The sequence below is a fragment of the Jaculus jaculus genome, chromosome 15, assembly GCF_020740685.1.
Source record: "Jaculus jaculus isolate mJacJac1 chromosome 15, mJacJac1.mat.Y.cur, whole genome shotgun sequence".
Classification (NCBI taxonomy): Eukaryota; Metazoa; Chordata; class Mammalia; order Rodentia; family Dipodidae; genus Jaculus; species Jaculus jaculus.
In genome coordinates, this window is record NC_059116.1 from 2909231 (window position 1) to 3053409 (window position 144179).

Genomic DNA, 144179 nt, shown 5'->3' on the forward strand with positions numbered 1-144179 from the left:
TGTCAAAGGACCTAGTGGCTGCTCAGTTCATGAGACTAAATGCAGTCCTCAGAAGACAGCCCAGCAGATGCTGGGCATCGTACTTTGTCACAGCAGCTGGGAAGGAGCAGCAAGACTGGGGCTGCAGAGATGAATTAGTGGTTAAGCACTTGCCTGTGAAGCCTAAGGAACCAGGTTCAAGGCTTGAATCCTCAGGACCCATGTTAGCGAGATGCACAAGGGGGCACACGTGTCTGGAGTTTGTTTGCAGTGGCTACAGACCCTGGTGCACTGATTCTCTCTCTCTCTCTTCTTCTCTCTCTCTCCCTCTTTTTCTCTTTTTCTGTTGCTTTCAAATAAATAAATGAAAATAAACAAAAAAATTAAAAAAAAAGACTGTTGTAGTTCTGGCAAGGGGGTGCTGGTCTATGACACCCCAAAACCCACCTTCAGCAACACACTTTCTCCAGCAAGACTCCAGCTCTCACAGGTTCCACAACTGTCCCAGATTGCCACTAACTAGGGACCAAGTATCCAAAAAACACATGACGCAGGCTGCAGAGATGGCTCGGTGGTTAAGGTGTTTGCCTGCAAAACCCAACAACCTGGGTTTGATTCCCCTAGAGTTCATTTGCAGTGGATGGAGGCCGTGGCATGCCTACTCTCTGTCTGTCTCTCTTCTATCTCTTTCTGCTTGCAAATAAATAAATTAAAATTTAAAAGTAAAGTGAAATATGATAAAGGTAACATTTTGAGTGACTAGACACAAGATGGCTTAGTCAACCACTTAGTCAATCACTGGATGAAAAGAATACCTGTATCCTGGCTTCATGCAGAATAATTTCCAACAGAATTAAAAATCCTCATGAGAATACTTTTCAAAGAGCTAGAAGAAAATGCAGCTAAATATTAGAATTGTTTTCCAATTCTGCTTGCAGTGCAAGCCTTATAAACAGAGGACCACATAAATTTAACTCCATCAAAGTTTTAAATACCTATAAATAAAATCAAATGCCATTAAAATTTAAGCAGTAAACAATAAAGTAGGAAAGACATCTGGGATATACACAAGAAGCAGATATATACTTTTAATATATAGAATGCACTATGCACTCTTGCTAGTCATGGGGGCACCCAAGTCTCATCCTAGCCCTCCGGAGGCAGAGGTAGGCGGATCACTGTGAGTTTGAGGCTAGCCTGGGACTACAGAGTGAGTTCCAGGTCAGCCTATGTGAGAATGAGACCCCTACCTAAAAATACAAAAATAATAAATAAAATAAAATAAAATGCATAGGATCAACAAGAAAAGCTGCTTAAAATTTTAAATCTGGCAAATATACGAAGGACACCATTGTCAATAAGAAGCTAATGGCCCAAAGGCTGCACTAAATATTCTAAAGGCAAATTAAAACTTTAAACTGAGAATGTGATGGACTTTTTGGTTTTTATGTCATTATATTTTTGGATGGTAAATATGTTTATCAAAGCACAAACAGTTTAATGGACAGTCTACCATGCCTATGTGCCTAGGACTCACCAGACCCCAAACAGATAACTGCTAATATGAATGTCCTGTGTGTCTTCCTAAATCTTTGCCCATGTGTAAGACAATACCAGGATGTATTATTTTTCATGATTTTCAACCCCTTAAATAAAGCCTACTATGTAGGAGAATCACACTTTGCTTTTTCCACTTAATTTATAGCACAGAACTTTTCATATGCCTGTAAGAGCTTCTTCCTTATCATGAAATGGTTTTTCATTGTATAGACGTATAATAATTTTACTAGCTTCCATTTTTTTGTCTCATAAACAACGCTGTAAAAATAGCCTTGAGCATACATCATTTCTCAATTATGCCAGGGCATTTGCAGCATGAATTCCAAGAAGTGAAATTACTGGGACCAGAGATCTATGCATTTTTAATTCTGAAAGCTGTTGCCAAATTGCCTTCTACAAGGGCTTTCTCAATTTACACGTCCACCCCAGCATACCAGGATGCCTATTTCTCTACAGACTTGCCAATGGAGTGTATTATCAAACTTCTGAATTTTAACAAATGGAGAGTGGGTGGGGAGAGTGTCACCTTTGGATAACTTTGATATACATTTCTCCCATTAGAAGTAAGTCTGGGCATTACTCTAGATTTAACAGACATATCATTCCTTTCCTATGTTTATGTTATTCAAATTGCCCCATGTTTTATCTTTAAAGCTTAATGTCTAGGAGCTATAAGAGCACAAGGGCCCAGACACCGACTAAGTAGGATTAAAAATCAATGCAGACTTTTTGAAGGTCATTTATCAACATACATAAAATTCCTTAACATATAAATGTTCTTGGGCCTAGAAAGTCTATTTGTAGAAACTCGTCATTTAAAGGGAAAGACTCTCAGGTCTGGGACAATGGTTTAGTTAGTAAAGTGCTTGCCTTGCAGTCCTGAGCCCCTGAGCTTGATCCCCAAAACTCACATAAAAAAGCCAGGTGAGAGGACAGACCAGCCAAAAGATGATGCTACTTCTGATGGGGTACACTGGGGGGAGGGGGCTGGGGGGATCTCTGGGGTTGACTCCAAAGCCCCACTGATCTGCTGGCCTATGAGGACAGAAGGAAGCTGGAGATGAAGAGCCCCCCTGTAGCCCCACTTCCTGCTGCTGAAGACTGGGAGACTGCCTGCTGCCAGGACCCCAGAAAGCACCTAGCCCACATCTCCTGAGTGATTTCCTGGAGTCCCCAGAGACCTCAGTCTTATGTCAGAGGTACCCCAAGAAATATCCTGTCTGTGACTTTCCATGTCACCAAACCAGAAAAAGCTCTGGAGTTGGAGTCCACCCCCAGTTCTCCACATAGTCCCAGTGCCACCCCAACTCCAGCTACAGTCCTAGTTTATTCCAATCTCTCAGGTCCCTCAAGCCCCACTTTTGACCCCCCAACCCTTCACAAGTGCCCTTTCAACCTGCCCATCCCCTCTCCATCCCAAAGTCCACCCATTCGTCCTCACTCCACTCTTTGTTTTCTGCCCTGACCCATATTCATTCCCACTTTTTAAAAATGCCCCATCCTTTGGATTAAACCCAGGACCCCTTGCATGCCAGTCAAGTACTGAGCTACAACCCCAGGCCTCTTTCCACTTTTTCTTTTGAGACAGGATCTCTCTAAGTTGTTCAGGCTGGACTTGAACTTGTGATCACCCTGCCTCAGCTTCCTGAGTGGCTGGGGTAACAGGACTTTGTCCCCATGGCTGGTGTCATTTCCAACTTCTTCTTAAGGCAAGGTTTCAATATCCATCCCACGAGGACCTTAAACCTTTGGCAGTCCTCCTGCTTCAGTCTCTTGGAATGCTGGGATTACAGGCATGTTCCACCAGGCCACGTTTATTCATAACTGATCCCAAACTACCCTCACCTTTCTCTTCATGCTATACCCACCCTGAGCTCTATGCTCAGCATCCATCCAAGGGGTCCAGCTCTGAGAATACCTCAACCCAGCCCAATAAAGAATCCCTTGGGCCAACATTCTGACACCTGTATCCTGCCCCGACACTTGCCTACTCCTTCTGAGGAGCCCTGGATGAACAGTAATTGAACATTTGCTTTGAAAAATAAAGCTAGTTGTGGAGGCAGTGAGTCTAACCTTCTTGGTGAGCTCCAGAGCAATGGGAGAGCGTGTCTCACGAAGGGCAGACAGTTCCTGAGAGGAGCCACCTCTGATGCTGTCTTCTGGCCTCCCCAGACACATGTGTACACATGCAAGAGCACACACATACATGCACATGCAAAAAAGAGAACCATAGACACACAGTGTTGCATGCACGGAGATGTGTGAGGATGTGCACATCTAAGCACAGCTTACATTGCCAAGGAATGAAGTCAGAGTCAGCACATCTCCTGGTGTCTTGGGTTTTCCTTACATTTCTCCTTTCTCTCTGTATCTTTCTTCAGACTAGCTTTTCCCCTAAGGTTATATTTGCCCTATGTAGTCGAAGCTGACCTGGAATTACATTTCTCCTTTCTCTCTGTATCTTTCTTCAGACTAGCTTTTCCCCTAAGGTTATATTTTCCCTATGTAGTCGAAGCTGACCTGGAATTACATTTCTCCTTTCTCTCTGTATCTTTCTTCAGACTAGCTTTTCCCCTAAGGTTATATTTTCCCTATGTAGTCGAAGCTGACCTGGAATTACATTTCTCCTTTCTCTCTGTATCTTTCTTCAGACTATCTGTTCCCCTAAGGTTATATTTCCCCTATATAGTCGAAGCTGGCCTGGAATTCCAGATGCCCTGCCTTATGCTCTGAGTGCCAGTGCTACAAGTGTGTGCAACCTTGCCCACCTTACATTGCCTTGTCCTCTGAATTATGGTGTCACAAGTGTGTACAACCCTGCCCAGAACTAGACTACCTTGTCTGATGCTTCTTCAAGTCTCTGATCATTTCCTCAACAGACAAGACTACCTGCATTGGCTAGACGTTTAGCATTAGAGCCAGTAATAGAAACAGTTCAGTGTTGGACAATTTCTCTGAATCCCAATCTCAAATTTTTAGAAGCCAAAATATCATTATTGCAGGACTCTGAGGTCATTTTTTTGTCTAGAAAATTGCAGTTTTGGAGGAATGGGTGCCATGCTTTGCTGGCAATGTTTTAAAAAGAGACAATGCTCATCAAGCACTTCTGAAAATAGAGCAGTGTCCTCATAGGGCTTTGGAGATCAGCAGCCAGCATCTGTCTTTTGTTTCTGCCCCAAAAGCCTCCAGAGCTGGTTAGAAGGGCCCGATACAAGAACTCAGGAGGAAAGCTCATTCATGGGCTTCATCTCTTATCATAGTCAGTGACTGCTTCTTCAACTAGCTAGCATCCCATAGTCAAACTTACGAAACAGAACCATAAGTCCTGTTGCTTTAAATGCAGTAGTTACTTCCCAAGAAGACAGAAATCATCGCAACCCTGGTACATACTTGTGAAGAAAGCCATTTCCAATGTTGTGACAGCATGCACACCTACAAAAGTTCCATGCCAGTGTGCGTGTGCGTGAGTGTGTGTGCGTGCGTGTGCATGTGTGTGTGTGTGCATGCTAGAGAGCTTGCTTGCATAATTTCTTTGTAGGAGGAGAAAGGGGCTCTAGAGAGTTGAAGACTTTCTATAATTTTGCCTTAAATTCAGAGGACAGATTCAACAGCCATTTCAATGGATGGAGATTTGAACAATTTGGCATGGGGGTGAGGTAAAACAGACATGCTTGGAGATTTCTAGCTTTGGAACACAGATGGGCCATGCTCCTATGGATCGATCCATATGAATGCAGAGGAGTGACCAGAGAGGCAGAGCGGCTGGTGTGACATCCTTAGCAGTGGGAGATATTCTTGTCAAGGAGATAACACAGATTTTAACCTTGTATTGGAAAAGTTGGAGGATTTGACAATCCTGGGAGATATCTTTACAAGGAAATTATTGGGGAGACTGCATACAAGTCGAAGCAGGACTCCCGTTTTTTATCTAGGACTGAAGAGAATGAGGAAGGCAGGGTGGCAGGAGCTGCTCAGTTCAGTCCACAGGGAGGAAGCAGAGCCATTAGTGCTGACGCTCAGCCAGCTCTGTCCTCTTATATGTCCAGGACCCCAGCCCATAGGATGAGTTTAATGTGGGTACTAATCCCTCACAAGTGGTTCTATGTCTTGTCAAATTGACAGCCAAGATAAACCATCACAAGAAGGCTCTATCGTTTCAGCAGGAGCAGCCTGTCAGACTTTAACCAGAATCATGGTCAAACATACTCCTATACTCAAATCACTACTGCCAAGAATTTCCAAAGAATTGATTCTTGGGCAACTGCTCAATGGTTAAAGGTGGTTGATCTATGTGGTGGCTTGATTCAGGTGTCCCCCGGTAAACTTTGTGTTCTGAATGCTTGATCTCCAGCTGATGGAAATTTGGGAATTGGAACCCTGTTGGAGGTGTGATGTTAGGGGCAGGCTTATGGGTGTTGTAGCCAGCTTCCCCTTGCCAGTGTTTGGCATTCTCTCCTACTGCTGTTGTCCACCTAATATTGTCCAGGTGGTGATGCCCAGCCTCTGCTCCTGCCATGTTTTGCCCTGCCATCATAAAACTTCCCCTCCAGACTGTAATACATAATAACCCCTTTCCTCCCATAGCCTACTTTTGGTCAGGTGCTTTTTTCCAGCAGCAAGAAGTTGATTATAGCACTCTGCAACCCTGCTGATGAGAGTTCAGATCTCCAGCACCGTGTAAAGCCAAATGTAAAGCTGGTGGGACATGACACCTGTGTCTGTAACCCCATCATGTATCTATGGCAACAGGAGGAGAAGGAGTCAGGAGAATCCCAAAGAGAGACAAGGTCTCACACAAGGTAGAAATCAAAGATGGTTACGCTGAGGTCCTCTGATCTCTATACACATGCTCTTGCACACACACACACACATATACTATACACACGTAAGAAAGGGCAATTCTTAGGTGTTCGGGAAACTTGATCCTCAGTGGCTATCACCTAGAAGCATAAAGACAGCAATAGAGGTTGGGTTCTGCATATCTGGCTTTGCCTATCTCTTGATTGGATATGAACCTTGGTAACATGACTGCTCATCCACTTGGAAGCCCCTTCTAAGAGACCAGAGCACGGACAGGCACCTGCATGTCCTGGTTCCTTGAGAAGAACTTTGCTTCCCACCTGCGAGGGCAGGAAGGGGAACTGAGTGCCGCCTGCTCCTGAGAGGAACTACAGGTACTGTAGAGTACATACACTTGCTCAGACACCTGATAAACCAAGGCCAGTGTATAGCTTAAGCAGAAAATAGTTGATGGCTGTAGCTTTGCTTCCCAAGTACAGCACCCTTTCCTGACCCATTTTCCATGGGAAGAGAACTCCTGGCATGCCAAGAGATGTGAAAAGGCAGGAGCTACTTCTCATCTCCTATATCAAATTGCAAAGAGGCCCAGTATTTGTGAGTCTGACAAATTGTCTTGTGTTTTTAATGAAAAAATCATACTTCATCTTTCTAATGACAGAGAATGTGGGGGTGGTGTATAGTAACATATGCCTCTTGGAATACGTGGCTTGTCATCTCAGGGCAATGGTGATATGAAGGATGGAGCAGTAGACAAAAGGTTAATAGAGCATCGGGCCATTTTTCGTTGAAAAAATGACTGAGGGACCCCCATAGCAGACTGAATGGTAATAGTATTACCAGACATTAAGTATGTTCTAGAGACTTGGTATTCATTTGCGGGCCTCATGTAATAGGCACATAACCATGTTGTTAAGTGTCAACATGAGCCAGAGACCCCTTCTGAGGAGGTTGAAAAGCTGTACATAGTATTTTTCAAAAAAGAAAGATTTTTTTTTAAAGTCTATCTCCCTCCTTTCTGTTGGTTGTAATTTGCTATTATCTCTGAGAAATGACCATACCATGTATTGGCCCAATTTTCATTTTTGTTAATGTGTCTGACCCAAACTGGTCAGATATTCAGTTAGACCCATGATAATCTTATAAACTTTTCAAAAAAAATAATTAAGAGTGCTCCTCAAAATGATCCCATGGAAAGCAGAAAATCAATCATTTTGACCAGCTAAGGTTGTAAAATCAAGATGGTGGGTGACAGCGTACTTAGAAGGTGTCCCCATGTGTGACGAACTTCTTAGGCTTGGAAATTATAAACCATGCTAAGCACAAAGCTTGTTCCAGACAGTGCATTTGTTCACATGGGGGTTTTCGTACACCCCCCTTGGCGACTTGGTATCATCACCTTTGAGCCATGTGGATCACAGAGCCGAGCCCATGATGGATTAATATCAGCATGACTCAGCTTGAAGTGGGCCAGAGGCTTCGAGTGAACCTTGGACTTTTGGTGTGTGGCTTCCCGAGTACTTAGCAACCAAGCAGAGCGAGCCTGTTTCAAAGATGACTTGGTAAAGCAACAGGAAGGATAGTGGTAGGGCAGGTGATACCCAGAACTGTCTCCAGTTCAGGAATGACCAGTTTCCTCAGGCCCATTATGGTTCCCCCCACACACACTTTTGCCAATACTCTGTCATGCTCTGAACAGGTCGAGAGAGGTGGAGTGGTGAAATAGATGTGACAAGCCTCAGGCATCTCCTTGATACAAGACGTAGGATGGAGAGCAGACACTGGGGGTGGGGGGGCGGTGGACGGCAGCAAAGATCTCTGGGGTGACGATTGGTGGTAATACTGTGACACTTCTGGTCTTCCCAAGCCCTGACAAAGCAGTTTTCCCAATGGAGTCACCAGACCCATGCTCTCCACAGTCCTGTTACACAGAAGCAGCATCCCTTTGAAGGACACTGCTGCTCCTTAGAAGGCAAGTGAGAATTTGTTACGTTCATGACAACTCCACATTTGCCGACTACATACCACTACAGAAAGGTAGCTTTGTTCAAGACCGTCACCCCCAGTTGCGTCACTTTCCTGGAAGCAACATCAGCCCATTCTTCTCTGTGGCTGTGCTGGCTCTGACAGTGACGTCCAGCGATGACCATTACCACCTTGTGAAAGCTTGCCACCACGCTTTGCAATGTCCAAGGAGGTCTTGTGGGTTACACACATATTCTGCTGCTTTTCCACCTTTATTGCATGGGAGTCCATGACTTCCAAAGGCCATGTAGACTCAGTTTACCTTTCTACTTTAAAACAATTACAGTTTTTTAATTTTATTATTTTATTTGTTTGCAAGAGAGAGAAAGAGGCAGGAGGAGAGAGAGAGAGAGAGAGAGAGAGAGAGAGAGAGAGAGAGAGAGAGAGAGAGAATGGGTGCTCCAGGGCTTCCAGCCACTTCAAATGAACTCCAGATGCAGGGACTCCCTTGTGCATCTGGCTTACATGGGTCCTGGAGAATCAAACTAGGATCCTTTGGCTTTGCAGGCAAATGCCTTAACTGCTAAGCCATCTCTCCAGCCCCAACTATAGATTTTTTAAAAATATTCTTTATTTGTAAGGGGAAAGGGGGGGGATGGGTATACGAGGGCCACTTGCCCCTCAGTGCTAATGACTCCAGATGCATGACTGCTTTGGCTATCTGGCTTTACATGCTTACTGGGGAATTGAACCCAGGCGGTCAGACTTTGTAAGCAAGTGCTTTTAACCACTGAACCATCTCTCCAGCCCCCACCGTGCTTAATTTTAGCTGGCATGTATTCACTGTACATAGTACTGGGTTTCATAAGGACATTTATGTATTTAAGAGAGAAAGAGGTAGAGAGAGAGAGAGAGAGAAAGAGAGAGAGAGAGAGAGAGAGAGAGAGAGAGAGAGAGAGAGAGAGAATGGGTGTGTTCCAGGGCCTCTAGCCACTGTAAACATACTCCAGACATATGTGCCACCTTGTATGGGGGAATAAAACCCAGGTCCTTAGGCTTCACAGGCAAGTATCTTAACTGCTAAGCCATCTCTCCAGCCCAGGATATTTTAGTATACATATAAAATGTACATGACCATGTCACTCTTATTCCTCCATGTCTTTTCCTTTCCCTCCTTCTCCATTCCTATTAGTCATCCCCCTACTTTCTTGTTATATATACCTACATGATTTATGTATCTGTATAAAATCTAGGATCCACACCAGATAGAACAAATGTAGTATTTGTCTTTCTGAGTCTGACTTAACTCACTTAATACAATCACCTCTAGTTGTGCCTGCTGTCCTGCAAACAACATGAATTTGTTCTTCTTGATGGCCAAATAAGTTCCACTGTGCATGTACACTAGTCTACCTCTGTTCATCCTCCTGGTGACCAACACCTTGGCCAGGTCCAGAACTAGCTAGCCATCGTGAGCAGCACTGCAGCACTCGTCCTTGTGCCAAGGTGCTTCTGAACTGAACGTGAAGACCCTGAATAGCTCCAAAGGCAGAACGGGTATGGACAAAGGACAGTTCTGCCCTCTGGGAAGTTAAACCTTCACACTTCCCCTTTAAGCCCTCCACTGTACAGCGCAGACAAGAATGGGATGAGCTGGCTTGACAGCATTCACATGGACATGGTGGGACTGGTTGATGAGCAGGTAATTGGGGCTAATTTTGCAAGTGCAGTCTAGAAGCCTTTCCCAGGTATGCTGGAGCCAGCATCTTGGCTGCCCATTGCTACAAGAGGATGCCTCCCGGCTCATTGCCAGCTGCCGGGGGGATCTTGGGGAAATGATATGCACATAGACCCAATAGGAAACATAAAAATAATAAATGAAACTAATAATGCAAAAAGTGTTTGGGAAATAAGTAGTCCCATCTGACATGAATAGTGGTAGAAGCCTTGGGGAAGGAAGGCTGGAATATTAAATGAAAGATGTAAATTATAGAAATTGGAGACATCAATTTTCCTTTGGAAGGAGAAGCCACAGCTCTGCTCAGAAGGAGGCGAGCTCACAGGGACTAGCTTTCCATCTAGGTTCAGCCCAAGGAGGGCAGTGCCCATATCTACTTCTCCACAGGGCCAGAGCTCAGGAGCAGGGAGCTGGTGGGTGGGAGGGGGAGGAGAGATGTCTTGGCCTTGCACCATGGTGTCCTTGTTAAATTGAACGTGCTGCTTTTGCGGGGACTGTAGGAAGCGGATGGCAGCGCAGGGCAAGCGGTTCCTTGTTAAGTCTGCCCTTTCTCAGCAATGGTCTCCTGGCTGCTGCGCCCTCTCTCTTGAGATGGCCAACGAAGGAACTAATGTCACAGTGGTCAAGTGGGAAATCTTGACAGGGATGAACAGAAAAAAAGACTAATGAGGCAAACCTGTTCGAATGTGAGCAAAATGCATTTCCAAAGTGAACCCAAGGCTGCAGGATGGACACATGAAGATGTCTGGTCTGTTTTGTTCTGGAAGGGACAGGAGGGAAGGAAAGTAGGAGGGCCACCTTGTCCAGAGGTTTGTCTTGCTACTTATCATATGCCCCCTCCACTTCCGATGCAATGGGCATGTGGAGCTGAACTGCCCTCTGTGCCTGGACGTAAAATGAGGAACATCTTTATGGGTAAGTAGACCTGCTATGAACCTGAACGGTTAGGTGGGCTCAAGCCTACATAGAAGAAGGAGGGCATTACAGAGAGAGGGGGGCAGCTGAAAAAACTAAACAAACAAACAAACAAACAAAACCTTTGCTGTACTTCCTAGATACAAAGCTACAAGGGAGAGTGGCTTTTCCTCCCTCATATTTCCAGAAACTATAGCAGGGACATTTGAATAAAAAAGCAATCTCATAATACAAATGATCTATGCTAAGGTATGGGTACATGTACTACTTAAGACCTCCAAACTTTACATAAAAAATTCTCTGTGAGGTCTGCTTCACAATGACCCACCTCTCTGGTCCTATTCACAGCCTGTGGCTGCCAGCTCTTCTTCAAAGGCCCTAGAAAGCTATAGGCTCTGTTTCTCCACCCAGCTTTCCCCTTGGAATCACCCTCCTGTGTGGCTGGTCTGGACTAAGGAACATTGTAACATCTGGCAGAGCAACTGTATGCTGTGCACTGTAGGTGACATCAACCGCGGGTCCCTCACTGAAGGTGACATCTTCATGACCACCACCCAACCCCCTTTCAAAGCTCAAGTCCTTTCTATGGATTTCTGTGATCTTCTCTGAGCACTATAGGTTCCTCCTTCCTCATTGTCCCCTGCCCTCTCTGAGTGCCGGGCCGCTAGAACATATGGCTCCTAGCCCTTCACCAAGGTCCACGAGGGATCTTGGCTCAAGAAGCACTTTTTGTTGTTGTTGTTCATTTTTATTTATTTATTTATTTCAGAGTGACAGGCAGAGAGAGAAAGAGGCAGAGAGACAGAATGGGTGCACTAGGACCTCCAGCCACTGCAAACGAACTCCAGATGCGTGCGCCCCCTTGTGCATCTGCCTAACGTGTGTCCTGGGGAATCAAGCCACAAACTGGGGTCCTTAGGCTTCACAGGCATGCACTTAACCACTAAGCCATCTCTCCAGCCCTCAAGAAGTACTTTAGAATGTTTCAGAGTCTCAGGACAAGTTGGGGAAAATTTTCCTAGAGGGGTGTTTTACCCGAAACCTGACATTTATCTGCCCTTTTCTTCCCCGTCCTGCTGCCACCCTCACCCCAGTGTGCAGTTGCTCTTCTGAACTTTTCGGGCAGCCTTTGTCTTCCCAGCAGCCTGAGCACACATCCCCAGGCCCCAGGCTCAGCCCAGGAAGATCTCATTAAGCATTCATTCCTCATCCCAAGTTCGGTTTCACACCAGCTCAGAAGAAGAGAAAATGTTCTTTGTCTAGGATCATATTCAGAATCCCACAATCTCAGCTCGAGGAAGAGGAGGACAAATCCTCAGCCTTGCTTTGGAAGGAGGAAAGTGGCTCAGAGAGGTGACACGATGAGGTTAGGGTTTCGGAGCCGGGAAGTGGTGGGCACAGGCACAGGTCTGGCCAGCTTCGAAGCCCCCGGCCTGACTCCCCCCCTTGTTGAACGGATCAGGAGGTCCAAGGGGAAGGAGGAGAAAATAGGACGGGAATCCCAGAATGTTTTCCAACACTCTTTCCAAGTTCTTTACAATGACTAGAAAAGTAGAACGCTCTGGGAAACATGCAAGACACACGTGGTGAGAACCCTAATGAGGTCTTGGGAGAGCGCTCAGTGGGTCACGTGTGTGCCATGCAAGGATGAATATCTGAGTTTGCGCCCCCATCACCCACGTAAAAATCTGAATGCTGCAGCACGAGCATCTGTGATCCCGGCACACTCACAGCAAGAAGGGGGGCAGAGCCAGGGGGATGGCCTGCAAGTATTCAGGTCAGCCAGCCTGGTGAATACGGTGGAGAGCAGTGAGACCCCGCCTCGAGCAAGGTGGAAGACAAGAACGTGGGCAATGATGTGCAAAACACCCTTCCTGAGACTGGGGCATTCAAAAGTGCTCTGTGAGCCTATACCACTTGTAGACCCTGGTGACACCAGGAATTGTCCTCTGACCTACATGTACGTGTGCATGTGTGCATGTGTGTGTGTCTGTCCACACACGTCATGGAGCACACCAGCACCATTGTGTGCATGCACACACACTCTCTCTCTTATGTATATGCAATATATAGGAGAGGGAATCAGGTAGCTTTGTCAAGCAGTTAGGGTGACTGGACCCCTGAAAGTAAAATGCAGAACTATCTTTGGGCTTTGCTAGAGATCAGAGAGGAAGCTGGCTGCTTCTCCTCTCTTGCCTGAAGGAGTTTCCTAGATCTGATTCTTCACAAACAACCTGAGCACCTCCTGGGAGGGAGGTTGCCTTTCCTAGCAAAGAACCTGAGTCCTTCCTGGAAGGAAGGTCCCCTTTCCTAGAATTTTACACTAATTCTGACATTGTGGTTGGTCAAGCTCAGCCCCAGAACCTGGCATCGTGGCTAGCTCCTTCCTGAGCCAGCCTCTAGCCCAGACCAATCAGCTGTGCTTCTGGCTCACTTGAGCTAGAAGGTAAAACCCACTCCAGTAAGGTCATACATACATTCACAAGGGGAGGAAAGCTCTCCTAGCAGTCTGTTTATCACTTGTGGATCTCCAGGCTCTGGGGAGTCTGGGCTGGGCTGAGGTGAATGGAGACCCCCCCCGGGCCCCTACTCCCACATGGGGTCTTTACCCCTTCTGTCCTACAAGCAGGCGCTCTTTATACTTTCTTTCCTTTCATCTCTCTCTCTCTCTCTTTATGTTTCTTCCAGGCCCACCAAGTGGGCTCCCAGATCACATGAGTTTACCTAGTTTCCTTCCCTTGGGTTTGTACTTTCCTAAATAAATATAATAATTCAATAATTATCCTCCTTTGTCTTATTTTATGCAATTCTTTGGTTAAATGTAGACATGAGGGTTGGAGAGATGGCTTAGTGATTAAGGCGCTTGCCTGCAAAGCTTACTAAGGATTCAAGTTTGATTCCCCAGAACTCACATAGCCAGATGCACATGGTGGCGCATGTATCTGGAGTTTGTTTGCAGTGGCAGGAGGCCCTGGTATACCCATTCTCTCTCTCACACGAATAAATAAATAAAAATAAAATATTCTTTAAAAAAAATATACCTTTTCAGAAAAAAATAGACACACAAACTAAGGATTTAGGGCTCATGGATTCTATTCCTGAGCCCCTAACACCCTGTTTCAATATAACACATGCACACCCATGGGGAGGTAACAGAATTCTAATGAGCTCTCAGGCTGTGCCATGCACATGAACAACTGCAATAGGCCAAGACTGAGGAATTTATTCCACCCGTGAGTCAGAAAACAACCACTCCTGTGGTTTACCATTGCTTGTTCCTCCACCCCCGCCCCAGCCCCTCCACAGAGTTATTAGAAAATCGTTGTGCTTCAGGTTTGCCTGGCCCTTGACATACCGAGGACCGTGAGCTCTTGAAGAATAAGCCGGGTGTGAGTGGCCCTGAGGAAAACCACACAAATAAGATGGACCAGCCCAGAAGAGGCTCCATGACACCATCTCCCCTACACTGGCCTTGTCGCTGTTCAGCTGTGGTCACCGCGGTCACTTAAGCCGAGAGACAGACATCACAGACTTCCACATCCTTACAGAGAAAAACAAGCGAGCTCTGACTCTCTCCCATGTTGAGGATGTTGGGAAATGCATAAATACTGCATAATCACTAATCAGGAGGGGAAGCCCTTCAGGGGTAATTACAGCAAGGAGGCCTCAGCCACTTTCGTGCAGGCCTGATTAAATGTAACGTTGTAAAGGGAGCTGGGGCAGTGAATTTTCATCCTGACATCCAATAACGCTTCCTGACCCTTCGGATATTGTCCTCCCCAGAGGTCAAAAGTATGAATAAATTATGGTTCTGACAACCTTGACATGGAGTAGAAGGGGGATGGAGAGCTCTCTGGAAAAAAAAATCTGACATTTCATTTGTGATCACAGAGAATAAAGGAAAATCCATATCCTAATTTTGCTAAATTTAGGCTTGATGGGAAGAACAGAGGATAACCTTTGATGTGATGTTTATTCAGCAGGCCAGGTGCTGTCGGAGCTCAGAGCCAAGATACAGACTCCATTGTCTAGAAGAAGGTGAGGAGTTACTAGCGTCTGCTGACAACACTTATCAATTAGAAATTACCACCCCAGGACAGTGCCATCCAAAGGCATTGCTTGCAAAATCGTGTTGTTAAAGAGAGAGAGGATGGGTTCACTCGGGTTAAATGTATGTCCAGTATGCGGGGCCGTCTGTCATGTGTGAGAATGCTCATTTATCGAAACAACTGCACCAAGGCCAGCACCCTGGAACCTGCTATGCTGGGAATTTATCACAGCTTGGTGAAGGAAGGCTGTCTCTTGCTTTAGGTTCTGTCAGTAGATGCGGAGGTGGGGGAGGTGCAGACATCAAGGCCTGGAAGAAGAGGAATGAATTACTCAAGTGGCCTTCAGAAGGCTGGCTTTGGGATGAAGGGCAGAGGTCAGTGTAAAGAGCCCATCCATCCATCCATCCTAGCCTGGAGCCTATCGGCCTTGAGTTCAAAGATTCAGCACTGGGGACATAACACCTACCAGATTTATCATTAAAACAACTGGAAATATGTCAAGAAAGAAGCCTGACATCTCTCAAAGGGCAGGATTGATGGAGAGAGAAAGACACAAGCAAGCACCTTTGTCCATGGACATCATGACCTTGAGTGGACTGTACCCATGGTGGTATAGTAACCTACTTAATAGCCAAGGCAGGATCCCTCCTCCCTGGTTCAGGTTCAGAAGGGTCTGCATGACCATAGGCACAGTCCCCAGCATACTATGCCTGAGCAACAGACTGCTGGCAGCCCTACTGACATCTCCCTTGCATAGGACTATGAGCAAATTTCATTTTGCACCACAAGGAGTTGTTCAACCCTTGTCCACTTTCCCCCATTGATCTCTCCAGTTCCTTCAACCATTCTTTCCCCTGGCAATATGTCTCCTGAAGGCTTCAATGCAGGAAAGGGCGTGGGGTAGGCATTCAGGCTGTGGAGTCTAAGCTGGCTTTCCCTCTCCCCGTGTGTCATGGTCACTTTGTTGTGCCACATAAATGTCCCCCGCAGGTCCACGACACTTCTGTCTCTGGTAGCAGGAAGGAGTGTGCCACAGGGGATTGCCCCATCAGTGCTACCCATCCCATGTATGGGAAATCTCCAGCGTTCTCTAGTCATCACGAGAGCTCACATTGGCTTTGAGTTTTAGGATTTTGTTTCAACATGCTTATCTTGATTTCAGAGACTGGGCATCCCTCTGGGATGTTGCATATGAAGTGCTTCCCTTCTTCCTCCAAAGTTCAGCTCTGGCAGGCAGGAAGTGCTGGTGCCCCACTGTGGCACACCCTTCCAGGATGACCTCTGGCCTCTGGTACATGCTGGCCCTGGACCTGGCCTCTCTGCTGCATGTGGGCATGGGGAAGCCCCCTCACCCTCCAGAGCCATCTTGGTCTTCTGTTCACTGATTTGTCACTCACACCCCATGTGACAAGCTCTGTTTGGCACATGTTGGAGTGGTTGAAGAAATTCCGAGGTGGGAAAAGCGCATCAATAACTTGGGTACGCATCCCAGCTTTCGCCTCTGTGGGGCAGTAAACAAGTTCAAAACCCTCAGCATGACTGTTCCCGCAGGCAACCACATAACCTTGCCACCAAGCCACAGGAATTCAGGACCTTGCATTGCTGTCTCCTGCCAGCTCTAAGTCTCTTCTCTCATCCATGGTTACATGGGGTTTAAAAGACAACTGCATCTCTTTCATGAACAATGAAAGATTTCCCTTTCCACAGACCTTCCAGATCTTCATGAGGGACTCTTGAAAATTCTCATCATTGTCCTGTCGTCCCCCAAGAAGAGGAAGGGAGGACTGGACCAATAATCCCTGAATTCCTATTGGTTATTCCCCCTCCCCTACCTTCTATCCCAGTTGTTTCCATGCAGGCTGGGGAAAAGGAGTTGTGAGGTCAGGGATCAGGGAGGGGTAAAGAGGCAGCAGAATCGATTGGTTACCTCTTGGCGGACTTCGTGGTTCCCTGACACCCATTTACCTGCAGCTCTCTTTAAACCCTTTACTGTTGTCTGTGGTATAGTTGCTGGTTCTGATGCCATGGGAAAGCACCACTTAACATCTGGTAAGACAAACCACTCTGTTACCTCAGCATGGCCTCATGACCCCTGAGAGCACCAAGTCTGACCCAGGCTGCTTTCTGCACATTCCATGGACTTCCCAAGCCCAAAATGCTACTGCAAAGTGACCAGCACTTCCTGATCCCCCCAGGGACAGATGACAGCCAGTTTAGTACAGAGATACTCCAGCCTCTTGCATCCACCTTGGCTCACCCAGGGCGCACCTGTCAACCTGACATCTGGAATGATCCTCAGTGCACAATCCAAGCAGAAGCACAGCTCACAACTTGAGCTTCAACAGGCCATGTTAATCACCATGATATTAATATACGCCATCCATGGAGCCCACAGGAGGTGCCAAGAATTACGTATGCACTCTTCCATGTTATTCTCACAACCACCCCGAGGGAGGAATGATTAGTTTTCCCCTTTCAGAGATGAGGAAACCAGCTCTGAATATGGTTAAGTCCCTCTCCAGAGGACAGGCATGTGATAAAACATAGATTTGGATTCTTTTGGCTAACATGAAGGTCAAAGTAGGTGTCCTGCTGATACCCAGGTATTTTTGCTTCTGGCTCTGCTCCCTGCAGGCAGAGGAAGGGGCCTTGGGGAAGAGCACTTCTCTGTGGCCGTTTGTCTTTGGCTATGTCTAGCCTGTGAGATTCTTGCCCAGCTTGCTCAGTCAGACACTCCAGGATCTCTTCTCCTCTCCTCTTCATATCCAGTTTTCAAAAGGCAAGAAATCAATCCCCTGCCGAGTCTGTTTCCTTTGAATTCCAAGCACATGTATTGAAAAGGAATCGCAAATGCAGGTTGAGCATGGTGGTCTCTGGCAGGGTTGGCACGTGTGAGGGGCTCAGTAAACCCTTGTTGTTTGTATATAAGATGTTGCTTCATCATTCACATAGATCTGCAGGCACTGTTTGGAACCAAATGCTCATCAATCTGAAATAAAGTGGAAATAACAAGAAAACTAAGACTTGTGTTAACCTTTTATCTCATTTATTCCATAAGAAATTACTATGCAGGAATTAAGAACATGAACCTGACCTTGAAATCAACAATACTTCTGATCTGATGGACCCCAAACCTTCACCTTCCACCTCTTGGCATCATTCTTCTTGATGCCTTGTTGGTCCAGACATGGTACTTTCCCCCATCTTTCTCTAGCTCCCCCTTAAGTTCTTAGTTGAATGAATTTCTCTCCTTGACACCTATTACACTTTAGTCAGGTCTAGAAGTGTTGGGTTCTTTAGAACTTCTGCTTAGAGCTGACCTGTTTCCCAGAGTGCTTTTCAACTGTGTCCTCTGTCTGGGGAGTAGGATGGTCTCCCTGCCATTTTAGATATCTCCAAAACCCAGAACAGTGGGCTGGGCCTCTACATAGCTATTCCTCTCTGGAAACAAAGTGAGTGTGCCTAGAGAACACACACTCACCCTAAGGGGGCATTTCCCTGAGTCCTACTCCAGCTCATCCTCAGATACAAAGAGCTTCATCCTAGAAATTCTGATCAGAACACACTTCCTCTCCCCTTGGCCCAGCGGAAAATGAAGGATAGCAGGGCACATATTTTGGAGTTGTCTAGGCCCCAGACTCTGACCGAATCCTAGCTCTACCATGTATGAGAGATGGGACCTTCAGGAAGGAAGGAATCCTTGAGATTCAGGGGTTATCATTTCTACTAGGGGATAATGCAATGGTATTTGTAAATTTTGTCAGGGTTGCATTTGAAACTCAGTGTCTCAGGAAAGAATTACTCTTGGCCAAAGCCCCTAAAAACTCCTAAAACTCCCAAAATCACAGTAGGTGAGCTCAGCCGAAGGGGAGGTGAGTGAGAAGCCATAGAGGAGATAGACGAGGCCACAGTTATCCCTGTTCCTTCAAAAGTGGAGACACTTTCCTCACCTCTCCCCCTGAATAAAAGGCAGCAGGAAAGGATAAATAAATCTTCAGAAAGAAAAATGTGCCAACAGAATAGGAGAACGAAGGGAAGACAGGCTGAAATCACTAACCAAAACCTAAAGATCTACCTGCAGAGAATGGGGAAACTGAAGAGGAGGTGAGTCCAGCCTCTGAGGAAGCAGAAGAGAAAGTAGCCGGGTCCAGTGAGCCATCCCCTCCCCCGCCCCGTCCACCAGGGTCCCTGTCCCACTTCTTATACGATTCCAGGTGAATGTTCTTATCAACCATTTTGCAAATGCAAGTGCTTTAGTAGCTCTAGAAACACTTTAATTAATATTATTTATTTACTTCTTTTATATGAGAGGGGGAGAGAATGAGCACATCAGGGCCTTCAGCCACTGCAAACAAATTCCAGATGCATGCACCACCTTGTGCATCTTTCATATGTGGGTCCTGGGGAATCGAACCTGGGTCCTTTGGCTTTGTAGGTAGGTGCCCTAACAGCTAAGCCATCTCTCCAGCCCAAGAAACATATTTTTAAATGGAGGGAATTCCACCTCGGCCCATGTTTTAAGTGTAAATGATTTTTTTCAAAGGTGAATTCGTCCACAGGTTGATTATTTTTTTGGTACAATCAGAAAATCGTGGGAGATTGAATTGTGGGAGGCTTTGACTGTCTCGGGTGTCAGCTTAACCTTCCCTAGGTAGGTTACTGGTTTTATATCCTACAAAACAAAGCATAATAAATAGGAATTTGCAGTCACACCTGTATATTGTATACGTCTTGAGTATTCTCACCTACTTCTAGTCTGTATTTTTAGCAGAACTGTTTCCTAAAGAAAACCACTCTTAGTTCATTGCCCGTCGGAACAGTGAAACCTCTGTAACATCTCTGATTATGATAGGAAAGCTTTCCTAATGATTTTGATAATGTACCATGAAAGATCAAGGTATAAATTTGCAGTGTATATGATGTTAACATTGTGAATTGGTGGGAGATAGGTAAATATTGTCAGCATTTAAAAATACTTGCACATGAAAGAAAATTTGCCTCCAAGATTGAAGCTAGGATGTCACTGGAATCACTGCTTTAAAAAGAAACAACACAAATTAAAGCCAATTTGAGATACTACCTTACTCGAGTCAGAATGCCTATCAACAAGAAAACTGGCAGCAAATGGTGTTGAGCATGCTGGGAAAGAGGAACCTATACTTACTATCAGAGACACTACAAAGTAGCTTAGCTGTTATGGAAATCATCATGGAGGCATCTCATTAGGCATAGAGCGCACACTCAACTCTGCCGTACCACTATTGGGCATTCGCCCTAGGGACTCCACGCTGTACAGCAAAGATGCTTGTACATCCATGTTTGCTGCTGCTCTATCCACAGAAGCTAAGAACTGGAATCAACCCGGATGCCCAGCAACATATGAGTGGATAATGAAAATGTGACATGTATACATAATCTAGTTCTAGGCAGCAGGATGGAAAGGTGAAATTTGCAGGAAAAAGGATGGACCTAGAAAGAACCATATTAAGTGAAATGATTCAGACTCAGGAAGACCAAAGCCATGTGTTCTCTCTGACATGCAGGCCCTAGCCTTTAATATTTATAGGTATGTATGTATGGATAGGGGAACAGATGTGGGTGAAACATATGAAGGAAGAATTATAACCCAAAGTGAGTATAAAGAAAGGAGCTGAAAGGGATGAGGGAATGGTGAAAAGACACACGTGACATGTAAATAGAAGGGAGGAAGACATAGAAGGAGGAGGAGGGTGGGGGAAGGGTACTGGGGATAGGTGGGGTGACAATTAGCTAAAACAAATTATATTTGAAAATGCCAGAATGAATAATACTTAGATCTCAGTATGCTACCTACAAATTAAAAACAAATAGGGCTAGAAAGATGGCTTAGCTGTTAAGGAGCTTGCCTGTGAAGCCTAAGGACCCAAGTTTGATTCCCCAGTACCCACATAAGCCAGATGCACAAGATGGCACATGTGTCTGGAGTTTTACAGTGGCTAGAGGCCCTGGTGTGCCCATTTTCATTCTCTTCCTCTCTTTCTCGTGCCTTCTCTCTCTCTTTCTAATAAATAAGTAAAATAAATAAATAAATACAAGAAACACAGGGTTGGGAAGATGGCTCAGTGGCTTAAAGTATAAATACTTGTCACTTAAACCTAAGGTACCTTCAGCTAGAGACTGCCAAATTTCATGCCCCAGAACCCACGTAAAAAGTATGGGCATGGCCACATACATCTGTAACCCCAGTCAGAGAATTGTTACTGCTCACTGATAGGCAATAGCTGTGGATTGAGACAGAATGACTCCATCTCAAGGAAGTAGTGGATGAGCTATAGGAAAACATTGTCCTCTGGCCCCCACATGGGGTGCATGCATTGGCACACACATGTGCATTACACCATACATCATACACACCATACACATCTGTACTCTCTTATACATACACATATAAAAAAGAAATAAACACTTTGCACAACACTTTAGATTTTTGATATGTGTGTTAAGAATTGTGCATGAGTTGAAATGTCTGGGTATTGATCTTCAACACAACCAATTAAAATCTCAATAATGAAAGAAAAAAACTCAATATATAGGAAGCTGAAGAAGGGGGATTACCATAAGTTTGGGGTCAGATTGAGCTACACAGTGAGTTGCAGGTCTGCCCCCAAAAGACAAACAAACTGTAAATAAGGCATAGTTCAACACTAGCCTGTCTCCTCACAGTCATTAGTAGGGCATCTCTCTTCACACAGGCCTGAGCTTCTTCCGGAGCCAGACTCAGCACCACAGCTACATTCCACACACTGAAAAGCTCACACTTCAGAACACATGTGGGGATGGAACCTAATGGGGGGGAGGAAATTCCTGTCCCACCCTCCTCTATGCAGGTCATCTTCAGTGGAAGAAGACTGAGTAACCCTCCCTACACAATCGTGCTCCACCTTTCTCTTGAGTGTGTCATGCAGAAGCCACAGCAATCAAAGGGAAACAATTCTTCATCTTGAAATTGAAACCTGATACCACCCTTTGCCTGTGTGTGTTAACTATACTTGCTATTTGTTATGGAGTGAACTGTGTCTCTCAAGCAAGACCTATGGCTGTTCTCATCCCCAGTTCCTCAGAAAACAAGCTGATTAGAAATTAGATCTTTAGAGGGGCAATCAAGCTAAAATGAGGTCATGATGGTGGGCTCTAATCCAATGTAATTAATGGCCTCAAAAGTAAGGGAAGTTGGGACCTTGGCATATGAATCGAGGGCCTTTCATAGGAAAAGCCATCTGAAGACACAGGAGAAAGAGGGGTTTGACGGACCTGGAAGCTTCTAGAACTGTGAATAACTTTCTGTCCTTTAAACCATTTGTCACTAGAAAGCTATGATCATTGGATTTGTATAAATGAGTGCAACATCTCTGAAATACCTACCTCATGGGGCTTTTGTGGGGCTCAAAGAGTTCATTATGTGGCATGGTTGGAATGATACCCAGCATGTTGTTAAATTCTCATGGTTAGCTCTACTATTGTCATTGCTTTAATCCAGGTAAAGCATTGTGAGACCTTTGAGCCTTTAATTCAGGTCAGGAGCCTTGAGACTCTCCCAGTCACAAGGTAGGGAGGCCCATTTCCCAGAGCCTCCATTTTCTCCTATCAAGATGAACATTAGGATGTGCGTACCTGCTCTTTGGAGTCCCACAGCACATGAGCTATAGGACACCTGATGAGAGGCTGTGCCCAGACGTCAGGTCTGCTCTGCTCCAAGTGGACAGTCACACCTGGGAACATCTCCGAGTCACTGAGCTGGACCAGAGGCTAACGTGCATTGACTTACTGAGTATGTCCCACAGAAACCATGACAACCAAAAGGGTACAATTCTGTGTCTTGAAATTAAAGCCTGATCTCATCCCCTTCTGTACATGTATTAACTATACCTGTTATAGTTCTCTGACTTTTAAAAATATATTTTTATTTACTTATTGGACAGTGAGAAAGAGGCAGACAGAGTTTGGACATGCCAGAGCCTCCTGCCGCTACAAACAAACTCCAGGCACATGTGCCCTTTTGTACATCTGCTTTACTTGGGAAACATGAAATTAAACACAGGCCAACAGACGTTGCAAACAAGTGGCTTTAACCAATGAGAAATCTTTCCACTTATGTTTCTCTGGTTTTTAACACTTGTAAGGAACAGTTGCTTTCTACTTATATATATATATTTTTTTTTCCAAATAAAAAATGTATATTCTCTTATATTCAAAAAAGCCTCCAGCTGGGTATGGTTGAAGAATTAGAAAGGCCACCCTCTATATCCCCAAATCACTACCACCTTCCACATTCCTTCTTTTAATGTTGCCTCCATAATCCTAACAACCTCAGCAGAGGTGGTTTCAGTGTTAGGTGGATCCTGCTTAAGCCAATGAAAGTCAGTTCCCTTACCCATGAGCTCAGCTCCCTGTCTCCTGCAGATGGATAACTCTGAGAGGACTATAATTTCTACAACCAGACTAGGGATGACCAAGAGCCCCCAGCCAAGCCACTTGCCAAATGAACTGTGGTACTGCCAGCCGAGATGCTGATGTCAGATGCCAAAAGGCATGTCTCTGACCTCTTCCTGCTCTGTGGCCATCTTTAGGCCCTTCCAAAGGTAATATGAGGATGTGGCTCTCCTCTATAGCCATCTGGAAAGTGATAGCAGTCAAGAGGAATCTAGAGCAAAGGGGTCAGGGAGTCTGGGAAGGACATGTCTTCACAGGGGACCAAGAAGCAGATAGCTATAAACCTGTCCAGAAGTAAGAGCTTCAAGTCCCTGGTGAATACATCCTTGTCTCATCAGACTTCAAGTACAGAACACCAAGACAGGATGATTAAGGATCTCAAGGATCAGCAACCTTGTGTCATCAAGTTCCAAACACAAGGCTTTTCTGAGCACCGGGCCAGGGGATGCACAGTGAATGGCCCGGCACACCCATCATTCAAAACAAAGGCTATCGGAGCTCATTGTTGGTGAGCTATGGAGCCGCAGCATGGTGGAGATTGACAGGCGTCAAGTTCAAACTCTGCTTGTGCCTCATACGCCCTAGGTGATGCGAAGGTGGAGATCAGGAGAGCACGTGTATAAGCACCACGGCCGGGGCTGATAAGGTCACTTACCTAAGTGGCTGTCATTAATAGATTCATGTGTTTACAGCAATAGGGTCCAGAAGTCAGCTCCAGTCCTCTAAGGGAGGAATCCAGGGGAAGGAAAGAGGAGGAATTTAGACACACACACACACACACACACACACACACACACACACACACACACACACACACCAGTTGCTCAAGGCCAGGCAGAGCCAGAGGGCATCATGCTTTGATCCTGTGAGCAGTGAGTTCATTAAGCCATACATCTCAACTGACAGAAGCCACTTCAGGGCTGGGGAGATGGCTCCATCAGCAAAAGGGTTTACCTTTCAAGTGTGAGGAGACCTGAGTTCAAGTCCCTAGCACCCACATAAACGGTAGGCAGGCACGGTGGCTGGCCTGTAATCCCAGACCTCAGAAGACAAGGATAGGAGCAGTTCAGGGAGAGCTTGCTAGTCACACTAGACAGATCACCCAGCTCTGGGTGCAAGGGAGAAACTATCTCAGTAAAAAGGCTGAAAGCAATTGAGGCAGTCACATGACATCAGCCACTGACTGCACACATGGGCACATATCCACATGACCCTGCACACACGTGTCCACACACATGAGAGCACACATATACACACTTGCATCCACACACACAACTTACACAAAGCCACCGCACCATGGTTTCTTAAATTGGAAAACCCAGACTTTGGTGGGGAATGGAAGGCATAGACAGGGCCAATGGCATCAAAGAGTTGGTCATTGAGGAAAATAAAGCTTGCTTTCTGTGAGTGTGAATTACCCATTTGAATATAGTCAACATGCTTTGGAATGCGGTGCTTACAAGTAATTAGGAGATGGATTTTGCACTTTGTCACACAATGCAATTAAGGATAGAATTCATATGCAGCCTATTAAGGGCCCTGAATGGAAGCTGGCCATGTTTACCAGTTGGATGAGGATGGGTCTCACTTACAGCATACTTCTCCAAGGAAAATGACTTTCCCATCCATGCCTGGCCTCGGACACAGACAGCCCAGACATACCAGCTCAGGCCACACACAGGAGACATTAATGTGCAAGAGGAACTCGTTGCCTGCTGCTCGGTGACTCTGCAGCACTTTAATACATCACCATTGTGGACCCTGTCACCTCCGACAGCAAATATGATTTTAGCTGTCACAGACCTGACAGAAAGCAAAACATAATTTACAGCCGAATTTGATCTACGGAAAAATACACCTGGCTCCCAGAGGTGTGGGCTACAGAAATGCACCCCCAAAACACAGGGTTTTACTGGTCATCTGAGAGTGAGTGAAATCCCCTCCCAGGGCTAATTGGTGCTTGCTATTGGAGGAAGGGAAAGACAGGTATGATGCTATTTTTACACCTATAATTTCTGAGCTATTCATTGAGAACTGTTGCTAACAATACATTACATAAAGAATTGCCTACTGAAGCAATACTTATATTTATGTATGTACTTAGTTATTTGGTATTTTCAAAGGGAACACCTTTCACTGTATTTTGCAAATTGAGTCTTCTACATGCTATTGGGGGAACTTTCCCTGGGACCTTGGGAAAGGACAGCATTTGAATATCCTGAATTCATGCATTGGCTGCTTGGGTTTAGAAGGAAAGGGGCGGGTTGGGGACAACATCTAGATAAAGACTGAAAAGTAAGAGATATCAAGATCCATTTTCAAGCATGGCCAGACACTGTTGGACAGAACATTGTGTGGGTGTGTTTGTACATGCACACATGTGGCCTAAAGGAGTCAAATTTACATCACAAATATCTAGAATGAGCCAAAGACCAGGCTTGGAAAAATCTGTGCTATTTGTATAGAAGATGTTGAACAGGTAGATTGTTGGAAAGGATGATCTTTAGCTACCCCGGGGTTCTTTGGGCACCAACTCCAGAGTGAGGAAACCTGGCATCAGGTCTAGTTTGTTAAGAATTCCTAGTGGAATCACCATTCTATACAGGTAGTAAGATGGCATAGTCAGTTGCTGTGATGTCATGCTGCTTGGTTCAAATTGTGCTTTCATCCCTTACCATCTCTGTGACCTTGGGCAAGTCATCCAACCATACAAAGCCTCTGCGTTCTGTCATGTTAAATGCAGATGCAAAGTACATGTGCTGCAGAAGGGCACATGAAGTCAGGCACAGATTATGATGTGCAAAACCCAGCAACCAGCACAAGGTGACTCCTTAACAAACAGTGCCAACTCTGCAGGACATGGCTTCCAACAAATGGTGCCAATTGTGCAGGATGTAGGTTCCAATAAATGGTACCAACTGTGCAGGACATGGGTTCCAAGAAATGGTACCAACTATACAGGACATGGGTGCCAATAAATGGTGCCAACTGTGCAGGACACGGGGTCTAATAAATAGTACCAACTATGCAGGACAAGGGTTCCAATAAATGGTACCAATCATATAGGGCATGTGTGGTAGTTTGAATGTTTGACCCCATAGACTCAGTCATTTTTATTTATGTATTTACAAGAAAAGAGAGAGAAAGAATGAGTATGCCAGGGCCTCTAGCCACTGCAAATGAACTCCAGATGAATGTGCCACTTTGTGCATCTGGCTTTACATAAGCACTGGGGAATCAAACCCAGGTTGTTAGACTTTGCAGGGAAGCACCTTAACCACTGAGCAAACTCCATCATTTTTGCAGTTGAACTTCCTACTTAATCTCCAGGCAGACAGATTCCTGCTAGAGGAGGTGCATGATTGGGGACAGATTTCAGTTCAGCCCAAATTCAAACTTGACACTGCAGCATGACCTCACTCACTCCTCAATCCTGGTTTTGTGTTGGCCAACCTTTAGTCAGTGAATTACATCCCTTGGTATGTAAGGTAGTTTGTGCTTTGGGGCATAGATTCATGGGACTGCAAGAAGCTGTTTTCTAATTCTATGGGACAGCCCACTGAGAGGCAAAACCAGCCACCTTGCCAGAAACCAAGTAAGGAGATCAGGAAGTTCTGTGTGGAGAGAGTGACAAGGTGGAAAGAAGGGAGGGACTGATAAATGGAGAGTGGGACCTTTGTCCCAAAAATATCCACACCACTCTGGAGATAAAGGTTGTGTCCATAAAATGTTCAAATATACTAACATCATGTGATAAAGTTAGAATGTCTGCTCTCCAAACTTCAAGAGGTTGCTTGCTTATGGATACTCTTCTTGGACACATAGCCTTCCTTCTACCAGTTTACCCAGTAATGGGAAATGGTGTGTCTTAGAGAAGTGAAAATAGATGGCTGTGAGACATTGAGTCCCATCTCTCCTTGGCCAGAAGCCTGCTTCCCTCTCTTCAAGTCACACCCCATCAAGCCACCACCTGTCAGCTAAGCCCAGACCCAACCGCCACCAGTGCAGCCATCAGTATTAGCTACCCACTCTCAGACCTTATCAATATCCTGGATTCCAACAGCACATGATACCTCAAGATCGGCCCATAGGATGATCCTCAGACTGCTGGTTCCATAAGTGTCACCCAAGACTAGCTAGATGTGCACATTGTCAGACCTCACCCCAACAGCCAGGAGATCTGGAATGTGCCATGGCTTCCAGGCACACTCCTTGAGAGTGGTGCCCACCTGGCAGCATATTTTGGAATATAGATGTGAAAGTCCAGGTTATAAGAATGGTGACTTATCCAAGATGATAGAGCTCCCTGAGGTAAAATTCACCAACACGTTGTAATTCTGATCAAAGTAACAGTGACATTAGTTCAAGATGGACAGGTGAGAGGTCCACAGAACTCTGTCTATATCCCCATTGCCAGCAGCCTCACGCTACTTTCCAAAAATCTTGTTTGAAACAAAATCAAAGGCAAGCTCAAATATGTAGCAAGATTTCTTTAAGCATTCTAATGTTCTTCGAAGCATTCAAAACCCTTACATTGATTCTGTTCATTTATTTTCTCTGTCCCTTTCCTCCCTATCTCTTGCCCATTCCAGAGAATTTGGGACAGTTAAGCATGCCAGATTTGTACTTGTTGGAATGTTCAAAAGTCTGATCTAAGACCAATAGTCAAATAGCTAGATAATCTTCAAAATGCAAATTCAAATGCAAAACTAGAATTTTGGCCAGGTGAACATACTGGGTGATTAATACTTACACTACTATTAAACTCTATTTATGGCCTGGTACTATCATAAGATTTATCTTACCAGGGGCCCTTTTATACATATCCATTTAAGGTTAAGAACATAATCTTTTCAGGATTATCAGAGGAATCCAAGGTAGAGGCGATTTCCTCCTCATGGGCTTGAACTTGGGAAGACTTTTCATATAATGGTTGACATATAAAAGACATTTATAACAATTACTTAGGCACTACTGACAGTTTTGACAATGAGAAGCCTAGGTCCAAACTTCCTTGATCAACAGTGTTTGCTGTGACTCAGGGCAAGGTAGACGGCAGGCGTTGACTTTGCCTGACCTTTGACTTGTAATAAAAAAAAGTAATAAAGTTATTGGTTAAAATGGAAACATGTCTGATAAAGAGTGTTTGCTTTTTCAAGTAACTGGCCAAAATGGGAGCATATCTGACAAATGAGTTGATGGGGGAGTAGAAGGGCCTGGCTTTGCTAATTAATAGAGATTCTGAATTCCTTCCTTGAAGAGAAATGGAACAATGAGACATGGAAAACGCTCTGTCGTGTTAGCCATCAGCATGTGTCCTCCCCACAGCACAGATGGCTGGTAGCATGCTGAAGCACACCTGTCTTCAAGTTCCCGTGCTTTACAACCGGAGAAGGCACAGACTTCTATAGCCCGTTCACTCACAAATGCATGGTTATCACCAAACCAGATACTTTGACCTTCTTGACATAAAGCAAGATAAGCATGGAGAAGGAAGGCTTATTCTATTCCTTACAGTCTACACCAGAGTTGAAAGCCCAGGAATGTCTAAACAAATGACTGTGAACTAGCTCTGCGCTAAATTCCTTTTAAAAAGTTACAAGTAGACTGGGGATAGGTCTCAGCAGTTAAAGGTGCTTGCTTGCAATGCCTATCAGCTCCCAGGGTTTGATTCCCCAGTACAAACTTAAAACTTCATGCACAAAGTGGCACATGTTTCTTGAGTTTGTTTGCAGTGGCAAAAGGCCCTGATATGCCCATTCTCTCTCTCTTCACAAATAAAAATTTATAAGTAACTAATCTATGTTAGCATATTTATTGAGCATTTGCTGTGTTATGGGCACCATTCCAAGTTCTTCTCCTATCTTATGTCATTAGATCCTCATAGCAACTTCTGGGGCACAGACAGTTTAAGTCAGGTTAAGCAATTCTCTCCTACAAGCTGAGGGGGAACGTAGGCTCACCCAGGCAGCCTAGGGCAAAATTAGACAGTTCATAAATGAAGACATTCTTGATTAACTGAAAGATAACCAAACTTTTGTCAGTCACCTTCGTCCTGTAAAATGCAATGATCTGAATATTTGTGTCTCCCCTAAATGTGTATGTTAAAATTCTAGCCCCAATGTGGTCGTATTAGGAGACAGGGCCTCTGAGGACAGGGTAATTGTGATAAATCATGCTAAGTTTCTAGAGTTGACATTTCAGTTGCCAATTTCCCAAATTATATATATGCATGGATGGTTAAAAAACCAAAACACAACAAATACATAAAAAGAGAGGTGCATACTCTACCCAAGTGGTTAATTATAAGGGCTTCTCATAGTGGGAAAATGTTATTTCCAAAGACTAATATAGTCAAAATTACAGAAAAGTATATATTTTTTACTTACACATTCAATTCAGAGGCTTGTAATTTTTTTTAAAATATTTTGTTTATTCATTTATTTCCAAGGAGAGAGAAAGACACACATACAGAAGACAGAGAGTGAGAATTGGCATGCCAGACCCTCTAGCCACTGCAAATGAACTCCTGATGCGTGTGCCACCTGGTGCATTTGGCTTTATGTGGGTACTGGGGAATCAAACCCAGGTTGTTAGGCTTTGCAGGCAAGCGCTTAACCACTGAGCCATCTCTCCAGCCTTCAAGGCTTTTTAAAATAGAGAATTCTGGGGCTGGAGTGATGTCCTAGTTGTTAAGGCACATGCCTATGAAGGTTGGATTCTCCAGGTCCCACATAAGCCAGATGCACATGGTAGCACAGACATCTGGAGTTCGTTTGCAGTGGTTAGAGGTCCTGGCATGCCAATTCTCACTCTCTCTCTATCTCTCTCTCTCTCCCTCTCTCTGTCTCTAATAAATAAATAAAAATAAAATCTTCATAAAAAATAGAAATTTCTGGGTCTTTGAATTCCAGCTCAAAAAAAAGAACCCACCTCTGTTGTTTTCTTTTCTTCTTTTTTTTTTTAATTTCTTTTTTTGGTTTTTCAAGGAAGGGTTTCACTCTGGTCCAGGCTGACCTGGAATAAACTCTGTCATCTCAGGGTGGCCTTGAACTCATGGCAATCCTCCTACCTCTGTCTCCTGAGTACTGGGATTAAAGGCGTGCGCCACCATGCCTGGCTGTTGTTTTCTCTGTGGTCCATCTTCCTCCCAAATGCCTTCATGCCATCTTTTTCATTTCTTCCCCAGGTTTATGGTTCATAAATGACAATAAAGACTCAAAGGTTCACAGGTGACCCTCAATGATGCTAACTCAACTTCAGGAACAAACCATGAATTGAGTCTGCCAGGCTTCCAACTCACTCCTACACCACAGAATTACCAATTTTGTTGAGACAGTTTACTAAATTCAATTGTTCTCACACTGAATTGCCTGACTCCGGCATCAACCCAGGCATAAGGAGTGTATTAGGAGTAGTTCTCGCCCGGTAACCAGGTTAGGCTCATCCAGACATGATCAGGCCTTAGAATGAGACAGTTTCCGTGTAAAATGTTTAACCCAACGACTCAACACCATGTCCCTCTGTGACTGCTCAGAGTTTGTGGGGCTTGTAATAGCTCAACTGTTCCACTGACCTATTTATTTCTGGGTTCTGGCTTCCTTTTGCCAGAAGGAAAGGGAGTGAGTGCTTCAGCAAGAGTGGCTTCATGATCGAAAATCCTTCCTCAAAGAGAAGCAGCAATGCAGGCTGGAGAGATGGCTTAGCAGTTAAGCACTTGCCTGTGAAGTCTAAGGACCACGGTTCGAGGCTCGATTCCCCAGGACCCACGTTAGCCAGATGCACAAGGGGGTGCATGTGTCTGGAGTTTGTTTGCAGTGGCTGGAGGCCCTGGCATGCCCATTCTCTCTCTCTATCTGCCTCTTTCTCTCTCTATCTGTCACTCTCAAATAAATAAATAAATGAAAATTTTAAAAAAGAGAGAGAAGCAGCAATGGTAAGAATGCTCATGGGCACAGGAATTAGCGAGTGCCCACAGGAATGGAAGATCTCTAGGCGCCTGACTCTGCCACCACCTTTCTGGGCAGTTGCCAGGCTCCCAGTGAGGCCCAAAAGCAATGGGAGAGGTTCCCTGGGGTGCTGAAGCAGGTGGAGAGTCACAGTTAAGGCTCACGTGACAGTGCAAACACAAAGACAGTTGAAGTTCAAAGTGCTTCCCCACCCAGGCAGTTCTCAGGGACAGTCATTGAAGACCAGTGAGTGGCAGGTGCCAAGCACCAGCCTGACAAGGACGGGGGATGTGTGGAGCAGGAAAGTACTGCTTATTCCCTTCCAGCAAAGGGCAAGCGGCTGACCCGAAGGATGCTTGCAGCGGACAGTCAGCTGACCACACACCCAGATGTGGAATCCCCGAGGAGAACTGGGCCTTTAGACCTGCCGCTCCTCCTCCAGCCCCAGCTCCATCCGCAGCAATGCCCCACGGGCTGATGGGGAGGAATGATGTACCTTTAGGGCAAGAGACATGGTAGTCACATGCTGGGGCATTTAGACAAGCTTGGGAGAATAATGCCAAGATCTTTACCTGAACACTCATACTCTGCCCTGCCTGCGAGTCCACCTCATGGAAATTATTCTTAGAATTAAGCTGAGTCATGGCAAGTCCATGACATCAGCCTTTGCTCCGCTAAGCTGACCCAAGAGCAAAAGGCATCTGGGGCCATAGTTAGTTACTGGTCACCTTTCCATTTTGACGAGGAGAAGAATGCATTGCTCAGATTGTCACTGTACCCCTATGCCCGTGGTGGATAGAAGACCTTGAGGGAAAAGAAGGAGCAGTGTTCAGAAGGGCACCCTCTCCACTCTCCCCAGCTTCTGCTCCACCTGCCTACCTCATTCAGTCACCACTTCACATATCTATCTCTTTGCACTTGAGAAAAACTAGACACTATTAGCTTATTAGGAGTTCTTGACTGATTGATTCAGGAAAGTTAATTTCATGGAAATAGGCTCGACCTCTGGAGCCCGGGCTATTGGCAGCTCGATCCCAGGACACTGTGGTGCACAGTCTCTCCAACATGTTACATGCAAACGGTTTGGTACTTCCTTTCACTCCGGGCATACGAATCAGATTAGATCTGATCATTATCTCTACTCTTCCTTATCCTCATAGCCTCAGACTCCCTCAGGGAAAGAAAGATTTTTGTGTTTTCTTAGTTGGTACCTGGGCTTGTGGATGCTGACAATTGGCTTTTAGGAATTCAAAATGAGACATACAGGAGAGGAATAAAAGAGTGCTCTCTCTCTCACCCACTCTCTCTTTCCCTCTCTCTCTCTCTCTTTCACACACACACACACACACACACACACACACACACACACACACACATGCAGTGGCATTCCCTGATCCCAGAACAGTTTCAAAAGGGCTTTATAAAGGCTCCTGAGTTTAAACACTTGGGTATTTGGAAAATTCTTTGGAACCGGATGTAGAGCCAACAATGAGGCTTCGAAAGCTGGCCAATGAGCAAAAGAATCAAGAAAAACTGACTGCAAGCAAACATCATCCTTAGCAATTATTACACATCTTATTCATCAGAAACCCAGACTGCCAGCAATAAGACTTTTGAAAGGAATTCTAGACTGCTTGGGCTGTTTAACATGAAATCAGAGAAAGAAATTGTTATCATGTCTATGTTCTTGCTACTACAAATTAGCAGGTACCCTTCTCTCAAAATATCCAAGGCTTTTGTTGTTGAACCAAAATTGATCAAAGGTTACTGCAATCTAAAAACAAAAGAAAGGGGGAGAGAATTCTCCAGTTGCCTGGTTGCTAAGCAACCCCTCCTATTCTGGTAACTGGGTCCGAGGGTCTTTGCTTTCATTCGCTGCTGACTTTCATTCCATATATAATATGCACCAGCATGTTTATTCTCCTGTAAATGCCCAGTAAATAAGAAGTGATAAAGGCCTTTCACTGAAATTATTCATGTGCTAAAAGCCTTTCTCCACATCACTGTGAAGACATCATACCAGCAAGCTCCCCAAGTTAGTTCTCGTTCTGGTATTGTACTCCTCGGTTTTCTTTCTTTAATAAAAGAAAAAGAGCCACTGTTTTATTTAAGCTTTCTATAATCAGGCATCGAAGCTCCCCAGTACCTGTGATTAAGATGTCATGTCTATTCCAGGAACTTTTTTTTTTTTTCCTCCTAGTTGCTGTCAACTTTCTAGAGAAACTACTTTTCAAACCATTTCTTCCCCCTTAAAAACTTCGGCTTGTTAGCAATACCCACACAAGACCATCATAATAGGAGAAAAAGATGATGACATCAAATTAAAAGAGAGACTAATGGACAGAAGGAGGGGTATGAGAGCAGACCTATGAAGGAGAAAGTGGGGGAGGGGAGGGGAGAGGACGGGAGAGGAGGGGAGGGAAATACTATAGTTTGTTGTCTGTAAGTATAAAAGTTGTTAATAAAAATTTAAAAAAAAAACTTAGGCTTGCCTCGACTACTAATCTTCAGGACAGAATTCGAGTAAGTTATTAGTCCATTCTGAAATCTTTCAAGAAATCTACAGGCAACATTGTGGGCCCCACCCTCATGGGGGCAAGAGAAAATGATACTTGGTCTTGATCTATCTCCTTCCTCCACCCCCAGGTGACCAAGGCAGGGGTTCCTCTAGCTCTTCTATTTCTGGCTCCAGCTATCATCTTCCCACAGAAAACTGAGGGAACGAGCCAGGTTTTCTCTTCTCCACGCACCTCATCTCATGTCATTTCCACTTCGCTGCTATTCGTTGATGGTTTGGTGGGCCTGTCTGTGAGCCCAGCTGAGCCCCAGGGCTTTGGCTTGCAAGTGCGTCACTGCAGTCCCTTCTAGCCTCAGGTCACCAGGCTGTCAGAGGGGTTCCAAAGGTATTGTTAGGGCTCCATCTCTCTGCCCATCAGTCCTGTCTAGTCCGGCTGCTGGACGTTCTAGGCTGATGCCGCTTGCTTCACGTTCACACCCCCTTGCAAACAAGCCCAGAGGAGACAGAAGAGGAGGATCAGATTTCCTACCTTGAGATGCACTTCCTGACTTCTTTCTCCTGTCTCCTCCTCTAACCCAGAAGTTTCTGTCTCCTTCTCTGGGTGAACATTTCTCATTCCTGAAACCTGAACCCTTAGGGAATGTAAAACTCAAGGAGAATTGGGGTGAAGACAGGTGAGCAATGAGTTAAGGAATTATAGCAATGACAGTGACCTTCCACAGAAATAACTCTTTCCATCTCACCCTGCCACTTAAGTGCTAGGTCCCTGGCACTCCACAAAATGAAAATATACATGTACCTATAGAAGACATGGAAACATTCTTGAGTTTACTCTGACTTTTGGTTAAGACAGACCTCCTTGGTTAAATACCCCGGTTAATACCCTCTGTGGAAGAGGTCAAAGTCTTTCTTATCTTGCTCTCAGACTGTAGCAATCATTAGGACTTTTGAAATAGGTTCCTAATTGATTGCACAGTCGGGACTGACATGGTCACGTGGCTCAACACTTTACCCAAGTGGCTTAAGCTCAAGGAAGGACATATTGACTCACATAATGGAGACTTGTGGGGGTTTTGCACACAACTGGGTCTAGGATGCCAATGACATTGTCACGGCTAGATTTCTCCACCTGTCAGTTCTGTCTGTCACTGCCTGTCCAGTCCACTAGGCAAGGCTGGTTGTGCCACGTTTGCATCCTCTTGCAAATAATCCCAGAGGAAACATAGGGGTTGATGGACTTCTGGCTGAAAAGCCCCCATGGAAACTTCTTGTTGGCTTAGCTTGAGGTTTGCTCCCAACTTCAATTAACACTAGGCCAGAGGTATGTGCGACTAGTCAAAATAAAAATGGGCTCTGCTCAAGGAAGTAATTCTGTGGCCAGGTGAGATGGAACGCTCCTAACAATGAACAGCAAATGTCCAGCCCAGAGAGATCTTTATGGGATTGTTTTTATATGTGTAGATGTGTCTGTTATGTAGACATGTGTCAGTATGTGTTCATAAGTGTGTGTGTGTGTGTGTGTGTGTGTGTGTGTGTGTGAAGATTCATGTGAAGGTGCTCGCTTCAACAGCACATATACTAAAAAAAAGAAAAAAAGATTTATGTGAAGTCCAGAGGTCAACATCGAGTATCATTTTTATTCTATTTATTTATTTGACATCAGGCATCTTTTAAAAAATTTTTTATTTATTTATTTGAGAGCAACAGACAGAGAGAGAAAGAGGGAGAGAGAGAATGGGCGCACCAGGGCTTCCAGCCACTGCAAATGAACTCTAGACGCGTGCTCCTCCTTGTGCATCTGGCTAACATGGGTCCTGGGGAATCGAGCCTCGAACCGAGGTCCTTAGGCTTCACAGGCAAGCACTTAACCACTAAGCCATCTCTCCAGCCCAACATTAGGTAACTTTGTCTATCACTCTCCAATTTATTTTCTAGAGACAGGGTCTATTATTAAGACCTGAACTCACTGCTTCAACTAGACAAGCCAGGCAGAAAGCCCCAAGGCTCCTCCTGTTTCTTTCTCTCCAGCATTGGGATCTCAGGCACACACCACCATGTCCAGCTTTCACATAGGTGCTGGGGCCATAACTCAGGTCTCTATGCTTGTGCTACAAGCATTTTACACACTGAGCCTCCTCCCCAGACTTCTCTTCGAGATTCTTTTACCCCTTTACACAAATAGTCACTATTCTAAAGCATGAACATAACCTCAATTCCTTTCCCCAGGAGGCCTTACCACATTGAATAAACATTGATTGAATAATATCATGGGCCAGGTGTTGGTTAGTGTCTTGACAGTAACCATGTCCTGGACTAAAGGAGCCTACTTCACGTAGATACACCTCTCTCCAGCCCTTGCTCCTGCTCTCTCTACCTCACCAGTTAGCAGCTACAGCCCCAAAGGACTCTCCTCTACACCTGTTCCTGCTATCCATGTAATTCCATCTAACATCATTAGTCTGGGTTAGGTTTTCTTGTCCACATAGACATCTAAACATTCCCCACCTGCTCAATCTTCCCCTGTCTCATCCTCTGAGTACATATGGATCAGGTCCAGCATCTCCTTTTGGTGCTGCTGCCCCCAGGACCCATCTGAACTACTTGCTCTTTGCTCTGTACTCCTACAGCTCTGGAAGTCCTGCCCAGGTTTCCCTCATCTTCCATCTGGTTCAGCATTTTGTTTGCTGGTATGGATGCACTCTTCAGGGGTGAGGATCTCCTGCAGCTAGTCCTGGCTCCTCCACCCTTGGCACCCTCTTAAGCCTAGCTCAGTGATGTGAAGATACCAGGGGTCCACTAGATATGAAGTGAAACTACAAAGTTAAGCCACCAAAGAGGAGTTTCAGAGAACGTGCCCATCTGTCTGCCCTCCCCTGACCACTGGCTGGTGCCGAGCTGGCCGTCTGCTGGGTGATGTTCATGCAAGTCAAACACACTCCTCAGCTTCTCTGCTGAGACGAATTGAAGTCTATTGTCAGTGTCCCTTCTTGTAAATGTGCTGTCCCCCACTTGGCAGCAGAGCAATGGGATGGAATGCGAGACAGGGTTTTGCCTGTTCTTCTAGAATTCCAGTAAATGTCCAAGGTTAGGAAGAGCTAGCTAACATCATTGACATTCTTGTCTTGGAACCCTGGGCTGAAGAGAAATGGTAAAATAACCAATATTCTGATTGTGGGAGCCCCTGGCCATTGGCATCCTTGCAGAAGAGGCTGAGAAGCGCTATCTGAAAACCCAGTCCTTCTACTTCAGTCACCATGACAGGCGATATCACCCTGAAGGATGGAGTCGGGTTTGAAGAGTGCACCTTTTCAAGTCACCCACACAGGAAGGAAATGACACACATCTCCTCATTGTCCAAAGGTAGCTTCATGAAACCATTATGAGAAATAAAATGTCTGTAGGATGGGGCTAGACAGATGGCTCAGCAGTTAACATGCTTGCCTGCAAAGCCAGAGGACCCTGGCTCCACTCTCCAGTACCCACTAAAGCCAGATGCACAAGATGGCACATGGGTCTGGAGTTCATTGGCAGTGGCTAGAGGTCCTGGATGCCCATTCTCTCTCTCTCATTCTCTCTCTCTGTCTCCTAATAAATAAATATTTTTTAAATGTCTGTAGGAACTGTAAATATCCTTACCTAACACAGGTATAGAAGTGGTCTCTGGAAAACCTTATAGAAACAAGGCCCCCACTTCTGCCTAGACAATCACAAAACTTCACCACAACTCTGCTCTCCCAGCCTCCTGTGAGCTTGAACACACTGGAATATCAGGGTTTCTTCATCATGTGAGGCTGAACTGGTGGTGATATTTTTCATAGCCAACATTTAAATAGTAATTTGTACTCTTCAAACACTTACACATAGAGTTGCTCATTTCTCACGAAATTTTTTCTAGATTAGCCAGACAGTTTAAGGTGGAACCAAACAGACTCTACTGGATATAATTCCTGGATCAGGGGGTGTTCCTTCCAATAGGATGTGTACATACATTCTTGAACTTTCTTGGTGCTGAGCTTGTATGGGCAGAAGCAGCCAGGGGCATGAACCTGAGAATCAGTTGTTAGCATAGCACCAGTCATCTTTCCATCTCTACTCTTCTTTCATCCAAATTGGTATGCTTTATAAAAATGGTAATTCTATCAGTAAGATTGATAGCCTATACAATCATACACTTTAGATCTAAGAAGTTCCTACTTTGTTCAAGGCACGGGACTGGGCCATTATCTCTTGTTCTTTTCAGTGCTGAGAAGTACATATACTGATCTGCCCATAGATAAAGAAATCAAGACTCAAAGAGGAGAGGTTAAGCAATATTCCCAAAGGCTATCAGGTGGGAACTGAAAGGCCCTCTAACACTGCACCATGAATACTCTACTTTAAGGCTACAGTCCCCCACCCCCACATCAAATATGCTCTGCATCTTCTCCCTGTAAACTGCTCCTTGGATTAGGCTGCTAAGTGCACAAGGTTGTAGTGCAAATAGGGAAAGTTTATCTAGAGGTGACAGCACAGACAACTCAGGGTGATAGAGAGCTTAAGAAGATGTTGTTGTAGCTGCCTTAACTTTGCTGGGACAAGACACCTAACCAAATGCAGCTGATGGGAGGAAAGTCTCCAGAGGAAGCTTCATGATGGCAAGAAAAGAATGGTAGCTGGACATTGTCTGTGCCACAGCAAGTGAAAAACAGCAGCGGGAGAGTGAGCTGAACTCTGGCAAAGGGGAGCTGGCTATAGCGCCCCTAAGCCTGTCTCCAGCAGCACACCTCCTCCAGGAAGTCTCTACCTCCCAAATTGCCACGGGCTGGCGTTCAGAAGACATGAGTTTATGAGGGAACATCTGACTTTCGCTTGCTGGTTTTCTTTTTGTCTCTCATTGCCACTATCTCAGGAGAAGAGGAATCTTCTTCACCGGTAGGACACTATGACCAGTGTAGCAGTTACTTTCTCGGTGTTGGGACAAAACACCTGACCAGAAGCCACTTATGGAAGGAAAGGGCTTTTTTTCTGGCTTGCAGTTTTGAGAAAGCTTCATCATGATGGGAAAAAGCATGGCAGGAGCAGACAGCTGGCATCACATCTTCATGTCATCAAAGAGGAAGTAGCAAGAGTAAAGTGAGCACATCCAGTGGGGCTGGGCTATAACCCCCAAAGGCTCACCCCAGTGATGTATCTTTTCCAGCAAGGGTCTGCCCTCCAAAGGTTCCACAGACTTCCTAAGTGGTACCATCATCTGGGAACAAAGCATTGAAACATGTGTGTCTATGGAGGACATCTTATATTCAAACCACAAGTGCCCCCCAAAGAAAAGGTTTCCAAGTATTGAGTGGTCTAAACAATCATCCATAACCCTTTATTTATATCATATTTTATGTGGCATTAACTATTTTCTTTCATTGAAAAAGCTTTCAACCAGAGTGAATAACTAATTAATTTGAGACAAGAATAATTTTTTCACATTTTTCTGTTTCCAGTGTGTGATTAAAAGAAGAAGTTTCCAAGTGGGCATCATCAAGCCTAACATGTAATATTGAGTGGTTCTGCTAAATAGCTTTTAGACGTGTTGTTTGTGTGTTATTTGGTGGAAGCTGATAATGTTAATTTGTGATAGACTACTTCAGAATGCCAGGCTCTCTTTCTGACTAACAGATCCCTGTGCAAAAAGGAAGGACTCCACCACCTTGTTTAACAAGTGGTTGCTTCTGCTATGGCATTGGTCATAGCCTCTCTTACTTAATATACTCCCTCACCAGCTGCCCTGCGCTGCATTGCTATCACAGGCCTGAGTTTTTCTTTTTATCCCAAATGCAGGGCAGTCTTCAGAGTGATACCTGGCTTTTTCCTAACACAGGCTGACTTTTCTCAATTAAAAATACCATATCAGGGGCTGGAGAGATGGCTTAACAGTTAAGGCATTTGCCTACAAAGCCAAAGGACTGAGGTTCAATTCCCCAGGGCTCACATAAACCAGATGCACAAAGAGGAGCATGCATCTGGAGTTTTTTTGCAGTGGCTGGAGGCCCTGGCATGCTCTCTCTCTCCCTCTCTCTCTCTCCCCTCTCTCCTTCTTTCTCTCTCTCAAATAAATAAATAAAATATATTTTAAAAATACCATATCAGGGGCTGGAGAAGATGGCTTAAGGGTTAAGGTGTTTGTCTGCAAAGCCTAAAGACTCACATTTGACTCTCCAGGTTCCACATAAGCCAGACACACAGTGATGCAAGCATGCAAGGTTGCACATGTACACAAGGGATCACACGCATCTGGAATTTGATTGCAGTGGCTGAATGCTCTGGCATGCCAATTCTCTCTATCTTTCTATTGCTCTCACTCTCACTCTCTCACTCTTGCTCTCTTGCATTAACAAAAAGGCCAGTCTGTTGGGTTGGCCTCAAAAAAAAAAAAAAAAAAAAAAAAAAACCACATCAGGGCTGGGGAGATTCCTCAGTGGTTAAAAGTGCTTGTTTGCCTGGGTTTGATTCCCCATTACCTGTGTAAAGCCAGGTGCACAAAGTAGCGCATGCATCTGGAGTTTGTTTATTTATTTTTTTGTTGTTTTGTTTTGATTTGTTTTGCTTTTTACAATGGAAAGTGGTCCTGGTATACTCAGTTAATCTCTCTCTCTCTCTCTCTCTCTCTCTTCCTCCCTCTCCTCCTTATAAATAAATTTTTAAACTTATTTTTTTAAAAAAAAAACATCAATTCTGCTAACTTGAATAGAAAAGAGAGCTCATTTAATTTTGTAAAGAACTCTGTATGTTTTGTGGCCTGTGTGAAAGGTTGTCATTAGAAGTGGAAAGCTATTCTGACCCCCAAGAGATGATCTTGCAGTTCTGGCTTAAATCTATCATTGACAGAGGGTTAGGAAATCACCTTGCCTGAGGAGGGAAAACCACGTGAGATGGGGATAGACTGGAGAGGAAAGGAACTCTCAAGAGCACAGAGGGGAATGATTAAGACCAAGACAGAACACAAGAGCTCATTGCACTGGGGACGTGTGCTTTAACCTGGTCAACTGTGTTCAATGCTAGGAGGAGTTAGTTCAGTGAGAGATGCCTGGAGGCGGGTAGCCACCTGGAGACTCTGGGGAGATTTCTGTGTAGTGAGTGGACGGAAGCCAGGAGGAGCTAAGACATGCACACAGGGAAAGCACTAGAAGCAGCGTGTTGCAGTCACCTTCTTGTTGCTGGGTCATCATGCCCATCTAAAAGCAGCTGACGGTTTATTTTTGGAAGCTTCATGGTGGCAGGGTAAAGATGGTAGAGCAGAGGCTGGACATCACCTCCTTGCCAATAGAGGTGGACAAGAGGAGCAAGAGAGTGAGCCGAAACAACGCTGACGAGGTGCAGGCTAATGCACATCAAGGCCACCGCAGGGACACCCCGCCTCAAGCAAGGCTCCACCTCCCAAGTTGCCTTGAGCTTGGGACCAACAAAGCATTGAAAACATGAGTTTATAGGGGGACATCTGATTCAAACCACCACACAGCTGACAGGAGGAAAGAAGGGGAGGGGGTAGATGACTGGAGCATAGACCTGCAGGGACTTCTGTCTCCTTTCTGGAGTGAGTCCACCTTAAAAAAAGAGGCCACCCAGACACCACATAGTGAATTCCAGGTCAGCCTGAGGTAGAGTGAGACCCTGCCTCAAAAAACCAAGAAAGAAAAGAAAGATTGACAGCTAGGGGTGGTGCGTGCCTTCTTTAATCCCCGCACTCAGGAGGCGGAAGTAGGAAGATGCACATGAGTTCAAGGCCAGCCTGGGATTACAGAGTGAGCTCCAGGTCAGTACTGAGTGTAACCATACTTTGATAAAAAACAATGGAAGACTGAGAGACAACTGGCGAAAGCACTCTCTTTACATCCAAACAGCCCATGCGTCTGCATTACCACCCCCCCCCATAACACACACAAGCTATGCAGCACATACATAGTCTTTCCAGCAGACAAACTCTCCAGACAAAACAAATAAGAGTCTAAAGTTATTTGACAGCAGCATCCATCCAGCCATTGTGGTTGATAGGCTAATTACATAATGATGCTTTGGGACACTTCTAAGAACAGGGGTCTCTTTCCATAGTGAATAAATGGTGGGCCATCTTCCTTATATTGATGTGAGCTCTCTAGAAGAACAGCATAACACAGAGAGAACAAGAGACAGAGAGAGAAGTTGCAGGTTGGCTAACATGATTAGAGGCTAAATAGATCCACAATGACCAGGTGCACCCTGCAGAACCCCCTGGAGGGCCCGTGCTGTGAATCCCCTTCGAAGGCTAGGGAAGTGGAGTCTGGGGACCACAGGTGACAATGTGCTGCTCAAGATGGATCGGCACCATGCTTTGCAGTTCTGCCCATGTTCCCGGCGGGTTTCCCTCTCCAGCTTGCTGACCTACATGTCACTGGCAGAGGAGCAGCCTCACTGGTACACCCAGAAATGGGCCCAGCTGATTTTCTAAGCATCTCCAATCAAGATGAACCATCTCGCCTCTGATGTCAGGATTGTCAGGATCTAAGTGACCTCTGTCCTGTGCTATCATTGAAGGCTAATGCCACCAGCCTCCTAAACCACGTATTTTCTGTCTCTTAAAATAAAATAAGTGGTAATTTACATCAGCTTTAATTATTGTTTTTTACTTTATTTTAATTTATTTGTTTATTTGAGAGAGAGAGGCAGAGAGACAGAAAGAGAGAGAGGGGGAGGGAGGCAGGGAGAGAATGGGTGTGCCAAGGCCTCCAGTCATTGTAAATGAAACAAATTCCAGACATGTGTGCCCTCTTGTGCATCTGGCTTACGTGGGTCCTGGGGAATCAACTGCTAAGCCGTCTCTGCAGCCCACATCAGCCTTGCTTTAAAAGTCCAACGGAGTTTTGACTGACATAGTTGGTTCTGGACCCCATGACCTTCACCATAGGCGAGGACCCTCCCACAGAATGGGCGAGCTGCTCCCTAGTTCCGGCTCTGTCTTGGGTGGCATCGACTTCTCCTTTGACTTGCAGAGACTTTTGACCTGCAAACCCCTAGAGCTTAACTCTCCTACGTCCAGCACTCACAGGTGAGAAGAACTGAGGCCAAAGAGGTTGAGTAGCTTAATGGGTGCACCTAAAGGATACAGACTCAAGCCCTCCACTCTGACGGGCATGCTTCTGTCTGCGAGGGGCATCATTATGTGTGACGGGCGTGCCTCTGTCTGTGAGGGGCATCATCATGTGTGACGGGCGTGCCTCTGTCTGCGAGGGGCATCTTCATGTGTGACGGGCGTGCCTCTGTCTGCGAGGGGCATCTTCATGTGTGACGGGCATGCCTCTGTCTGCGAGGGGCATCTTCATGTGTGACAGGCATGCTTGACTGGCGTGCTTCCTTTTCTTAAGTATCCTATATCCCTCCAGAGCCTTGATGTTTCTCAACTTGTTCCCTCTGGGAAGGCTGTACACTTCCTGTGTTATAAACATGGTATATTCTTGTGAGGCTCCCTTTCAGAGGTGAAGCACAGTTAACAAAGTCTGGACCCGAAAGAGAAGTGTAAACTTTGAGGCCCAGGACAGTAGGAGCTTTTTCTTGCTCCAGTCAGTCTCTAAGAAAAAAAAAATCCCTATAAGTGAACTTTATGGAGGCATGAATGGTTGACTATGGTCCTATGGAAAACCCCAAACCACCTCTTACTTTGGGAACACAGGAGGGGAGCTGCCTCCCCTCCTTACCCCAGCTTCTCTGAAGATGAGTTGTCCCCAGCCCAGAAGCTTTTCTCAGACCCCCATCATTCAAAGACCATGTTTTCCACATTTAGCCCCACTTAGTTCCTTTATCCCTCCATGACTACCAAGACCCATTTTTAAACAATATGTGAGGTTTCAGTCACTTACATTTCTCCTCTAACCCCAACTCTCAATGGCCAATGGTCTGTCACCTGCCGTCATGCCAGTGGCTTAAAGCCCCATATCACTTAGGTAGCATTTGGCAGGCTTCGTATTGGCTTATCACAGCAAACACCTCACACTTCAACGATGCTTCCATTTCCAAGATCTTTGCTATAAAGCCTTCCGAGAAAGAGGGGTCGCTGGGAAGAGGAGCTTTGTTTGTGCCACTTTGAGCCATTACCTCCTCATCTTTGCTTTCCATTCTGCCTGCAGGCTTCACAGCATGAGCTGCCCTCAGGACAGTCTGTCCTAGCATGCTAACTGAAACTGATTTCCTGAAGTCAAATCTCAACCACTTTGTCTGATTTTTTTTGTACAGCATTTAGCACAATTGACACCTCCATCACACACACACACACACACACACACACACACACACACACACACACACTTCTTTGAAATTCACTCTTCCTGGTTTCTGTGGCTTTATCTGACAACTTTACCACCCTCAGAGATACTCACATCTCTCTTCTTAGATGCTCTAGAGAACATTCTGGAATGACCCCATGGTCCTCTGTTTAGACCCACTCTGCTGTGTCTCAAATGTCATCATTACCTTTCAGCCTCCCGGCCTGGAATCTAGGAGTCACCTGAGTCCTTCCTATTGTTAGCCTACACACTCAACCAGCCCCCAAATGCCACTGGTCCTTCAAAATGTTATTGACACTTGCACCGTTACCTGTCACCACTCTCTTCTTTCTTTCTAACCCATTTGCCCATCCCTGATAGATACATCCCCTTGGCATGCTTACTGAGCCCCCACAACAGTGACTGTCACTTCCCACAAGAAAGCAAAGCCTTTACTCTAAACTGAGAAACCCTAAGCATGCCGCTGCTACCCTGTTTGGTCACCAGGCTTTCCTACTACGCTATAGTGCAAACGTTTTGCTATTGTTGTTTTTGTTTGTTTTTCGAAGTAGGGTTTCACTCTAGTCCAGGCTGACCTGAATTTACTCTATCGTCACAGGGTGGCCTCGAACTCACAGCGATCTTCCTACCTTTCCCTCCCAAGTGGCTGGGATTAAAGGTGTGCACCACCACACCCAGCTTAGTGTGAACATTTTGCTACCCAGTCTAACTCTGTTTGTCATATATCTACCTTCACCCATAAATGATCTGCTGGCGCTCACCAATGAAGCAATGGTGCTTGTCTGTGCATTGGAAGCTCTCCACCCCTCCTGCTCATTTTCCTCACCTTGTTCATTCTGCCGGGCCATGGTCAGCCTTCTCTTCCCTCATGGAATCTGGAGACACTTGTCCACAGTGATCTCCTCCCTGATTCATCTTGCCCCTGTTGCTGGTGGCTCTAGATCAGAAGATAGTGATGACTGATTGCTTTATGATGGGCACTACTATAAATTCAGCAGGTGTTGAAATCTATCCTGACAAAGTCACCAAGCTAAGTAAGAGGTATAAAGATTGCTTTGGGGGCTGGAGAGATGGCTTAGCAGTTAAGGCACTTGACTGCAAAGTCTAAGGGCCCAGGTTTGACTCTCCAGTACCCATGAAAGCCAGATGCACTTAGTGGTGCAGCATGCATGTGGAGTTCATTTGCAATGACTAGAGGCCCTAGTGTGCCCATCCTCTCTCTCACTCTCTTTCTCGTGAATAAATAACTAAAACTGATAAACATATATTTAAAGATTGTAGTGCTGAAGAAGGGATGGAAGACTGTTTTAATGATCTGCATCAATGGCACACTTGAAAGTATGGAGAAGGGTTTTATTATTCTTTCAGTACTCTTCCATTCTTTTGTTTTGATTGAGATAGTATCTTGCTATGTGGCCCAAGATGGCCCCAAACTTGTGATCCTCCTGCCTCAGCCTCTCAAGTGCTGTGATGACAAGTGTGGACCACCATACCTGGCTCATTTTCCATCCTTTTTCTCATGTGCATGCATGTGTGTGTATATTCATTTTGTTTGGGTATGAGCACATGTTTGTATGGAGATGCACATGCATGTATATGGAGGGTAGAGGTCAATGCTGTGTGTTTTTCTCAATCTCCAACTTTTAAAAAATATTTTTATTTATTTACTTGTAAGGAGAGAGAGAGAGGGAGAGAGAGAGAGAAAGAGAGAGAGAGAGAAAGAGAGAGAGAGAATGGATGCACCAGGGCCTCTAGCCACTACAAATGAACTCCAGATCCATGCCTAACCTTGTCCATCAGATTTTTACGTGGGTACTGGGAAACTGAACCCTGGTCATTAGTTAAGGCAGGCAAGTGCCTTAACTGCTGAGCCATCTATCCAGCCCCTCCACCTTATTTTTTGAGAGCTTATTTTTCAGATCTCTCACACTGAGCCCAGAGTTCACTGACTCAGCTAGACTGGCTAGCCAACAAGCCCCAGGGATCCTTCTGCCTTCTGTTCCCCAGGGCTGGGGTGCACCTGGATTTTTCTTCCTTTACATGAGTGCTGGTGACCTGAACTCAGGTCCTCATTCCTGCACAGCAAGCGCTTCACCACAGATCCATGTCCCCAGTTCCTCACCTTCCACCCTTTAACCTGGAGGATCAATGCTTGCTTTTCTATTTTAGTCCCGAGCTGTGTAGCCAATAGAGGTGCCGTATTTTTTCCCATCCAGAGGGAAATTCTGGAACCTCCCTTATTCTGTTAATAGACAAAAATAGAGTAGATTCACTGGCAACCATGTAGCACAACTGGACATCTACAAGACAATAAAAGAAATTTACACTTGAAAACTTTCAAACAGATTTCAAAACAACCCCTTGGGCTAGGGAAATGGTTCAGTGGTGAAAGAGGTTTCTTGTAAACCCTCACCTGGGTTCAATTTCTCAGTTACCCAGATAAAACTTGACATAAGAAATTGCACAAGTGTCTGGTGTTCTGTTCGCAGTGGCAAGAAACCTTGGCACACCTCCTATACCCCCCCACACACATGCAAACACATAAAAAAACCTCCTAAATCAAGCTTGCAAAAAGATGCAAGCAAATTACAAATTACTTATAACTCCACAAGAGCGTTACATAGTAAAGACTAAACCAAAAGTGGCACTCAGAAGCCAACGCCAAACAACAGGCAAGTTTATTAGCACAAAAACAATAATAATAATCCAAGGTAAGAAGAAAAAGAAAGGAAGTGCAATTTTGTTGTTGTTGTTTCTGTTTTGTTTTTCAAGGCAGGATCTCGCTCTAGCCCAGGCTCTCCTGGAATTCACTCTGTAGTCTCAGGATGGTCTTGAACTCAGTGCTGGGATTAAAAGCGTGCACCACCATGCCCAGCCTAGGAAGTGCAATTTTTAAGAAGAAATAATCAAAACAAAACCCATTTTGCAGAGATGTACATCTGGCAAACCTGACGAAAAGAAATCAGTTGGGCAACACATGGTCCCTGAGACAGGCAAGAGGAAACCCTGTAGTCTGGATTTCAGAGGCAACGGAAGTCACCACTGGTGTTTGGCAGTTCTTAACTTCTCTCAGCCCAGGCTCACCATGTGCAAAATGCTGATGACGACAACAGAAAAGGATCTTGCCTCTCAGGTTCTTTCAGAACTAGACAAGATGGGATAGGCAAAGGATAGCGCTGTGCCTGGCTCACAAACAGACAAAAAAAACTACCATTGGTATGCCATCTTAATGTCCTGGGTTTTAACAAAGAGCAATGGATTGTAGCCCAAGGTTTGTATCAGGATTAGCCAGGGAAACTTAAAAATTCTGTTGGCTGACTAATTTTTATTATAGGAGATACTCTGACTTCCTCATCAGAGAAATCATTTTTGTAATTCTCTAAACTATGCTGTCAGCACAATGATGCCTCCTACATGCTCCAAAATGTAGGGCTAGCTAGTGCTGTAATCATTTTTTCCCTAGATATTTCTTTCTCAGAACAGGCTATGGTGGTGCAGGCCTTTAGTCGCACCACTTGGGAAGCTAAGAGTTCCAGGCCAGCCTGAGCTAGAGTGAGTCCCTGCCCCAAAAACGAACAAACAAAAATCTCTGTCAGCTTTGTTCCCCTGCAAGCTTTAAAGCTTTTCTAATGTTTAACACTGGAAAACTTTCAAATTTTTCTTTCTTTTTCCTTTATGTCTTATGATTAGGAGTCCATGTCCAATGGAGTATTGGTTTATATTGACTTTCAACTTGACAAGCCTCAGAGTCACCAAGGTCAGGAGGCCACCTTAGCTGTGCACTGGGTCCTCGCTGTGTGAAAGGAGAGCTGGCTGAGCACCAGCATCCGCTGATGCCGGCGTCCTCTATGGCTGGGCTGTGACCAGCCTCGCTTCAGTCTCCTGCCACCGTGGCCTCCCTTCCCTGCCTGTGAGCTGAAATAAACCCTTCCTTCAATTGATTTCCGTCAGGCGATTTAACCAAGCAACAAGGACTTGACTAACATAAGTGGCTAAAATAACAAAAGAAATTAAATTGTACACCCCAAACCAAACAAGCCCAGCTTTGAAGTTCATGCCTTTAATTTCAGCACCTGGGAGTGTAAGGTAAGAGGAATGTTGGGCTACAGAGTGTGTGCCAGGTCAGCCTGAATAAAGGAAAGAAGGAAGGAAGGAAGGAAGGAAGGAAGGAAGGAAGGAAGGAAGGAAGGAAGGAAGGAAGGAAGGGAGGAAGGAAGGAGAAAAGAAAGAGGGAGAGAGGGAGGAAGGAAAGGAGGGAAGGCAGGAAGAAAGGAAGGAAGGCAGGAAGGAAGGAGGGAGGGAGGGAGAGAGGAGGAAGGAAGGAAGGGAGGAGAAAGAATCCTGTTCCCAGTGTACGGAGAACAGGGTAGAGTGCACACAAGGAGGGAGCGAGAGGTTAGGCTTCTACTTGAGAATTCAGGCACAGTACACCCCATTCAGGGGACCAGAAATCGTACCCCATCCTATGGTCACTAAGAGCCCTGTCATCTTCGTCTGACATGGGCCTGTGAAGTTCGTAGAGAGTAAATGACTTGACCCGATGTCACTCTGCTGGTCACAGGCAGCACTAAGACTGCTGTCACCGATCTTGCTCCCTGCCCCTGCGTGACAGTCACTCTCTCCTGTGATCTGGAGACCTCTCAGGATGAGGTTAGCCTCAAGCCACCTTCCAGTCCCTTTTCACCAGAAAGCTGGTTCTCTGCTTCCAAAAGCAGTCCAGCTCAAGGAGTCATGAATGAGACAACCGCAGTCCTTCCTTGTAGGTCAAGCAATGCAGACCAAGTGACCTTTGGAGGGGCAGAGGTCTGGTCCCGAGCAGCGTGTGCAGAAGCACGTGTGCCCCTCTCAGATGCTCAGCCACTTCCTCCCCCAACAGCAAGCTGGTAGCGTGGGAGCCAGAAGCAGACAAGAAAATGGAGCAGAGTGGGGAGGAGAGAATAAGATATTAGCAGTTTCTATTTTTTACTAAAAAAAGAGATTTTTTTTGACACATTAAGTAAAAGAATTTTAATGCATCTGCAAATGCCAAAAGCTAGCTTTCCTAACACAACTCGCCCCTGCTCTAACCTTCTTTCTGGCAAGACAAATGGTCCGCGTTTTACCCAGCGTCTCTCCCCTCAGCATCTCAGGAGCATATTTGTTCTTTTTTTTTTTTTTTTTACCGTTTGGAACAACCCGCTCAGGGGCTACAAGCGAACAATGAATGTGACACAAACACGTGCAACGTGTGTGCCCTACTGCTCACTCTGCAGAACACAGTGCTTTTGCACGTTCAGACCGTGCAGAAAACAGACGTCTCTTTTATAATCAAGCAAGTGTACAGATGAAGATATTCTGCAACCTTGTAAGAACCAGACTGAAATTCACAAGTCTGTTTTAAAGAGCAACAAAATTTCAACCAGAGCAGATTGAATGAAGACAAACAGCTTTAGAAAATCATTAACTATTTAAATTCTTTGTCTCCATCCCATCTCTCCTCTGCTTGACTCTATATACAGAAATCAATTTATGTACACTTACAAGTGGCTGGAATGCTGATTGGAGGGTAAAAGATGGGACTCTTCTGGCCATGGCTATCACACAACTTCAAATCCACATGTCCTATGACCTAGTAATTCCACTTCTTTAGATCTGCCCAAAAGAAGTAACCATGCAAGTGTGGAAAGGTTATATGTGGAATTTTTACAATAGAAAATAATCAAAATAAAAACCAGAAAAACAAGTGCCCAATTACAATCATCTCTACCCTGCCACTCTATTCAGCTTGAAGATGTCAGAGCAGTAGTTGTCCCATTTGGAGTTTCCTCTCAGAAGTAGGGAATGATGAGGATTAGGAACAAGGTAGCTTTTTCCTGATCTGCAGTCAGCTAGGAACTGGGCCACAGGAACAGGGAGACCACCTCGCTCCCTGTCAGGAATAGTGCTAGTGAGATCCAGTCTCATCCAAGATGGCTACGAACAACAGCCTCCTGGCCCTTCCTCAGCAACATCAACAGCTTCCTGATTCTTCTGCATTATAGGCTTTGCCCCAGGGTGTGGGTCCTCTAGATCAGTGTATTGGGCATCCACCCCACCATGATGAGGCTCATTTGAATTGGATGTCTGATTCATTTAAATAGTCACGATCCACATGTGTAAATGCCTTCTTTCCTTCCCTTCCCTTCCCTCCCCTTCCCTTCCCTTTCACTCCTTCTGGGGAGAGACTTTTTCCCTACGGAAAAGGGAAATTTTCCTGGTCTCTCCCTGTTCCCAGCCAGTTTGGGAGGGAGGAGAAAGAACTTCTCTTGGTTTGGGTACTTTCCTGCTTTGCTTTCCCTCTTATCTTAACTGTCCCTAAAATAAATCTTATAATTTACCCTTTAAAAAAATAGTTTCCTAGCACTTGGGAGGCAGAGATAGGAGGATCACCGAGAGTTCAAGGCCACCCTAAGACTACATAGTGAATTCCAGGTCAGCCTGGGCTAGAGTGAGATCCTACCTCGAAAAACCAAAAAATATATTTTCCTGAACAATGATGCCTTCCTATAATAGGAAATAATATAGAGTCATTGAAAATGACACTACTATTTATATTTTAATACAAGAAAATGCTAAGTAAGAATTAGCTAGTTAAATGGTCTGTGTATAATACATGTATACCAGAAATACTTATGCTGGCCTCTGGAAAAATCTGACATGAAACTATTCAGGGAGGCATTGCTAGGTCATGGAAACTCATGTAATAGGAATTTCTGGTTTTCTTATCCATATTATCTTGTTTTCTTACTAAATAAATTTGAGTTGTGTGCATGTGTCTGTTTTCACTAAATAAATGTGTGGTGTGCATGTGTCCGTGTGTGTTTGTATGTGTTTAGATGCATGTGGGGGGGGTGCAACGTGTGTGTGTATGTGTGTGTGTGTATGCGCATGTGCCCATAGATAGGCAGAAGCCAATGTTGGCTGTCTTCCTCAGTCTCCATCTTATTATATTGAGATAGGGTCTCTCCCTGAACCTGGAGCTCACTGAAACAGCTAAACTATCAGGCCAGCCCCTGGAGTCCTCCATCCCTACTCCAGCAGTGGGAGCACACTCACATGCCACCGCCCGCTTCTGCGTGGGTGCTGGGATCTGACTCAGGGATGTACATGCCACCACGCCCCGCTTCTGCGTGGGTGCTGGGATCTGACTCAGGGATGTACATGCCACCACGCCCCGCTTCTGCGTGGGTGCTGGGATCTGACTCAGGGATGTACATGCCACCACGCCCCGCTTCTGCATGGGTGCTGGGATCTGACTCAGGGATCACATGTACATGCCGCCACGCCCAGCTTCTGCGTGGGTGCTGAGATCTAACTCAGGGATCACACGCACATGCCGCCATGCCCAGCTTCTGCGTGGGTGCTGGGATCTGACTCAAGGATCACACGCACATGCCGCCATGCCCAGCTTCTGCGTGGGTGCTGGGATCTGACTCAAGGATCACACGCACATGCCGCCATGCCCAGCTTCTGCGTGGGTGCAGGGATCTGACTCAGGGATCACATGCACATGCCACCACGCCAAGCTTCTGCATGGGTGCTGGGATCTGACTCAGGGATCACATGCACATGCCACCACGCCCCGCTTCTGCGTGGGTGCTGAGATCTGACTCAGGGATCACACACACATGCCACCACGCCCAGCTTCTGCGTGGGTGCTGGGATCTGACTCAGGGATCACACGCACATGCCGCCACGCCCAGCTTCTACATGGGTGTTGGGATCTTACTCAGGGATTACACGCACATGCCACCACGCCCAGGTTCTGTGTGGGTGCTGGGATCTGAGCTCAAGTTCTTCATTTTTGTGCAGCAAGTACTTTGCCCACTGAACTATCTCCTTCAAATAATTTTGTTGGTTTGTTTTTGTTTTTTGAGGCTGGGTCTCACCTTAGTTCAGGCTGACCTAGAATTCCCTGTGTATTCTCAGGATGGCCTCAAACTCACAGTGATCCGCTTACCTCTGCCTTCCTGAGTGCTTGGATTAAAGGCATGGGCCACCACACCTGGCTCACAAATAAATCCTTGATACTACTGAAATCATGAAAAATTAAGATATATGAGTAAAACTGAATATTATGACTGCAATATATTTTTGATCACTGTATTACCCACTCCCTATTATTGCTAAATTGTTCACTAACGTGGTAGCTGCTTTAACATTTGGAAGGCATGCCTGAATAGGGAGGTCTGGTTCAGAACTTAAACCTTAAAGGCCCTGAACCTCTGGACCTGAAGTTTGAAGACCCCTTGGAGTGAGACTTCTGTGAGACTTTCTAATATAAATGCATATTTTTAAATAGGGGCATATTGGTATTGGAAGATATTTGTCATTCCATTCTTTCCTCGGTAGATAAAGAAAGAAACAAGATATCTAGCACAAAAGGATCTATACTTTATTTGGGGGAGGGAATATCTTAGTCTGTTGTGGAATTTTCCGTAAGTATGAAGAGCAGAAAGAACAACAACAAAAAAAAAAAAAAAAAACAAAAAAAAAAACTAGCTTTTGGTCAACAGGTCACTTACTGGATTCCCCAGCCATTTGGGAGTGGCCTGGAGCACCTCAGATCCCAGGAAGCCAGCTAGCAGCTACCTGTTAAGGAGGGCTCCCCAGCCTGCAGCCTGAAGGCTTGGACTCCGGGGCTCCCCTCAGCAAAGGCTGAGTGGTAGTGTTTGAGAAAGGTTGCAAGATTCGTCAGTTTAATCAGCAAGCTCCCAGATGATGCTTGGAGTCTGATATAGATCATTCCAGCCTCTCAAATCGATCAACAAGTATTGATTGAGTGCCTACTGTTTGCTGGGCTTCACGCTAGGCATTTTGGGAGATGCACCAAGAGTATGGAGCGAGGTCTCTGTCCTCCTCAATTAACGCCACAAGCCCATGGATAGCAAAGTGGGAGCTGCCCTAATGTGACAATGTGAGCTACAGAAATGCAGACAATGGGGCACCCTGAGGGCAGTAGGGGCAGAACTTCAGCAAAGGGAGACCGATGTGAGCTGGAGTCAAGGGCAAAAATATTGCTGGCTGAGGATGTATGAATAGGTGTCCTGGCTGAGAAATACATGCCTGCACCTTTACAAGATAGATTTGCTTCAGGATGACTCGGCTGTGGGACCGGGGACTGCACTGCCTGCCATCAGCATTCAGGGTGACAGCTGCTGTGGTCTCTCCTGCTGTCAAAGCCTGTCTTCCAAGGCCACTCAGCCTCATCATGCAGATCGCATGGCCCAGAGTCTCGGGGGAGGGTTATGTTGTCCAGGCCAGAGGCTCACATTCCTTCTCACACATGCCACCAGCCAGTTTATCCCCGCCCCCCACCATCACATAGATGAACAAGAAATGTGATGATCCCAGGTGAGCCAGTCACTTCCCCGAAGCCACCCTCTGGAGGTGCCTATGAAACTGCGCGGTGGACCCAGCGTGGCAGGGTGCTAAGCTGCAGGGAGGCAGTCAGACATGCTAGAAGGGCTCGAGTCTGACCCAAGTGGACGAGACTGGTTGGAAAGAAAGAAAGAGACCTGAACTGAACCGCGAGCCATGCAGGCGTTTTAGTCCCTGGTCAAGTCAAGGCTGCGCAGCTCAGTTCCAGCAGAGGCCTGCTGTGGGAACCATACTGTCGGGTTCGTTGGATGTCTTTTAAATATTCGTCTTTTCTTTTTCTCAGGGTAAGGTCTCACTCTAGCCCAGGCTGACCTGGAACCCACTCTGTAGTCCCAGGTCGTTCTAGATTTAGATTGATCTTCCTACCTCTGCTTCCTGAATACTGGGATTAAAGGTGTGCATCACCATGCCCAGCAGTACCTTAGTGATAACAATTCACAGGGTCTCCCACAGCGCCCAGTACACAACAATGTTTCAAGGTTGGTCAGGAAGCCCAAGGAGTTCCCAGCCACTTCCTTCAACATAGTAGATCCTAGAGCACGTTCCTGAAGCGAGTCAGAGCCCAGGAGCCGCCAGTTGCAACAGACGCTCTCAAGGAGTCCTGGGAAGACGCAGAGAGAGAGAGAGGCAGAGACATCCAGAGACATCTTGTGAGACTGAAGAGTGGGTTTTCTGGGAAGCCTGGGGTCTCCCTACCCTTCTCAAATGCGGCATTCTGTAAATAAGAGTTCTTTCCCACAGGAAACCTACATGTTTCTTTCGTTGTTTATTATTATTATTATTATTATTATTATTATTATTATTATTATTATTTCTTTCTTTTTTTGTTTTAGTTTTTCGAGGTAGGGTCTCGCTCTAGCTCAGGCTGGCCTAGAATTCACTATGTAGTCTCAGAGTGGCCTCAAACTCTCAGCGATCCTCCTACCTCTGCTTCCCAAGTGCTGGGATTAAAGGTGTGCGCCTCCCCACCTGGTTAACCTACATGTTTCTTAAGAAGATCCTAGTAAATTTAGAATTCAGAAGTGGAAATGAAATGATTAGGAGAGGATGGATTCAAGGACCTGAGACATTGTTAGGCTAACACTTCCCAAAATGTACCCCAGGGCATTAGTTCTGCAAACTCTTAACCAGCTGGGAATATGGTGTGTGTCTAAATCTATATATTACACACGCACAGAAACACACATATGTCTGTATAGTATATCCCTCACCATCACATATTATTTTAAAAAGATGACACCCCTGTGACAGGCCAATAGATATGGATGGCAGCCTTATTATTTACTCTGTATAGTAAAATCTGGAATTCATACAATATGTCTATATGCTAAGAGATTTCCACATTGTTGTTAATCCTCCCAGCGGCTTTATTGCCATCACTACATCACTATCCCCACTATTTTTTTTGGGGGGGGGGAAGGTCTCACTCTAGTCCAGGCTGACCCGGAATTCACTCTGTGGTTCCAGGCTGGCCTTGAACTCACCGCAATCCTCCTGCTGCTGCGTCCCAAGTTCTGGGATTAAAAGCGTGTGTCACCATGCCTGGCACTATCCCCATTTTCTTAGCTGAAGAAGCTGGTGCTCAGGCAGGTGGAAGAATGCCTACCCCAGGTCAAGGTGATTGATTGTGAGTGGGAGGGGATGAGGCTTGCCTGCGGAGACTGTTTTCAGCCATCACACTCCCTGCTTCCTGAGGGCCATTTGGCCACATAACACTGGGAGCCGCTGGGCTGAACAAAACTTGGCTGCTGAAGTCCTTGGTACACTGCCTCCTCGGCAGTGTGCAGAGCCGCACGGCAGGGAGGAGCGCAGCCTCTGATGCAAAGTGGCCTGACCTCGAGCCCCAGCTTTGCCCCTTGATGGCACCTTAAGCCCACTGCCTCACCTCTCTGCAATGCATCTGTAGAAAGTAAAAAAATACAATAAGGAAAGTGACAGCAGCTGCCTCCTAGGGCTGTTAGTCACCGTGTAATAAGAGCAAAGTGAAGTTGCTCATTCAGTGTTAGCAACACTGCCAACGGGATGGAACCCGGAGGATCCAGAGCTTCCTTCTCACCTTATGATGAGAACCGGCGCTACTCAGCACCCCACACAGACTGCCAGGATAAGAGCCATCCATCCCAACTAGAAGTCAAGTCCCTACACACCTAGCCTGGGCCAGCCCCACAAACCCACCTTGCCCCTCTCTAGAAGATTTGTTAAACTCAACCCGTCTGTTACCGAGTCGTAACCACATGGAAAATCATGCCTCTCAGCTCCACCCTCCTTCAGGCAGTCACTCGATGCTCAATGCGGGGCTTTGGTTGTAGTCAGAACAAAAGAAACTGGATTAGAAGCCTTCTGCAGAGGACCCTGTGTCCCCAGAGAGCAGTCTCTCTAACAAACCCTCTGAGCTGCCTTAGGCAAAATGACATTGCCCACCAGGCACACAGGGCATTGTCAGCCAGCAGCAGCTGCCGGGCTGCAGCCTGGATAGCCACCTCTGACCTCACAGTGCCCAGAGCACGCCTGGGAGTTGGAGAGAGTGGGCAGGAGAAGTCATCTCTTTCAGACCCGCAGAGAGGAGCGTGTTAGAAATCAGAAATGTTCAGTGTGACAAAGACTATACATGAAAAGTGAAATCAGGGCTGGAGAGATGGCTTAGCAGATAACTCGCTTGCCCACAAGCCTAAGGACCCAGGTTCAATTCCCTAGGACCCATATAAGCCATATGCGCAAGATGGCACATGTATCTGGAGTTCAATTGCAGTAGCTAGAGGCCCTGGAGCACCCATTCTCTCTATTTGCCTCTCTCTCTCAAATAAATAAATAAATAAATAAAATATTTTTGACAGTGAAATCAGAAGTTGAGCTGCAAAATCACCTGTTAGGGTGATTTCCTCTGATTTGTGGGATTTCTTTGTGATTTTCTGAATTATGTACTGCTCAGGTTCATGTAATAGGAGCAGAGAGAGAGAGATACTGAGAGAAATAGAAAGAAAAGGAAGGACTCCACAGGAACAGTCAGACTGAAACCTATGGGCTTCCAGCCCTAGGCTACGACTGTTTCTAGAGGCAAGGTGTTGTTTCATCTGCTCCCAGTGATCTCATTGCACCCATATTTTTAAAGGGTCTCACCCAGTATCATGTCTGCTGCCCTCTGCCCTGACTACCCAAGACAGAGCTCGTGACTTCAGGGACAGTGCCACCCTCCTTGTATTCCGTCAGGTGTGACATACCTTGAACCATGCGTGATTGAGTGATTAGTGTCAAGTCTACTGAACACCAAAGGCTCCCATGGACAAGACAGAAGATTCCATGGTTCTCCAGCTGCCAGTGAGTACAGGAATGGTCTGCAGACATGCTTTGGCCATCATTGGGATGATGCGTGAACTTTGCAAAACCTTCCCAGCTGTGCTTTCCTACCTGGGTGGGACACACAGTTGAGAGGTGCATTTGGGCTTCCGGGAGGAAAATCTCTCTAAGCTTTGCCAAACAAATGTTCACAGCTATGACAACCATTTAAACAGGAGGTCTCCTATGTACAGCCTGAGAGGCAGGGGTTAGCTAAGCATTTGGCTGGGATACTTTTCTTGAATCCAAATGAGATAGCATTTGATTTTTATTAAACAAAGAGAAGATATATTCTTGTGCTATGTTTTCAGTACACCCAGAAGCTTGAATTAAGTAACCTAACTATTACGTCTTTTTGTTATTTTATGCTAGGTGTAGATGCAAGCCAAGTTGTACTTTGTGCAGGGATGAGAAAGATGAAAGCCTTATCAAGGACTTTCCGTTGGAGGCTATGGAGCTGACCCAGTCAGTAAGGTGCTTGCCTTGCAAACCTGAGGACCTGCGTTTGGTCCCCAGCATTCACATAGATGCCATGTGATGTGATGTCACATACCTGTTGTCCCAGCATGAGGAGGTTACAATAGACAAATCCCCGAAGCTCTCTGGCCAGTACGTGGGGAGCTCATGCCAATGAGATACATTGTTCCAAAACAACAGGTGAATGATATTTCTGAAGATATTTCAAGCTGTCCTATTCATATTCATGCACACACGTATTCAGGCAAAACATACATACACGTGCACTGGTATGCACATGAACATACACACACATATGCAGGCAGACAAAAAGAACCTCTCAGTTTGTCCAGGTCAAATCTGCCTACCTGAGACATCCTTGCATTACTCATCTCTCCTGAGAGACAGTTTAAGACCAGAAGCATCTATTATTATGTGGAAGGTTGCCACTAAAACTCAGCAAGGATTCCTTGAGTATTTTTCACATACGTGAGATCCTGTGTTAGACTCCGAGGAGCCAGCTACAAAGATGAGGACATGGTGCCTGCCTCCCAGGTTCCCCCTACCCTAGGCTGTCAGGAAAGAGACCTTGGACTCAGCCCCTGTAAAATGGACAGAGAGACTGGTACCAGCCAGGGTAAGGAGCTGTCCCAAACCACCTCACCCTGAATATTTAGCTGGAACAGAAACCTGTATCTGCCAGCACCATGGTAGGCTCTGGCTCAGAGTGGTACTCTGCACCACTAGATAGAATAAAGCATCTTCACTTGGTTTTCTTGTGCCTAGAGTATGAGGTAGAAATGTAGAGGAAGGTCTCATGGGAAGACTGTACTTTTGGTGTAACTCTTTCTTTTTCTTTGTGTGTGTGGTGGGCATGCATGTGTGTGCGTGTTTTGTGTGGGCTCACCTGTGTGTAGGACAGAGGCTGAGTGAAGGTGTCTTCCTCAATTGTTCTCCATTTTATTTTTATGGAGAGAGGATCTTTCAGTAAACCTGGGGCTCACCAATCCACCTAGACTAGCTAGATAGCTAACAGGTTCCAGGGACCCCCTGGTCTTCTTTGCCTTGCCAGTGTTGAGACTACAGGTGCACCCCACCATGCTTGACTTTACCTAGTCACCTGGGATCTGAACTCATGCTTGTGTTGTGACCATGTAATACACTGAGCCATCTCCCCGGATCCAGATTTTTCTTTTTGTTTTGTTTGGCTTTTGAGGTAGGATCTCACTCTAGCCCAGGCTGACCTAGAATTCACCCTGTAGTTCCACACTGGTCTTAAACTCACAGCGATCCTCCTACCTCTGCCTCTCAATTGCTGAGATTAAGAGCACATGCCACCATGCCTGGCTAGATCTTACTTTTTGTTTGCTGTCTGCCCAAGTAAACAAGCTCACCACCTTCCAAAGTGCAGCTGTCAGACTTGGCATACAAATTTCAAAGAGAAAAAAATGTCCTCCGAATCTTTATAGAAACTGATTAAGAAAAATCTCCTTCTAAATGATCTCTAGACTTTTTCTAGACTGTATTTTGTCAGATTCCAAGATGATTAAGAGGAAAATTGAACCTACCAAAGCAGAGATCCAGAGGCTCCTAAGAGCCCATCATTGAAGTAGACTTAAAATGTACCTAACATGGCTCAGGGAATTTTGCAGAAGAGGGAGTGGAAAGATTGTTAGAGCCACAAGTTGGGACATTTTGCACAGAGACATTGTCTCCCCCATAGCTGACTGCTGCCCCCACAATGCATGACCCACAACCCCCATGGGGTTGACCTGCATCCCCAATGAGGAGGTCCTCTTTGGCAAAGGGGCAGGGAAGGAAATGATGGTTCTAACATGTGTTATTTACATACTAAGTATATCCATATCTAATAAAAATAAAATTTTTTAAAAAGAGGAAAGTTGACCTACAGTGGACTCAGGGTGGCACTCAGCAAAGAAATTCCCAGTCTTTAAGTGTCTGTGGTGGTTTCAATGTAAAGGACCCCCATAGGCTCTGGGCTTGAACACGTGATGCTCCGCAAAGTGGTGCTACTTGGGTAGGTCACAGAGCCTTGCTGGAGAAAGTGTCACATGGGGCAGGTTTTGCAGTTGTATAGTTCAGCCTCTAAGCAAGCTCAGTTCTCTGTCTACTTTCGACCTGCTCATGGGATGATACGACATGGGCTGCCTGCTCTCTCTATGCTTTCCCCAGCATGATGAACGTTACCCTCTGGACTATAGACCAGATTAAACTCTTGCCTTCCCTAAGCTGCCTCTATATCAAGAAAGAAACTGAAGCCAGGCATGGTGGCACACATCTTTAATCCCAGCACTCAGGAGGCAGAGGTAGGAGGATAGCTATGAGTTCAAGGCCACCCTGCTGAGACTACTAGTGAATTCTATGCCAGCCTGGGCCAGAGTGAGACTCTACCTCAAAAAAAAAAAAAAAAAAAGAAAAAAGAAAGAAAGAAAGTAACTGATACAGCATCCATCTATTGCAACTGAAATCTGGAAAAGAGAACCACAGCCAGGCATGGTGCAATTCCAGCACTCCAGAGGCTGAAGCAGGCAGATCACAGGTTCCAGGGCACCTTGAGTGATATAATAAGACCCTGAATGAAAACAACAACAACAAAATAGTGAGACAAAGAGGTGATCCACCAAAAAATAATAATAAACAATAACACTAGCTAGTATTTATTATGCACTTTCTCTCTCTGAAGATTTGTTGAATCCACCTATCATTAAACCATGATACAACCCTGTGAGGTGGATATCTGGTATATGTGCCTCTTTGTACCTGCTTCTCAGCCAGCAAGGGGCACTTGGATCCACACCAGAGTCCGTCTGAGGCTAGTCATCACTCCTTGTTCACTACACAGCAATGACGGAGTCACAGTTCTGGAAAGAAACAAGGAAGGGAAGTGCTGGAGCCAGGAAAAGGCTCGGGGTGGTTGACAAACACTTTCTGAGAACTTGCCAGCTTCTGCAGTGAGGATACTCAGCAAGCCAGCCCTCCTGCCAGCCCTGCCCAGAGTGTGGGCTCAGCAGTCACCTTGCTTGCCAAGCCAAGAACTGGGGCAACACCTGTGCTTCCTCCCAGACCTTCACCCTCCACTGCCAGTGACATCTTCCTAATTTATGCTCTCTACCATCTGTCTACCCCTCTCAGTTATCATGTGAGGATAGTCAGGGATGTACTTCATTTATGCAGTTATGTATATAAAGTGATAAGAACATCCCCTGGCACACAGCATATTCTCAGTTATGTTAACTATAATCATGGCATTTTCTTCACCAGAACATTGGAATAACAGTAACTGTCACCTGAATCCTCAAAGAATAAAATCAAAAGTAGTCTGTGGCCAACTGGTCTACCCTTTTGCTAAGTACACTAAGCGGTTTCAGACATTTTCTCCATACCCAATCCCATTCTCCTGTCTATTCAGAGCTTGTTAATCCTTCAAGACCTAAATTAGATGCAAGATTTCTTGAACTAAATTCTAAGACTGGATATTATATACAAGTATAAATACAATGAGAACCACAAGGGCTATTTTAGATATTTTTGCCCACTACATTCAAAATATTGTCATTTCCACATGTAATCAATATAAAATTAATAATGGTGTACTTTATGTTCTTTTGTTTATCCCAAGACTTTAATATCTAGTGGTTTTTATTTTATAATCATGGCAGATTTGAATTTGAACTAGCTACATTTCTAGTGCTATCAGCCACATGCAACCAGAGGCTACTTTCTAGACTGATGCTGTTCCTTTAAAAAACCAAACATCCCCTGCGTTAATTGTGGGTGGAGGGGTGGATCATTAGAGTGGCAGGTGGTCCTGTTGGTCTCTCTACCCCCAGGGAATCTGTGAAGAAGGAGCCTGTTTCTGCCCAAAGCAAATCACAGGAACCCATCTAAGGCTCTACTGATAATGCATTCATAGAGTTTCACACCCCAGCACACAGGCTCTGGCTGAACAGGCTTTTAAAAATACCTTCAGGTCCATCACCATCCCCTCCCCACAGCTCGCTTCACAGAGAGATGCTCACTCCACAGCCCAGCATCCCCTTGTAAACGAGTACCTAAAGCACCCACTTTCTCTAGCTCCCTGATAATGACAGGGTTCTGAATAATTTATCTATTGTTTTCAGGTTTCCTGAGCACCTCCTGTACTCCGTGCGGCATGCGGGATGAACAGGAGATGGCTTCTGAGCAGTTTCGAGGGGGTGTGTCAGCAAGATCAGGACAAACCTTTCCCTGGGCCTTTCTGGAATTCTAATCTGTATCATCAGGAGTGTGTCCCAGAATGACTGCCTCCCCTGGCAGCTGCTTCCGCTCCTGAATTTGATTGCATTTGTTCATGTTATATACCCTCTCTCTAGTCACCCTGAACGACCTCCATTGCTTGTTTCAAGGCCACCATTATATACATTTTCCACAGGTCAACCCAGCTGGAGTAGGGAAGGGTTGCTTACTCAACAAGCTCGGCCTTCTATGTGGGATCTCCTCCTTCACCAGGGTCATCTCCACACAAGTGTGGACGGGCACCTGTAGATACTGAAGGTAACTGAGGGCTTACTTGCCTCTACTTCCTTGTTCTGCCAGGAATATTGGTGATATTTCCATGAAGAATCAGTGAAATGAATATGCCACTAACTGGCTCACAGGCGTGAGGCGAGAGCCTGTCAGGGTATGCTGAATCCTATGGCCAATAGGCTTACATCAGTAGGCTGGTCACCTAAATAATTTCTTGCCAATTACTTCTCACCACTCTGTAGATACATACTGTCAAAGCTAGAAATACCCAAGAAAAAGGCACGTGACTCTCACACATTATTGTCACCGTTATCTATCAACTATTTGACTATTTACATTGGAGATGCAAGCTCACACCAAATGAAGCCAGGCTGCCTGGGTTTCCATCCCAGCTCTGACATTAGTAGAACATAGCCGTGTGACCTAGATGAGTTTCCATACCCTGGCCTATGAATAGAGGGTGATAACAGGAAAAACACATGGCATGTTATGAGAGTTGAATGGGCATAGGATGGGCCTTGCACATGGTGAATGAAAGCCAAAGTTGGTGGCTAATTTTAGGAAGGAGGTAGCTGGAGGATGAAGAACTGAGCAATATTTCCAAAAGTAATCCATGGTCATCCAACCAGTGAGTGGTTCTGAGACCTCAGACTTTGTTCTGTCTGGCTCTACATTCCATTGGAGCAATGAGGTGACGTTACAAAATGGATATAAAAGACAGTGATATTCACATCACAGTTGATATAGGTGAGGCGTCCTCTTCCTCCCAAGTGATCGATTGTGGAGTAAGAAAGTTCTTGGCTGTCCTTACCTTTCCCAGGGTGAGGGTCTCCTACCCTCTCCTTTGTGCCAGCCTCCCCTCAAGGCCTGGGGAAGAGATCTTCTTCTATAGCCCTCCTCATCCAACTTTTATGCTGAGATGCAAAAGGCTGCAAATAAGATACCCCATCCCCCCAGACCTTAACCTTGAAACCAAAGAAATGAGTAGAGGTCATGGATTTCCCTCCTGGAGGTGGGCATGTAGCCAGCCTGGTAGGATCTCCTAAATATACAACCCTTTCTCAGTTACTTTTTCTAGACAACCTTGTTTTTCCTGATCCACATGGGTAACTGATGGAGATCTCCATGGGCAGTATCTATGGGCAGCAACTTCAAGAAGGCCAAGATGAGAAGCCACTTGCAGAAGCCATGTATCTGTCTGCTTGCTGGTAAAACAAGGCAGGCAGTGTGAGCCCAGCCTGATTTCTTTCACAGTCTCACGTTTAGGGACAGACTCAAAAAACCAGCAGCCAGACAGCGGGGGTGGGGGGAGTGTGATTACCACCCTGAAATCACCTCCTTTCATGAAAAGATGTGGAAAGGAGGCTTCCCCCTCACTTCGCTACACAGAGAATTTTGTCATTGCACCATATGCCGTGAAGACCAAGTATAGATTTTTGAGAGGAAAAAAAAACACGTAAGATGGTTATTAGAGATTGAAAGAAAACCACTAGAAATACCAGTTAGAGGTGGAACAGAGAGGCTAAATTGCCATCTTCTACCCAGTAGCAATTCTAGACAACTCATCAGGGAAGGTTGGCAGTGAGGCTCCCTTTACCATGCCATGTTTCTGAAGAAACTGTTGCTCTGGGGGATAGGGCGGGCTACCAGAGAGATTGTGCAGGTGGAAGAAAGTGTGGAGGGAGGTGAGGGAGATGAGAACATGCCCGCTGGGTCCAGGCACTGTCTTCTTTCCACAGCCCTTTGAAACAGCTACAATTACATCTACATTTTACAGAAGTTGAAACAGAATCACAGGCGCAGCAAGTCACAAAAGAGAAAATAAATCAGATTCCTGGCCTAGGAAGATTGTGGAAGCTTTGTCAGGCACTTTTATCACAGATGGTCCTATCTAGTTAGATGGAAATCAAGATCAGTTCCCTCAGCATGGGCTGGGCTCACATACCAAAGCTTTACTGGCTGGGCTTAGAAGCCCAGAGCCTTTTAACTCTAGGCCATTAGAAATAGAAGTTTATGGCTCCAGGTTCTAAAAGCCAGTGGCTTAGAGGTATAAGGTGCTGAGGTTAGATTATTGCTCTGGTCTTGAATGCCAGCAGCCCAGCACCCAAAAACATAAGTGTGAAAGCTCCCAAGCTTGATGCTGGAGCCCTCAGCCTTTAACCCTTGATGGTTCTCAGGAATCTTCCAGTGACCAGGACTTTGAACTTCCACCTGAAGCTATTTTCAAGCCTGTATCCTTTAGCAGGTCCTCCTCCTGTCCCTTTGCACAAAGCAACAACCACGTCTTCCCACTGCCGGGTAGCTCTGCAGCGTCCTCCTAAATGGCCTCCCTGAAGCTCACGTCCCACGTCCTCATCTGATCAGTGGAGTAGCTTTGGCGAATCTGGCCTTGAGTAGATATCTGCTATGTCTCCCGAAGGCAATTCTAACATGTGGCTGGGGTTGCAATCCTCTGAACTAGGGCACTAGGCGCTATTTGGAGGAGAGGGCTATACTCAGGGAAGAAAACACAAAAGACTGTAGCCTTCCCCATCCAAAAAGTTCCCTCCTGAGCCGCCTCATAGTCTCTTCACTTCTGGTTCCTACCTCCTCCCCAAGTTCACAGCAGCCTGCTAGAAAGAAAAAAAAAAAAAAAAAAAGATTAGACTAGACCTATTTTCCCTCATTCAGAGAGCTCCTTATGGATTGTTTTATGGCTTTATTTGGGGTTTGATTTGTTTTTGTAGTACTGGGGAAGAAATGAGCATTAGTATTACACACGTTCATGGAGGTGGCCAGTGGCAGTCAAGAAAAATAGCCTAAAGCTCAGACTGTTCATAGCGGGGTCATGTTGAGTACTATTTCTTTCCCTAAAAGTGACTTCCTAATTCAGATTATGACATGGGAGTCATGAGAGGAGCCCTTCAAGGCCATCCCTCAGCCCGTAACCCCACGAGGGATCAGTTAGGCTCCATTGAAGGGACGTGAACTTGTCATCACACTGACCGGCCCTTCCACCCCTATGGCCACTTTGGAACAATAAAGTTATATCAGTTACTTTCCCAAACAAATGCCTGACCTGAAGCAACTTATGGAAGGAAAAGGGTTTCATTTGGCTTATGGTTTCCAGGGGAGATCTGGTGCAGGGAGGGCGTGTCAGTAGGCTTGGGGACAGTCACACTGTCAGGCAGGGAGCAGAAGTCCAACAGGAAGTAAGGCTCAGTAAAGCTGCAAGGGCAACACAGTGACCCTCTTCCTCCAACAAAGCTACGCCTCCTATGGGTCCAAACAGTGCCACCAGCTGGGGAGCAAGGGTTCAAGTACTATGGGAGACGTTTTACATTTAAACCAAAAACGTCCCTCTGTGTGCCTGTCCATAAAAATAGAAATAGCGATACATTCCTCCACAATACCACAGGGTTGGGTAGAATAAATGAGTCAACCATAAACATCAGGGTTCTTTCATCTTTAAAACATTTATTATTATTTGAGAGGAAGAAAAAGAGAGAGAGAATGGGCCAAACCAAGGTCTCTTGCCACTGCAAATAAACTCCAGATGCCTGCAGTGAACTCCAGATCAGGCAGTCTTCTTTCACCAATACCAAACCTAGCTCTTCCAGGGTTTGGCCAGTGGCTGCTGATAGATAAATCCTCCTGGGAACATTTCCCTGATTTACCGGATTCCCTCCTTTTCTCCCAGGCCTCACCAAGGCACTTCCAAGTGGCATAGCGCTCCTCCTCAGCTACCAGCCTTGCCCTGTGGAGGGTCTCATTTCAGGGAGTCTCGGACATTATCAGGCTGATGCTAGCTTCCACAGTCTGCAAAATCTATTACCCACAACATGACAGGGCAAGGCTCTACCACTGATACCAGAGTGAGCTATTCTGTGGGCAACGAGGTGACCTCACCCATCTGTGCAGTGAGCTCCTGGGAGGAGGCTCAGGGTTACTCCAGTGGGCCATGCTCAGGCATGGTGACCTTGAGTGATAGATCTTTCTGGAAAAATACTGAGGTTCTGTCCAAATGAGATTTAAGCCAACACAAAAGATGGAATGTTTTTTTCTTTTCTTTCTTTTTTCTTTCCTAAGGTCCTCAATGTCACAGCCAGCAAAAACAGGTTTCCCATACTGTGTTTTGTATTGTCTAAACTCCTGCTGAGAGAGGAGGAGAGAGAGAGAGAGAGAGGATAGGGGAGGGAGGAAAAGGAAAGAGGGAGACACATGGGAAGCAGAAAGGAGAAAGGGGGGAATGATGAAAGGAACGATGAAGGCAAAGCAAAGGGAACTCATGTGAGGGATTTTTTTAAAATTAAATTCCAACACCAGGAAGCTCTGTGTACATGGCTGCCCGTTCTCTCCTGCTGAAGCCCGAAGGCAAACCCAGATGCTGTGTCAATTACAGAGAAAATCAATGAAGATACTGTTCAGGAGTCCTTTTCACCATTCGGAGCGGATGGTATCCTTCACTTCCTAGCACTGATTCATTTACTTTCAGCCTCTCTGGGGGCTGCTGACATATTGCTGCTCTGAAGTATCAGAAGCAAAAATCACCTTTGTTTCTTACCTCCACTTGTTTCTCAGGATAGTTGGTCTGGCCAGATGTCACGGGCTAGACCTGGGCACTTCCCTTGACCAGCCTGGCCTCTCTCCCAGATGCCTCAGGCACCATAAGGGCCTCTGGAGCTGAGAACCTCGTGATTTCCAAACCCTGGCCCCTCTTTGTCTCTGTCCAACCCTAAACTAGCACCTCTTCCAGAGGACAGAGACTTCTGCAGCAATCAAACCTGTTCCAATTCAATGCCATTGAAGAAGAAATTCCTGAACACCCTGAGGAGACCCTGCTGAATGTGGCATGCAGCTACATGCCAGTGAGGTGGAAACTCTGCCGTGCCAGTTATTCAAGTGAGTAGATAATGCCTGTCTCATTTGTTCCCATGTTAGGCCAAACAAACGCCATGAATTCTTTACAGGTGGATAAAAGAATTCAAAGCTTCTATGACATGTTAATCATGATGTCCAGTTTACAGTCAAAAATTACCAGACATAGGAGCTGGGGACATAGCTCAGTCTATAAAATATTTGCCTTGCGAACATGAGGATATGAGTTCTACACCTGAATTTAAAAAAAAAAAAAATGGAGCTGGAGATATTGCTCAGTGGTTAAGATGCTTACCGGCAAATCCTGATGCCCAGGATCAGTTCCCCTCCCAGGATCCACATAAAGCCATATGCACAGTGATGCATGCACGTGGAATTTGTTTGCAGTGGCTGGAGGCCCTGGTATGCTCACTCTCTGTCTCTTTCCTCCCTCTCTGATTGCAAATAAATAAATAAATAAAATATTTTCAAAGTAGGTGTATTGGCATGCACTTATAATCCCAGCTCTGGAGAGATAGAGACAAAAACGTCCCTGAGGCCAGCCAGGTCCAGTTTACGTGGTGAACACAAGGCCAATGAGACCTTGTCTCAAAAAAAGGTGGACAGAATTCTGAGGAATAACACTTCAGGTGGTCCTCTAGCTTCCAAATGTGCACACACACACACACATTATATACACACATAAACACACATATAAACACACACATACATATACACTCATGCATACATATATACATTCATAATTATACTCATACATACTCATATACACACACACAATTGCTAGACATATCAAGATAGGAAATGTGTCTAAAGCCAAGAAAAAAAAAAGCATCGAGGTGGAAAAATGGCTTAGCATTTAAAGAAGCTTGCTTGCAGAGCCTAATGGTCTGGGTTCTATTCCCCAGTACCAACATAAAGCCAGATGCACAACATGGCACATGCATCTGCAGTTTATTTACACTGGCAAGAGGCCCTGGCTCACCCATTCTCATTCTTCACATCTCTTCTCTGTTTTTTTGTTTTGTTTTTTTTTTGGTTTTTCAAGGTAGTTTTTCAAGGTAGGGGCTCACTCTAGTCCAGGCTGACCGGGAACTCACTATGTAGACTCAGGGTAGCCTCGAACTCAAGGCAATCCACCTACCTCTGCCTCCCAAGTGCTGGGATTAAAGGTGTGTGCCACCATGATCAGCTCCATCTCTTCTTTTAATCTCTTTCTCTATCTTTCTCCCTTCTCTCTCTCTTTGCAAATAAATAACTAAAATATTTAGTCTGGCTGGTTAGCTCAGTTCATGACTGCATGATGGTAATAAGCAAAATATTTTTTTTAAAAAAAAAAGCAAAAATGTAATCCATAGAATAGACAACTCCTCCCACAAATAATGATGTTAAAAAATGTTACAAAAAATGAGTTAAATAAATTAATGTTTTTCTATAATGAACCACTACCTAGTCTTTTTTAAATGATGCAAAAATGGCTTAAATATATTATTCTATAACAAAGTGCTACCTAGCTTTTATGTGCACCAACACAGTTTTATCTTAAAAGCATTTTGAGTGAGAGATCAGACATGAAATATATATTCTATATAGCTCCATTTACAGTAATCTTGAGAACAGGAAAACCTATGATGGAAAAAATATATCTGTGAGAAGTAAGAATGACTGGAAGGAGATATTAGGGGATATTCAAGATTGGGAAAATGTTCTTGATGGATATTCTGAATACACTAGTGCATGTGTTCATCAAAAGATACACACAACATACATGCATATCATTGTATATAAGTCTCACCTCAATTTTAAAAAGACAAACTAATAGTTGAAAACATAGAGGGTGCCCATATCTTAATTCTGCTCTTACTTTTAGTTAGAGAAGCTTCTTTTTTTAGATGGTGGTGACCACTCAAAATTTACCAAATTGCTGAGAAGTGACAGTGGGGGTGTTCGGCACCCATTGAGACATCTCTACACACTCTTCAAAGCTCCAGGCAAGTTGCAAAAGGAGTGGAGAAGAGAATGTAAGAACCAAAGAAAGGGAAGGAGTGCTTACAATACTGCATTCCAGATGCGAAGTGGCCTTGATATTCATGACCACCAGTGGTGACACTACCTACACAAAATTTACATAATAGGAGGGAAGAAATGATGACATCCAAATAGTAAAGAGTCTAGTTGGAAAGAAGAAAGGATTCAGTAGAGGGGGGTTGGAAGGAGGAAGAAGGGGTGGTGGGAGGGGATTATGATCATGGCATATTGCCTGGACTTATGGAAATTATCAATAAGTTAAACAACAGAGGATGGATTGAAAACATGGTACATACATGTAGTCAGACTTCTCAGATGGAGTAACTGATGGCAAAGCAATATGTAAAGAAGAAATGGTTAAGGATTAATGAGAGATGATGCATGCTCAGATTGATGGTGGACTCCGGAGTGCCAAGCAGAAGAAACAGAGAAATCTCCATTGTCACAATGCAGAGTGAGCCTGCCGCGTGGAGAGAGAAAATCACAGAAACTGTGCGAGAGGCAGAAAGGAAGGAATACCCACCAAGACATGCTCCTCAACCTGACCCCAATCTCCTCATCACTGCCTCCATGCTCAAAGACAACTGGATAGCATCTTCCAAGAGCTGTGGGAAAAGGCAGCAAAAACTATATGCCCTGACAAATGATTGCTTTAGGGGAAGGACAAAAATACATTTGAAATATGCAAAAACTTTTAGATCTGTTTTGTACCTTACATGCAAAGCCTAAGGACCCAGGTTGGATTCTCCAGGATCCACATAAGCCAGATACATAAGATGGCTCATATGTCTGGAATTTGTTTGCAGAGGCTGGAGGCCCTGACATGCCCATTCTTTCTCTCTATTTGCTTTCCTCCCCCATAAAATAAATAAAGAAAAAAAAATTTAAGAAATAAATAAATAAAAGTCCAATTATAGACAAGGAGTGAGCAATCTGCTAAACTCAGAAACTGAGGAGTTCCTTGGTGCTAGTCACTGGCCAAAAATAAGTCATTTCATTTTGCTCCTTAAAAGATCAGGGTCACTTTCTTGCAAATCCTGCTGGTCTGTGTTTGATTGCCCAGTACCCATATAAAACCATGTGCACTAAGTGGAGCATGTGTCTGGAGTTTACAGTGACAGGAGGCCCTGATGTGCCCATACTCTTGCTCTTTTCCTCTGCTCTCAAATAAATAAATAGAAATATGTTTAAAAGGTAAAAGAGAATAAATCGAACACAGGTTGAATAACCTCAATTCTAAAATCCAAAATGCACCAAACTGCAAAATTTTCTGAATGTAGATAAGGCTACTAACAAGAATACCACACCTGCCTCCATGTGACAGGTCACAGTCAGAACACAGTCACACTCAAAAAATAGTGTGGAGAAAATTGACTTCATGTGACAAGTCACAGTCAGAACACAGCCACACTCAAAACATGGTGTGAAGAAGGTTGACTTCATGTAACAGGTCATAGTTAGAACACAGCTGCACTCAAAACATGGTGTGGAGAAGGTTGACTTCATGTGACAGGTCACAGTCAGAACACAGCCACACTCAAAATGTGGTGTGGAAAAGGTTGACTTCATGTGACAGGTCACAGTCAGAACACAGCCACACTCAAAATGTGGTGTGGAAAAGGTTTGACTTCATGTGACAGGTCACAGTCAGAACTTAGCCGCACTCAAAATGTGGTGTGGAGGTTGAGGATGTAGCCAGTCGGCAGAGTGCTTGCTGGGCGTGCACGAAGCCCTGGGCTTGAGCCCCGCACTGCATAAATGAGGTGTGTCAATGTACACCTATAATCCCAGGTGTGTCAATGCACACCTATAATCCCAGGTGTGTCAATGCACACCTATAATCCCAGCACTGAGAAGGTAGAAACAAGATCATCAGAAGTTCAAGGTCATCCTTGGCTATGCAGTGACTCTAGGCCTGCTTCTGCTGCTATGCAGATGAGCCATGGGTGCTCATGGGTGAACGTGAATCTGGCTACCCCTTGCTCTGACCTGTAGTGATTCAACATACCAGTGGCAGACCCATCTGCACGGACCCTAATAAGCAGTCTTGACCAAGTCTAAAATGAATTCCTAGTTACCCCACCACCACCACCAAAAGAAAAGTCCACCTCTGAGGCAGTGTAAACATATACTTAGTCCCAGCTCCCAGGAAAAGTGAAAATGAGATGGAAGGACTGCTGACAAAGTACCCCTCCACCCCATGTAGAGGGGCAGATTTCCCAATGAAGACTGGCCTGGGGTGTAATATCTGCTGCTGTCTGGCTACATGTATATACTATGCTCACCAAACTGCCCAGTGAGCACTTCTCTTAATGTTCATACCCATATATTATGCTACTCTCACTTTTGGTTCGAGAAGCTTCTCTTTTCAGATGGCGATGAGCTTGGGATGATTCAGAAGGCACCATGATGCTAAGCAGTGCCAGAGGAGTGCTCAGCACTGAAACATCTCTAGCACACCTTCCAAGGCTCAGGGTCCATTGCAGAAGAGGTGGTGGAAAGAATGTAAGAGCCAAAGGAAGGGTAGGACTCCTTACAATGTGCTCCTCCAGACACAAAATGGCCTGGATATCCATGACCTCACAGTGCCTGCCACTATATACACAAGACCCTTATAATAGGAGGAAAAGATGATGACATCAAAATAAAAGAGACTGATTGAGAGGGGGAAGGGGTATGATGGAGAGTGGAGTTTCAAAAGGTAAAAAAAAGTAAGGGCTATCTCATTTGTCCTGATGCTAACTTACTATCCGTTGGAGAATCTGCTTCTCTTTTTCAGATAGATGCAGATCCTAAGGAAAGAGCCACCCCATCATACCTCAAAAGGGCCCTGGCTGAAACTAAGGAAATTGGCGAAACAAGCAAGGGTGCTGTTTTCCTGATGAACCAGATACCAGCACAAGGGGGAAGGAGACCAACACAGAGAAAAATCAACTCCTACCAAACCAGAGAGCCAGAGATCCAGAGGCTCCCAACACCTCATCACTGGAGCAGACCAAAAATGAACCCAACATGGCTCAGGGAAATTTTGTGGAAGAGGGGACGGAAAGAATGTCAGAGCCACATGTTGGGTCGTGATATACAGAGACATTTATTGTACCAATAACTGTGGGCTAACTCCACAATGCACGACCCATATACCTCAACAAAGAGGGGCCAATGGGGAGGGGGTAGGTCACGGATGAGCCTAATAATGGTACCAAACTGCCTGTACTTGCAGAATAGAAAACTAATAAAAAAAATAAAATAATAAAATAAAATAAAAGACTGGCCTGTGACCTCAGACGCTAACCCTGGCCCAGGGCACTCTGCTGGAGGCCAAGTCAGCTTCTCTCATCAGTTCACTGGGGTTGGGGTGGCCGGTCTCTTTGGCTTCTGACCTTTAGCACTGGTCAGACCAGAGTCAAAACTCTCTAGCATGGAAAGCTGGGCTTTAGAAAGAGGACATAGAACTATTATAGAAAAAAAAAAAAAGGGGGGCAAAACCTCTTGCTTTCCTCTCGTGGTCTCATATCGATTCTTAGTTCATGCCCATTCTCACATCCACCTTACTTACACATAAACATTGAAAGTTAGGGTCCACATATGAGAGAGGAGCTGATATTTTTATCATTCTGAAAACACTATAATGAAACCTAGTTCTTGGAATGTTAATTTTTTAAAAGGAGAAAATTCACCTTAACATGCATATGTTTTTTGAATTTTTTCCATAATATATCTGTGTTAATTTTGTTCATTTATTTATACATTTCTTTTTTAAAAAAAAATATTTGTTCATTTATTTAAAGAGAAAGAAAGAAGCAGACAGACAGACACACAGACACACACACACTGAACACCCGGGCTTCTAGCCACTGAAAACAAACTCCAGATGCAAGCACCACCTTGTGCATGTGGCTTTACATGGGTACTGGGGAACTGAACTGAGTGCTAAGGCAGTGCCTTATCTGCTGAACCATCTCTCCAGCCCTATATTTACTATAATTTTGAGACAGGGTCTCATGTATCTCAGGCTGGCCTTCAACTTGCTATACAGTTTAATATGACCTTGAACTTCTTATCTTCCTGCCCCTGCCTCCTTAGTGCTGGGATTACAAGCCACAATACCTAGTTTATGAGGTGCTTGGAGTGGAACTCAAGGTTTCATGCTTCTTAGGCAAGCACTCTACCAAACTCAGCCCCTATGTTTTTATCTTAGTGCAAAAAAAAACCTAATTCAAGGAAAAATAATGCTCCATTTATACAGGCTGTAAATACCCCTTAAAGCTCCTGTTGAATGATAGTTGCAGCCCCCAGTTAGAGAAGTATACTTCCTCGGGACATCTCTTCTGCCTCTATACTCTGTGCTTGCTTTCAGCATGCTGGCTGTCCTAAGCCTTGACATCTGCATGATGTCGCTCCTGGGATTTTACTTCACCTTCTCAGACAGGGCAGCCTTAGCTACTTCTGAGGTACAACTACCCTGCCCCCACTTTGTATCCGAGTTGGACCTTCTGTTGCAGAACGTAGTCCAGCAGAAGCTTTGTTTCTCAGCACCAGTGAGGAGAGGAGGGCATTTCTGATACCATTTCCCAAATTTAGTCCCCTGGGGGACAGTGTTGGAAACTGGTCAGACCCTCCCCTATAGCATTTGTATATAGGTACATCTGGCCAAACAAAGCACATAGGGAATTTGGAATGCAGAAAAGCTGTGTGGGCATCAGAGCCAGGGCTGAGCAGAGCTACAGATGGGCAAGTTCAGAACAGAGCAGAGAGACTTGCTTGCATAGCAGCAAGCTCCAACGTCAATGTAGAGTGTCATTATCAGTCCAGGGAGAAAAAGTTACACCCCCCCCCCAGCACACAAACAAGAGCTCATCAGAAAGGAATACACCCAAGAAACTTGGGCCCTTGGAATAAGCAGCTCTTGACAATGTTTCCAAAAACATTTGCTCAGATCACTGGTACCTTCAAATAACTTCACCCCTTTTCCTATATACTGGGGTGACAGCAGCCTGGACTTTGCATAAGAATCTAATAAGGTTCAGACTGGGGTGCTAGGTGGTTAAAGGCCTTGCTTTCAAAGCCTGGTTGGCTGAGGTTCAATTCCCCAGTTCCCACATAAGGCCAGCTGCACCAAGTAGAGCACACATCTGGAGTTTATTTAGAGCAGCAAGAGCTGTAAGTGCACCATTCTCTCTCTCTCTTCTTGCAAATAAATAATTTTTAAATTTTGGTTAATGATTTTTATTTATTTATTTAAAATAGACAAAGAGGGCTGGAGAGATGGCTTAGCAGTTAAGTGCTTGCCTGTGAAGCCTAAGGACCCCGGTTCGAGGCTCGGTTCCCAGGTCCCACGTTAGCCAGATGCACAAGGGGGCGCACGCGTCTGGAGTTCGTTTGCAGAGGCTGGAAGGCCTGGCGCGCCCATTCTCTCTCTCTCCCTCTACCTGTCTTTCTCTCTGCGTCTGTCGCTCTCAAATAAATAAATAAAATAAAAATTTAAAATAGACAAAGAGAGGTGGGGGGAAGAGATAAAGAGAATGTTGGGCACATCAGGACCTCTAGACACTGCAAACGAGCTCCAGAGACATGTACCACCTTCTGCATAAGGCTCATGTGGATCCTGGGGAATCAAACCTGGGTCCCTAGGCTTTTCAGGCAAGCATCTAAACTACTAATCCATCTCTTCATCCCCAATTTTTTTTTTGAAGAATCTACTAAGGTTGTCAGCTACTACTATCAGTGGCCTTCAAAGATTTTTGTTTTATTTTATCTTAATTGACACATAACTGTTAAGTTTCTGAGTACTTCTATTATTCACAGAGTACACCTAAAAGTCCCTGAGTGCACCTCAAAGTCCCTGAGTACACCTCAAAGTCCCTTAGTGAACCTCAAAGTCCCTGAGTGAACCTCAAAGTCCCTGAGTACACCTCAAAGTCCCTGATTATACCTCAAAGTCCCTGAGTGAACCTCAAAGTCCCTGAGTATACCTCAAAGTCCCTGAGTGAACCTCAAAGTCCCTGAGTGAACCTCAAAGTCCCTGAGTACACCTCAAAGTCCCTGAGTGCTCCTCAAAGTCCCTGAGTACACCTCAAAGTCCCTGAGTGTGTACCTCAAAGTCTCTGAGTACACCACAAAGTCCCTGAGTGTATCTCAAAGTCTCTGAGTGTACCTCAAAGTCCCTGAGTGTACCTCAAAGTCCCTGAGTATTCCTCAAAGTCCCTGAGTGTACCTCAAAGTCACTGAGTGTACCTCAAAGTCACTGAGTGTACCTCAAAGTCCCTGAGTACACCTCAAAGTCCCTGAGTGTACCTCAAAGTCCCTGAGTACACCTCAAAGTCCCTGAGTGTACCTCAAAGTCCCTGAGTATACCTCAAAGTCCCTGAGTGAACCTCAAAGTCCCTGAGTGTACCTCAAAGTCACTGAGTGCACCTCAAAGTCCCTGATTACACCTCAAAGTCCCTGAGTACACCTCAAAGTCCCTGAGTGTACCTCAAAGTCCCTGATTACACCACAAAGTCACTGAGTACACCTCAAAGTCCCTTAGTATACCTTAACGTCCCTGAGTATACCTCAAAGTCACTGAGTGCACCTCAAAGTCCCTTAGTACACCTTAACGTCAATGAGTACACCTCAAAGACACTGAATATACCTCAAAGTTCCTGAGTACTTAGTTCAAGTTGTTCATTCTAACCTAGTATTCTAGATAATTAATTGAAAAGAAATGAAGGAATGTCACCCATATGCCACCTTCTGAGGAACCCAGGGAACTTGGTCACACTTATGATCAGCTACTCCTCCACAATGAGAGAGGATCAGGTGCTCAGGGAACTATGAAATGCCCCTGACAACCACAAAAGCCAAACCTGACTCTGAAGAAGCTTCACTTTCCAACTACTAGTCGGTATGAACCAAAGACAGATGCACTGCATGACATCGCAGAGGAATGGGGAGCTCAGCGCTTAGGTAGCATACACGAGGCCCTGAATTCAGCCCACAGCACTACAGAAAAACAAAAATAAATACCACCACAGAGATGTGCTCAGTAAGATATTGGATAAATAATATAATTCTTTAATGATAAATTGCAAAAGAGATTGAATGGGGAAGCTATGAACTTAAAGGAGATAGTAATCAAATGCAATCAATGAGTTACACATTCAGACAGAAAACAGCCCATTCTCCAACAAGTCACTTATGCATTTCATACATACAGAGTTTCAATTTGGGATGATGAAAACATTCTGGAGATAGATGGTGGTGATGGTGGCACAACAATATAAATGAATGGGTTCAATGCTGCTCTTCTGCACACATGTAAGTGGTTAGAATGGTAAATTTCATGTGATCTGTATTTTACCACAAAAAAAATTGCTTATGAGACTACTGGAGAAGTTTTCTTACTAACCAAATATTTTATGATATTAATGAATCATTATGACTATCTTTTAGGTACCCTTATTTTAGACTCACATGTTGAAAGTATGAATGGATTAACTTATATAATGGCTGTGATTTGTCTCAAATTAATCTAGTACTGGTAGAAGGGATAGATGGCATAAAAAAAAGAAAGGTTTGACTTCCGGGTAAGATGGCTGCATAGGAGACCTGCCAATCTAGACTATGGAGGGATTTAAGCAAAACCACAGCAAAATGTACTCTTCACCAGAAAAGTGAAAGTGTATAGGGTTTTATCCACAGTGGAGAAGCAGGAGAGACTAAGATCTATTAGAAAGGAGGAAACCCACCAGAATCCCGCTGAGGCACTTGTGGACCCAGACCCGATCCACGCGGATCCGCCTGGCACCCAGCTGCAGGAGCAGAGACTGAACAAAGGGATTTTCCAACCTCATGAGCCTCCTTGCAAAGTCAAGAAACCTGAAGGGGAGACAGCAGAGATCAGCAGAGGAGCTGCTGAAGGGGACACGTGGGACCAGATGAGCAGTTCCAGGACAACTCCAGGCTCCTGCACTCTCCCATCCCCAACCGACAGCACCAGGACCCTCCCAAGAACACATTCAGCCTCCAGTGGCAGGGCATCCAGCACAGCTGATCAGAACACCAGCTCACAGCACAACCTGGAGGGATCAAAGTGAGCACTCAGCATTGGTGAGATTGGAAGCCACCCCAAAGGCAATGAGACTGACTGACAAAAAAGCAGGTACATAGGCCTGCACTGGAAGTGCTAATCTCTCTTTCCATGTCAGGGCAGGTTATGGGTTACATTTTCTTGGCTGGCTTTACTGTTCTCAATTAAGCTATATTTGAGTGGTGGTTATTGTTGCCTGTGATGCTTTCAGATTCATAGGGCTTTTGTCTTTTTCTTTTGTCATTATTGGGGGCAGGGTTTGATTCAGACCCAGGCTGAATTGGAACCCATTTCAGAACAGAAATCCCAACCTCCCAGCTGACAGGATAAAGTGCATACAGCAACACACACCCTTAAGGATTTTGGCTTTATGAGGTTATCTGTTTCAACACCACACTTGCATACTCTGTGCTGGTTTTTATTGAATGCATATATTGCTCAGTTGATTTTTACAATTTGCCAGTAAATTGCTCCACTCAGCCTAGGAGAATACTTGAATAGCAGGAAACTCAACACCTAGGATTATACTTCTGTGGTTGGATTGGAATACAAGAGCTATACTATACTGAAGGTAGATAAAGTTGGATTTCCAAGTCCAAAAGCACCATAGATTACTAGAAAACCCCAGCATAAAATCAACTCAGGATGGGGAAATTACAACATTATAATAATACAAGAAACAAACAAGACAATATAATCCCACCAAAATTATTAATCCATCAGAAGTGGCTCCCAATGAGACTGTTTTAGATGAAATGCCTGGCAAAGATTTTTTTAAAAAATGATTTTATCTATATTCAAAGAAATCAAAGGAATCAAAGAAGAAAACAAAGGAATTAAATAAGAAAACAAGCCCCTGAAAGAGAACACAGGAAACCAGCTTAATGAAATAGGTGGTTATTACAAGACATGAGTAAGGAAATAGAAATACTGAAGAAAAACCAGGCAGAAATACTACCATTGAAAAATACAGTCAGTGAAACAAACAAACAAAAAATCTGTGGAAAGTCTCACCAGTAGAGTGAATGAAGGAGAGGACAGAACATCTAAACTAGAAGACCAGGTGGCAGATCTAATACAGTCCAACAAAGAGAAGGATAAGCTAATAGGAAGGTATGAATGGGAATTTTAAGATATCTGGGACATTATGAAAAGATCAAACATAAGAATTCAGGGTATAGTAGGAGAAGAATTTCAATCCTGAGGCATAGTAGGCATTTTCAACAAAATCATATAAGAAAAATTTCCCCAAATTGGGAAAGAAATGGCAATGCAGACACAGGAAGCTTTTAGAACACCAAACAGTCAAAACCTGGAAAGAACCTCTCCTTTTCATATTATAATTAAACTACCAAACTTTCAAACCAAAGAAAATATATTGAAAGCAGTTAGAGAGAAAAAGCAAGTCACCTATAAAGGCAAGCCCATCAGGATCACAGCAGATTACTCAACACAAACTTTAAAAGCCAAAAGGGCTTGGAGTGATGTATTCTAAGTTCCGAAAGATAACAACTGTCAACCAAGATTACTTTATCTTGCAAAGATATCTATCCAAATTAAAGGAGAAATATGGACATTCCACAGCAAAAACAGGCTAAAGGAATTTATGACAACTAAGCCAGTTCTACAGAAAATACTTGAAGGAATCCTTCATACTACAGAGAAAGCAAAGCACAAACATGAGGAAACAGGGAAAAATAAACCATACTCAAATAACAGTTAAAACAAGAGAGCAAAGGGAAACAGGAAGTACTATAGAACAAGAAGAATGGCAAGAATCAATACATATCTTTCCATAATAATTCTTAATATCAGTGACCTCAATGCCCCAACCAAAAGACACAGGCTTGCAGACTGTATTAAAAGGGAGGATCCTGCTGTTTGTTGCCTCCAGGAAACTCATCTCTCAATAAAAGATAGACACTGTCTTAGGATGAAAGAATGGAAAATGGTATTTCAAGCAAATGGACCTAGGAAACAAGCAGGGGTTGCTATCCTAACATCTGACAGGATAGACTTCAAACAAACATTACTAAGGAAAGAAAAATATGGTCAATTTGTACTGATTGAAGGAACACTCCAACAAGAGGAAATTACAATCCTAAATGTATATGCACCTAACATGAGGGAATCCCAATTTCATCAAACAAACACTATTAAACTTAAGGTCACAGATAACACCAAACACAATTGTTGTGGGTGACTTAAATACCCCACTCTCATCAATTGACAAGTCATCCCAGCAAAAAATAAACAGAGACGTCTGGATTAAATGATGTCATGGACCTAACAGATACCTACAGAACATTCCATCCAAATGCTGCGGAATATACATTTTTCTCAGTAGCACATGGAACATTCTCCAAAAGAGATCATGTATTAGGACACAAAGCAAATCTTAACAAATACAGGAGAATTGAAATAATTCCTTGTACTCTATCTGATCACAATGAGGTTAAACTACAAATCAGCAACAAAAATTAAAAAACTACAGAGCATATAGAAATTCATGGAGACTAAACAGTACACTATTGAATGATGAATGGGTCATTGAAGAAATCAAAAAGGAAATCAATAAATTCATAGAATCAATGATAATGAGAAAACAATATACCCAAACCTTTGTGACACAATGAAGGCAGTCCTAAGAGGAAAATACATAGCTCTAAGCGCCTATATTAAGAAATTAGAGAGTACACAAGTAAACAGTTTAATGCTTCACCTTATAGCCTTGGAAAAAGAAGAACAAGACAAACCAAAAATCAGTAGATGGGAAGATATAATAAAGATTACAGCAGAAATTATTGAAATAGAACCCTCCAAAATCCAATGAAACAAAGAGCTGTTTCTTTGAAAGGATAAACAAGATTGATAAACCATTAGCAAATCTGACCAGAAGAAAGAGAGAACAGATGAAAATTAATGAAATTAGAGATGAAAAAGGAACCATTACAAACCAGATACCAAAGAAATTCAGAAAATCATCAGCACATACTTTAGGAATGCATGCACTTCTAAGTTTGCAAATCTGAAAGAAATGAATGATTTCTTTGATGCATATGACCTACCAAAATTAAATCAAGATGAGATAAACCATTTAAACAGACCAATAACAAGTACGGAGATCCAAGCAGTTATCAAAAGTATCTCAGCTAAAAAAAAAAAAGTCCAGGCCTAGATGGATTCACTGGTGAATTATATCAGACATTCATGGAAGAACTAATACCATTGCTTCTCGAACTTTTCTATAAAATATAAAGGAAGGAATTCTACCAAACTCCTATGAAGCCAGCATCATCCTCACATGAAAAACCAGACAAAGAGAACAACAACAAAAAAATTTCAGACCAATCTCCCTCACTAACATAGATGCAAAAGTTCTCAAAAAATATTGGCAAACAGAATACAAGAATATATCAGAAAGATTATTCACCCTAACCAAGTAGGCTTTACCCCAGAGATGCAGGGATGGTTCAACATACACAAATAGATAATACACTTTATAAATAGACTAATTGGACTGGAGGCCTGCTCTATGGGAGGGAATACTACCAGGTACAGAAAATTTAATCAAAAGCCTATGGCAGGGGAGGTCATGAGCCTTAGGGGTATAAAGCCTGCTTTTGTCTGACTAAATGCATATATTATTCTCACCAAACTGTCCCAAAAGCACTATACTTAAAGCTCATATTAATATATTAATGCTACTCTCACTTTTGGTTAGAGAAGGTTCTCTTTTCAGATGCTAGTGTCCTCTGGGATAACCCAAAAGTCAGCACAGTTCTGAGAAGAAGGGACAGAGAAGTGTCTATCACTGGAACATCTCTATCACACCCCCAAGACTCAGGGCCCATTGAGGAAGAGGTGGTGGAAAGAATGTAAGAGCCAAAGGAAGGGTACCACTCCTTACAATGTAACTGTCCAGACAGAAATTGGCCTCAATATCCATGACTTCACAGTACCTAGCAATGCTACATAAGACCTTCATAAGAGGAGGAAAAGATGATGACATCAAAATAAAAGAGAGACTAATGGAGACAGGGCGGGGATATTATGGAGAGTGGAGTTGTAAAGGGGAAAGTGGGGAAGGGAATTATCATTTATTGTCTGTAAGTATAGAAATTTTCAATAACTTTTTTTTAAATTTATTTGAGAGCGACAGACACAGAGAGAAAGACAGATAGAGGGAGAGAGAGAGAATGGGTGCGCCAGGGCTTCCAGCCTCTGCAAGCGAACTCCAGACACGTGCGCCCCCTTGTGCATCTGGCTAACGTGGGACCTGGGGAACCGAGCCTCGAACCAGGGTCCTTAGGCTTCACAGGCAAGCGCTTAACCGCTAAGCCATCTCTCCAGCCCAATTTTCAATAACTTTTTAAAAAAAGAAAAAATATATAGCACTTGGGAACCGGAGGCAGGAGGATTGCAAGTTAGAGGCCAGCCTGGGCTACTTAGAGACAGCCTATAATATATAATAAACCAACAAAAAAAGAAAAGTTTGCCCCAAAATATATTATAATAGCAGGGTGTTGGATACAAGGTTCAATGTGTGTTTGAAATGTTACATAATGCAAGGTTTCAACTATATATACATACATATGTATATAAAATATATATAATATACATATAGATAAATATACATGGTCTCAGAGTTGTGCATTTGACTGTGAGAAAATAATTATATAGATAAAATATAGTATGTAAGATGGTAAGATCTGTCATAGGAATGAACTGCCTCAGGAGTATAGAAGGTACACAATAGAAATATAAGCAGATATTTAAAGCCAGAAGAGTGGTTAAGTTCAAGTAGGGAATGAGTGTTGTCACCAAGTAATAGTCTGATTTCTGTGTTCCTCTGAGATTGAGAGGTTGGAAGGAGTGAAGAGAGTTCAGAAGATAATTTCTTTACTTGAGTGTGAACATGTATGCGCGGTGTATGCCTGTGTATGTGCCCGTGTGGTGCCCGGCGTGCTCACCTGTGGCTGGATGGGTTTGCCTGCAGCGGCAAGAGGGGAATATCGGGTGTTTGATTCCATGGCTTTCCCACCCATTTTACTTAAGCCTGGGTCTTTATTTTGCCAATGTTTTTGTGTGTTTGTATGTGCATGTGAACCACTGCTCCTCACGGGACTGGGGTTTACAGATGTCTGGGCCATGCCCACCTGTTTAGGGGGGTCCTGGCAATCAATCTTACTGGTCTCTCATGGCTTCTTAGGCCCTCATGTTGGCACAGGGAATAGTTTTATTTACAGAGTCATCTCTCCAGCCACCATAGCATAATTTTGAGAAGGGAAAGTCAATGAGAAAGGAGGAGATCTGATAGATTCATAAAGTCTCTTAATCCTGACATAGGCACAGTTGAAGGAGGGAGGGAGACATCACCTGTGTCAAAGTGATGCTAAAAGCCTGGTCCATGTAGGCCTGAGGACTTGGCAACAAGAAAGTCATTGGTGATCTCTGAAGGAGTGGATCTGTGGAATGAGGAAGCAGGGTGTGTCTGGAAGAGAACTGAAGACATAAGCACTTACATTACAGGCAGCTACAAGGAGGAGGTAAACCACCCCTCATACATCAGCCAGAGCCTGGGTGAAGCCACAGTGGAATTGGTGAGATGAACAAGAATGCTGCTTCAATAATGAGCCTGTCAACCAGCACCAGGGCCATGGAGACCGCTTTTGAGGAGCTTCTCTGTAAAGGGGGCAGAAAACCGGGGTGATGACTGGCAGAGCCTAAGAGTCCCGAGGCATTTTTGTTAGGATGGGAGAGATGGAAGCATGATGGGAGAGAACCAGCACATAGTGATGGTGTGGCAAGGAGAAACGCCCCAGCGAGACGAAGAGAAGAACAGGTGGGTCTGCTGGGCCCTGTGGTCCCAGGGGTGTCTGCAAATATGTCGTGGAGCAGAAGGTGGGCAGACGTGGATGGTCCACTCTGTGTGCTCCTATGTCTTCAGTAGGGTCATGGAGTGAGAACAAAAGTGGGAAAGAGGATACAGTAGCACAGGGAGTGAGAAAAGGGGGCAACACACTCATGAATGGAAGCAGAGTCCAGGGGTCTCTGAACCTGGAGAATACTTGAACTTGAGGGATATATCTTCACCACCCTCAAGATGCCCTTGCCAGAACACAGTCCACCCATGAAGCTCTTAGATTCGTTCCTGATGCAACGCGTGCATGGTAAACATTTTTTTGCAGTTGTTTCATTTTCTAAATCCTCCCAGTAGCCAAGAACAATGACTATATCTAACATCACAGGGCTGACGGAAACCCTAGCTCATGTCCACTTTATGCTTCCTGGCATGAACCCTGAGAAGACAGCCTCTTCATGCCATAACCATCGGAGTCTTCACCTGCCAAGAACATCTTGTACACACCCTAAGAGGAGCCATCCTTGGCAGGCAGCCTTTGCTGACAGGCCAAGGAACACCATGTCCTGCTGAAAGGGGAGATCAGTTACTAATTACAGTCTCTGCCTGGGGAGTTTCACTGGAACCAGGCACAGCTCTTGGGATTCCAGTTTGAGGGGCTTTAGAGTGACATGGCAGTGCGTGTGGTAGAAATAAGAAATAATACACAGCCACTTCTGGGCAAAATTTTGTACAGTAGTCTTTTACGATAAAATATGAAGATGAAGGCGGAGGCTGAGGATGTAGCTCAGTTGGTAGAGTGCCTGCCTGGCATGCGGGAGGGCCTGCGTGCAATCCTAGAACCACGTAATGGGGCATGGCGGCACATGGCCCGTCACTTCAGGACTAAGAGGGTAGGGATCCAGCAAGCAGACACGTGGATGGCAACATTTCAAAGGGCTGTGACTTAGGAGGAAGGAAACTGATATGTTCGGGTTTGCATGGGTTGGGCTTGAGAAAGTGTCACAACCAAGAGGTGGCATTAGTCAGGAAAGACTGAGTCAAGGACCACAAGCCAGGACCACAGAGATGAGCTTTAGTTAGTGAGGCAGGATCACTCATCTACTTACTGAGTATGTGTCCACTGCTGTGATAGTGCCTGCTCACACACAGCTGTCTAAGCCCTTGAGAGCACAGGACCCTTGGCACAGCCGCTCCCAAGTCCCCTGCTTTCCACATGACCTCAGTGTACAGAGGAAGACTGAGGCAGCAGAAGCAACCAGGATGACAGAGGAGAGAATAAGATGGAATGTGCCATCAGTCAGCCCAATGTCATTTCCTAGAGGCCAAAAGAGGAGTGGTGCATTTAAAGAAGAAATTAGGGGCTAGGGAGACAGCTTGGTCAGTAAGCAACATGAGGTCCTGGGTTCAATTCCCAGCACCTATTACTTTAAAAAGCTGGTGTGGTGGCATATACTTGTAATTCCAGTGGTGGGGAGGCAGAAACAACTGGATTCTAGGGGGTTACTAGACAGCCAGTGCAGGCCAACAGCGAGTTTCAAGACAAAGAGAGACCTTGTCTCAAAAAAAGGGAAGGGCTTGAAGCTAAAATGTACCCTCTAGCTTCATGTATTTGTGATTAAAGCCCATACTTAATCCCCAGCTGGCGGAGCCTTGGAGAGTTGGAGCCTTGCGGCAGGAGGTGTGTCTCTGTGGGTGGGCCTTGGGGTGTTTATTGCTCAGCCCTGCTGGCTGCACTTAGCTCACGCTCTCTGCTTCCTCCTCGCTGGTGTGGAGATGGGATAACTGGTGTTCTGCTCCGGCCCTGCTTTTCCCACCTTGATGAAGTTTCCTTTCCAAACTACAGGATGACAATAGACCTTCCTTCCATAAGCGGCTTCTGCTCAGGTGTTCTGTCCCAACAGGGAGAACAAAACTGCGACAATGCCTGAGGATCAGCACTGGGGCTACCTTTGGTTCTCCACACGCACAAATACTGACACACATGCAAGGAGTAAAGAAGCAATTAGTGACAAATTGCCCCAGGCTAGCAGCTGAGGAAGTCATTGACTTTGGCATGAGGGCTGCCATTGGCGAGCTTTCAGCAAAGGCATTGATCCCTGCTGTGCACCAGATCACTCAGAGCATGCACATGCTTGGGAGCTGCCCCCAGCATCCTCATTTATTTGCACACAGATGCCTACGAGCTGGCCCCAGCATCCTGACCCCATTGCATGCAGATGTCTGGGAGCCGTCCACAGCACCCTGACTCCATTGCACACAGATGCCTAGAAGTTATCCACAGCACCCTGACTCCATTCCTCACTGATGTCCGGCAGTCATCCACAGCACCCTGACTCCATTCCACACAGATGTCTGGGAGTTATACACAGGACTCTGATTCCATTCCACACAGATGTCTGGGAGTCATCCACAGGACTCTGATTCCATTCCACACAGATGTCTGGGAGTTATACACAGGACCCTGATTCCAATCCACACAGATGTCTGGGAGTCACCCACAGCACCCTGACTCCATTCCACACAGATGTCTGGGAGTCATCCACAACACCCTGATTCCATTGCACACAGATATCTGGGAGTCATACACAGCACCCTGACTCCATTCCACACAGATGTCTGGGAGTTATACACAGGACTCTGATTCCATTCCACACAGATGTCTGGGAGTCATACACAGCACCCTGACTCCATTCCACACAGATGTCCGGGAGTTATACACAGCACCCTGATTCTATTCCACACAGATGTCTAGGAGTTATCCGTAGCACCCTGACTCCATTGCACACAGATGTCTAGGAGTTATCCACCAAACCCTGACTCCATTGCACACAGATGTCTAGGAGTTATCCATAGCACCCTGACTCCAGTGCACACAGATATCTGAGAGTTATACACAGCACCCTGATTCTATTCTACACAGATGTCTAGGAGTTATACACAGCACCCTGATTCTATTCCACACAGATGTCTAGGAGTTATACACAGCACCATGACTCCAGTGCACACAGATATCCCTGGAGTCATCCACAGCACCCTGACTTAGTTACCAACGGATGCACGGGAGCTAGCCCTGGCATCTTGGCTCAGCTCCTCCTCAGTGAGACATGTCCTGATGTTCTGGTTTCTACTTGTCTAGCCCTACTCCGCAGGGAGAACCTAAGACACTGTTTTAAGGAAAATGGTTGCAACATCTGCTCAGCTACCCCAGTTAGCCATTCCACAAGGTGTACATAGATCAAAACATTATAGTGCCATTTTATGTGTGATTTAAAATTAAGTTAATCAAAGGAAGTTTCACATATGTTCTAAAGGCTGTGTTTTTGGTACAGTGGAAGCAGGAGAAGATAGAGAGCAGAGAATAAAAAGAGAGTAGTGTTTTTCAAGAGAGACACAAGCAGTCTTAACATCAGACATGAGTGCTTAGCCCGTCTTCCTTTACCTTCCTGTGTGATTTAACCTCTGTGTGTCTTATCTGTAAAATCAGGATAAAAATACTTGCTGTGCCCAACTCACAGTTTCCTTGGGAGGTCAAGATGGGATAATAGATGTGAGAGTACTTTGAAAAAAACCAGATTGAAGTGCTGTAAAAATGTAAGATTTATATGGCTGTCAGTTTCTTTTCCCCAAAGATGGCCTTAAAGATAGTGATTATCAACTGTAAAGACCGACGTGGAACCAGCATCCCTTTCCACACTGAGCTCACAAAGACAGTGTCCTTTGATAAGTGCTCACAGCTACTATCTAAAGGTCTAATGCTGTTTGCAACTCTTGCTTTTTCACAGCTAGCCTTGCACCATATCTATTATAGATGCAGTTTCTGGAGTCTTACAAATACTGCTTAAAATTGCTAAATAGTCCTCCAACATAAAACTAAAGAGAAAAAATGATACTACTGCAAAAATTCAAAAGTGATTTTAATGTTAGGTGGCCCATATTTAGTTGTCTGTGTTATACTTATAGAGAAAGGGGAATAAAGAGGTCGGACTGAGGGACATCTGTGATGGCAGATCATGCTATGGGAGTAAAAAAACACAGGCAGTTGGGAAGGAGTTGCCCAGCTCCAAGTCAAAGACACCCGCAGAATTCAGTGGCCTCCTCAAGGTCTATAGCTGGATTCCTGGGGGTGCCCATTTACACCGTATATGCCATGTCAGGGCTCTAAGAAACAAAGCAGTACTCTTCTCAGTTACCTGCCCCCCAGGGGAGCAGTAACACCTGTTGGTGCTTGCTAAGATCTCACAGAGAGGTTTTCTTTAATCATAGATGACTATAGATGTTCAGAGTTGTATTACATCATACGTTCCACTTTTGGTTTCATATTTTCCTTAGGTAAGAAAAAAGTATAATTGTCAAGGAAATAGCATACTCAAGGTCTGAGTTTCTTTTTTCTTTTCTAACAAACAACTAGAATTTTGATCAAAAATGAAACGACAGATAAAGTACCCAGTAGGAGTTAAGCCAGGCATCACATAACTACTAGGAGCATCTGAGGTACCCTGGGGAAGATCAGTTACATTCTCCCCTCTGAGCCCATAGTGGCTTCAGTTGCTGCTCTCCTGTCGCTATCAGGGAGAATGTGCAAATACGATCTTGATCTGAACACACCTCCTTGGCTGTTCTCCACTCCGTCTCTTCTAAAAGTCGGACTTCTCAAACAGGGGGACAAGTGGCCAAAGACAACCACACACCCTCATCCTATATCACCTATGTATTATGTGAACCTTTCCCATGTGAAAATGTGAAGTCATAGAACAAAGGGGTGTGTGTGTGTGTGTGTGTGTGTGTGTGTGCGAGCACACACACACATGTGCATGTGTACACACGTGCTATGGATGAATGTGTGTCTGTGATGGCTTGGAAGTAAAACATTCCCCATAGTTTTATATGTTTGTGATTAAAACTCCTACTTAGTACACACCTGGCAGAGTCCTTGAAAGGTGAAGCCTTGCTAGAGATGGTGTGTCACTGAAGGTGGTCCCTGGGATTTTATAATGTTCAGAGTTAGTTCAGAGACAATTCCCTCCCTGCTGCTGATACGTAACCATGGGAGCTGTCTTACTGCTTGTGCCACAATTTTCCCACCAGGATGATCTCCCCTTCAAAACTGTAAGTCAAAATAAACCCTTTCCTCCCATAAGCAGTGAGAAGGTAACTGTTAAGAGAGTGTGCATGTTCATATATGTACTGGTGTGTGTGCACATAGGGGACAAAGGTTAAAGCCAGCTGTCTTCCTCAATCAATTGCTTTCCACCTTGTTTTTTACTTTTTATGTTTTTTTGAGGTAGGGTATTGCTCTAGTCCAGATTGACCTGAAACTCACTATGTAGCCTCAGGCTGGCCTCCAATTCACAGCAATCCTTCTAACTCTGCCTCCTGAGTGCTGGGATTAAAGGCATGCACCACCACCAGTGTGTGTGTGTGTGTGTGTGTGTGTGTGTGTGTGTGTGTGTGTGTTTGTGTGTGCTTGAGAGAGAGAGAATGGGGCCAACAGGGTCTCTAGCCACTGCAAACGAACTCCAGACACATGTGCCACTTTCTGCAACTGGCCTTATGTGGGCCCTGGGGAATTGAACTCCAGTCATTAGACTTCACAGGCAAGGGCCTTAACTACTGAGCCATCTTTCCATCTTATTTTTTGAGACCGGGTCTCACAATGAACCTAGAACTCATCAATTTGGCTAGAAGCTGGCCAGAAGGCCCTGGAGTCTTTCTGTCTCTGTCTCCCAGAGATGGATTGCAGGCGAATGCCACCTGGCCTAGCTTTTATGTGGGTACTGGAGATCCTAACTTAGACATACTTATACAGTGAGCGCTTAGCCAACTAAGCCATCTCTCCAGCTTCAAACAAGAGGATTCTGAAACAAAGATCTACAGAATTCTTCCCTGGTTTCTGTGAAACTTCCCACCACGCAAGAGTCACATTCCTTATTCATGTATGCCAGGGGAAAGCTTGCCATGTAGGTAAAGTGGGGGAACTGCTGTAATCACACCACCCTAAGCTCCTTCCTTCCTTCTTTCCTTTCTCTTCTCTCTCTCTCTCCCAGTCTCTCTCTCTCTCTCTCTCTCTCTCTCTCTCTCTCTCTCTCTCTCTCTCTCTCTCCCTCCTTCTTTCTTTCTTTCCTGGCAGTGTTTTACTCTAATTCACGTTGACCTGAAATTTACTATGTAGTCTCAAGTCTCAAGGTGGCCTTGAACTTATTTCAATCCTCCTACCTCTGCCTCCCAACTGCTAGGATTAAAGGTGTGTACCACCACACCTAGCCTAGGCTCCTTTCTTAATGAGCAGCACCAGCATTGATGAGACATCTTCCATGCCCCAGGGCACACAGCCTAAGCTTGTGACATGGGAGCAAAAGTCATCACTTTGTAGTTACTTATTTGATAATCTCATCTTTTAAAAAGCTGGACAGTTGCCTTGTAAAGAGTCATACCCTTCCTCAAAATAAAAGACTAATGAGAGAGGGAGGGGATATGATGGAGAGTGGAGTTGTGAAGGGGAAAGTGGGGGAAGGGAGGAAATTATCATGGTTTATTGTCTCTAAGAATAAAAGTTGTCAATAAAAAAATATACGAAAAATAAAATAAATCTGGGGCTCAGGGATGGAGAGATGGGTTAGTGCTTGCCTGCATAGACTGAGGACCCAGGTTTGACCCCCCCAGGACCCACATAATCCAGATGCACAAGATGACATACATATTCTATTTCAGAGGCTAGAGGCCCTAACATGCCAATTCTCAAGCTGAGGCTTGAGGATGTAGCTCAGTTAGTAGAGTGCATGCCTAGCATACATGAGACCCTGGGTTTGATTCCCAGCACTGAAAAATGCTGGTTGTGATACCACATGCCTGTAATATGACCACTTGGGAGGAAGAGACAGGAAGATCAGTAGTCCAAAGTCATGCTTAGCTACATAGTGAGTTCAATGCCAGCCTGAGCTACATGAAGCCCTGACTCAAAGCCAATCAACCCAACCAAATAAGTTAATTGATAGGTGATGGCACTTGGGACCACTCAGTTAACCTCCCCGGGCGTCTTATATAAAAATAGTACCTTTGTGAGCGTGAACAAAATGGAACACGTCCACAACACAGAACATGGTCTAGTGCATTTCTATTTTGTTACTACCGAGATGGAACTTCTCAATAGTGTGAAGTCCAGTGGCCTCTAACCTCTTGGTGTCTCCTGAGAGCAGAAAGCAAGAGGTTGTAGCCAGAAGTGTGTGCTTATGATGGGGACAAGGGCCCAGGTCTGACCCCAGAGATGGGGACAGTGTGCTGTTCATCCTTCAACAATTCTGGTTGTTTTCTCTAAGGATGCATGCTCATCAATAAACCAGCGAGGGGCAGTGACAATTACATGGAAATTTACCATTTCAATACTGTTATAATAATATACAAACAAAACAGCAGTTCTTTCTTCTGCTCTTGAAGATATGCTGTTGACAATTGTAGCTTCAGAAGCACACCGTACAAAAACTGCCCAAAAACTCAGAAAGAAAGGTAAAATTAGATTTCTTTTGCAAACACACTCCCCCCTCCCAGGGCCTCAGTATGCTATGGCTGTTCTTCTAACTGTGGGTGATTTTCTGAAGCCACAGTCACTGCCATAAAGGGACACAATGGGCATAAAAATAGCTTCAAGCTTAACTGTAAGATTCATTTTCAAGTAGTTTCTACAAGTATAATACCTTAGCTTCTAGAAAAAGTAATCGCTACAAACATTTGAAAAGTCGAAACTCTATGCAAGGGCCTGGGAGATTAACACAATTGAACATAATAGCCCCTTCCAAACCATTTCCCGGGGACTAGAGAGCAAAATCTTACAGCATCAAGGCTTTCCAAATATATATTTTATTTATTCAATGAAGGGGGAAAAAAAAGACCATTTGAAGTACTTGCATTGTCTTCACATGAAAATGCCTCTCAGAGCCCCAAGATGCGTTCATCCGGAGACACAAAATGAGTCATTCCTTGGCTTCTAGTCATCGTTGCAAACATCTGAAATGGGGAAAGCTATGTGAAAGGACTTTTGTAAAGTTACATACAAATGCTTTGAAATAAAAATCATTGCAGACTACACTCGGCATTTACCTGCCGAGTGGATATGCCCTCATATGCCCGAGATAGGGCGTGTACAGCAAGCACCTCTGGACAGCCAGGGGTCATCCCGGGAGGCCGGGGTGGCAGGAGCTTTCCTGGTCCCAGAGCATTCTTCCTTTGTTTTATACATGGGTATGTATTTGTGTTAACCTAATTTCACCTAATTGCTTCATTTAATTAACCATGGCCTCTTCAGCAGGTAAAGCAGCTCATGCATCCCATGAGAGCAGATGATCTACCTCTGCAACCACTTCTGGGGACCAGTCTCCTCTCTGGCCTGACCCTCCAGCATCCAGCCTGCCTTCCACACTCTGTGCTCTGGGAGGTGCATCAGTACTGTTGGGATGAATGTGGAAAGACCCTGCCTCCAGCCAACAGCACAGGGGCTCTGGCTGTCTACCTGGGCTCCAGACCTCTGCAGTTTCTCCTAGCCCCAGAGCAGGCCCCACATCCACCACTCTAGCTCTTTCCTAGTTTTCCACACCCTCCAGCCTTGCTAGTGTGGACTCTGTTCCTTAGGGGCTTGAAGACACATAACAAGGGGAAAAGGATAGCCTTGTTCCCTGGGCCCTGGAACTTTAGTGGAACACATTGGAAGCAAATTTCCTTCTGCCACACATTAGCTGTTAATGTGCCCCATCTCTTTCAGCCTAAGTTTCTTCCTCCTTAAAAATAGTGGAAGTCGACCTGGGTGTGGTGGCATACACCTTTAATCCCAGCACTTGGGAGACAGAGATAGGAGGATTGAGTTCGAGGCCACCCTGAGTCTACACAGTGAATTCCAGGTCAACCTGAGCTAGAGTGACACCCTACCTGGAAAAAATTTTTTTTTAATGGTGGAAGTCATTACAAGTGCTCCTGGCTTGCAAGAAAGAAAAAGGAAGTACAGAAAGAAGGAAAGAAGGAAGGAAGGAAGGAAGGAAGGAAGGAAGGAAGGAAGGAAGGAAGGAAGGAAGGAAGGAAGGAAGGAAGGAAAGAAGGATGAACTGGTTCTCATGCTTTCCAACTGCCCCAGCCCACTCACATTTCTAACTCTCCAACCTGGAGGGCTCACTCACCAGCTATGTGGTTTAGCAAAAATGGTGGGCTTCAGAGCCAGAACCAATACTTAACCTGCTTTTCTTGGCTTAGAAAAGGTCTCACTATGTATCCCAGGCTGACCTCAAACCTTGATCCTCAGCCTCCCAAGTGCTGGGGCTACAGGATTGTGTTACTGCTCATGGCTCTTTAATTCTTCCACCCTTGGTTTTTTCAACTGTAAAGAATATTTGTGCCTTTCTCAGAGTATCTATCTATAATGTCAAGAAAGCCTGACACTTCGTGGCCTGTGCGCCTTGGCTGTTTTCACTTCACTCCAAGTAAACACATGTGCCCGTCAGCCCCATGGAGCCTGGCTGCACATTCACTTGGCCAGCTGCTCTTGCCTGCCCTTCCCTCTCCTCCCATCCCCCTCTCTGAAAACTTGGTACATCTTCTAAGCTGTCTTCATCTAAGAGCTTCTGTGAAACCACAGCGAGTTTTCCTTCCACTGAGTTCACAGTGTTTATCATCTACAGAGGAAATAGGAGTTGAGAACTCAGATGACTCCAAAGTCTTTCCTCTATCACTAAACACTGTCTGACTTACTAAAAAAATCAGGATATCAGCCAATAACATACAAAAATAGTTCCAGTTACATGTGACCAGAGAGCAATTTCCCAGTAATCTCTCTCTCAGTCCTTCCTAAAGTCAACTCCACCATGCCTTGTTCAAGGGTAGCTCACAACAGAAGATGATCCATTGGGTCACTGATAAATGAAGGCATACCGCATCTTTTTGGATGAGGACAGGCTGGAAAGCCAGTGGCCATGTCAGCTGACATCCACATGAGCAGTCTCTGTTCACTGCCACACAGACCTGTCTGCAGCTGCTTCTCCATTCGGTGCAAGTCACGGTCTCTGTGCAAAACCCTCTTTCTGCTCTACAGCGGGTGCCTGCCGAGAAAACGTCTCCTTCAGGCTCTTTGCGATCTGTCCCCATCTCCTTTTCTGCTCTCTTCCTGTGTCCCAATGGCTTCATGTCTCTTTCTCTCCCCAAACCTACCACAATCTTCATGGCCTCACTCACACCCCTGCACCTGGAATGCTCTTTTTAAACTACTTCCCTTAGTAAGTCCTAGCTATACTTTAAAACCCAAGCCAAACATTGCCACATGAAGAACTCTGCTTTTCTGGGAAGAGAGGAGTTGGTGAAAAGATCTCTCCAGAGCTCTCTGTTGTTGAGCAGTTCCGTGGGTTTCTTGCCATCTCCCTTACAAGGCTATGAGCAACATGATGTCTAAGATGACTGTGTAACCAACACATTTTATTTAGTGAATGGATGAAAGAAAGCAGAAATGAATTAATGAACAAAGGATGATGCTTATCATAAAAGACACCATCAGTTCCAGTATTCTGGCCCACATGGTGCCTAGAAATTACTCTTTTTAAATTTTTTTTTATTTATTAAGTTGAGAGGAAGGGAAAGAAGCAGATAGAGAGAGAATGGGCTCACCAGGGCTTCCAACCACTGCAAATGAACTCCAGACACATGCGCCACCTTGTGCATCTGGCTTAAGTGGGTCCTAGGGAATATAACCTGGGTCTTTTGGCTTTGCAGGTAAGCACCTTAACCACTAAGCCATCCCTACAGCCCTAGAAATTACTCTTGATAGATATGGCTTGGTAAAGGAACACAAGGCAAGAGTCATATTTGAAAAAGAAAACCAGGGGAAGAACTGTGACCAAAATAATAACTCCCCCAAGAAAATATTAAACACAAAGGATTCTTTTTATTTCTCATTTCCTTCTCCTTCTCCTCTAGATGTGATGATTTCCAATAAAACTTGACAGATGATATTTTGAAAAAGAAAAAATGATTCTAATTAGTTTTTAATTTATTAAAGAGCTATAATCACTGGGGGAAAAAAATCCCTTATTCTGTAGCTAAGACACTGCCTTCAGGATTACTCCCCTAGAACTACTGGCTGGTCCATCTCCACAGTAGTCTCTGCATATGTAACACAAATCCCTGCCGACCTGCTTATATACTGGCTAATTTGGTGACCTTCAGTGATCTACATGCAATATGCAGATCAGCCCACTTTAGGAGGTTCATAAAGATGTCCTCAGTACCAGCTGTGTGCGTGCGTGCATGCGTGCGTGTGTGTGTGTCACACACGAAGGCCAGAGAACAACTGTGAGGTATCTGTACTCCACTCTGTTTGAGACAGGGTCCCTTGCTCTTTGCAAATGAACCGCCAGACTGCAAACCAATGTTTGCGAGCTTCTTATTCACTTGGCTCTGCCTCCCTTTGTCATAGGCATGTTGAGATTCACAGATACATGCAACCACTTTGCATGGCTTTATATAGGTGCTCAGAAATTGAACTGAGCCACCTCCCCAGATCCAGTAATATATGTTTTTAAATCAAAGCAAAGTACCATCCCCTGACCCAGAAAAGACTGAAATATTGTTTCATTGAAGGAACTGGAGTTTTATGATCTTTGACATTCTACATGACATATAGGTGGTCAGAGAAAGAAATGAAAAACTTTCTCCTGGACTAGAAAGATGACTCAGTGATTAAAGGTGCTTGCTTGCAAAGCCTGACGGCCTAGGTTTGATTCCTCAGTACCCATGTAAAGCCAGGTGCATAAAGTGGTACATGTGTCTGGAATTCATTTGCAATGGGAAGAGGCTCTAGCCCACCCTCTCTACTCCCCCTATGCTTGCAAACAAATAAATAATAATATATATATTTTTTAAAAAAACACTTTCCTCTGGCTGGCTCAGCAGTTCAATTCCCCAGTACCCACATACAGCCAGATGCACAAAGTGGCACATGCATCTGGAGTTGGTTTGCAGTGGCTAGAGGCCCTGATATGCCCATATTCATTCTTTCTCTCTCTCCCTTTCTTTCTCTCCCTCTCTATCTGTATCTCCTCTTTCTCTCTGCTTACAAGGAAATAAGTAAATAAATGATAAATAAATAACTAAATAAAAGACTTTCCCATCAGTTTCACTCACATTAAATAACCACTTGATTCAGGCCAGAGTGTTTAATCTCTGAGCCCTGGCAGATTTTTATATTGGTTTCACAAATGAGAAACTACAAATGTACAAAGAAACTAGCCATTCACTCAAGGCCACAGAGCACACAGGTGCCAGGGGCCTCTCTAAAGTCAGGTCTGTCTGGTTCTAGATCCTAAAGGCACAGCCAGACCCTCAGCTACCTCTCCATGGCATTCACAAGGAGTTTCTCCAGCATATATAATCTCTGGATAGCCCACATAAGATCTTACTCCTTTTGGCATTTTATACAATGTTCCCTCCTAAAACACCAGAGTAACTCTTCAGAAATATATCCATCCTGCCCATGTGTTATTGTGATTGAAATCTGAAATGTCTCCCACCAGCTCACATTTTTAATCTCTTTGTACTTTTTATTGACAACTTCCACGTGTCTAGACAACATACCATGATCATAACCCCCTCCCACCATCCTTTCTTTCCCCCACACTGAATCCTTCTTCTTTCCAGCTAGTCTTTCTTCTATTCTGACGTCATCATCTTTTTCTTCCTATTATGCAGGTCTTGTCGGCCACTGTGGGGTCATGAGTACCAAGGCCACTCTTGTCTGGAAGACAGCACCGCAAGCACTCCTCTCCTTCTTTCCTGCCAGGTCTTGCACAGTGGTCCCTGAACCTGAGCAGGTCATAAGTCCTAGGGAAGAAACTACTACTGTTGTCTGGCTAAATGGATATATTATGCCCACCACACTGCCCTTTAACTACTTACATTTATGCCTATATATTAATATTACTCTCAATTTTGCTTAGAGAAGCTTCTCTTTTTAGATGGTGGTGTCCACAGGAGGGACTCAAAGCTGACCTAAGATCTCACATTTTGAACTGTCTCCCCAGCTATGGGGTGCTATTTGAGGAGGCTATGGAAACCTTTAGGAGGTGGGCTTGTCTAGTGGAAGGATGTTAACGGTATCATGCTCCCTTTTACCTTGAACTGTGTCTTGTGAGGAAGCTTCACCCCACCATGTGGGGGCCACACACAGACTCCCTCATGGTTCCTCAGTCTGAACAGAACCCTCTGGTATGCTGAGTCAGCATAAATCATTCTTTCAGAAGTTTCTGACCTGGAATTCACTATGTGGCCTCAAACTCACAGTGATCCTTCTGCCTCTGCCTCCAGAGTGCTGGGATTAAAGGCATGTGCCACCACGCCCAGCTTGTTGGGTGTTTTGATCACAGCAACAAAAAACCAATGCACACACCAAGGCATGCAAGACTTCCCTGAAATTTTTGAGTTCTTCTTTTTTCGAAATTTTTTAAATGAAAAAAAAAAAAAAAAAAAACAAAAACCTTAGGGCTGGGGCAATTGCTCCGTGGTCAAGGCTTGGGGGAGGGCGCCGCAGTTACATGTGCTTGATTGCAACGTCTTCTGGCTCTGGTTCAATTTCTAAGTGCCCATGTAAAGGAAGATGTACAAAGTACTGCATGTGTCTACAGTTTTTGTACAGTGACAAGAGGCCCTGGGATGACCATTTATATTCTCTCTCACACAAAGAAATAAGTCAAAATATATGTTTTCAAACTCCATGAGGAAAAGATTACTTAAATCTTCTTGACCTATCTTTTCATATATTGGTATTAATGTCTCTAGAGGGTACTTGAATATTATCTTTGTCTCTGGCACACACCAACAACAGAAGCACTGCATTGACCATAAGCAGACATGTGCTTCAGGAGAGCTCATCTGCCTCTCGAATATGTAGCAAGCATGCCCAGCAAGGAGACAGTATTGAAGAAGGCATGGTCCTTACTCTACAGGAGCCTGACCCAGGAGCTCCCTCTTTCAATGAATTTGCAAACAAATAAATAATAATATATATATTTTCGGAGCTTCTATGTCAGCCCCCAGGCAGACCCTATCATAAACTGTACCCATATCCATATGGCAGGAAGTTCAGAAAAGAAAGGAAACATGACCAGCCTGGAAAATATTTCAACTTGCTTTATGGAAAAAGGCTACCCAAGGACAACATCTCACCATAGTTTCTTTCACAAGTGCTTATTGAACAGTGCTGGGAAAACCAAGCTAAGAGTGAAGCCGGGGTAGAGGAGGCCATAATCAAATTGCTAAGAGCAAAGCTCAAGAAACAGGCCTGCTTCACCTGAGCACTCCATCACATGGCTGAAGATGGACTCCACGGGTATTAAAACAGATAACACATGCACAGGATGAAACAAATGAGAGTCAAGCAATATTATGTAATAGCCAGTGAGTTTTTCTACCTTCTGAGAGAGCCTCTTAGACCCACCTCTTAATTGAGATGGGCCTTGGCTTTCTGCAAAAGAGATTCGGTATATTTGTAAAGGCCTTGGTTTCTGGACACTTCAGGCCACCCAACCTAACCAGAAGCCTGGACCCAGGGATGGGCCTCAAAAATGAGCGATAGGGAATTCAGTCAGGTCTCATGGCTCTTGGCCTGGCCTAGACAGGAACCCCTTGACCAGCAGCTGGGTGGGTGAGATAAGGCATTGAGTGTGGCCTAGGAGGTCCTCTGTTCTCAGACTTCAAGGGTAAGGGTATACCCACCCTATAAGGGTAGTACCCACCCTAAAGCCATGTGAATAGAATAGAAAAGGGACCAGGAGACATTCTGGGTCATTCATTCCCATGGATGTTTTCAAGCACTCCCAGAACAGATCAGGCCCAGCCATGTTCGGAGCTTCTATGTCAGGCTGCCGCATCAGGTGCTGGCGGTACAACTCAGGGCGGTGCCTAATGGCAAGAAGAAAAGCCTCCCACAGTTTGCCCTCCTAAAATCCACTCTGCCTGTGTCTCTCTGACACTCGCAGCTGCTGCTTCTCCTCCACCGCAGCACGTCGGGGTGTTTATCCCCTATTTCGTGATGTATTTTATCAAGTGATGAACGGCCCGTTGAACTAAGTTTGGGCGCAGCGATCTCCCCCCAGCCACCTCTTCGTGGAGACTCTCAGCCCTGGAGGCCTCTGGCTGGCAGCAGCCTCGCAAGCCTCTATTCCCCTCCCTACCTCCCTCCGTCACCTCCCCTTCTGCCCTCCCTCTTCCGTACCCCTCCCCCTGGTTATTTGGAAGATTAGAGTTCATTAATTAAATCCTGTGCTTAGATCGAACTGTAACATTATTCCAATCACATTTATCTTGCAGGCGGCGGCGGAGATGGCAGCCTCGCTGGATACGCGCAGGGGAGCCTGAGCCTGGGACCCACGGGGCGCTGCGCGCTCCATCACCCCGCAGACCCTCCATCTTCCTGCTCGGCTCCGAGGGACCCTTGATCGCCCCTGCTCTGGGGAGAGGGGTGTCCCCCTTCTCTCGGGACTCCTGGCCGTCTCCCCACACCACCACCAGCCCTCCCCGCCCTCGGCGGCTCAGCTGCCGGGATCCCCCTCCCCCGTCACAAGCGCTCACAAGCGCCCGTGAGCACACACACGCGCACACACACACACACACACACACACACACACGCTGAGACACGCCAGAGAGAGAGACAGAGAGAGAGGGAGAGAGCGAGAGCGAGAGCGAGCTGTTCAATGGACCGATTTCCCCGGTTTCCCTGAACCCAGCCCAGCCCGGGATGAGAAACTGCAAAATGGCCCGGGTCGCCAGTGTGCTGGGGCTGGTCATGCTCAGCGTCGCCCTGCTCATTCTCTCGCTCATCAGCTACGTGTCCCTGAAAAAGGAGAACATCTTCGGTGCTCCCAAGTACGCCAGCCCCGGGGCGCCCCGAATGTACATGTTCCACGCGGGATTCCGGTGAGTGTGGGCCTCACTTGGAGCGCCCTGGGATATCTGTCTGGTCGATGGTGTGTGTGTGTGTGTGTGTGTGTGTGTGTGTGTGTGTGTGTGTGTGTGTGTGTGTGTGTAGAGAGAGAGAGAGAGAGAGAGAAGGAGGGAGGGAGAGAGGGAGAGAGAGAGCTCTAAAGGTTGGTGTTGGGTCGTCTCCCAAGACATTTTGGGCAAGATAACTGCGTGGCCCTCCACTCCCCTCTCCAATTTCTCCCTTCCACCTCCCCTTTATTTTTTTTAACCCAAAGCCCCCTAAAAGCTGTTGTCTTGATCGATGGGATTGAATTTCTCCTGCTCTTCCCCTGCGTCCCCTCCCCCATGTCAGGCTTGGTGGTGGAGGGAGAGGCCGTGGATGGGCGGGGGCTGGGTTAGTGAACCGAGAAACCCACAGGCGCGAGGTGAGCGCCCTCCCCGCGCGGTCCGCAGCCCGCACCGCGGGCCGCTGCTCCGGGCCACTTAATGGCGCAGGCGCCGACTGCGCAGGTCCCCTCCGCCCCCTACTCAAAGGACCAGGGAGTTGACGCTCTTAAAGCCCCTGGGGGTTCTCCCTCGACCCTTTCCCAGCGGCCGGCCCCCTCCTCCTCCCTTTCCAGGATTTCTGCAATCCCCCAGCCTTACTAAGGGCCGCCCACCCTCGCCCAGGTTCAGGGTTGGGGGGGCGCAGTTTAGCACAGTCCCACCCCGACTTGTGCCCCCAAAGAGATCTCCCCTGATGCGCGAGTGGCTACTCCAACCTGCATCCTGTGGTCCAGGCCCACGGAAGGTAGCCTCCGGGGAGGGTCTCCAGCCAGAGACTGGGAGTGCCATCAGAGCCGGGCTCGGGAAGGAAGAGGTTAAGGCAGAACCCCCCCCCCCCTCCATCCCCCGCCTTCCGCAGACTCTCCGATTTCCTCTGCCCTTTCTCCAAAAATCGATGCGCGCGGGCGGCCCTGGAGCGGCCGCTGTCCGTGGTGCTGACTCCGGGTCCCCGCTGGAGGCCTGCGGCTGCCCTGCGCGGGCTCCTTTCCTGCTGCCTGCCTGACGGCCATCTTAGGCTCTCTCCCGCACCCGGAGGGCTGGGCCGGGGAGAAGAGTCCTCTGGCTTTCTTACTTCCTCCTAGGTGTGTGGGTGGGTGTGTAGGAGCCGAAAGTGCTCCAAAGCAGAAGGTTTGGGGTGCGCATGGGGCCCCGGGTTCCTCCGTCCAGCACCACCCCATCCCCAGCCAGATGGGCTGTCATGGCTACCTCGGTGAGAGGCCAGTGTGCTTGTCTGAACCCACGCTCCTCTCCAGGTCACAGTTTGCGCTGAAGTTTCTAGACCCGTCATTTGTGCCCATTACGAATTCTCTCACTCATGAACTTCAAGAGAAACCTTCTAAGTGGACATTTAATCGGACAGCATTTTTGCATCAAAGGTAGGATAGGAGGAAAAGAGTGTTTGGGTTCTGTTGCTCAATAAAACAAACAGAACAACAACAACAAAAAAAACACAAACAAATCCAAAACAGCATAAAGCTATCCAATCCCTCATCCCCAGTATATATGCATGGTACCCCTTGCCCATTTGAAAGAGCCCATGATCAGTAACCATCCCCAAAATGAAACACCAGATTGGCCAATTAAAATGGGGGTATTAAGCACGCGCGCACACACACACACACACACACACACACACACACACACACACGCCACCCTCCCTAACTTTGCTTCAAATAAACACCATGATGTAATAAAGTCTGGCTATGACTACTAAAGCTGTATATTTTTTTCGAAAAAAATTATTAATTGCAGAAAAAGTATGATACATTTTCATTTCCATTACTGGGAAAATTTTTCATAAAATAATACAACGGTACTACACACACAGAAAACATCACAATACATCTGCATGGCGTGACTAGCTGAGCTGTGGCCCAAACAATGCTTCTGTTTTGGTTTTGTCTGTTTGTTGTCGTTAAGCCTCTATAGCTTTTAACGTGCCATAAACCATCCTTATAAATTGTAGCAACCTTGTTTGATGCATGAAGATGGTTTTTGTTTTGTTTTGGTTTTAGATGGAGGGAGAAGGATGAAACTTATTGAAATTTGTTCTCAGTAGTTCTGGTCTCAGAAGCACAGATAAGTCATTACTCCTTCCTCCTTAGTGGATTATTATGTTGCCAAATGCAATGTGAGCCATCTAGTGTATTCATTAGGGGGTGTGAATACCCAGTTTACAGACTAATGTAATTCAGAGAATTGTGTTTGGGCCATAACATTTATGTTATTATACTTTTTAAAAACTGCAGTGAACTGGAAAAATAAATCCAGTAGTTATTTGTGTCAGAAAAATGTTTATTTGAAAAATTGACATAGTTTGTTTTTACATGTTTATGTTGAATTAGAGACTGATTCATGACAATTCTAGATCCTGGAAGTGCTTTTTCGAGTTAGCCTTTGGGGTTACATCCAGCATTAATTTCACAGACAACATAGAAAGTTTTCAAAGCAGAATGCATCATAACTTCCCCCAAACGCATTTCTAACTCAATAAAAATATGCCTCACACACTAGGCCCTATAACACTAATGACCAAACACTCCTTTAAGAATTTCCATTCTTTCAAATAATTTATTATGAAGACATTAATTAATTGTACCATTATCATTTCAAATTTGCTTTGATAACAACCTTAAGAATAGTTCTGGGAAGTTGGGAAATTTTGAATTGACTTGGTTAGTTCATTGTATGATCTGAAGGATGAAACATGTTTTGATATAAAAGTCCAGGCCAAGTTATGATATGCCAAGTTATGATATGCAAAGCATTACATTTATCCTGCTGTTGTTTTCAAAATACACAGGAGTTCCATGTGATTTCTTAGCATTGGAGAGCCTCATAGCAGAGTAAAATGTTTACTGGTGTCTTAAATATTCTAAATAGCTGAGACTCTAAAAGCAGACACTTAATTTTACTGAGTGCTCAATATGACATCAACCTGGAATTAGTTTGTAGTAACCACTTTTGCCTTACTTAATGCTCTGAATTGTTAGAATATACAATATTTTTAGATTTCCAATAGCCCCCTTTCCTAAAGTTTAGATATATCACACTAAATTGTGTTTTATATAATCAAGCTGAAAAAAGTCCCTGCTTTTTTATTTAAAAGGCCTTAATGAGATCATCTTATTTGTCATAAATATTCTTCCATGGCCACTATTATTCCAATTTTCACATTTTAATAATAGATAGTACTGTATTATGTACTGACCCATATCTATTTGGCTCTTATTTAGACACCAGTAATATCTGATATCCCTTGAACACAGTAGTCCAACAGCAAACATCTACTCCCCAGTTACAAACCCTAAGTCACCAATGTTTGTGCACTAATGTGAGCTCTTTGAGGCCTGTGCAAATATCTCCCTGTATTTTCTGACACTCTTTGGCATCTTCCTCTTCCCTAATCAAATGCATTCTTCAAGTAGACCAGAATGCCTGCTGAGAAGTGGAAGCTGATACTGTTTGTTACATCTTCAAGCACTACAAAAAGAGATGACATTCAAAATTTGGCTGAGAGGCTATGTGATGTCTTTGCATTCTGAAGGGCCCTCTCTTCACAGGACACAAGAATTTTTTTAATTCAATGTGCTTAAGAGTCTTGTCTAAATGGAATGGCAGCATACAATGGAAACTCGGTTCTTTTGAGTGGAATTCATTTAATGAATTTTCTTTTATTTTAGGCAAGAAATTCTTCAGCATGTCGATGTAATAAAAAATTTTTCTTTGACCAAGAATAGTGTTTGGATTGGACAACTGATGCACTATGATTATTCCAGCCATAAATATGTTTTCTCTATTAGCAATAACTTCCGATCACTGCTTCCAGATGTATCACCCATTGTGAATAAGCATTATAATATCTGTGCAGTGGTTGGAAATAGTGGAATCCTGACAGGGAGTCAGTGTGGACAAGAAATAGATAAATCAGATTTTGTTTTCCGTTGCAATTTTGCCCCTACGGAGGCTTTCCAAAGAGATGTTGGAAGGAAAACCAACCTCACCACTTTCAACCCCAGCATCCTGGAAAAGTACTACAACAATCTTTTGACCATTCAGGACCGTAACAACTTCTTCCTCAGCTTAAAAAAGCTTGATGGGGCCATTCTTTGGATCCCAGCATTTTTCTTCCACACTTCTGCAACTGTTACCAGAACACTAGTTGACTTTTTTGTTGAACACAGAGGTCAGTTAAAGGTCCAGTTGGCTTGGCCTGGAAACATAATGCAACATGTCAACAGGTGTGTATACTTTACTACATTTAATTGTATCCTGAGATGACAAATCACTATTGTAGTCTTTTGGGGGTGAGGGCCATCCAAGTCACTAGTTGCTATGATTTGTTTAATACTTGTAGAAAAACTCTTATCATTTATACTGAAAAAAATGGATACCCCCAGGTAGTAACCAAGTGCTAAGTGGAGAGATTGAATCTATTTCCCTTTTTTTCTATCCTCTGCCCCCTTCTTGGTGAGCAGTCATGGAGATTACCACAGATCATTTCTTTCTAGAAATAGCTAGACCCCAATACCACTGGTGGCTAAATTACACAAAACATGATTTCTGTAAGAAAGATATAAATAACTTTAAACAGAATCTTTTGTTTGATGCTTTGGGGTTTTGTAGAATCCAGGATTGGCAAACCACCTAGCTAAATCATAAATTATATATTTTTGCCCTTATAGTTCACTCTTTGGTTGCAAGAACCTGTGAAAAGCCTTTTATGAGCTCATTGTTAACCCTTACTATGGGATAGAGAGACTCACCAAAGATGTGCGTTTTCACATGGTCTGGTGATTCTCAGCTCTGCCTATATGTAACAATTACTTGGAGGGCTTTAAAGTAAAAGACAACTGCTGGGCTCTGCTGCAGAGAATAGAATTTCTCTGGTAGCTGTGGAAGTAGGAACAAGGTACTTGGCATTTTCTGATAACTCTACAGATAATTTGAATATGCAGTCAGAATTTAGAGCCACTAATTCAGGGTCCTTTTAAGATTAATTTTAAGGTTCCCTCTGCCCCTGCTTTAAACCATCCAAGAAAATTGCCTCAATTCTGATGCCCCCATACCACTTTAAGGAGCCCAGGTCCTACTAGAGCCCTGGTAATTTTTTATAAGTTACAGTGAGTTCTGAAAGACATGATAACCAGAGAATCGAGATTTTCATCCCATCACAAACAATTCCATCTTGTCCCCTAAAAGTCTTGCAAATTTAAGGTCTGTTTAGTTGACTTAGCTTGGGAGGAGGAGGACTGTCCTGGGTCTTTGGATCTGAGCTGCTTTGCTCCTTTCTTGTTTGACTTCAATAAAGTTTTGATTTCATCTGGAAGAGGAAAGGCCAATATGTCTGGGATGGAAGGTGGGTCTGTCCTGCAGACTGAAACAGCCCAGACAAACCCACCTTCCCTGCCCAGTCCTATGCACTTGTCTGATTGAAACTTTCAGTGCTGGCCTCTGACCCCACATGCACTTCCTGTTCTGCAGATACTGGAAAAACAAACACCTGTCACCTAAACGGCTGAGCACGGGGATCCTCATGTACACCCTGGCATCTGCAATATGCGAAGAGATCCACCTGTATGGATTCTGGCCCTTCGGGTTTGACCCCAACACAAGGGAAGATCTCCCATACCATTACTATGACAAAAAAGGAACAAAATTTACCACCAAGTGGCAGGAGTCCCACCAGCTGCCTGCTGAATTTCAGCTGCTGTACCGAATGCATGGGGAAGGGCTCACCAAGCTGACTCTGTCACACTGTGCCTAAGAACTCTGAATGGAAAGTGCCAAACGGCTGTTTAAAAAGTGCCCCAAATCCAATTGAATCATCGTCAAAATAGTACCCCAAACACTGTCTTACAAGGCTGGTCTGTCACTTCAAAGAAAGACGTCTTCTCTCCCTCTGTTGCACTGCTCTTTGGATGGTCTTAGCAGACTCAGCCGCACAGGTGCATTGAAGCCACATGATTTAGACTTGGTTAGTAAAAGGAATGTTGTGTGTCGAAGTATGCTGCTAACAAAATGGTTCCAAGTATTTTCATGTTTGTATTTTGATGGTAAACTGCCTGCCATATGGGTAAGGCCTAAGCTGTAGTCCCCTCCAGTTTGATGAGACACAGTCTTCATAATCAAAGGCCTTGGGCCAGCTGGGGCAGAATCTCTTTTGTTTTGGAATCAAAAAAAAAAAAAAAAAAACAAACCACTGGTTTGCCTCTCCCTCTCTCTCTCTCTCTCTCTCTCTCTCTCCATTCCCCTTGCCCTACCACCATGAAAGTGAATAATTTGCTAGGAATCCTACTGAATTTTCTTTGCTTGTATGTGTTGCATCTGTTCTTGGTGTGTTCAAGGGCTCTGGGGAACTCTGATGTCTCATGACAAAACAAGCAAATCATGACAAATCCCCTCATTGTGACTTTGATAAGACATGTCTCTTACGATGTCTTCACTTTATACCATCGCTCTGAGACAGCATGGTGGTGTGCCTTGGGTGAGTGGCAGATGATATGATGCCTCTTGCCCTGTCACAAAGAGGGTCTACAGCATGGGTGCCGTTGCATGTCTTGGCAAGAGTGGAAGATAATAGCACTCGCATGAGCCCTTCAAGGGCCTTCCAGCCTACAGTTGGTGCCTCCTGAAAGTCCAGCCCAAGTACCAGGCTGAGTATCCTCTCAGAACACAGAGGCACTGGATCAGCTTAAGGGCTGAGGCAGGTACAAGAAAAGGATTGAGACTGTTGGCCGGTTGTAATGGACTCCTGCATGCTGTCATGCTGCCCATTCTGGGCGGCTGAGAAGCAGAAGGGCTAGAGTGGAAGAGATGCTATAGGCTTGGCCAGGCTAGAAGGCTAAGGCCAGGCCATTTCTGTATCGTCTTCACCACCAACAACCTATTCCTTCATGTTTTCTTTGAGACAGCTGTAGACACTGAATATTCCCTATTTTTGCTAAAATTGGGTCTGTGTAACTATAAATTAAGCATTTCAAAAGGAAAAGCCATTATGCAGTGGCGAGACTCAGTACTAAGTCTCCCTTGAAATTTGAGATTTTTTGGCAACACTCCTTTTCATTATTTTGGCCACATTAGCAGAAGTCATGCCATAAGCCTTCCCAGGCTTCCTTTTGAGCAATGCCTTGTTCTTCCAGTTCAGCCCAAAGTCTGGCCAAGCTGATGTTAAATTTTAATATGAGTCTCTTTCCTCTTTCCAACTGCCAGTCAAGCACATTTGTTATATGTTGCAGTGGGAGAGCTTGTTCTTTTCCAGAAATCTCATTTAAATTGCTTTCTGTATTACTAAATACTTTTGAAAATAAGCAATGAGCCATCAGCTCGTTGCTCCTCTTTGGGAAGGAATAATCATGTGCAAAGATAAAGGAGGAGAGATGCAGATCTGGTACCGAGTTCAGCCTGGTCTGAAAGCTGCATCACTCCTCTCAGGAAGCTGATCAGACCCAGGAGGCATCTAGAAAGAAAAAAACATTCAGGTGCATATGCAGTGCCAAAGGTGGCACATCTCACATTGGGTGAATGGTCATCACTTAAGCATAATTGGAAGAGATATTGGGGAGTAAGAAGCACTAGATCTATACATGAAACAATCATAAGACATTGAAATCATTTTAAAACTCCATGGTATAATTTCATGGGCATAAAACACACCAAATTTGTTCCCTGCCACGTTCAATGGTGAGGCGTTGTTGAGCTCCTGTTGTGCTGGGCTCCAGTCACTGTGAGGCTGAGAACTGACAGAAGTGGGTAGGTAGATATTCCTAAGCATTTATTTCATTTGGTTACAGATAAGAGATATTAATGCCAGGATTACCCCAATCAGGTTCTGACTCTAGAGTTTCAGTCCCATAATATAAACACAGAGACTTTGAACCAGAGAGGTTAAAGGGACAAACGAACTGAAGGTCCCTAAAGCCAGTTAATTATTCCAAACTGATCTATTTAAATTGCATCTCATCTGGATTAGTTGTCTTTTATTCAGAGATGCTTTTAAAATCTCAGTGCAGGCCTGTTCAGCCTAACCTTGGAGTGGGAAGGCTTTCTTGTCCTTCACCATCACGTCAGCTCTATGCTGACCAGGAACTCAAAACAGCAGGGGATGGAACTGCCGTCAGAACTAGAAGGGCCTAGAGGTCAGCTTATCCCTGGTTCTTTGAACTTATTCTCCCCACAACATTTCTTTTATCATTAGAGGAACAATAATATGCTAATAATAATATTCTAAAGGAGGTCCCAAGCCTTCTTGTACTGCTTACCTACAATTTGCACATTTTAAAAATTCATTTACAGCATAGATCCCTCCTAATGCAAAAAAACAGATGCAAAATGTGGGTGAAACACTTAGCCCAGCTTTTTTGCTACATACTAAGGACCTTTCCTGTTATTTTTGTTGTCAATTATGCCCTTGCCTTGCCATTCCAATAAGGAAAAAACAGCCATCAGCAGATCCTACAAGATCTCTTTTTGTTATCAAAGACTGTTTCAAAGACTAAATCCAGGTAGCCACTGTCTTGACCAGAAGACTTGGCAGGTCCCTAATGTCCTTACTGGAAAGGCACAGTGTCAAGTAAACAGAGCTTGCTGGCTCTCCTATGGCCCCCAGGTGAACAGAATCCAAAGCCTTGGGCTGTGAGGATGGAGTCAATGGGCTCTCGTCTCTGCAATTACAGATACAAACCCATGGCTTCTACGTGGCCCTCACTTAGCCCTAAGCTAGCTCATTCTTTCATTAGAAATGTTCATTTTTGTAGGATGCTTAGGACAGAGGCCTCCTTCACTTACGGGAACTGGTTTCCCAACAAACCTCTGACAGCCTACTTATTGCTAGACCTGTGCGAATGTATGGATTCTGTAAAGACAGGGGCACAAAGTAGTGTCATGACTCCCTATAATGCCCAGAAGTCTTAGATACATGTATGTGTGGTGCTGGGGTTCCAACCTAGGATCTTGTGCATAGTAGGCAAGCATTCTACCACTAAACCACATCCCTAGTCTGTGGCCATGTCTTAAATATCCTTGATCATTGCAAAACTGTGATGTGTTTAGAAGTATTGTGTGCCCAGCAGTGCTGACTATAATTGCTGTGTCTTGATGCCAGACACCTGACCACAGGCTACCAGCAAAGATGTGCAAAGGAAGATTCCTCCTGCTCAACCTCCCTGTACCCAGGCCACCAGTTACCCATGAATGTGAGTGTACAGATGCAAGGAATCCTGTGGGGAGTTCAGTGTATGTCTTCTGACCCTCTCAGATCTCAATGCATAGTTGATCTGACTTCCAGAGAAGCAGGAACAATCTTGCAGTGGGCTAGGACATTGGGAAAGGGAGGGCCTCTGAGCATCTCCAGTGAGAATGCAGGCTGGGAATATGGCTCTGTGGTAAAAGGTACTTGTTTACAAATGAGAAAATGGGAGATACAGAGAGGCTAAGTGGTTTCCCCCAAAATTGCATAGATAATTATTAGAAATATTAGGATCCCACATCTTAGCTGTCTTAGTGTTGAATATAAGCTCAAAAGAAAGTGATGTTGGCATGGGATCCTCAGAACACAAAATAACTTAGAAGGTATAAAGGAGGGTGGGGAAAGATATCTAAACACAAAATATTAAAAGAGATACTTAGCCATGTATACAACAATCTACAATCTCCCCTGAAATGAGAGAACCCCCCTTGGCACATCATAAGCTGATAAATCAATGTTCAGTTATTGGTGGTATACAGTTGACATCTGGAATCTTGTTCAATAATCTGTTTGTCTTAATAACATCTTGCTTTAGTAATCTGCGTGCATAATTTAGAAGTGGAGGCTGAAAATGGTTATGGACTTTTCCTGATGTATAATTTTCAGCAGGGGTCCCTTGATTTCAGAAGTGCTTCTCATACTGTAAGAAATTTCAACAGCAGCCTTTGAATTATTGTATTTAGTTCAATAAGCTAAGAAGATGTACAAATAGTGAATAACTTTGGTGGGCCTTTATTTCTTCAAAAGGACATTCTGGGAAATGATCTGTATAATTCTGGAACCTTAAAATCTTTTTTCGCCATAGTTGTTTGAATGTACCAGGCATACATCTGTTTAACTTCTGCTTTTTTTCCCCTGAATGTGTACAAATGACCTTCTCATAAAGACAGTTTGGGCTGTCTGTGTGTGGCTGAAGAGCCCACATGGAATACCATGGGTGCTGGGGACTTAGGGTACCTTGGCTGGATGATTGATGTGTATGGACACTGTGGCCCAATTAATCAAGGTCACAGGTATGTTGATACCAAGGACCAAACTGATTACTTATGCCTCCCTTACACTTGGACTGCTTTGCCATATAAATAGAATATTTCAAATGGGAAATATTTTAGAATGTCATTATTGTATTATGCAGTATTTCTGAACATTAATTTTTATTGTGGTGACTTATTGAAGACACATGTGGTTGAATAGATGTTTTTAAACCTCAGTAAAACTCATGGTCTTGTTGTTGATTCTGGTGGGGTCCCAGTGGGGTGGTCTATTGCAGAATAACTCACTCCAGTTTAAGATGGCAGTGGTGCTGGGGTTAAGACATGGTGGTGCTGCCATTAGCAAACAAAGCTATCTGACCTGGGGGACGCCTCAAAATATAATGCTTGCTCCTCTATCCAAATCTTTGAATCATCATATCCTGGGATAAGTCCAACTTAAAATGATCCCCAGATGATTCAGATGTGATATTTGGAAACCGATAGTATATTTCATACTCAAATATAGCACTTTGATCAGAGCCAGTGGCGGCTGATCCTCATGTCGTTAGTATGACATGTTCCTTAAGGTTATCTGACTCAAGGAAGTGCGGACACAGTCTTGGACTTAGCTTGTCAACCCTCAGCTGAACTGACCGAGATGGAATTTCTAAGTGGATAGTATTTGGTCACTGTAGTCTGAATGGATGCAAGCCAGAGAAGAAGCAAAGAAAATAGCTTTACTGTACTTCACCCTCAGGCCAGCTTTTTATATTTCATTGTCTACATTTCAAAGGGGCAGACCTCAGGTCATTCATCTTTATAAATGAATAAGCTAAGAAACAGAGAAAGTTAAATGATTCGTTCAGACTCAATTTGTGAGTCATTCTCAGAGCCTGAAGTATTCCTCTATTGGTCTGACTCCTCTACCTTTGAGGAATACCCAAAATGTAAAGATCTTCCAGCTAAAATGAAACTAATCAGAAAAGGAAACTTGAGGCTGGAGAGATAGCTTAGTTGGTAAATTGCTGGCCTCACATGAGGACCTGAATTTGACCCCCAGTATCCAAGTGAAAATGTCTCAGGCATGGTGGCTTACCCTGTAATCCCAGAGCTGGGGAGGTGGAAAAAGGAGGAACCCTGGGATAGCTGGCCAAATAATCAAAGCTATTCAGTAATCTTTTTTTTTTTTTTTTTTTCCTCAAGGTAGGGTCTCATTCTAACCCAAGGCTGACCTACTAACAATGTAGTCTCAGGGTGGCTTTGAACTCACAATGATCCTCCTACCTCTGCTTCCCAAGTGCTGGGATTAAAGGTGTGCACCACCATGCCCAACCTAATCAGTGATCTATAGGGCAATGAAAGACCCTGTCTTAAAAAAAAAAAAAAAAAAAAAAAAGCAGGCAGCATTCCTGAGAATGAAGCCCAAGATTGTTCCTGGCTTCCTCATGCACACATAGGTGTCTACATAAACACACAGAGAGACACATGTGCATGCTACCTCCACTCCCTTCTGTGTGGTTCAGGAACAGCTTGAGCTCTGGTATACTACTGACCATTAACAATGGGCACTGGAAAATCAGCTTGTACTAGAGTCCCTGGAGTAAACACGTCTGTTGGAGTCAGGCTCAAACGACTAAGTTAATGCAGGCCAGCTGAAAGGAAGCAGTGTGTTCCAGAACCAACACATACATTGGCTCCAGGTCCACGTGGGCTGAACAAGTCTGAGTCAGCAAGGACCAGACACAAGGGAGTAGCAGTAGCTTCGTGAAGGTGCCCCTGTGCCCCTTCCCCACAAGGGGACAACTCCCCTTTGGTCAGGTCACTGACTTTAGAAGAGCATAGTACTATGTCCTTTAGGCTAAGGCCTGAAGGTATTCAAAATGTTTACAGCCCGTGCTATTGGTACCTTTCAACAGATCCTCAGCACTGTAGTGGGTTGTGAGCCATGGCTTTGTAAAGTCCAAAGCAGTTCTTTCAGGCAAACATCCTCTAATTTAATTGCCAGCTGAAAGCACAATTGCCTGATTCTTTTCCCTTCCAATTATGTACTTTCTTCCCTGTCTGCTTATTGTCTTTCTTTCTTTAAAAAAAAAAAAATTTATTTATTTATTTATTTGAAAGAGAGAGGGGAAGAGGAGAGAGTGAGAGAGAGAAATGGGTGCACCAGAGCCTCTACCCACTATAAACGAACTCCAGATGCATGTGTCACCTTGTACATCTGGCTTACATGGGTACTGGGGAATCCAACCTGGGTTATTAGGCCTGTTCGGCAAGTGCCATAACTGCTAACCCACCTCTCCAGCCCTGTTTATCATCCTTATGACATGGTACAAAATTTACAGGCATCCATGAAACAAGGTCTGCAAAAGAGCCATAGAATAAGACACGGGTTCAACAGATCTGGTCCCCTATACCTGCAAAGACTTCATGGTTCCAGGTGTGCACCCCACCAAAGATGCTGGACTTCATGCCAGCTACATTCCACTCACCCTCAGAAATGTCCACAATGATCAAAACACCACTGAGTAGGAAGACCCCTGGGCAACCTCAAGGGCTGAGTGTGTGAGCTTTGTAGAGCATGTTGTCATGTGATGTTTTGTCCACAGCTTAGCTAGTACAGAGCTGGACTCTGAACAACAGCAACAGAAAGAAAAGACCCCTACCAGCCAACATGTGGCCACTGCAGCCTCATGGCACTGAGTGGCTGTCCTCCCTGCCACGAGCTGTGAATGCACTCCTACTGAGGTTTTAGCAATCACACGCACTGGGCAGACACAGAACAGGCTTGGGTTGCAAATTGAAAGTTTTTCTGGTGGAAGTCATTCTTAGGTGGGTTTAATTAAATCCTTTGAAAAGCAGTGATGGGGGGGAGAATGTACTTAATTCCTCAGACACAGTAAACGGCCACAGGCTTTTATTCTGCATGGGGTGAATCAAAGTTAGATTACAAAGGACCAAATCTACTTCCTATCACAATAAAATAGTCCACGGGTTCTATAAGGCACCTCTGCATTATACATGCTTGAAAATCAAGTTGAAAATTTTTTATATTATGTTTAAAAAGCCAAAATTTACCATGGTTTTGTGTTCTTAGTTATTGTGATGAACCCATTTCTTCATACTGAATGGGCTACATTTTGTTTTAAATGAGTCAGGTATAAGTTTACAGGTTTTCAATATCTCCAACAAATTATATGTACCCTTGTTACAAAGAACACCTTCATCCTCTGGTGATTTCTTGCAAGTAAAGAGAGAAGTCTATAGCTACAGCACCAGCAACTTGACAGGTAGGCAACATTATATTATGAACAAATTCAGTTATTTTAACTGCTTCTCACACTGTTGGCTGGGAAGGATAGGGAGAAAAATTAATAGGTATTGGGAGAAAGTTTGACCACTGAGGAAAGGTTGGATGAAATCATTGAGGCACTTGAAAAAGATGGGGAGATTTTCTTCTGAAATCTGGTCTCCAGTTTGTAGAATTCCATGTTAATAGCACTATTTGAACACAGATCAAGACCCAGATATGATACCATATGGTGCAGCAAAGAGCCCTGGGAGAATGTCACATGTTAGTAACACACCCTTGGTGTTTAGATGGAGCTTCCATGGGAGGGGTCACCAAGTGGACATCAGTAACTAGCAGTGTTGTTCTCCTAGGACTCAGGACATACACATCTAGGACTGAGTATTCACATGGGTGTGTCACCTAAAGCCACAGGGGTCTCACAGAGCTTCCCATCTTAGCTCTAAGTTGCAGGTCAGCATCCTTGGTGTCAAGACAAGATTCCGAAGGGCAGAGAGATGTCTCTGCCCTGCTGCAATCAAAACCACGGATTCCACACTGCACTTTTTCTTGAGCTGGGAAACTGATGATCCACAGTGAAAGCATTAATTAAAAAGCAAGACCAACACACATCTGTGACGTCTTTTCTCATGTTTCACTTCAACACCATTTTAAAGAAGGTCATATCACTCTGTAATGAGGCCCTTTATATGGTAATGATCAAATCAAAAGGTCAGCATGTGAGGAGATAGTGAATGCAAGTTAAGGCAGAGGTGCATGTTAGGGGAGAAAAACAATGCCTCTTATTTCATGAACACAGTGGCACGTCCACCACTTGATGCATTCATTTTGGAATATGCCAAGAGACTTGTAATGGAGCTTTACCCCTGCCCAGCCACATGGGAAGTTTTGTGGTCTTTGGAAGAAGCCTGGTGCTTAGCAGTCAGTCTCGCCTGTCTTGTGAGAAACTGCCTACCTGGCCTTGGGAAGGAGCTGCTGGACAGTGAGGGCCGCAGAGACGTGAGCCAGCTCTGGGGACTGGGGGGGGGGGGGGTGAATGTCTCCTGCCTTCTTGCTGTGGAACAGGAACCCTTGCCTTTTGGAGAGGTGACTGCGTGTACCTCGTAGACTAGAGTTTGTGAAGGAAACACAAAGGTTTGCTTCGACAGTGTTAAAGGGTGAATGCGCCCGCTTCATTCTCTTATGTGCCAAAATAGTATCCAATACATTGTTTTAAATAAACTTTTTCTGTGCACTGGAAGCACTGTTGGTGGTTTGTGTCCCACTCGCGCACCAGCATGAGTGCACACACACGTGTCAGGCAGTCGAGTCGAGCGTCTCGTTGCTTATCCATGAAGCCTTCCCCTGGCAGCTGGGAGACAAGTCCACCAGGGTTAGACTTGGCTCTCTGTGGTGGTGGACTAAGAGTGAATGCCAAAAGTCCCCAGATGTACTTGTGTCAGAGGGCCTGTCAGTGTGACTCACAGAGCAGGCCTTAGCATTACCAGTTATAATACGTTACTCTTGCCAGTCACAGGTGCACACATAGTTTTATTTAACCAGGAGGTGGGGAGCTGGGGAGCCTGCTCAGCGGATAAAGTGCTTACTCACAAGTGTGACCACCTGAGTTTGGATCCCCAGAACCCGTGGAAAGCCAGACACCATAGTATGTCTGTCATCCCAGCACTCCTACTATGGGATGAGTCGTGAAGTCTGAGAGGTGATGTCTGAATCCCCAGAATCCCTGGAAATCCAGACACTATCGTGTACATGTCTGTCATCCCAGCACTCCTACTGTGAGATAAGAGGTGAAGAGAGAAGAGGGCCCAGAAGCTAGAAGGCTGGTTAGCCTGGAATATTTACTGGTAAACAAAGGATTCTGCCTCAAACAAAGGGAAGGGTAGGGACTGACACCAGAGGTTGTCCTCTGACTTCCCTAAATATGCTGTGGCACATGTGTGCCCACACTCATATACACACATCACATACACACATGTGCACACACATATTTAAAAAAGAGATTGGTCACTGGGCATGGTGGCACATGCCTTTAATCCCAGCACTCGGGAAGAAGAGGTAGGAGGATTGCCATGAATTCAAGGCCACCCTGAGACTACATAGCTAATTCCAGTTCAGCCTGGACCAGAGTGAGACCCTACCTTGAAAAACCAAAAGAAAGAGGTGGGGGGGGATTGGGTGAGTCATGGGGCTAGAGATGTAGCTCAGTTAGCAGACTACTAGTCTAGCACATACTAAACCCTGGATTTGGTCTCCAGCACCCCATAAGGCCAGGCATAGTGATGTACACAGGTAAGCCTGGTGATCATGAGATGGAGACAGGAGGATTAGAAGTTCAAGGTCACCCTCAACTGCATAGAAATTCAAGGCAAGTATGGGCTAAATGGGCCCCTTTCTCACAAACAAACAAAAATAGATTGGTGTTGTGGTGCATGCCTTTAACCCCAGAATTTGGGAGGCAGAGGTGGGAAGATCACCATGAGTTCAAGGCCATCCTGAGATAGTGAATTCCAGACCATCCTGGACTAAAGGGAGACCCTACCTTGGAAAAACAAAACAAACAAACAAACAAAAACAATTGAGTAAGCTAGGTATGATGGCATACTCTTTTTTTTAACTTAAAAAATTATTTATTTTGAGAGAGAGAGCCAGAATGGGTGCATTGAGCCTTCAGCTGCTGCAAATGAACTCCAGACACATGTGCTACCTTGTATATCTGGCTTATGAGGGTCCTGGCAAATCAAACCTGGGTCCTTTGGCTTTGTAGGCAAGTGCCTTAATCACTAAGCCATCTCTCCAGCCCGGTATACTATTATAAACCAAGTAATTCAAGTACTTGGGGCAGCAGGGTCAGGAGGTTGAGGTCATCCTCAGTTACATACCAAGTTCAAGGCCAGCCTCGGTCTCAGAAAGAAGAGAATTGGGTGGGAAGGGCTGGTATTACAACTCAGGGAGGCATGCTTGTCTAGCACACACCAGGCCCTGGGGTCAATCCTCAGCAGAGAAAAGAAAAGCTGGGTGAGGGAGAGACACTGAGGAAGATGGTTGGTGCTGCTCTGGCGACAGCCCGACCATACGCTCAGCTTTGCCCCTTTTCCTCCTGCGCCTCTCAGTGCACAGTTTTCACAGAGCCTTCCCCACCAGCCGCTATTCCATGCCTTTGTGTACCTCTCCTCTCGGTGACGGTGTCTCACCATAGAAATGATCGTTCACTCATGTCTGGGTTTTGTCCTAACTTGCAAGCTCTGCTTTATACGCAGCAGGTAATTTGCCCTTGGTTATGCTGTGCACTTAGTGTTGAGAGCATGGACCCTATAAGCTCACAGTATTAATCAGATGGAGGAATGGACAGATGAACAGATGGACAGATGTACCAAATGGTTAATGTAGCACTTTCAACTCTTTTTTAAAAAAAAAAATTATTTATTTATTTGCAAACAGAAGAAAGACAGACAGAATGGAAATGCCAGGGCCTCCAACCACAGCAAATGAACTCCAGATGCATGCCCCACTTTTGTACAACTGGTTTTATGTGGCTACTGGGGAATCAAACCCAGGTGGTCAAGCTTTGCAGGCAAGCACCTTAACTGCTGAGCCATCTCTCCAGGACCAACTTTTTTGTTGTTGTTGTTGCTTTTTCTTTTTCAAGGTAGTTCAGACTGACCCAGCATTTACTATGTATTTTCGGACTGGCCTTGAATTCACAGTGATCCTCCTACCTCTGTCTTCTGAGTGCTGGGATTAAAGGTATGTGCCACCATGCCCGGCTTCAACTCTTTTTCCTTACCTCCCTGGACATCTTTTTATTTTATTTATTTATTTATGAGAGAGGGAGGGAGGGAGGGAGAGAGAATGCCTGTGCGAGGCCCTCCAGCCACTGCAAAAGAACTCCAGATACATGTGTAACCTTGTGCATCTAGTTTAGCTGGGTACTGGGGAATCAAACCTGTGTCTTTACCCTTTGCAGGCAAGTGACTTAGCTGCTAAGATATCCCTCTAGCCCTCAAAGTCCTTCTATGCACTCTAAACCATACCACCAAACATCCTGCTTTCCTCAGACATGCTGCCTCACCAGCACTGCAAGTAGTACTCCACAGCATAGGCTGACTGAATGAATAAATGAACAGTGGAATTCTCATGCTCCAACACCAAAAATGTCCCAGCAGAGCTAGATAGTTCAATGGTTAAAGGTGCTTGCTTACAAAGCCTGCAGGTCCAGGTTCATTCCCCAGCACTCATGTGGTGCTTGTATCTGAAGTTCATTTGCAGTTACAGAAGACCCTTGTGTGTATTCTCTCCCCCCCCCCCCGCTTTCAAATAAGTTTTTTAAATGTCCCAGCATACTAATATACCAAAACTGTCCTTGTTCCTAGCTGATTTTAATTCCAAACTACAGGAGGAATTCTAGTAGTGTAGAAGAATCAGAATGATTTCAAAGAACCTACCTTCATTAAGCACATTGCATCAGAGGTCTGGCTGCTCTCTGATTCAAATCTTAAGCCATTACTGCTCACTACTCTTGACACTGGGCAGGCAAAAACAGGATATAAAATTAGAGAAGTTATAACGCTTATCCCAAAGGAACAGAAAGTCTTATAAGGTGTGGGATTGATCCTGGACAGCAGAGCAGGAACTGCTGAGGATGTAGGTAAGGGAAAGAGAGAAAGAGAAAGAGAAGGGCAGTGGGGAACTGCAGTTCCAGGACTCAGCAGATGCAGAAGGGAGGATTGAAAGTTCTAGGTCTGGGCTAGTGAGAGCCTACTCAGAGTGGGGAGAGTAAAGGATGGAGGGAGGGAGAGAGGGGAGAAGGGAGAGAGGGAGGAAGCGAAGGAGACAGGGACAGACATACAGAGAAAGCAAAGGATAGTTCATCAAATTCAAGCAAAGACATTAAAATTTAAGAGGCTAAATGTAATATTCAGAGTTTGTATTTTCTAAAAAAAAAAATCTATTTGACAGGCTGAAGATTTTCCCTCCCGCCTCACTAAGAGGGAGAGAGAGAAAAAGAGTGAGACAGACACAGACACAGAGAGAAAGAGCCAGAGAGAACATGAGACAGAGATTCTAAAACAAAACACTTCAAAAACTTCAGTAAAACATGAAGTTGACACCAAGTTTATTGCAGGCTCTCTGCCTGGGGCTGATTAGTACAAATTAAATTTTTTTAAATAGATTTTTTTCCCTAAGAAAATGTATTTTCCACAGCTTGATCAAGACAAAGAAGATTTCAAAAGAGAAAAACCCTCTTCATAAAGAACCAACTTGACCCCCAAGGCTCCCAGACAAGGAAAGGAGTGTGGAATGTGGCTCTCTGCTTCTGCATAAGCAAAAGTGGGTGCTCCAGAGACCAGCCAGGCTTCCTAGGGACCCAAGGGTGGGAGGGGAGGGCACCTGGAACCAGCTGGATGGGTGTGAGCTGATGACCAGCCTTCCTGCACACGCTCATGGGACTCAGAACGCCGTGGACGATCAGGGACAGAGATTCAATGGATTCAATGTTGTCAATTCCAGATGTAGAAAACCGAGGCAGAGGGTGATTGACTCACCCAAATGTACTCTACCGGCCAGAAGACATTACAAGTATCCTGTTAGCTTTTACAAGAAGAAAAAATAAATTTGTTATTCTTTTCTTTTGTATTTATATAGTCATGGTTTTATTTTTTAGATTTTTCAAATATTTATTAGTTGTGTACTGGTAATATTATCAATAGACCACTAAAGAACATTACTTATTAAATTAATAAAGTAGCTTCTGATAACATCTCAAATGTATTAATATAAAATTGTAATCATATAAGACATTGTAACAAATCTCCTTAATAGATAGTATTTATCCCTTTTCTTTTTTTTCCTTTTTGCTCTGTCAACTCACAATTCTCATCTCTAAATAAAAATAGTTAGGGCTGGAGAGATTGCTTAGTGGTTAAGGTACTTGTCTGCTCAGCTAAGGACCCAGATACAGCTCCCCAGTACCCATGTAAGCCAGATGCACAAGGTGGTGCATGCATCTGGAGTTGCTTTGCAGTGGCTAGATGCCCTGGCATGCCTATTCTCTCTCTTCCTCTCTCCTTCTCATAAATAAAATAAAATAAAATAAAATAAAATAAAATAAAATAAATATTTATAAAAAGACTAATTGAAAGGGGGAAGAGATTCAGTGGAGAGTGGATTTGAGAGGGGGAGAATGGGAGTAGGGGAGAGAATTATGGTTTGTTTTCTATACTTATGGAAGCTGTCAATAAAAAGTTGTAAAAATATTTCAAGGGACATTTTACTTAAATTATTTTATAGTGAAATAATTTTATTTATTAAACAATGCTAGAAAATAAAGACGAGAAACTGGGGAGATAACTCAATGGCTAAAGGTTCATGCTTGAAAAACCTGTAGGCCTGGATTCAATTCCCCAGTACCCAAGTAAAGCCAGATGTACAAAGTGGTGCACGCCTCTGAAGTTCGTCTGCAGTGGCAGGAGGCCCTGGCATGCCCATTCTCTCTCTTTCTCTGTTTCTCCTTGCAATTAAATAAATGAAAACAATTGTTCAAAAGGAGGAAAATAGGGGCTGGAGGGATTGCTTAGCAGTTAAGGCATTTGCCTGCAAAGCCAATGGACCCAGGTTTGATTCTCCAGGACCCACGTTAGCCAGATGCACAAGGTGGTGCACACATCTGGAGTTCATTTGCAGTTTCTGGAGGCCCTAGCATGCCCATTCTCTCTCTCACTCATAAATAAATAAAAATATCAAATGGAGGAAAATAGAAATGAACAAAAGAACATGTTAAATCTTACCTAAGCCTTTGTTTTTATGAGTATGTGCTCATTCTACTTTCTACATTCTATTGTCTTTTCTGCCTTTTTTACACATTTAAAATTCTGCCAAGAGCATCTTTCCCTGTCATTAAACATTTGATGACAAACTCACAGAATGAGCATTAAAGCACTGATTATTATTCTCTATTATTGCCTCAAACCTGGGTGTTTTGCTCTTCAAAAACATGTTTGTAGTTGAATGTTTCAGTATTTCCTTGAACAAATCCCTTGAAGTGGAATTTCAAGAATTTGAACAATTTTTAAATGTATTTTATTTTATTTATTTATTTATTTATTTATTTGAGAGGGAGAGGGAGAATGGGTGTACCAGAGCGTGCAGCCACTGTGAATGAACTCCATATACATGTGTCCCCTTATGCATCTGGCTTATGTGGGTCCTGGAGAATTGAACCAGGATCCTTTGGCTTTGCAGGCAAATGCCTTAACCACTAAGCAATCTCTCCAGCACTTTGAACAATTTTTTTAAGAGGAATATTTGCAAAACCAGGCACAGAGCATTTTCAAATTTTATTTTACTTTATTTGTTAGCGATAGAGAAAGAGAGAAAAAGAGGCAGAGAGAGAGAGAAAGAGAATGGGCATGTCAGGGCTTCCAGCTACTGCAAAAAAACTTCAGATGCATGTGCCACCTTGTGCATCTGGTTTTATGTGGGTACTGGGGAACTGAACCTGAGACCTTAGGATTTGCAGGCAAGAGCCTTAACCACTGAGCAATGTCCCAGTACCCCCCCCCCAAGCATAGATGTTTAAATAGATAGTCAATGACCAAATTTCTAAAATTTTCCCTAGAAGCCCAACGTAAGCGATAGTAGAAAAGAGTACTTGGTCATTGAGGACGGCTTCCGCAGCTAAGAAAGACTACCTTCCTGTGAACTAGACTCAAGAAAACAGTGTATGCTGCTGGCCCTCCCGCGCCGCCTCCTTGTTCGGAACAGCTTCACACCCGAGAGGGAAACCCCGTCTGCCTACATTCTGACTCCTAACCCAGTAGAAAGCACCCAGACCATGTGAGAGACGGGCCTTCAGTACCGGGATGGACGGCTTCTTCCCTTGTTCTCAGAGTGTTCATTGCTTGCTCAATCCTACCCACCTAGTAATTCTTCCACTTCACAGGAAGTCCAAAAATCAAAGTGAGGGGTGGAACCAAATGCTCTACCTTGAGACTCCACACATCCTATAGACCTGTTATTCCTGCTGACTCTCTTTTAATCAATATCATGAGTTCCATAGGAGAGATGTACTTTAAACAACTTCAGAATATCAGCATGTAAAACTACAAGGCAGATTGGCCAACCCAGAGATCTCAGACTTTCCAAACTCAAAGGGATCCTCCTGCCTCTGCCTCCCATTGCTGGGATTAAAGGTGAGCACTACCATGCCCAGCACCCGTAATTTTTAATATTGTATTTAATGTATTTATGGGCAAGCAGATAAAGACAGAGAGAAGAGAGAGAGAATGGGTACACCAGGGCCTCCTGCCACTGCAAACGAACTCCAGATGCATGTGCCACTCTGTGCATCTGGCTTTATGTGGGTACCAGGGAATTGAATCTGGGTTGTTAAGCTTTGCAGGCAAGCACCTTAACCACTGAGACATCTTTCTAGCCCCATTCCTTTTTTAAGTAAATTTGCACTTTTTTTCAAAAAATATTAATGACTATATTCATCCCTATAGGGTTACAATTTCTGTGTGGATTATTAATCTCTGCTGTTGTAGCATAAAAGCAACCATAGATGATACATAAATGAATGGGTATGGCTGTATTCCAATAAAACTTTATTTACCAGAAAAAGAAAGAAAGAAAAGAAAGGGCAGTAGCCAGTTTTAACCCATGGAGGTATAATTTGACAACTTCCACTTTAGGTAACAAGCTTCATAATGTATGTTAAACATTTCATTTGATCTTTAACATGTTCTTTTCCTAAGGTGGCCATAATTAATTGCTACAGTCTTGGTGGCTTAAAACTGCAGAACATTGCTCCTTTATTGTTCTAGAAAGCAGAAGTATGAAATCAAGGTATGCACAAGGTTGATTCCATCTGACAGCTCTGAGAAGCTCTGCTCAGGTCTCTTCATGCTTCTGGTTGCTGCCAGAGCACTTAGTGTTCCTTGACTTGTGAATGCACAGCACCATTTTCTCTTCTCTTCTAAGGACTAGCCATTGACTCAAGTCCTGGATGACCTCATTTCAAGATGTTTCCTCTAATGACATTTGCAGAGACCTTAATATAAATAAGGCCACATTCTGAATTTTCAGGTAGATGTATCCTGGGAGGGAACACAATTCAATTTCCTACATTCACTTACAATGGTACTCCCCTACTATGTAGTTCAAGAACCCATAGATGAGAGCCCACAGCACACAACCCAATAATGTAGAGACTCAAATGCATTCCAGGTGTGATGACCCCCTTCCAAGCTAACAAATCCATCCTACAAAAGCCCAGTAGTATTATTGGGTGACAGAAGTTATCTACTCAAATTAATTAGATTTCACAAGGCTCTCCACTGTGGACAGCAAATGGGTGCTCTTCTAGCAAAAGATTCAGAAACAAATCACACAACACCTTCACAATCAACGAATTCTAAAGACATTTTTAATAGACAAGAACTCATTTTCCACACCACGGAGATGCTCAGCACCAGTATTGATCTTGTGTAAGTAAGTTTTCTGGCTGGGGTGCATGCGCAATGTTTAAAAGAAAAGAAAAATGTGGATGGAGAAAATATGAAAGTTGGTCAACCTATGACATGAAGTGATAAGTTCAGAAGAAATGTCTAAAATGTTTCAGTGGACACATTTGTTCAACACCTTAAAGATCAATTTAAAACTCATTCTCATCTTTGCGGCAGACATCACAGATATATAGATATGGATCTGAAAACTTTAGTCACAAACACTAATATGTCTGATTTATCTTCCAGAAACCTTGTGACCTAATCAGCAAGCAGAGTCTATTGGGAACAAAAGTGGAAATTCAGTTGGAGATATTGTTCTCAGAAACACGACACACTGAAGCCATCTTTAACAATGTGTAGCTGGTAGCAAGCTGATAGAGTGACTTGAAGGTGAGAAAAGTCAGGGTGCAACTGGCTCAAACTGAAATTGCCACAAAACCTGTTCCCTTCTGTCAGAACCACTGTGTCCTATAGAAAGCAATGTGTCCAAGGAAGGGTCCTGCCTTCAAGTATGTCCAAGCTAAGATGACTGCTTGAAGCTTTTGTTTCTAGGAGGCAAAGCTGCATGCAATATGAAAGTCTATGTAAGGAGATGATCCACTTTTCATGCAAGGAGCCAGGGGTATCCAAATGACACACAGCACATCAAACCTCTGCCGTCTCACATATCTAGACCAGGAACAAATCCCCTCCTGCCAGGGAGTGCTCCAAGACTTCTCCCTTCTCTTCTTTGATCCATTTCTCATCCAGGAGATGTTCCAAGTGACAGATCCAGCCGACACTGGAAGAAAGAGAAGGGCATTTGGAGGTTAAGTTTGGTGAGTCTGTGGCATGCCACAGGGCTGGTTGTTTTTCCAAAGAAGATACTCATGAACTCTGGGTCAGAGACAATGGATAAGAGAAATTATTATTCTCCAAAAGTCTGTTAGTCCCCAGGTCCCTTACTAATAAATACCTAAACTCCTTCCCTCTCATGAGCAGTTTACTCTCTGACGACCCTTCGAATGAACTGTGATGGTCTGAATATTTGTGATTCATCAAAATTTATATGCTGAGACCTAATCCTTAGTGAGACAGTATTAGGAAATGGGCCCTTCAGAAGCTGCCAAGGCCAGTGGGGTACCACCATCATGAATGCAATTAGTGTCCTTACCAAAGGTACCCCCCAACAGCTGCCTGGCACCTCCCCACCATAGGTGATATTCACCATATATGAACAAGAAACGGGCCTCTCCAGACACCAAGTCAACCAACACTTGAATATTAGACTCCTCAGTGTCCAAAATTATAAGAAGTAGGTTTTTGTTCTTCAGAAACTATGAAGCCTATGGTATTTTGTTATATCAATACAAATCCTCTGCCCTTTTTCTGCGTGGTGGTCAGGACGGGGTCCAGCATTGTGCGTCAGAGAAGTCCTGCTCATTTTCTGTCCTCACCTGCCATGTCCCTCCTCACACACTGGCCCAGAGCCCTCCTTCTTTCCCCCGCTTCCAGCCCAGAGCCGCCTTCTCTGCTCCATGGGGACCAAGTTAACTCCAACTCCAGTCCTCATATTAGCTTTTAACCAGAGATCACCCCAGAGATTCGCAAGCCATAGGCTCTGGCTTGTGACAGTACTGCACAAACTCAAACTAAGCCCTTGGGGAGACTAATTTAGCCCACATAAGGGGACCTTCAGTGATCAAAATAACCCAGGAGCTTAGAGCTAGGAATCTGGCCTCCTCTGTTGTCAGGATAGGAACCCACAGGGTAAAATAGAAATCATTTTTCTAATTTTTATTATTTATTTGTGTATGTGTATATATGTAAGTGTGTGTTATGGGGGCACATGTATGTCATGTGCGCATGTGGAGGTCAGAGAACAGCCTTGGAGTATCTCTCTCCATCTCCATCCTTTTAGACAGAGGATCTCTCTCAGCTGCTGCTTTCTTGCTTCTAAATTCTGCTGCCTCCATTCCATGTCCCATTGCCACAGGGACTTTGGGGTTACAAATGTGTGTGCCACTTCGCATGTGTCTTCACATTTCTGGCTCCATACCCCCAGATTACATGGCAACAGCTTAGGTTAAAAACAACCTCTGCTGTGCTGTAATTCATCATTAACTTATCAGCCCTTAGAAACACAATGGTGGGCTCCGCTGGAAATTAAAAGCAAAAAGAAAAATTAATGCAAAGCAGATTTAAAAGAAATTTATCACTTGGTAAATCTGATCACCGGAACTCAGTCTAATTCCTATTTATAGGATGAAAGGTAATGGTGAATGATATACTGCCTTGGAGAAGGAAATTTATATCTTAGCACAAAGCTCCCAGAGCAGGGTGCTTGATCAATGCTCAGCTGAAAGTTCCAAGTCCTAGGAAATCCCTTAGTCCCAGACAAACTGTGACAGTTGGTCACCCTAGACAGAACTCAAGCAATCCTCCAATATAAATGGGAAGCAGACTACATCTTTATTTTGAACTAGTCCCTCACTAAATGACACATCTCCTTTAGTGATTAAAGGAGCTAACAAATAAACCACTTGTTGGCAACGCCGTGTTCATCACAAACTGAAATCTCAGATGTTTTCAGGTCACAGTAAGTTGCCACTTATATCTTTTTAAATTTATTTATTTGTTTTATTTATTTGAGAGAGGGGCAGTAAAGAGACAAGAGAGAGAATGGGTGCACCAAGGCCTTCAGCCGCTGTAACTGAATTCCAGATGCATGTACATCTGGCTTATGTGGGTTGTGGGGAATCGAACCTGGGTCCTTTGGCTTTGCAGGCAAGTGCCTTAACTGCTAAGCCATCTCTCCAGCCTGATATATGTATAACTATGTGGAACTAAGAAGGTGCTAATGACACCACTGTATCTTATTTCATGCATTAAAATCCTTGTTTGAGGGCATGGAGAAATGGCTCAACAGTTAAAAGTGCTTGTTGGCAAAGCTTGCTGGTCTGGACTCAATTCCCCTCTGCTTGCAAACAAATAAATAAAATAAAATAATATGTAAAATATATTTAAATTTGGGGACTGGAGATATGGCTGCTAAGGCACTTGTCTATGAAGCCTAAGGACCCAATTTTGATTCCCCAGCACCCACATAATCCAAATGCACAAGGTGGCACATGCATCTGGTGTTCATTTTCAGTAGCTAAAGGCCCTGGTGCTCCCATTATCTATCTATCATTCTCAAATAAATAAATAAAAATATTTTTTAAAAAATAAAAAGTTTGGAAGCCAGGCATGGTGGCACACACCTTTAATCCCAGCACTCGGGAGGCAGAAGTCTGAGGATCACCATCGAGTTGAGTTTGAGGCCACCCTGAGACTACATAATGAATTCCAGGTCAGCCTAAACTAGAGTGAGACCCTACCTCAAAAAAAAAAAAAAATACTCGGTTTTAATTATTGCAACAGTTATATGTTACATAATTGCATCTCTAGCAGTCACCTTCGGGTCACTGGGATAAAAAAATCTAACTTTCAGAAGCAGCATACGGAAGGAAGGGTATATTTCTGGCATACAGTTTCCATGGGAGGTTTCACCATGGTGGGGAAAGCGTGACAGGAGCAGACCACCAGGCTTCACAGCTCCACAGCAACAGAGAGAAAGTAGAATGAGTGAGATGGCTGTGAGCACTCACTAAGGCTGGACTAATGAACCTCAAGGCCCTCCCCAGGGACATGCGCCCCAGAAGACTCCTCTTCTCCAAGGCTCTGGGAGCTGGGCCCTGAGGATGAGGCTCACTCACAAACATGAGGCTACGGGGATATTTTACATTCAAAATCTCTCAGCCTCTAAAGTGATTTCGAGATGTGCTGTGTGGGTTTTACCAGCCCATCCAAAGAATCTCAAAACACCATGAAGGCTGAGAAACTAAGCTCTGCCGAGTGGAGCCTCGGATGTTGTTCCAAGGTCACGCAGATAAAGCACATGCACTGAGCCAGCAGGCATTTCAGCCTTCCCAGGGAAGTCCGCCACCAGTGGTCTCTGACTTGGCACTTCCAAGTTCTTGGCACCTGATTTACAAAATTGGAAATGGTTCACACAAGAGACAAAGCAGGAAAAAGAAAGTTATTAAAAGCAAAGCAAGAGCAGGGAAGATGGCTTAGTGGTTAAGGTGCTTGCCTGTAAAGCCTAAGGACCCAGGTTCGATTCTGAGTGCCCACGTAAGCCAGATGTACAAGGTGGTGCATGCATTGGGAGTTCCTTTGCATTGGCTAGAGGCCCTGGTGTGTCCATTCTCTCTCTCTCCCTCTGTCTCTCTCTCTCTCTCTCCCTCTCTCTCTTTTTCTGTGTCTGTCTCTGTTTCTCTGTGTTTGAGTCTCTCAAACAAATGAATAAACGCATAAATAAATATGTACATATTTAAGAAAAAGAGGAAAGAGATAATACAGATTTGAATATACTGCCAAGCGGGGCAGCAGATTGACTGACTGAGAAGTTACTCAAAGCCCCAAAGCCTGGGGCTTCTTTTCAAGGACTCTACCAGAAAGAGGAGTCAGTCACCAAAGGGCATAGCTTGGGTGGTACTCTCTTTTTTATTTTTACTTATATTTTCAATTATATTTTTGGTTTTTTTTTTTTCAAGATAGGGTCTCACCCTAGCTAAGCTAAACTGGAACTCACTCTGTAGCCCCAACCTGGCCTCACATTCAGGTGATAGTCCTACCTCAGCCTCCTGAGTCCTGGGATTAAAGGTATGCGCCACCATGCTCCATCTTGTTGTGATCTACTCTGATTGACAGATTTGAGTAATACTCTTTTTTATTTATTTATTTTTATTTATTTAGTTGACAGAGAAAGAGGGAGAGAGCATGGGAGCTCCAGGGCCTCCAGCCACTGCAAGTGAACTCCAGGCATGCATGCCCCCTTGTGCATCTGGCTAAAGTGGATCCTGGGGAATTGAACCTGGGTCCTTTGGCTTTGCCAGCAAACGCCTTAACTGCTAAGCCATTCCTCCAACCCTTGAATTTTTTCTCCACTGCCCATGCCCCTTTCCATGATGAGCCTGATTTTAATCATATGTGCACCCTTGTTCATAGACATAAAATGGCAGAAAAAGAGGAATCTCCCTTAAAGTTCACCTACCGTTCACAGTTTGTCTTACTGAACATACACTCAAAACCAGTCCTGGCCAGATGGACCCCAGTCTTCTGAATTCAGATTTATCTGAGAACATATTTGACTAGAAACTGACCACCAAAGGGGACTCACTGATGATTTTCAGGGCTGGAGAAACAGTCCATGGTTTTGGAGTGGGGTGTACATGCAGCTTGATGAAGGCGGGGGTCCCATGTTCCCAACAGGTTGTTAGCCACATTGTTAGGGTCAAAAAGAAGGTGTGACTGTCCAAGCCAGGGGGTCACTGGGTTACGGACCTATTTCTCATGCCTGCTTACCTCAGGTCTAGGATGAGAATCACCCCTCCTGGTTATTGACATTATTAACCCAGTAATGACTCATGGGGACATCCAGAAACACAAAAATTGGAAGACTGTTTTTTGCTTCATCAAAAAGGCTGCATTGGGATGGAGAGATGGCTCAGTGGTTAAGGTACTTCCCTACAAAGCCTGAGGACCTGGATTTGATTCCCCAGTACCAACACAAAGCCACATGCACAGGATGACACATGCGTCTGAAGTTCATTTGCAGTGGCTGGAGTGTCTGGTGTACCCATTCTCTTTCTTTCTCTCTCTCTTGCTCTCTCTCTCCCTCTTTCTGTCTCTCTCCCTCTTTCTCTCTCTCACTCTTTCAAGTAAATAAATAATAAAATATTTTAAAGGCTTGATTTATTAATCTCTGTCCATGTAACTCTGAGTGCGATACCTGTTTCTTCATCTAAATCTCACTTTCTTCCCACGACCCTCAGAAGGTCACTGTTTGGAAGCACATTTTCCAGTGCCCTCCTTAACGCTCTATTGGTTCTACTGTGTATTTTCTATATTAATGTGCATTGCTTATTGGATGTTGCCTATAACTGAATTCCGATCATGTGACTATTTTAGCAGTCTGGAGTCCATCAACTTAACATTCTAATATTTCACAGTGGCTAGAAGCTTCTCACGTAGGCCCTTTGCAGTCACTTCAAAGCTCTGACAGCACAAAAGGTAATTCTGAGAGTTGATTGTCTCTGTGGCTCTTATAAATACAGGATAATTGTTTGCCTCCAACATCTGAGGAAAGGCAGTGACTTTTGTAAAGAAGATTCATTATTTTCATATTATCAGAGCAAGAGAAAGCAGGACCCATTTTTCATCCTGTTGAGAAATTAGTTTCATCTCAACAATAGTTTTTAACCTAGAAATGTCAATGCCTTCCTGTTAGGAGGTCTGTGTTATGCTGCTAGCGTGGAAGACAGCATCCAGCAGTCCATAGACTGGGAGGGATGGAGACCTTTCTAGATCTTCTCACTGGCCTGTGAGAAGTTGTGCTGACAGATCCTGTGGAATGATTCAGAGGACTGTACTACTGGATGCCACCACGCTCACTGCCCTCGGTGCCAGGTGTTGTCTAGACATGGAAAGGACACACTTCCATATCAGGTTTATAGGATACAAGCACGTTATGGCTCTCTTCTTTTATATTCCACTTTCCAATAAGTAATGACTTGGGCAGGGTATGGCTATATGACCACCCTGTCTACTCTTCATCTGTCCTAGCCACTGCTTTCAACAGAGGACATTAAACCCCAGGAAAGTTGACTGATAGATGCCTGTTCAGTAGGTTACTATTGGCACCCATTTACTTATGCCCAGCTCATCACTCAACTGTCCTGGGAACACCATTCATCATTATCACTGTAATTATGAAGATTTTTCTGACATGACCGTATTTTTTCACACTGGATTTTTCTCCCTATGGAAGTATAACTTATATAGAATATATAATTATATTACATATAAATCATGATGCATATATAATTCTATTACATATAATAAGTCTACAGATCTTCAGTTTCTGGTTATGAATTTTGATACTCCAAGAAACATACAGAACATTTCAGTCAATCCTAAAATTTCCAACAGGCCTCCTTTAACCAGTTCTCCTACCTCAAAGAACACACATTCTGATTCCCTTGCCCATAGATAACCCATATCTCAACTTTACACAAAAGAAGTCTTGGAGAACAGAAAATATAATCTTTCTAAAATACATCCAGTGAGAATCTTGCCTGTGGTTTGATTCTGGTTCCAACGACTTGAATGTGGCATGTGTGTGGCAAAACTCATTTTCATTCCCCAACTGATGGGTGGAAAGATGTAATTTATCTCAAGTGTCCCACTGTTATGAAGGGATTAATGCAGTTCCTGTGAGAATAGGTTAGTCACTGCAAGAATGGTTGATTATGAAGTGAGTTTGGCTTCCTCGGCTCACTTTCCAGCTTCCTTTCTTTTTACATTTGGCTGTTTCCCTTCTGCTTTTCTGCCATGCATGGAGCAGGCTGTGATTCATACCAGAATCACCAGCAGATGCCAGTGGTGAGCTAAGTAACTGTTTTCTTGATAAAGTATCCGGCCTCTAATATTTTGTTATGGCACCAAAAAAATGAACTAGCACTAATGAAAGAGTCATGGGTATATACAGTTGTCCAACTGATCGAATTTTATACTTTAAATATATTAGGTTTGTTGTATATTGGTAAAACTCTATGTTGCCAGCTATTTGAAGCTGACTTGCCTCCAGCCCCCTTCCATTGGCATGGTCTCCCGGCCATGGCCCATTCTTCCCTCCAAAGACAAGCATCTGTGGGACCGAACTTCCTTTAGGAGTCTTCCTTGGCTCAGCCCCATGATGTCTTTGAAATATACCTAACATGAAATTTGCCATCTTAGCCATTCTTAGGTACTCAGTTCAGTAACTCCAAGAACATCCACATTCATCTCCAAAACGTTTTCATTTTCCCAAAAAGAAACTGCAGACATGAAAGCTCCGCAAGCTCCTCTCTCACCAGCCCCTGACAACCATCGTTCTGCCATCTCCATGTATTTGACTATCCCAGGTAACTCATATAAGAATTATATGGTATTTATCTTTCTGTGACTGGCTTTATTTCACTTAGAAATGATGCCTTTAAGGGTTATCAATGTCATTGTATACATCAGAGCTTACTTTTTGGCTGAATAATATTTCACATTTTGCTTATACACTCGCCCAGCACGGGACACCAAGTGTTGCCACCTTCTGGCTGTTGTCCTTGGTAGATTTTTAAAAATATTTTTATTTATTTGCAAGGAGAGGGAGAGAATGTGAGAATGGATGTGCCAGAGCCTTCTGCCACTGCAAACAAACTCCAGATGCATGCACCACTCTGTGCATCTGGCTTTATGTGGGGAATTGAACCTAGGCCTTTAAGTTTTATAAGCAAATGCCCTAAACTACTGAGCCATCTTTCCAGTCTCCTTGATAGATTTTTAAAGTTATAATTTTAATTCATCTAGTTTATTCTCTCTTTTACATCAGAGCAATTGTTTCCTAAAACTTCCTACTTCTCAACAAAAATTAGAAGTCTTGTATATGTTGAATTATAATCTCATTTTAAAAAAATTTTCTATTCATTAATTTGCAAGCAGGGAAGAGAGAGAGGAGAGAGAGATTGAGAGAGAGAGAATGGGCACATCAGGGCCTCCAGCCACTGAAAATGAACTTTAAATACATGCACCACTTTGTGCATCTGGCTTCACATGGATACTGCCGAATCAAATCCAGATTGTTAGGCTTTGCAGGCAAATGTCTTAACCACTCAGCCATCCCTCCAGCCCCTCATTTTTTATTTCACACAAAATTCTACAATTCTAGAACAGCATCCACATCCCATCAAACAGAGAAGGTTGACAAATCATGAAAAAGCATATTACAAGGTCCAATATTTGTAGAGAGATGTCTTTCAGCATGTGAGATCTGATAACCATAGCTCCAGCATGCATGGCTACAACTGGGTAGATACTCAAATTTACTGGCTGAGATTCTTAGCTGAGTGGTCTTCCTGGCACAGCTTACTGTCTCCATGGCATTAGTGTGGGATATAGAGCTGGATGAGAGATATAGCTTCATATGTTACTCGATTTTGCAACAAATAAAAATATAAATTTAACATAATTCCAGTCAAAATTCTGACCAGACTTTGGGAACAGGAAACAAAGAATAGCTACAAAAAAGATCATCATAAATGATTTTGTACATTAGCAATGGCTAATGAATTACCAGCCTTGGCAGATACTAAACATATAAAAAGTTTCTATAAATAAAGGCATATAATTAGTGAATGAATAGACAGAAAAATGAATGCATTCTTTCCTTGGACAGAATTTTGAGAGCAGATGGAAGAATTCAGTCCAGAATTACAGTGATGTCTTAAACTAGTGAAGAAACAACCAGCTTTGAGATAGACAGCTAAGCTTGGTTCTGGGGATAGACTATAAGAAGGTTATAGTTTCAGCCACGCATGTTCCCACAGATAGAGAAGCTGCTATTGTGGGGGTCATTACACTGTGACACAATATCTCACATTTTCTTTCCCTTATGTTTAATTTTATCTGCTGGGCAAGTTTGACCAGGTCATCAAAGCATTTGGATTAAACCGCCATTTTGTAAGTAGTCACTTACTCAAAGTAAATAACATTCTTTGACAAATTGAAAAGAATCTAAATTTCTTTCATATGATTAGCTGAGAAGATGGCCCAGTGGGCCCAATGTTCACCATGTAAGCATGAGGACCCTAGTTCAAATCTCCAGCACTCGTGTAAAAGCTGGGCATGGTGGCATGTACCTATAATCCCAGCTCTGGGGAGACAGACACAGAGAAACCCCTGGATATGCTGTCTAGTTATGTAACCAAATGTGTGAGCTCAGGGTACAGTGAGAGATCTTGTCTCCAACAAAGAAGAAGAAGGAGGAGGAGGAGGAGAAGGAGGAGGAGGAGGAGGAAAGAAAGAAAGAAAAATAAACATGGAACACCATAGAGTGAGAGGCCTGATATTGACCTCTGCCCCCCAACACAAACATGTACACATTTACCTGCATGCACACATGTGCACATACAAACACACACACACACACACACACACACACACACACACACGCACAAATATTTCCAAGGCAGATAAATTATGAATGTTTAATAAATGAAAATTAATCGCATCCTGCAGGCTAAGCAGGATATCAGAGGGTGATACAGAAATGAGGAAGGGGCTGGAGAGATGGCTCCACACTTACTTGCAAAGCCTGATGGCCTGGGTTAGATTCCCCAGTACCCATATAAAGCAAGATACATAAAGTGGCACTTGTGTCTGGAGTTGTTTCACAATGGCAGGAGGCCCTGACTTTCTCTCTCTCTCCCTCTTTCTCTACATACACACACACAAACATACATACATACGAAATGGGGAAGACACAGCTCAGTCTTTGAAATGCTATTTCACTCTCCAGTCAAGTTGACAGAATGTCTGCAATTGACATTTCCCGTTCGTTTGTATTATATGATGACTATTTGGTTATAAGAGCACAAGGTAAAAAAAAAATATGAAATACAAGTTTAAATCTGAAAACTGCAGAAAGTCTTCAGTGTAGAGCTCTGTAGAGGTGAGTAGGATGATTAGAAGGAGATGCTGTGTCCGAGGAGGCTCCCTCCAGCCCTCCCCCCGCCCCTCAAAGCGCTCACAGCTGGACGTTTTACCACCCAGCATCCTCTCCCCAACAAATCTGACAGGCAGGCCGCGTTAGGCTGTGACATACAAAATACGGCATAATTGTAGACTCCGATCATCACAATGATAGCTGACTTGATAAGAGAGGTCAAATCCCATTTTTATATCCTGAATTTCTAAAATATTGTTTCGTCAAAAAAATCAATTTCTCATTTTTCTAGCGTTAACTTGAAAAGGGTGTAATTGATCAGACCTAAATCCCTTACACCACCCAGGACGTGTGAGAGGCTCACTCCCAGAAAGCCACTTGAGTGGGGGCCCGGCGAACAGCAGTGGTCTTTAGCATGGAACACCCAGGGGCATGAAAGGCTTCAAAGCAAGGATGCGTTTTACATCCTTCGGTTAAGACTGTGGGGAAAATGTTGGCTCGTGGACTACAGATCTCAGCTGGCTCATTTGGGTTTTGTGGTCCAATTTGCGGATGAGACATTTATAAAATCCGGTGATTACAATGCCGGCTCATTAACGTTCGTTAAGTGAAAGCCACAGAGTGCAGCATGGGAAATCTAGTCTGAGGAGACAGAGGAGGATGATGGGAGGGGGTGGCTGACTTCCTGCCCCTGCACAGCAAAGAGACCCCTGATGTCCAGGACCCCTTCCCCTTCCTTTAAGTTAGACTGCCTTGTCACTGAAGGAAAAGGCAGAAGGAAGAGAAATGAGAATGCTTTTTACAACATTTCTCAATTTTGTTTGAGGCTCTAAGCAAATAAAATGAAAGCCAGGGTCAAGCCATTTTCCATTACTTCACATCATACACTCCTGGTGCTATTTAACTGAATCCTATGTCCTCTAGGATGTCTACCCAGACTAGAGCTGTCCCCACATCTTTGCAAACCTCAGTCCCACTCTGGTAAGTGTGGTCCCAGAGACTCTGGAACTCCTGCACAAGGCAGTCATGGTGCTAGGAGCAGAAAGCACCATCAATACACAGTGAGCACTCAGTCAGTAGGAATACAAGCTGCTCTTTATCAATAGCCGGCTTTCCTCATCAGTCTCACCTCACAGCTAGTTTAGGCAACATGCTCTACGAAGAACTAAGCAATAGTGTCACCCACACAATGAAAATACCACGAATGTCAGCTGAGTGCGTAAATAGTGCTGCATTCACAGAAAGCCTTTGAACTTGGGCCTCAGCTTTAATCCAATCTAGTGGTTTACGACCATCGTATGCATAGCCTCTTACTTACTTGAGGACTCTGCAAAATTTTCAGGCAGGTCTTCCCTCTTTGTCAAGTGTAGAAAAAAAAAAAACAAACTAGGCCTTTGGCATTCTTTTCTCCTAACATCCCTCACCACCCCCCACCACCCATCAGGTGCATACACAAGGCACAGAGATCTTCTCAGTGGTGCTCTGTGTCACCCTATATAGGGCTAGAAACTGCAAGTAAACATGCCCAGAGCTGAGATCCACCAGCCAAGGGGAAATTAGGGTCCATGCATCTGAAGTTTGTTTGCAGTGGCTAGAGACCCTGGTGTGCCCATTCTCTCTCTCTCTCTCTCAAATAAATACATAAATAAATAAATTTTAAAGAGTCCTTTGGGGCAAAGGAGATGGCTTAGAGGTCAAGGTGCTTGCCTGCAAAGCCTAAGGAGCCAGGTTTGATTCCCCAGTAAATCCAGATGTACATGGTGGTACTTTTATCTGGAGTTTGTTTGAAGTGGCTAGAGGCCCTAGTGTGCTCTCTCTCTCTCTCTCACTCACTCGCTTGCTCTCTGTCATATAAAATATATAAGGAGGAGTCCTTTTGAGCTTTAATATACTCCTGCTACTCAAAACACTTTGAGACCCTCATGTCAAGATACCAGCAAGCAAGGAAGTAACCATACATCCTGGCAAGAGTTCCTGGCCCTGGCTGATAGGCATGCCTGCTGTCAAATTCTCCACCAGGGGCCTCTAGACACCCTCACCATGGAATGTTAAATGGATAAGAATGCAGCCATAGCCTCAGAGTTCAGGACCTGGGGTTGGGGGATTGGTTGCCTCCTAAGACACCTTGACCAGTACAGAGGCTGCCGAGGTTTAGAGGGAATCAAAAATGGGGTTGGACAGGGCAGGAATGTTCCTTGAGGTCAACTATATAGCCTGGAGATTCAGGTATAGCAGCAACAGCTGTCATATTCCACGGAACCTTTCCTCGTGAGTTCTAAGCAAACAAGACCAACTACAATTGAATAGTAGATGTTCCCAGCAGGGAGAGCTCATGACTAGCAGTAAGTGGGTCTGAGTAACATTGAGGTGCTCCACCCAGATCCCCTCCTCAGCGTGCCTCTCCCAACTCCAGCTCTTATGAACTCCAACTGTAAATGGCCCTGGCCAAGTCTTCAGTCCATTGTCCTCAGCTGCAGGTCATGGTCTTACCCAGGATGACAGTGTCTCCTAGCAGGCAGCCCAGAGCCAGTGGCTGACCTCCAAAGATGTTGAAGGCCCTGGTTCTCATGTTCTATCTGGGACATGTGAAAGGGCATCATGGATGCAGGGCTCTCTGCAGAAGCAGCAGAGACCTCCACTAACAGTCTGTCCAACTGCTCACTCTCTCCTTCCCCACCACCTTACAGATGTATCTCCTGAAAAGACTGTAAATGTCCCTGGTGGCACGATCTGGAAGTCTAGTTTCAGGTACACAACCTAAAAAGACCATGTGTCCACACACACATGCACCACATGACCCAGGAAGATGACCTAGGAGAGCACAGAAGGTTTGTTTATCTGTTTGTTTTTTCTCTTGGTTCCAGCTCCGTAAGTTCTCAATGGCACCACATCTACCCCACCTTCTCAACATGTAGGCAGACAAAACCTTACCTTTTTCTGAACTTTCCAGGCTGTTCAAATTATTTAATAAACTTGTGCAAACATGCTATGTTTTCCAACACAAAGGGCCAAGAGAGTAAAGTGAGGAACACTTTAGTGTCCGAAAGCTCAGGCACTGCTTTCATCACTGGAGACTGGCCCATGAGACATGATTTAGAAGAGTAGGGATTGGAGACAAATGGCCCTGGAGAAGGCACCCAGCTCCCATGGGCCTGTTAGAAGATCTAAGTAAGAAGTCTGTCCTGGGGTCAGACGCGCTACCATTGCACCACGAGGTTGCTAGCACAAGGAGCTTGTTCTGACCACCTTCTGAACTTTCATGCAGTTATTCTCTGAAGATAATTGTACTCAGCTCCAGGAGTTCTTAGAAAGATTCAGTGAGACAATATAGCAAGCTTTATGGCACATGCTACACACTACACATGTGGCTGGTATCAAATAGATGAAACTTGAATAACTGCTTTGAGGACTCTGGCATGCCACACACTGAAGTTATGATTACAGCACGGCTCATACAATGTGTAATACTTTCCGTTTCTTCAGAGGTTGAGCCTTGCCTCCTTAATAACAACAGGACCTTTTCTTTCCCTTGTCATTTAACGTCAAAGCAACTAGAGAAGTATTACCCACTTGGTGGGTGCTGTAAAGCTCTTTTTCTGACTTGTATGGCTGTAGACATACTATGCCCTGACACCCAGTGACTGCTAAATAGTGTGAGCCTTCTGTTATGTCTTGTGGCACTGTTTTGCATCAGACAGAAAAAGGAGAGGGCTAGCTACACTGTCCCACCCCAGAATCACCAGGAATATCTCTGTTAATGATGTCAAATTCATTTCTCTTCATCTGAATGTATTTCACACAAAAGTCATTTCTGACCACCTGGTATTTCAAGGTGTGTGTGTGTGTATATGTGTGTGTGTGTGTGTGTGTGTGCGTGTGTGTACACCCATCTCCCTGTATATTTTATTGAGGGAGAAATCAGGATTGGATCTGCCCTATGCTCAAACTTTTTAATGGAATCAGAATCCTCTAAGGATTATCTTAAATCCGGGCAATATTGTTAAGTGGGATCCGAATTTAGCCAAATGGCTGGGTGGTTAGAAAAAGTCTGTCAGCCTCCTCACAATGGTCCCAAGAATCTGGTTTCTGTGTCACTAATCCACTTCAATGTCAGCATATGTAGTATGAGGAAATTTATTGATAGAAATTCAAAAGATACTCAAGGAAATTCCAGTATATCTCTATATAAGAAAAATGTGGGAAAACCCATTCCACTAAATCTCATCTTCAAAAAGAAAAACTGTGCATGCCTTTTGTATGAGTAAAGATAACATTTTCCATCATCCAATACCTTCTCTTGGTCTGTGTTAATGTTCTGTCTCTGTATCAAAAACCTTGTTTTTCCAGAGTTAACGCAAACCTTACTTCAATGCTCTCCTACTACACATGGATTTTCAGAGCTCAATCATTTGATAAACCAAGAAATTCCCCCATGCGAGCAATAGCTGCAGATGCCAAGCCAGAAACAGATACAAGCCTTTATGTTTCTCCACAAAACTAAATCCAAGGCATGAGTGGCCTCTTATCATGGGAAACGTTGCAATAGTTATATAATAACTACCTAAGACATGAGGTAGCATTTGCTTTCTGAGTGGCCTGCATTTTACAGAGGGCATATATTGCAGAATATTTTTCATTCATTTCCATTACAAAATGTTCTTTCTTCTCATCAATGATGTACCTTGTTATTATACCAACATCTCATGAGAGTCATTCATAAGTTTACTATGGCTCCCCATCATTAACCTACCTCAAACTGACTTGTACAGCATCTGGAAACATCCTTGCTGGATTACACTCCCTTCAAAGCTGCCCCACGCTAGAACACGAGTGAGATATCAGTACTAATTACGCATGGATTATGTATGCTTTCTCAGGATAGTGCCCGCTTTGTGATGAGGTCTTCACTGGATGACCTTGAAGTAACAAAAAGGAATGGAAGTTTTAGAACTATGGCAAGCCAGGTAAGGAGTAACATTTGAGCAAAAAATTTTGCCATGTTAGGTCAAGGATATTCAGCAATCCTCTCAGATGCCCTTTGACCCAAAGTGGGAATGACCCAGCTGTGTGAGAACAGAAGGACCCATAAGCAAGCTCCTCCCTAGGCAGCAACACTTCTCCCTTGCCCACTGACCACTAGTAGGAATGCCCGGTCCAAGCCAGTGCATGCTACTGCTGTCCAGGCTACCCGGTCCTTCCTTCTCCTTTCTCCCAAGCTCCAAACGGATGTCACATCAAACCCCGGTGCTTCTGAACAACTTGACTGTATTACCTACTCCCGCTGTTGCTGGGACAAGATGCCTAATAGGACACAGCTTGAGGAAGGAAAGACTTTCCAGTGGTTTACAGTTTCGAGGTGATACATTTTGTCATTGTGGAGGAGGCACAGACCTTCGGGAGGTTTCAGATTCTTCACAGATAATCCAGGAATGGAAACGCGGCCCTGTGTACCACAGTGATGTGGAACAGGTAGGACATCTCAGTTATATTTGACCAAAAGGTAAAACCTGAGGCAGGAAGAGGTTCTGTGGTTCTAATTAAGCCCCCAACATGCTCATTTCTAAACCATAGTTTTCCTCCCAGGTCCCACTGTCCCACTCCACCTTGGCCGCTTTTCTCTGACCAAATGAATTCAATAGAAGCCTGCTTAGAAAGATGCATATTTAAGTGTAACAAATGTCCCATGAGACCCCAGTCTGAGTTCATTTTTATAGACTTATTTTATATTTGTTTTAATCCTCCTTAGAGTTTAATTTCATATTATTTTTCTATTATCTTGAAATAGACCCATAGACCACTTATTTTTATTTTCTCTAAGATTTTCATTTCATGCTTTAAATTTATTTCGAAGAATACTGCAGTTCCACATCCCAAGTTTTTTAATATTTATTTATTTAAGAGAGAGAGAGAGAGAGAATAAACATTCCAGGTCCTCCAGCCACTGCAAACAAACTCCAGACACATGCACCACCTTGTGCATCTGGCTAACGTGGGTCCTGGGGAGTCGAGCCTTGAACCAGGGTCCTTAGGCTTCACAGGCAAGCACTTAACCGCTAAGCCATCTCTCAAGCCCAAGAATACTTTCTTAATAAGCTTTCTAAAAATTTTCAAGAACTCTGGCAACTGATGGGCTGTGTGGGAGTGATTTGATCCTAAGAATTCTGACCTAGTCAGTTAACGAATCCCCTGATGGGTTAATAATACAATTGTATTACTGGGAAGAGATGGAAAGTGGGAAGTGGGGCCTATTTAGCAAGCACTGGGAACATACTATGGAAAGGTATATTTTGTCCTCTCTTCTCTCTGCTTCCTGACCACCATGAGGTAAGCCATACTCTCACATACAGAACATTGTAAACAAAAATGAGAATGAATATTATTTTCAATTGCAAATGAAAATTTTCCCAAGTTGTCCTATAGAGTGGGAATCACATCTCAGCCAATATCAATATTTTAATCAGAGTATTTTATATAACTTTATAGCATTAGAGACTGAAAATAATTATAAAAGTAACAAAAAGTTCTTCAAAGTTTTGGACTTAAGCAACTCATTTTTAAATAACCCTCAAATCAATGAAGAAATTACAAAATATTTTGAATGCTAGTGGAAATATGGTTTATCAAAACTTGGGGGCTGGGGGGGGGCAGCTGGAGACATGGCTTATCAGTTAAGGAGCTTGCCTGTGAAGCCTAAGGACCCAGGTTCAAAACCCCCAGAACCCATGTAAGCCAGAGGCACAAGGTGGTGCATGTGTCTGGAGTTTGTTTGCAGTGGCTGCAGGACCTGGAATATTTATTCTCTCTCTCTCTCTTAAATAAATAAATATTTAAAAACTTGGGATGTGGAACTGCAGTATACTTCAAAATAAATTTCTCTCTCTCTTCCTCTCTCCCCGTTTCTTTCTCTGTTTCTGAAATAAAATACTAAAAAAATTAAATCAATAAATACAAAATTTTGTATTCATTCTTTTTGAAATTCATAGAACTTTTTAAAGAATAATTTGATACACTTCATTGATTTTGGAGCATTTTCTCCATTCTTTCTTTGGATGTTGCTTTTATCCCACTTTCCCTTCTGTTAGTAGAGAGCTCCAACTATACATGTATTAAACATTTTTATTGAAATATATAAATTTCTGCTATTATTATATTTCTCTCCTTTTTTCATTCCCATGCTTTAGCTAGTGTGTTTTCTATACACCTGTCTCCTAGGTCCCTTAAGAAAATAAGTTGGACTTCCATTTGCATGTGCTAATAATGAAATAACTCCTTGCCTTTTTCTGGGAAGTACCAGAAGCAGGTAGTTAAAACAGAATGCTTGAATGAGATCTAGTCTCCTAACACAACATTCAAACTATGTTTCAGTGGAATAACACAATAGAAATAACCAAGAAAATCTTAATAGTAATTTTTAAATGCCAGTACTCACCACACTGAAATGACAGAAATGTTAGAATGTCCTGATAGACACTGAAAAGTCCACTATAGCTATCCTTCACTGAGCATTATAAGCACATCCTAAACAAGTGAACTAACAGTCTCGGAAAAATACAGGCTATGCAGAAGACTGTGGAACATATAGAATTTAAGGAAGTCATCAAAATTAAAAATCACATAATGGATTAACCAGAAAACATGGATGGAAGGAGAGGAGGAATGGATCACAGAGCAGACGACATAACAATAGAAAACACAGTCTGAACAACAGGAAGCAAACAGAAGGAGAGTCTCAGCTGAAAGAACTAATAACCAGGGAACCAGTCCTAGGAGAAAAAGGTGACTGGAATGAAAACGTGCCTGTAGAAATAGTGGAGGGACGCTTCTCAAAAGTTAACAACAGGGCTGGCAAGCTGGCTTAGCGGTTAAGGTGTTTGCCTGCAAGGCCAAAGGATCTGGGTTCAATTCTCCAGGACCCATGTAAGCCAGATGCACAAGGGGGCACATGCATCCAGAGTTTGTCTGCAGTGTCTGAAGGCCCTGGCTCATCCATTCTCTCTACCTTTTTCTCTCTCTCAAATAAATAAATAATATTTTTTTTAAAACAACAGCCAGGCATGGTGGCACACACCTTTAATCCCAGCACTCGGGAGGCAGATGTAGGAGGATTGCCATGAGTTTGAAGCCACCCTGAGACTACAGAGTGATTTCCAGGTCAGCCAGAACTAGAGTGAGACCCTACCTCAAAAAAGAAAACAAAAAAAAGTTAACAACAGCCAAAGCCCAATGTGGTGGTACATGCCTTTAATCCCAGAACTCACACTCGAGAGAGACTGTGGTAGGATGATCACTTTGAGTTCAAGGCTAGCCTGGGCTACAGGATGAATTCCATGTCAGCTTTGAAACAACAGTAAAGAAATAATAAAAGCTAGGTAACATTTCTTGGTTGGCTAAATGGATATATTATGCCCAATGAATTGCCTTCTAAATATTTATGTTTATATCCACATATTAATGCTACTCTCACTTTGGGTTAGAGAAGCTTCTCTTTTCAGATGATGGTACCCACAAGGGAGACTCAAAACTCATCAAAGTGCTGAGAAGGAGAGTTCGGTGTTTAGCACTAAATGAGGCATCTCTATCACACCCTCTAGGATTCAGGGAATGTTGCAGAAGCAATGATGGAAAGAATGTAAGAGGGCTGGAGAAATGACTCAGTGGTTAAAGGCACTTGCTTGTGAAGCCTGACTGTACAGGTTCGATTCCCCAGAACCCACATAAAGCCAGATGCACAAAGTGGTGCCTGCATCTGGAGTTTGTTTGCCATGTCAAAGAGCACTTGTGTGTTCTCTCTCTCTCTCTCTCTCTCTCTCTCTCTCTCTCTCTCGACATAAATGATAAATAATTTTTTTTCAAAAAACAAGCAAGTGCCTTTAATCTCTGAGTAATCTGTCATAGTAATGCTGTCTTCCAGACACAAAGTGCCTTAAAATTCATGACTTCACAGTGGCTGACACTACTTACACAAGACCTGCAAATATGAGGCCACAAACAAATAATGTTATAAAAACAAATTTTTAAAGATTTTTAAAAGGTGAGAATCTCTACAACAAGAATGAGCCAACGATGTCATCAGCTACCAAGTGCTACTTAAAGTTTGTGGAACACGTCCGCCAGCAGCAGCAGGGTGCGTGTTCTTTTCATGCATCTACAGGCCACAAACCACATGGAACACACAGCGTATTGTTAGGCTGGGAAGGAAAGCTCAACACACGCAAAACACCTGGAATCACAGAGTGTCCCTGTGGAGCCAAAGTAAGTCAATAACAGACAAGCGGAAATCTCCGAACGCTCCTAAACAATCCATCAGGAGTCTCCACAATGTTAAAATATATGCAATGGAATGAAAATAAAAACCCAACCAAGGGCTGTGGAGAGGGCTCAGAGAATAGAGAGCCCACTATTCAAGCCTGAGTTCCTGAGTGCAGTCCTCTCCAGAACCCATATAGAAAAAAAAAAATCTGGGCTGGAGAGATGACTTAGTGGTTAAGGCATTTGCCTGCAAAGCCAAAGGATCCTGGTTCAATTCCACAGAACTCACTTAAGCCAGATGCACAAGAGTGCACATACATCTGGTTCATTTGCAACAGCTGAAGGCCCTAGCACACCCATTATCCCTCTCTCTTTCTCTCTCTCTCTCTCTCTCTCTCTCTCTCTCCCTCCCTCCCTCTTTCTCATTCTCAAATAAATAAATAAAATATATTACGTGAAAAATCTGGAAGCTATGGGGGGCTTCTGTAATCCTAGCATACTCATGGCAAAACAGAGTACAGAGACAGGAGGATCCCTCCCCCCTTGTTCTCCATAAGAAACAAGACCATAGCAAAATATAAGCAGCAAAATGAGATCCAGAGAAATTTTGCCTCAAATGAGGCATAAAGGATGGAAAGGCAAGGACGGAACTAAAAGTTGTCCTCTGGCCTGCTGTGGCATGTATGCAAACATGAGCATACACAGAGGAGTGCACATACGTGATCACACACAGCAGTACACACACATAAACATGCACACTTCCAACCAAACAAAACATGGAGGAGGCAGGTAAAGCTGTGCTGCATAGGAAAGTCATAGCGCTTACTTTAGACAAGATGAGAAACTTCAAATCAATCACACAAGCTCATGCCTGAAAGAGAAGAGCAAAGGAAAGCCAGGGAGCAGAATCCAACTTCATGTCCTTCGCAAATGGATCAATAAAATTGACAGCTCTCAAATGAGCTAAAAATAGAGGGGAGACACAAATTATTAATACCAGAAATGAGACAGGAGGTAGCCCTTCACACTCATCAAACTCAAAAGGGTAATGACAGAATAGGATGATGAATTCTATGCTCATAAATGTGACAACGTAGATAAGATGTGCCATGTCTCAACAGGAACAAACTAGGTGCTGGAGAGATGGCTCAGCAGTTAAATGCCTTTGCTTGCAAAGCCTGAAGACCCAGGCTCAACTCCTCATTACCCACGTAAAACCAGATGCACAAAGTGGTGCACACTTCTGGAATTCTAGAATTTGCAACTTAAGAATTTGGCTTCACTAGAGAATTCTACCATTCAAAGGAAATTTAACACCAATCCTTTTTTTTTTTCCAATTTTATTTCTAAATGAAAAAAGTGTATACATTTGTTGTACATCTCATTTTTTTTGAGGTAGAGTCTCACTTTAGCCCAGGCTGACCTGAAATTCACCATGTGGTCTCAGCCTGGCCTCAAACTCAGGGTGATCCTCCTACCTCTGCCTCCAAGTGCTGGGATTAAAGGCATGTGCTTACCGCATGATATTCTAATATATGCACACACTGCAGAAGGGACAAGTCAGTCATATAAACACATCCATTACCTCACCAATTTATTCTTTCTCTGTGGCAAGAACATTTAAAAATCTATTTTTGAGCAATTTTAAGGAAACAATGCATTGTTAAATATAGCCCTCCTGTAATATAATTCACTTCATGAACCTATTCCTTTTGTCTAATGAAAATTTTGTATATTTAACCAACACCTTACCAACTCCCTCATCCCTTGGCAAACACCAGTCTATTCTGGTTCTTTAATTCACAAGAACTGTGACTTTTTAAAACTGTATTTGTAAACAGAGAGACAGAGTATGGGCACACCAAGGCTTCTTGCCACTATAAATGAACTCCAGATGCATGCAACCCCTTAAGCGTCTAGCTTTATATGGGTGCTAGGGAATTAAACCCAGGTTGTCTTAATTTGCAAGCAACTGTCTTTAATCATTGGGTCATGACCCAAGTCTCGAATATGACTTTTTTTTTTATTTAATTTATTAGTTTTCTTTTCAGTAAATACAGGCATTTTGGTACCATTATTTAGGCTCATCTGTGATCTACCCCCTCCCATTAGACCCTCCTTGTTATTGAAAATGGGTCGTGCATTGTGGAGTTAGCCCCCAGTTATTAGTATGATAAATGTCTCTGAAAATCATGACCCAACATGTAACTCTGACATTCTTTCCGCCCCCTCTTCCGCAAGATTTCCCTGAGCCATGTTGGGTTCATTTTTGGTCTGCTTCAGTGCTGAGGTGTTGGGGGCCTCTGAGGCTCTGGCTCTCTGATTTGGTAGGAGTTGATTTTTCTCTGCATTGATCTCCTTCCCCTTTGTGCTGGTATCCAGTTCACAGGAAAACATCACCCTTGCTAATTTCGCCAGTTGTCCTTAGTTTCAGTTGGGCCCCTTCTGAGGTATGTTGGGGCAGATCTCTTCTTAGGATCTGCATCTATCTGGAAAAGAGAAGCAGATTCTCCAACGGAGAGTAAGTTAGCACCCAGAAAATTGAGATAACACTTACTTTTTTGATAGACAGTTTGATAGGTGTAGGCCCTCTTATAC

The 144179-nt window shown here is 44.3% G+C and overlaps 1 protein-coding gene and 1 long non-coding RNA gene across 3 annotated transcripts; one reads left to right on the plus strand and one right to left on the minus strand.

Moving 5' to 3' along the window:
• Positions 1-14908: 14908 nt before the first annotated feature.
• Positions 14909-99539, minus strand: LOC123455122. The gene is made up of 2 exons (XR_006633686.1): positions 99454-99539; positions 14909-17992 (listed from the first exon to the last, which is right to left on the minus strand). It is a non-coding gene; the product is annotated as an uncharacterized LOC123455122 (long non-coding RNA).
• St8sia3 (ST8 alpha-N-acetyl-neuraminide alpha-2,8-sialyltransferase 3) lies at positions 97718-104936 on the plus strand. Of its 2 annotated transcripts, XM_004654766.3 has the most exons (4): positions 97725-98686; positions 99991-100113; positions 102421-102978; positions 104222-104936. In XM_004654766.3, exons 1-4 carry the CDS (start codon positions 98508-98510, stop codon positions 104502-104504), a joined length of 1143 nt encoding a protein of 380 aa, XP_004654823.1. In that variant the 5' UTR covers positions 97725-98507; the 3' UTR covers positions 104505-104936. The 2 variants fall into 2 exon arrangements, with proteins under 2 accessions (XP_044991253.1, XP_004654823.1); XM_045135318.1 differs by lacking the exon at positions 99991-100113 and having other exon boundaries at positions 97718-98686.
• Positions 104937-144179: the final 39243 nt, after the last annotated feature.

Bases quoted from the DNA above. Each gene is read 5' to 3' on its own strand.
- St8sia3 (XM_004654766.3), top strand. From the start codon at position 98,508: ATGAGAAACTGCAAAATGGCCCGGGTCGCCAGTGTGCTGGGGCTGGTC. The intron at 98,687-99,990 runs GTGAGTGTGGGC...GCTCCTCTCCAG, and splicing joins ATGTTCCACGCGGGATTCCG to GTCACAGTTTGCGCTGAAGT. The intron at 102,979-104,221 runs GTGTGTATACTT...CCTGTTCTGCAG, and splicing joins ATAATGCAACATGTCAACAG to ATACTGGAAAAACAAACACC.